The sequence below is a fragment of the Balaenoptera acutorostrata genome, chromosome 2 (genome assembly GCF_949987535.1).
Source record: "Balaenoptera acutorostrata chromosome 2, mBalAcu1.1, whole genome shotgun sequence".
In the NCBI taxonomy this organism is placed as follows: Eukaryota; Metazoa; Chordata; class Mammalia; order Artiodactyla; family Balaenopteridae; genus Balaenoptera; species Balaenoptera acutorostrata.
In genome coordinates, this window is record NC_080065.1 from 181,238,305 (window position 1) to 181,360,200 (window position 121,896).

Here is a 121,896-nt window from a genome sequence, read left to right on the forward strand (position 1 = left end):
AAATTGCTCTTAATTCAAGTGTAATGGAAACATAAATAAATAAATAAATTATTAATTTAAAAAAGAGGGAAGGAAGGAAGGAAAGAAAGAAGGAAAAGAGATTAAAGCAGAGAAGTATGTAAATAAAGAACAAAGAGTTTGCTTGCCACCCATTTCTACAAGGGTGAAGTCGTAACCTACCGCAGTTGCTGAGCAAGTGTACACCCTGAGAGGAACGCAGGATGGAGAACTGTGTGAGGCACTCCATGCTTTGGACAAGCAGGCCTTAGATATTTAGATATATATCTCAGGAAGAAGTTAAATGATTCCAGATTCTTGCATCTTCCCATACACAGAAAAGCACTAAATGCATTCACTTGAGATATTTGTTCTTTGTGACTAGCAGTAATCTTTTACCAAGATGTATGCTTGACCGAATGTATTCCCTAGCCAAAAATCACGTATAAACTGGCATTCCCCCCTGCCTCCTCAGAGCATTTTCCTCAGAGCTAACTGAGTAGCTGTCTCCTGGGCTATAGTCCTCAGTAAGACCCCGAAGAAAACTTTAACTCACAACTCTTATGTGGTGTGTCTTCCTTTAAGTCGAAAAAGCCCATGCAAGAGAAATAGAGCACTAAGAAGCAATGGAAAGGGGCTTCCCTGGTGGCACAGTGGTTGAGAATCTGCCTGCCAGTGCAGGGCACACGGGTTCGAGCCCTGGTCTGGGAAGATCCCACATGCCGCGGAGCAACTGGGCCCGTGAGCCACAACTACTGAGCCTGCGCCTCTGGAGCCTGTGCTCCGCAACAAGAGAGGCCGCGACAGTGAGAGACCCGCGCACCGCGATGAAGAGTGGCCCCCGCTTGCCACAACTAGAGAAAGCCCTCGCACAGAAACGAAGACCCAACACAGCCAAAAATAAATAAATAAATAGCGTTCCCTTTAAAAAAAAAAAAAAGCAATGGAAGGATGTGGGTGAGGCTTCGCCGGCCTCACTATGTCTGCCATCTTCAATTTTCAGAGTCTGTTGACTGTAATCTTGCTGCTTATATGTACCTGTGCTTATATCCGATCCTTGGTACCCAGTCTCCTGGACAGAAATAAAGCTGGGTTGTTGGGTGTATTTTGGAAGTGTGCCAGAATTGGGGAACGGAAGAAGCCTTATGTTGCAGCATGCTGTATCGTGATGGCCTTCAGTATCCTCTTCGTACAGGAGCTTGGAAGAATGTCAGAATTCTGTTGCCATCAGATTTAAATAAGAAAAAAAAGAGGAGTTATCTGCAGAAAATAATGGAAAGAACGGTTAACCCTTTTATCTCTGAACATTGAATGAGATAAAGTTGTAGCTGCTGTTCTCTGTTTTTGTTATTGGACCAATGTTCTATGTAAATAATTAGGGGGACTTCCCTGGAGGTCCAGCGGTTAAGACTCCATGCTCCCACCGCAGGGGGGCACGGGTTCTATCCCTGGTCAGGGAACTAAGATTCCGCATGCCAAGCGGCGCGGCCAGGAAAAAAAAACCAAAAAACAAAAAACCAACAACAACCATATAAATAATTAGGATGTAACCATTTAATAATCAGAGTGGAAATACGTCTGTAACAATCAACCTCAGTCCTGTCACTACAATATTACATTCTGCATATGTCATTCTGTTGTATCAGGTACCAGTTTTTAGTGAGGTATCTTTGAGACACATGGTAGAAAACACAATTGGTAAATTACTCAAGTTCCTTTCACTGTGATTTGGAAACAAGAAATCTTTATAGAATGAGACTTTTTTGGACTAGCTTTTTTATTTTTTTTATTTTTTAGGAACTCCTTTATTTATTTATTTATTTATTTATTTATGGCTGTGTTGGGTCTTCGTTTCTGTGCGAGGGCTTTCTGTAGTTGCGGCAAGCGGGGGCCACTCTTCATCGCGGTGCGCGGGCCTCTCACTATCACGGCCTCTCTTGTTGCGGAGCACAGGCTCCAGATGCGCAGGCTTAGTAGTTGTGGCGCACGGGCCCAGTTGCTCCGCGGCATGTGGGATCTTCCCAGACCAGGGCTCGAACCCGTGTGCCCTGCATTGGCAGGCAGATTCTCAACCACTGCGCCACCAGGGAAGCCCCTAGCTTTTTTATTGAAAAAAGAAAGGTTCAATTTGTGTTGGTAAGGCTTGCATTCATATTTAATAATGCTGGCTTTTCCTCTGGCCACAACATTTTGAGCATTAACCAGAGTACCTCTACTTTTAGCCGACTGTCGTTTATTACAGGTGTTTAAACTATTTAAAATAAGCCTATGCATTTCTTAAGAAGGAAGATAAATGAGATGTGACTTTAAGGGTACTATTGAGAAGATGTTCGTATTTAACATGAAAGAATTCGGAATAGCTGACTGGTGTTATCGTCTCTGAAACCTCTGGTTAGGTACGGATAAAAATGCCTTAAGTGGGCTTCCCTGGTGGCGCAGTGGTTGAGAATCTGCCTGCTAATGCAGGGGACACGGGTTCGAGCCCTGGTCTGGGAAGATCCCACATGCCACGGAGCAGCTGGGCCCGTGAGCCACAATTGCTGAGCCTGCGCGTCTGGAGCCTGTGCCCCGCGACGGGAGGGGCCGCGATAGAGAGAGGCCCGCGCACCGCGATGAAGAGCGGTCCCCGCACCGCGATGAAGAGTGGCCCCCGCTTGCCGCAACTGGAGAAAGCCCTCGCACGAACCGAAGACCCAACACAGCCAAAAATAAATAAATAAATAAATAAATAAATAAATAAATAAATAAATAAATAAATAAATAAGAAAATCCTTAAAAAAAAAAAAAAAAAAAAAATGCCTTAAGCATAAATTTGAGCAGCTGTCATTCTCTGAATAAGGCTACATGCTTAGGTCTCTACATGTTAATTACCCCAACATGCAAAGGGTGTTTTTGTTTTTTAATACAGCACTTTAAATCTAGTTTATGTTTTGTCTATCAACTTGAACTGGAATACTGTGTCTTAGTAAGTGACGATAAACAGTTTTCAGATGTACTTACCATATGCCATGGCATACATCTCTTTGAGCTTTGATGATAAAGGAAGACCTTCAGTAATTTTCATCGAGGCAAGAGGAACGTGGGAAATGTGACATAAATTTTGTAGCAGAACAGTTATTACACATGTATGGTTAAGGTTTCTTAAGGTTCAACCAAAATCCAGTTAAAATTACAAAGCTAAGGAGAACTTCTTAACTAAAATGTGCCCTTGATAGGGACTTCCTTGCTGGTCCAGTGGCTAAGACTCTGCACTCCTACTGCAGGAGGCCCAGGTTCAATCCCTGGTCAGGGAACTAGAGCCCACATGCTGCAACTAAAGATCCCACACAGGGTAACGAAGATCCTGCATACCACAACTAAGACCTGGTGCAGCCAATTAAATAAATATATTTTAAAAATTAACCATTAGAGATAGTACTGATTAGATGTTGTTGTCAGCTATTAATTCCCCATAAAGATAAAAAGAATAAACCTTCTTTTTTTTTAAGAAAAAAAAAAGAAGCAATGGGCTGAATAGCTCTCTTCAGAGAGATTTAGAACTTAGGACCTTGAGGGAAATGGTCCCCAGCCTGAAATTCTCATGAAACTCCATAACTTCTGAAAGTTGTCCTGTGAATGACTCCTCTGGCCCACTTCCTCCTGAATTGATGTCATTACCCTCCTGTCCCAGTTCCCTTTTCTCTCTCAGCCCTTGCCCTTTCAGCCCACACCTTAGCCTGGCTCAAACATTTACTGAAGTACCACTGTGGAAAAATGTTACATGCCTTATGATAATAACAGCAAAACTTATACAGCATTATGCTAGTGTTTAACATTTTACATACATTACCGTCTTTAACACTTACAACAATCCAGTGATGTATGTACTTGTATTGGCACTGCCATTTTGCAGATAACAAACTGTGGCACAGAGAAGTTAAGTAACTTGCCAGAAATCACACAGCTAGGAAGAGGCAGAGCTGGGATTCAAACTCAGGCAGTCTGGCTCCATGGCGCATACCCCACTGCTTACAACAACTTAGTTATTCTGATGCCTTTATTTTCCCATCTTACAGACAAGGAAACAGGTTCAGAGAGGTTTAAAGACTTGTCCACAGTCACCAGCTAGTAACTGACAGTGTCAGGATTTGAACCCAAATTATCTGACTCTGTGTTTCATGATTTTAACATTCTCTGCATGTTCTTTTGATGATGACAAAAGCCTGAAAGTTTGTTAAGCTGAGGAAGAAAACATATATGTCTTTAAAATTCACCACATACATGACTCAAAGACCATGCTGGCATAGGTATATAAACTGCATTTCCTGTAAACCTCTCCAGCCCTAGCAACCAAATGAAATCATTTGAAGAAAAATAGCTCAAATTTCCCCAGTTGGGGTAACCACATCCCTCAGTATGATGCAAGACCCCAGACAGTCTCCACGCTCTGCACCTCTGTGAACTTGTATGGGATGCACCTATGAACAGGGTCACTTTCTTGGTGAACCCATAAATGTCCAGAGGCACAGCCCTGGAGGAGTTAAAATCTGTGAGACTTAAAACTACTGGAAGTTGGGATTTCCCACAACATGGCATTCTAAGAGAGGTTAGCAGGGTTGTTCGGTCTTCGAAAAACTGATCTATGAATTCTTCCTCATATTCCGTCCGTTCCCATGGGGGTCACACAAGACCCAGAGAAAGCAAAAATCCATGCTGGCATATCTGGGGCAGACTTTCCTCTTCTCTCTCCTTATCACAGGATGATATTACAGTCGCATCGCTCTTTCCTCCCTTACAATGAACTCTGTATTGTAAGGACTGTTCATTGTCGTTATGCAAATAGACCCAGAGAGGTTGGGCCCCCGAAAGTAGGCAAGTTCAGACATGCCCGTGCTTTCTTTAGATTGAAATGCCATGTGGACTGTCAGGCTCAAATACATGCTGAAAACAGACAGAAAACTTGCACATTCTCTCCTCATGTGCAAACAGACTTTTAGAAGGCTCTAGGAGATTCCCAGCACTATCGTATTGGATGTTTGCCTAATATATATATATATATACATATATATATATATATATATGTATATATATATATATATATTACTAAATTTGTCAGCAAGAAAAATAGAATGATGGCTAACTTTGTCTAATGTTTTATGAAATTTTCCTGAGTAATGTAAACATAGCTGTTAAGAATGAGCAAACTGAATAAATGTGACATGAAATTTATAGATAAATTTTTCAACAAAAATGATGTTTTATAAAATAGGTCTAATTTAAAATAGTTTCCAAAATCTTTTTGGTAACTTTAAAGTTCTACTAAGTTAAGTTAAATGATGGTTATTCATTGAATATCCAGATCATTTCCAAATGAGATAATGTGGGAATTCCCTGGCGATCCAGTGGTTAGGACTCCTCACTTCCACTGCCAAGGGCCTGGGTTCAATCCCTGGTTGGGGAACTAAGATCCCACAAGCCATGTGGTGCAGCCAAAAACTAAAATTAAATTAAATAAAGATAAATAAAAGTTTTAAAAAACAAATATGGTAATGTACTAAAAATTAATTGCTAAATTTAAGTTTACCTGCTTTGGGTTTCCCATTGGAACTAAAGATTTTGGAGGTCTTTTAGGAAACACGTCTTGTGCCACATTGAAAAACTGTACTCTGAGGAAGCATATGCTTCTAGAAATATGAAATAGTATATTCATAAATTTGTTAATCTACAGAATGGTTGGTATATAACAGACAGTTCATAATTGCTTTCTTCCTAGTTTTCACTAGAAATTAAGGTTTCTAAGAGTTAAGATTTTTAATTAATATATGTAATTAAAACTGCTAGAAATAATACCCCAAAGAAGGTAGAGAATTTTTCCTCCCCTACACCATATATGTCTGGCTAAGCACACAGACCATTACTCTGTCAAATAAAAAACAAATCCAGACTTAGTAAGGAGAGACGTTATTCAGAAGGATTCTTCAAGGGAAAAGGGGAAGATATTGAAATAGGGCAGGGGGACCTACTGCAGTGAAGAACACCCTGACCATAAAGTCTTCAAGCATCTCAAGAGTTTTTCCAAAAGATTTTCTTTTATAGGAATACTAGAAGGAACTGAGCTTTCTAGAATTAGGGAAAAGGGATGAAAAGATGGTGTAATAAGATGGCCGATCAGAGGTCTTCCTGTTCTCAGGAGATGCTGTCTGCTGGCTCAGGTGAGATTGTGGCCAAAGTTCAGGGACCTGCAGGAAGGAAAGGAGCTTAACCAAAATTTGGTTTAAGAGCAGCTTTTTCCAATTGATCAGTGGGGACATGCAGTTCAGCTAATCACTTATGAGGCAAAGAATGGGAACTTGAAGGGTCCGCGTCTGGCCTTGTTACAGATAAACAAAGGGGACATCTGTGGGTCTTATCTAAGTCATGTGAGAAAGGGTGGTCCTTGCAGTTAGTAGTTTTCCATAACACAAAGGGTAAGAGGATTTTCTAACCTTCAGATAAAATTCAATACTGCCAACTCATAGCAGTGAATAGTTAAGGAGCCTTCAAGAACCTTCAAGTTGTGTGTTTTATTGTGCCCTTTGATTTATTCATTCTACGAATATTTAATGAAAACCTGCTATGCACTACTATGTATCTTCTGAGGATACAGTGTGAACCATATCCCATAATGTTCCCTGCAGTATCAGCATCAGTCAGATCAGCCAGAAAACAAATATCACATTCATGGTGTTCAGAAAAGAGACCGTGTTCAACAGTGTGGACAGTTTTAAGGGAACCCACCAGGAATGGTATGAGTCCATAGGGCTAGGGGAAGACGAAATTACTAGAACCCAGTTTTGCTCTAGCTGTAGCAAAGGGCTACAGGAGATGACGTGTGGCCTTCAGTGGAGAGTTCAAGTATGATTTTCAAAAAGTGAAAACCAGGATGGTCATACTAACATAAAATAAACACATATTGAAGATTTTGTTCCATTCATTCATTCATGAAGGAACAGGTGAAATGGCAAGGCAGGTTCACATTCAAGGACATACTTTATACAGTCAGTCAAAGAAATCCTAAAATGAATTCTCTAATAGGTACAAAAGTGATGAATGCTTATACATGAATATCTGTAGCAGTATTATTCATAAGAGCCAAAAAGTGGAAATAACCCAAATGTCCATTAATTGATGAAAGGAGAAATGGTATGTGCTACATCCATACAAGGGGATATTATTCAGGCATAAAAAGGAGTGAAGTACTGACACACGCTACAGCGTGGATGAACCTTGAAAACATGATGCTCAGTGAGAGAAGCCAGACACAAAAGACCACATATTGTATGAGTCCATTTATATGAAATGTCCAGCATAGGCAAATCTATATGGACAAAAAGTAGATTTGTGGTTACCAGTAGGTGGGAGGAGAGAGAATGGGGAGGTGACAGCTAAAGGTCACAGGGTTTTCTACAGAGAGGTGATGGATAAGTTGAAAATTTGATTGTGGTGTTGGTTGCACGACTCTGTAGATATAATGAAAGACGCTGAGTTGTACACTTGTAGTGGATGAGCACAGGAACTATGTCTTAATCAAACTGTAACTCTCCCCCCCCCCTGCAAAAAAACAAAAGAAACAAAAAAAACAGTTAATAATGTCCTAGAAGGTCAAAAGAAGGCCACCCTGTAACCTTTGTCTTTTTTCCTAGAAAGAATCTATAAGTTCACATGGAATTTTACAATGTCTGGATTCTAATAAAGTAGAAAGTAGGTAATTCAAACACAGGTGCTTTTACTATTGATATGACATTATGAAAAAGACAAAGCTAAAGGGACAGAAATCAGATTAGTGGCTGACAGTAGCTGGGGCAAGGGCAGGGGGGTGGGGCCTTAAGACAGATACATGAAAGAATTTTGTGGGGTAGTGGAAATATCCCAGGTCTTGATATTACCTAACTCAGGTTCAGCTTCCCACCACTCAAAAGCCAATACTTGAGAGACAGGTGTTGGTGGGAAAGGAAACGTTGCTTTATTCAGGAGACTGGCAACCTAGGGAAAAGGTGGACTCGTGTCCAAGAGCAACTCCGAAGATTCTGCTGAACCGTGAGGGATAAAGGGGAAGTGAATCGCAGTTAATCATTCGGGGAGGAGGGTCAGAGTCTTCTATATCTTCCACCACATGCAGACTTTCTTCTGATTGGTTGGAGGTGAGGTAACAGGGCGGTGCTCCAGGAATCTTGCCCTCAGCCTGATGTTACCATCCTCCAACTGGGTGGGAACCTTAGTTCCTGCAGAAGAACTCAAAGGTACTGTTATGTGTATCCCTTCAGGAAGAACCAGGACCCTGCACTATTGTTTCTTGACTGCTTCTCCTCTGTTTCTATATCCCTTCCCTTCCCTTAATCTAAGAAAAGAACCAACATGTTGAGCAAAGCAGAACAAAAGGCCTTGAAAAATATGCAGAAGCCGAAGGGTCCAGGAATTTAGCTAGTAAAGACTAGAATTTAAGGTATAACTAGGCTCTAGGACCAAGGGTCTGCCTACATTGATCATGGTAGTAGTTACACAACTGTGTATTTTCATATTACAAATACCGCCGGAGAGGAAAGAATGCATAGGCAAAGCACAGAGGATTTGTAGGGAAATGAAACTATTCTGCATGATACTGTAATGGTGTGTATGTGTTATTATATACCATTTGTACAACACTGGAGTCCAGCTGTGGGGAATGTCATTAGTGGCAGTGGCTGTGCATGTGTGAGGGCCAGGAGTATATGGAAACTCTCTGCTTTCTGCTCAGTTTTGCTGTGAACCTAAAATTGCTCCAAAAAAATAAAGTCTATTTTTTTAGATGGGAATATAAATTGGTACAGCCACTATGGAGAATGGTATGGAGGTTCCTTAAAAAACTAAAACTAGGGCTTCTCTGGTGGCGCAGTGGTTGAGAATCTGCCTGCCAATGCAGGGGACACGGGTTCGAGCCCTGGTCTGGGAAGATCCCACATGCCGCGGAGCAACTAAGCCCGTGCGCCACAGCTACTGAGCCTGCGCGTCTGGAGCCTGTGCTCTGCAAAAGAGAGGCCGCGATAATGAGAGGCCCGCGCACTGCGATGAAGAGTGGCCCCCGCTTGCCACAACTAGAGAAAGCCCTCGCACAGAAACGAAGACCCAACACAGCCATAAAAATAAAGGAATTCCTTTAAAAAAAAAAGAAAAAGAAAAGAAAAACGTTTAAAAAAAATAAATAAAACTAGAGCTACCATATGATCCAGCAATCCCACTCCTAGGCGTATATCTGGAGAAAACCATAATTCAAAAAGACACATGCACCCCAATGTTCATTGCAGCACTATTTACAATAGCCAGGACATGGAAACAACTTAAATATCCATCAACAGATGAATGGATAAAGAAGATGTGATATATATAGATAGATAGATAGATATAGATATAGATATATAGATATATAGATATAATATTACTCAGCCATGAAAAGGAATAAACTAATGCCATTTGCAGCAACATGGATGGACCCAGACATTGTCAGACTGAGTGAAGTAAGACAGAGAAAGACAAATATCATATGATATCGCTTATATGTGGAATCTAAAAAAAATGGTACAAATGAACCTATTTACAAAACAGAAGTAGAGTCACAGATGTAGAAAACAAACTTATGGTTACCACGGGGGATGGGGGGAGGGATAAATTGGGAGATCCGGATTGACATATACACACTACTATATATAATAAAATAGATAACTAATAAGAACTTACTGTATAGCACAGGGAAGTCTATTCTGTACTCTGTAATGACCTAGATGGGAGAAGAATCTAAAAAAGAGTGGATGTATGTATATGTATATATACATATGTATATGTATAACTGACTTCCCTTGCTGTACAGCAGAAACTAACACCACATAATAAATCAACTATACTCCAATAAAAATTAATTTTAAAAAATATTTAGTCAAAAAAGTCTATTTAAGAAAAAAAAGTACACCTAAAAAGCATGAATTTTACTCTATGTAAATTAAAGCTCCATCCATGATTTTAAAGATGCATTTTTCTAGATGATTACATAGATTTTGAATAAGCCTGTCGAGATATACCTCTGAGATCTCTCTAAAGAATCTGCCATTCAGCTGCAAGAAATGCAGTTCCCCAAGAGCTTCCAGCTGTCAACACCTTCAGGATCTGCCCCAGATGTCATTCTTCCTCAGCAGCCCAGCCATGATGATACAGCAAGGGCACTAGGTCTTCTGACCAATGTGGGACTCCTTAGTAAGCATCTTCACTTCCAAGTTCTACATTGGCTTGGCTGGAACTTGGTCAGTTCCGGATTGCAGTCTGAGGTTCTTTCTGCCCAATCCTGCTTCCTTCTCATGTACATTTGTGAGTCATTCTCTCTCAATAATGATCCTGACTCAGTCTCAACCGCCACTTCCTAGGGAACCCCACTGACACACACGTGAAGCAATGATACTGAGAGGACATTACAGCCATGTACCTGCTTTTTTCCCAAGTTTTAGATAAAATTTTCTTAACATAAGGTGACCTGGCAGAAAGGGAGCTAAGGGGAATCAATGCCCAACCCACAGTAGCCTCATGGTTGGCCAGGTGTCACTCTCAGCTTGAAGATGTTCTCAGGTTTTTTTCCACATGACCCCCTTCATCTTCAAAGCCAACCAGGACAGGTTGAATCCTTCTCAAGTGCTGAATCTCTCTGGCTTCCAACTTTCTCCATCTCTGACTTCTAGATCTAGATTTAAAGTCCCTAGATGCCTAGGGACTTCCCTGGTGGTCCAGTGGTTAAGAATCCACCTTGCAGTGCAGGGGACACGGGTTCAATCCCTGGTCAGGGAACTAAGATCCCACATGCCACGGGGCAACTAAGCCTGCACGCCACAACCACAGAAACCCGCAGACCACAACTGGGACCCAATGCAGCCAAATAAGTAAATAAATAAATAAATTTTAAAAATAAAGATGCATCTAGAAGGTGGTTCCTAGAGAAGGAGATACATGATGATTTAGCACATGCTTAACATCTATATAATAAAGTAGTGTCCAGGTGCCAAAATGAACGGGTCACCTCAAGCTGTTTGCCTAGAACCTCACAATTAAACGACATTTCTAAAATGGAGTCCTTGACACAGATTTCATTAAACCAAAGAAAAACACGTTGGGACACCATGGAACGGTATCTTATGGAGAGAGTGAGGAATCTCTGCCAGAGACTCGCCATCCAGGCTTGGAACAGATGTCAAAGGGCTCATCTCTTAGCTACATAGGAGGCTGGTCACCTTTAGATAGTCAAAGAGCAAGATACCTATTTTGCAATCAGTGACACTGATTTTCAGATTATTTATTTTAAATTCCTCTAAAGATCGACATTTTGTATGAAAAATGTGTGTATAAAAATTATATGTTCTCCTGAGACTTCCCTGGTAGTGCAATGGTTAAGAATCCGCCTGCCAATGCAGGGGACACGGGTTCAAGCCCTGGTCCAGGAAGATCCCACATGCTGTGGAGCAACAAAGCCCGTGCGTCACGACTACTGAGCCCGCATGCCACAACTACTGAAGCCCGCGTGCCTAGAGCCCGTGCTCCGCAACAAGAGAAGCCCCTGCTCTCCGCAACTGGAGAAAGCCTGCATGCAGCAACGAAGACCCAATGCAGCCAAAAATAAATAAATAAAATAAATTTTTAAAAAATTATGTGTTCTCCTTAATTCTGGTGATTTGGGGCTTGTAAATGGCTTCTTGTACTTTTCACAATAAAAAAATTTTTGAAGCTTTAAAAGGAAGGAAGGGAGGAAGGAAGGAAGGAAGGAAGGGAGAACTTGTGTGATTAGTTCAGGCCCCCTTGGACAATCTCTCTTTTGATTCACTCAAAGTCAACTGAGCAAAATCTGCAAAACCCCTTTTACCACATAATATAATCATGGGAGAGTGATATCTCAACATATTCACAGGAGAGGGAATTATACAAAGTCCAAGGTCATCAGGGGTGGTCTTAAAATTCTGCCTACCACATTCATCAAATTCTCAAAATACATATTCCTGAGTCTCACACCCAGAAATTCCAAATCAATAGGTCAGGTCTCAGGTGACCCCCAAGTCTCTGTGTCATTTAAAGCTCTCCAGATTATTCTTGTAGTTAACCAGGCATAGAAACTCCCTCATGGTTGTGTCTCTTAAGCCTGGAATAGTTATAACATGTGTTCAATTTTTAGCAGAAGATCTGAATCAGGGGATGAGGCAGGAGGTAATAAGAGAAAAAGAAACAAATGGACAGAATATATTATGAGAAAGAGAGTTGTGGGGAACCACTCAAAAGGAAAAAAGAGAGTTGCAGGAAAATACTGAAAAAGGAAAACTGTCGTTGCAAAGAATTTTTAGATTTTCACGGTTTCTAAGTCACCCCCAGAAAGTTCAAGCTACCCAGGGAAAGAGAAAATGTGAATGCAAAACAGGAAGGATAGGAGATGAAAAGAGTTCTGGAGATGGGTGATGGTAATGGTTGTACAACAAGATGAATGAACTTAACACCACTGAACTGTACACTTTAAAATGGTTAAGATAATAAATATTATGCGTATTTTACCAGAATAAAACTTTTTTTATTAAATGAGAAGGGATGTCACAAATCATCACGTGGTTGCATAAAAATAGTAACATATGTGTGCCAACATTTGTTTTTTTTTAATAAATTTATTTATTTATTTATTTGTGGCTGTGTTGGGTCTTCGTTTCTGTGCGAGGGTTTTCTCCAGTTGCGGCGAGCGGGGGCCACTCTTCATCGCGGTGCGCGGGCTTCTCACTGTCGCGGCCTCTCTTGTTGCGGAGCACAGGCTCCAGACGCGCAGGCTCAGTAGTTGTGGCTCACGGGCCCAGTTGCTCCACGGCATGTGGGATCTTCCCAGACCAGGGCTCGAACCCGTGTCCCCTGCATTGGCAGGCAGATTCTTAACCACTGCGCCACCAGGGAAGCCCAACATTTTTTTAACTGATGTGCAAATGTATGTATGCGTTTTCAAGTTTTTGTTTCTATTTTTGCCTCATAAAATTAATTTGCCTTAACCCTATAACCGATAATTCCACTTCTAGGTATTTCCCTGAAAGAAATGAACATGTGTTCGCAGACACTTGCTCAACAATTTTTGTAGCAGCTTTACTTATAATACGCAAAAATGCGAAACAACGCAAATGTCCATCAACTGGGGAGTGCATAAACAGACTGTGCTCCATTCATATAATGAAATGTTATTTGACAATTAAAAAAAGAAGAATGAACTACAGCTACGCAGAACTTGGATGAACCTCAGAAACATTATTTTCAGTGACAGATGCCAGACCAAAAAAACAAAGAATACACACTATATACCTCCACATTATCAGAAGTTCAAGAATAGACAATGTCTGGACTTCCCTGGCCATCCAGTGGTTAGGACTCCACGCTTCCACTGCAGTGGGCCCGGGTTCAATCCCTGGTTGGGGAACTAAGATCCCATAAAAAAAAAAAAAATAGACAATGTTTATGGATTGTAATAGATATCAGAATATTGATTACAACTGGAGATAGTCACTTGGGAGGGGCACATAAGGGAATTTCTGGACTGATGGAAATGATCTAAATGGGGAAAGTGTTACCGAGGCTGTTGTCCCAGAATTACACCCCTGCCCCTTCCTCCAACAGAAACCAATTGCTCTTGTCTAAGTTTCAAGAGGCAGCTGCAAATAGAGAAACAAGCACTGGTTAGAACCAGCTAGGCCCAAGATGTCAGAAGATTTGACTTCTAGTAGACCTTGAGCCTCATATACGCTCATTGTGATACATTACATGCAAATGACACACCCACCAGCACCATGACAGTTGACAATTGCCATGACAACTGGAAAAGCCCATACAAGGACCGAAAAAGAGTTTAGGCTAGGACCTGGCACTGGTCTGGGTGACCAATTCGATAACAAAAAGAATGTGGGTTACACAGGTAAAGGCATTTGTCAATGCTCTTTGAGCTTTACTTGTAATTATGTAAATTATATCTCAATTTTTAAGACCCTGTGATTTGCGTTTTGTAATTAAGAGAATTTATCTCACGTGCACTAGCCAATTCTCTCGAGTAGCAGTTAAAACATTTTTCTGCTAACAAATTGGAAGTCAAGTGGCCCCCAAAGCTATGTTCAGGCATGAGAAACAGAATGGGGAATTCACAGAGTGAGAAATAATAAATAAATGCCAGAAATCATAGGCAGCTGGGCTTGTAGAACACTAGAACTGCCTGTTAAAAGAGCCAAAAGGAAAAGAAGAACCAACAGGAAAAAAAGAACCAACAGGTAAAAAAGAAAAAACCCTTGTTATGAACTGAATGTGTGTCCTCCCTCCCCACGCCCCATTCATATATTGAAGGCTTAACCCCCATCATGATGGCATTGGAGTTGGGGCTAAATGGGAAGTGTGATATTGTGATAGTGTTAGGGAAAACACTAACCAAAACCACCCACCCTGGCCAGCCAAGATAGTAGCCACTTGCTTGAGTTATCTTACAGCAGGAGGTCCTGGTAAGGAACATGGAACTAACAAGCTACCACCAACTGGAAGAATTCAAGAAAGGTCAAAAGGAGAGAGGATACAGACGCCAGTCCATATGTCCCACAAAACTCCCAGAATCCTCGCTGGGATCCATCTTGGCTGAGCAATGCACGCACCACCAGGAAAGACCCTGAGTCAGAGTGATTGGCCAGAGACAACCTGGAAACTAACCCCATCACCATAAAGCCCGAGACTGCAAGCCATGTGGCAGAGCAGTTCTCCTGGGTTCCCTTACCCTGCTGCTCTCGCCCCCCGGGGTGCGCCTATCCCAATAAAGTCTCTGGCTTTGTTAGCACGTGTGTGTCCTTGGACAATTCATTTCCGAGTGTTAGACAAGAGCCCACTCTCGGGCCCTGGAAGGTGTCCCCTTCCTGCAACAAATGGCGACTCTGGTGGGGCCCCTTCTTCACTACGACTAACATCCTGACCACTCAGAGTACTTGGGGACCAGCTCGCCCGCCAACGGACCAGACCCAGTGGCCCCAACCGGGACCCTTTGTCCCCCTGGTCTCCTCCTGATGTGGACGACTGGCCAGAGTGCCCCAACCAAGTAAGGAACAAGAGACTTTATTGACTCTCTTTCCCTTTCCCTCTCCCTTTTTTCTTTTCAACCCCTCCTATCCTACCCTTTGTTTCTTCTGTCCTGGTCCTGGATGCTAGAGTCTGGTTGGAGGGCCTCAGCCTGATCTGAGAGTCAGAGTCTGGTCACCTCGTGGGCAGAGAACTCAAATTCTGGTCTGGTATCTGGTACTGTATCTAGTATCTAGTTTCTAGTTTCTGGTTTCTGGTTTCTGGTAGGGCTGAGTTCCTATCCTCCTTTCCTAGAAGCCCAGGGAAAAGTCCCGTAACACCTGGGCATCTGCTGGTGGCAGGAGACATTCGTAAGGCCACCCCTTACATCCCCCATCCTTCCCCTCCTCTTTCAACTTGGCATCCTTTCCTCCCTTAGAAATCTTTGAAGACCCAAGATAGCTCCATTTACTCTGTTTGTTAGTACTTGGTTGTATCTCTGTAGGAGGTTTTTTTGAGAGATTGCAATCTTGTATTTAAGCCAGTGTCTGATTAGGACGGCCATGCCTGTGTGTTTTATTCTTTGTGTTCTGTGTTGTGATTTGTGATGGCCATTCTGCCTTGTGAAATGAAAAACTCTGGTTCTGTTCTCTGGTTCTGTGGAGCCCTCTTGAGCAAATTCTGTCTGACTGGAAAGATTCTAACTATGAGCCCATAACTAAGAAAGAGATAATATTTTATTATAACATTGTATAGCCACCATATCCTTTAGACTCCAGTGAAAATTGTTTTAGGAAAAACTCTTGAAAATTCCAAAACTGGTTCTTTTTTTTCATATACAGTTAGAAAAGGCAAGCTTGATAAAATGTCTTTTCAGAATTCTGACCCTGAGGGAACAAGTCCTTCTAGGAGAACTTGCTTTTCTCTCCCTGTGCCTTGAGACCAGGGCTCTCAGGAACACTTATCTTATCTAGACCATCTCTAATTCCTGAAACTGAGGGAAAAAACGGGAAGAAGCCTTTTAAATTCTTACTTACTCCAACTGTTATTTCTAAATTAGTGAGTTTTATATTGTGATATCTGATTCATGACTAAGTTTAGAAAATGAAGCTAGATCTCTCGTTGTGTCTGTCTGGATATATGTATGTCTCAGTATGTGTCTTTGTCTTTGGAGAATATTGCTGAGGTTAATCTGTAAATGAGCTCTATTTAATTGGCTTAAAGAAAAGTAAGCACTTACAAATCTAACAATTCTAAATACAAGAGAAATTAAGCTAAATGAATTTCAAGTTCACGTGAACTGGAAAATATTCAGTATTAAATTAAGACCTGGTATTAATGCTTGTTTGTTGATCTAATTAATACAGACATGTCTTTAGAGTCATCAACATTAAGTATAATACTTTCATTGTGCCTCAGTTTAACATAAGCTAAATAAAATCTTGTTACATCTGTTACAAATTTGTCAGCAAGGAAAGTAACTTGATGTGAAGAAACTTTTAAGGAAAGAAAATGCAATTGAGATAAGAGCTTTGGGTGAACTTTTTAGGTATATTTACATTTTAGGAATGTCTACTTAAGAATAATCTCTCCAGATATTTGACAACTTGAAATTAGAGTTGTGCTAAAATAAGTGATGAAAGGTTTGTGGAAAGTGGACCCCGAGAAAAGAGTTTTGTGCATGGTTAGGATTGACTAAGTTTAGAATAAATTTAATCGAGTAAATGAATTTTAAAAGCAAGCTGGTGCAAAACTTGAATTTGGCTTTAATCTTTGTTAAGAAGACAAGTTTTCAGGCTTCCCTGGTGGCGCAGTGGTTGAGAATCTGCCTGCCAATGCAGGGGACACGGGTTCGAGCCCTGGTCTGGGAAGATCCCACATGCTGCGGAGCAACTAGGCCCGTGAACCACAACTACTGAGCCTGCGCGTCTGGAGCCTGTGCTCCGCAACAAGAGAGGCCGCGATAGTGAGAGGCCCGCGCACCGCAATGAAGAGTGGCCCCCGCTTGCCACAACTAGAGAAAGTCCTCGCACAGAAACGAAGACCCAACACAGCCATAAATAAATAAATAAATAAAAATTAAAAAAAAAAAAAAAAAGAAGACAAGTTTTCTTAAAATGTTGAGCTGCCTCTGATAACAGATTTTAAGTTTCTTTACCTTTTAAGTGATCTGTTCTATATTTGCCTTTGAAATCTTTTACTGTCACTTTGGCTAAGTGAATAACTATTGTTTCACAGTGACCTATGATCCTATCTGACTGTTTTAAACCCTTTTGTTATTTTTTTGACAAAACTTCCCATATCAAATTGTAATGAAGTTTCTTTGACCTCTACCTAACTTTGGGATGCTTCAAAGGGCCCCTGAAACATCCCAAACGGAAATAATTAAACTAATTAGGTTCAACTGGTATGTTAAATTAAATGGCAAGTATTGTCAAATGAGTAATAAATCTTCTTAGGTTATATTGTATGGTAAATGTTAACTAATAGAGATATTCTAGAAATTATATGGAATTCCTAAAAATCTGACATGTTCTGGTAAAATGTTATTAGTCATAATTCTAGTTATTATCTGAAAGTGTTGTATGTCACAGCAGTAACGAAGTTTCTTTGTCAATTGCATTGCTGTCAGATTTTAAACATGCCTTCTTAAGTCTCTTGTCATTATAGACAGTTATGGTTTTATTCTGCTGCCTTTGCAAAAATGCTTCCTCTTCAAGATTTATAGAAAGGACTTTTGGATAAATACAACTTTCTGACTTTCAGACCATAATGCTGAATTGGGTAAGAAATTAAAGAATCTTAAAGAGAAACCTGATGGCTTCATGAAAAGTTATCAAAAAGGATTAATTACATGGGACTGAGTGAACTGATGAATATGGTTATAATTTTTATGGTTTCTATCTGAAATTTTACTGGTTTAAATCCATGTTTTCCAGGTGTAAGGAAAACATTCCCCTCTAACTAATTATGACTTACAGTAATTTGGTTAATTATATCTTTGTAAGCAGAATTGAAACATTTATCTTTTCTCTCTATCTGCTCCCTCCAGAGACTGGAAGCTCTTAAGTTCCCAGCAACTTTATCAGATAAATTAGGAAGGCTATCTCACTAACAGATACAGAAATCTCAAGGTATTTTGGGGACCTTGAAAAGGGAGGAATTCACCTAAATCTGTTAGGCAAAATCTGTGATAAGCCCTTCAGGTGACTTTCCTAGCCCTGAGAGGTCTTTTGAAAGTTCAATCTGAGACGCCTTATAAAAATTTCAGCAAACAAAAAAGTCTGTATGAGCAATTACAGTTATATAAATCATCAGGCCAAGCTTATTGAGACCAGACTTATTTTGCAAACAGACTAGTCTTGATCTGGTTATATTTGGTAAAAATCAGGGTAATTTTAGAGAGAAAAAGATTCTGTTTCAGTGAACATTAAATTCCAGTTTTGTTAATGGAAGTCTGTATTTACTAAGACTCACCTCCCAAATAGTTCCTTGCTGACACGTTATATTAATGTAAAGTTTAGTTGAATTGTTAAAAGGACACTCTAAGTTTGTTTCTGAAGCTTATCTCAGTAATCTGTCTTTGGATGAAGATCAGATGCCTCACGACATGCAAACAGGGATTATGTATACTGGAAAAGACATAATTTAAAAGACTATCTCCAACCTGGACGGAGGGACCCTTATCAGGTACTCTTAACTAGGTTATGCACAGTGAAACAGAAGGGAATTGACTCTTGGATTAATTTCCACTCACAAAGGGCCTCTGCACTGGCCTGGCCTATAGAGAGGATGGCTGACCTCAAAATAACCTTAAAACAATGCTCAAACAGAGGAGAAACTACACTCACACCAAGACGAGAAGAAGACAACATCAGAAGTAGACAGTTTACCTAAGATGCTGGACCTGACTCATATGATCATTGATAATGTTTTCTTGACTTCTTGGACCTTTCAATATGAATCAAATGTTTTTCTATCATGGGCTCAATCCTATGCTAATTTTAAAAATCAATCCACTAGATAGCCTCATCCACCAGAGGGCAGACAGCAGAAGCAAGAAGAACTACAATCCTGCAGCCTGTGGAACAAAAACCACATTCACAGAAAGACAGACAAGATGAAAAGGCAGAGGGCTATGTACCAAATGAAGGAACAAGATAAAACCCCAGAAAAACAACTAAATGAAGTGGAGATAGGCAACCTTCCAGAAAAAGAATTCAGAATAATGATAGTGAAGATGATCCAGGACCTCGGAAAAAGAATGGAGGCAAAGATCGAGAAGATGCAAGAAATGTTTAACAAAGACCTAGAAGAATTAAAGAACAAACAAACAGAGATGAACAATACAATAACTGAAATGAAAACTACACTAGAAGGAATCAATAGCAGAATAACTGAGGCAGAAGAACGGATAAGTGACCTGGAAGACAGAATGGTAGAATTCACTGCTGTGGAACAGAATAAAGAAAAAAGAATGAAAAGAAATGAAGACAGCATAAGAGACCTCTGGGAAAACATTAAACACAACAACATTCGCATTATAGGGGTCCCAGAAGGAGAAGAGAGAGAGAAAGGACCCGAGAAAATATTTGAAGAGATTATAGTTGAAAACTTCCCTAACATGGGAAAGGAAATAGCCACCCAAGTCCAGGAAGCGCAGCGAGTCCCATACAGGATAACCCCAAGGAGAAACACACCAAGTCACATAGTAATCAAATTGGCAAAAATTAAGACAAAGAAAAATTATTGAAAGCAGCAAGGGGAAAAATGCCAAATAACATACAAGTGAACTCCCGTAAGGTTAACAGCTGATTTCTCAGCAGAAACTCTACAAGCCAGAAGGGAGTGGCATGATATACTTAAAGTGATGAAAGGGAAGAACCTACAACCAAGATTACTCTACCCAGCAAGGATCTCATTCAGATTCGATGGAGAAATCAAAAGCTTTACAGACAAGCAAAAGCTAAGAGAATTCAGCACCACCAAACCAGCTCTACAACAAATGCTAAAGGAACTTCTCTAAGTGGGAAACACAAGAGAAGAAAAGGACCTACAAAAACAAACCCAAAACAATTAAGAAAATGGTCATAGGGACATACATATCGATAATTACCTTAAACGTGAATGGATTGAATGCTCCAAATGAAAGACACAGGCTTGCTGAATGGATACAAAAGCAAGACCCATATATATGCTGTCTGCAGACCTAGGGACACATACAGACTGAAAGTGAGGGGATGGAAAAAGATATTCCACGCAAATGGAAATCAAAAGAAAGCTGGAGTAGCAATACTCATATCAGATAAAATAGCCTTTAAAATAAAGAATGTTACAAGAGACAAGGGAGGACACTACATAATGATCAAGGGATCAATCCAAGAAGAAGATATAACAATTATAAATATATATGCACCCAACATAGGAGCACCTCAAAACATAAAGCAACTACTAACAGCTATAAAAGAGGAAATCGACAGTAACACAATAACAGTGGGGGACTTTAACACCTCACTTACACCAATGGACAGATCATCCAAAATGAAAATAAATAAGGAAACAGAAGCTTTAAATGACACAATAGACCAGATAGATTTAATTGATAGTTATAGGACATTCCATCCAAAATCAGCAGAGTTACACTTTCTTCTCAAGTGCTCATGGAACATTCTCCAGGATAGATCACATCTTGGGTCACAAATCAAGCCTCAGTAAATTTAAGAAAAGTGAAATCATATCAAGCATCTTTTCTGACCACAACGTTATGAGATTAGAAATGAATTACAGGGAAAAAAACGTAAAAAATACAAACACATGGAGGCTAAACAATACGTTACTAAATAACCAAGAGATCTCTGAAGAAATCAAAGAGGAAATCAAAAAATACCTAGAGACAAATGACAATGAAAACACGATGATCCAAAACCTATGGGATGCAGCATAAGCAGTTCTAAGAGGGAAGTTTATAGCTATACAAGCCTACCTCAAAAAACAAGAAAAATCTCAAATAAACAATCTAGCCTTACACCTAAAGGAACTAGAGAAAGAAGAACAAACAAAACCCAAAGTTAGCAGAAGGAAAGAAATCATAAAGATCAGAGCAGAAATAAATGAAATAGAAACAAAGAAAACAATAGCAAAGATCAATAAAACTAAAAGCTGGTTCTTTGAGAAGATAAACAAAATTGATAAACCATTAGCCAGACTCATCAAGAAAAAGAGGGAGAGGACTCAAATCAATAAAATTAGAAATGAAAAAGAAGTTACAACAGACACCGCAGAAATACAAAGCATCCTAAGAGACTACTACAAGAAACTCTGTGCCAATAAAATGGACAACCTGGAAGAAATGGACAAATTCTTAGAAAGGTATAACCTTCCAAGACTGAACCAGGAAGAAATAGAAAATATGAACAGACCAATCACAAGGAATGAAATTGAAACTGTGATTAAAAATCTTTCAACAAACAAAAGTCCAGGACCAGATGGCTTCACAGGTGAATTCTATCAAACATTTAGAGAAGAGCTAACACCCATCCTTCTGAAACTCTTCCAAAAACTTGCAGAGGAAGGAACACTCCCAAACTCATTCTATGAGGTCACCATCACCCTGATACCAAAACCAGACAAAGATACTACAAAAAAAGAAAATTACAGACCAATATCACTGATGAATATAGATGCAAAAATCCTCAACAAAATACTAGCTAACAGAATCCAAGAACACATTTAAAGGATCATACACCATGGTCAAGTAGGATTTATCCCAGGGATGCAAGGATTCTTCAATATATGCAAATCAATCAATGTGATACACCATATTATCAAATTGAAGAATAAAAACCATATGATCATCTCAATAGATGCAGAAAAAGCTTTTGACAAAATTCAACACCGATTTATGATAAAAACTCTCCAGAAAGTGGACATAGAGGGAACCTACCTCAACATAATAAAGGCCATATATGAAAAACCCACAGCAAAAAAGAAAAGAAAAATCAATCCAATTGTTGGGTCTGTGGCCAATTACCTGTGTCTAGTACTTCTGGTTTACCTGAGTGGATTTCTCCACTCCAAGGTTCTCATTGGTTGGCCCTTAGGAAATTTATTTTAAAAGAAAAATTATAATCATGTTCAGGCCACTATTGATATTAGTTGGGATCCCCTCACCTGGCCAATTACTAATGCCTGCTCTGACCCTGGCCATAAATATGAATTTTCCTCTATTACTCAAGTTCAATCAGAGCAACAAGCACAATTTCAGCCAAGGAATAAAACCTCCCACAATTATGGGATGGATTTATGTAGTTAACACCAGGCTATGGTAATTTAAGTTTAAAGGCTCCTCTATGTTGGGAACAATTAAATCATACTAAGGATAATCAGTCTAGCTCCTCTATGTTAGGAACAATTTAATCATAGTAAGGATAATCAGTCTAGTAACACTAGGAAACTGGGCTGTGTGCCTTATGTACAGTGCCAATGTATAATTTCCCTGAAAGATCAGGAGTGGTACAGAACAGATGAAGTCAGATGACCTGGGATATACTGGGCTGCACCTGATGGAAGTTCTTGACTTAAATTCTTACTTAAGACTTTACTAATACTGCTAGTTGTATTATTTTTTATATTGTCTGTTTTACAAAATTGTTGTTTCTTGCATTACCAAATGTGTAACTGATTCTCTGATAAAGTGATGATATATAGTTCCATATAAGATCAATGATGGTAATAGTGTAACTCTAGATATGGGAAGAAGCAAGAGGGAATATTTTCCTGGACCATAAGAGAATAGTAAGACACGTGGTCCAGAGACTTTTACTACTCGTAATGCCTAGTCCTGTAATAGCACACTGAGTGGCCGATCAGCGAAATCTTCACCAGACCTGAAAATGAGAATTCTTAGCACCGTGGGATGAAATGGTCATGAAATAACCCCAAATCATGGTCGACTTTATGACCCTGAAGGGCCCCTGCCAAGGCACTTGCCATCTGCCTCTGCAAGGATTAGGTCAGCGGCCACTGACCTTCAACATCCCCTGAAAGGAGTTCTGGATGGAGATCAGGAATGAGGCACTCTGTGCTCTGGGGAAAATACTGGCAGAACAGGCCTTCGGATAGTTAGATACTTTCAGGAGAAGATTTTATGAGCCCAAATTCTTACATCTTCTCATATCTAGAGAAGCACTGAAGTCATTAGCAGTGACATCTGCTTTGGCCATTAAGGAGAGAAATGTAACTGAAAGACAAATGGAGTAGCTGTGGTTCAGACCTCCAAGGTTAATACTAGGTGGCATTATGGACGTGATTTCCAACAAGTCTTGTATTGCTAAGAACTTGAGTTTTCTGAGCTGTGTCAGACTTGAGATGCCACCAGCCATTCTCAAAACAATGTCTGCTGGCAGCTGGTGGCTGCAACTTTATGGTTTCAGGGTATCCTCTTGTAACTATTAAATTTTTAGAAAATGAAATTGCTTTAGATCAGATATCAACAGAAGGAGGAGACATATAGTGGTCAGTAGCTCCTGTTACGTATATGTTAATACCACACTGGAAGTTAAAATCTACTTAAAGTAAACAACTGGCTACCTGGGTACAAGTCTCCCCAAGGTGCAAGGTCCAGACTGGGTTTCAGGCTTATTCTTACACCAAAATGGCAGACCAAGGGATTGAGATTTTAATCATACTAAACTCAGATCTAGGCAGAAATATGTCCAATTCAGGGTCTATTCTCCAAATTGAGGCAGGACTATGCCCCATTTTAGCAGGAAGTTGCCAGAGCCATCGTCACCCAGTTTCCTGAATTAAAACTGAGCAGGACTCTGTGAGGCTCCAGGATATAAAGCCTTTCTTTGTCCCCTGTTTCTTGTTTGTAGGATACAGTCTTCATTCAGCCTCCTTGCCCTTCCCTGAGTTCCAAAGGGCAGATTCAAACAGTTGCTAATCAGAGAAGGCAAGGGATGCAAAAACAGGGGAGGAACAGTCAAATGGTAGCGCAGCCTTGGGGCAAGAGTATGCATAACAGTACCTTTGAGTTCTTCTGCAGAACTGGGACCCCCGCCCAGGTGGAGGATGGTAACTTCAGGCTGAGTGAAAGATTCCTGGAGCACCGCCCTGTTACCTCACCTCCAACCAATCAGAAGAAAGTCAGACATCCTGCAGCTCTCACCACAAATTTTGCCTTCCTTTTCTGGGCCCGGTGATGACCATCCTCTTAGGCCCCCTGTTTGTCCCCTGTCTGTTTCATCTCCGACAGGGTCCAACAGTTTCAGGCCAAATTGTTGTTACTATGAGGGTGAATGCCGGTTTCAGGCACAGAATACCTCGATTTAGATCAGGTGGAGAGAGACTTCTACTCTACTAGGCAGGACTACACCCACACTCAGCAGGAAGTAGTTACAGAAGAAAGACTTCCGTCCCAATTCCCAAGACGTATCTTCAGTATAAAGTCTCTCAGGGGGGAGTTGTTAGGGGAAACACTGACTGAAACTGCCTGCCCTGGTGAGGCAAGATAGTAGCCATTTGCATGAGTTATTTTACAACAGGAGGTCCTGGCAAGGACGTGGAACTAACAAGCTACCACCAACCGGAAGAATTCAAGAAAGGTCAAAAGGAGAGAGGAGACGCTAGTCCATATGCCCTACCAACCTCCCAGAATCCTCGCTGGAATCCATCTTGGCTGAGCGTCACCAGGAAGGACCCTGGGTCAGAATGATTGGCCAGAGACAACCTGGAAACTAACCCAATTACTATAAAACCAGAGACTGCGAGCCATGGGGCAGAGCAGTTCTCCCGGGTTCTCTTACCCTGCTGCTCTCCACCCGGCTGCCCTTTCCCAATCAAGTCTCTTGCTTTGTCAGCACGTGTATCTCCTCAGACAATTCATTTCTGAGTGTTAGACAAGAGCCAATCTCAGGCCCTGGAAGTGGTGCCCCTTCCTGCAACAATATAAAGAAATATATATTTGGTCTTGGTCCCCAGTCCCTGGCACAGAGCTCCTAATATCCTTATGATTTCCTGTGTGATTGGGTTGAGAGAAGCATCTTTTGTTATTCAGAATAAGTCCCTTTTTAAACTCAACCACACCTGAATTTATAGTAATGAGGTGACTTTTGGAAAGCCCCTAAGGATGGGGTACTGGTTGCCAGGGGACCCAACCACCTGATTAGAGGCTTGGACATTTCAGCCTCACCCCTCTTCCAACCTCTGGGGAGGGGAGAGGAGCTGGAGATTGAGTTAATCACTATTGGCCAATGACTTAATCAATCATGCCTATATAATGAAGCCTCCATTTAAAAAACTCTGATGGGGGCTTCCCTGGTGGCGCAGTGGTTAAGAATCCGCCTGCCAATGCAGGGGACATGGGTTCGAGCCCTGGTCCAGGAAGATCCCACATGCCGCGGAGCAACTAAGCCCGTGCACCACAACTACTGAGCCTGCGCTCTAGAGCCTGTGAGCCACAACTACTGAGCCCACATGCCACAACTACTGAAGTCCATGTGCCGAGAGCCCGTGCTCCACAACAACAGAAGCCACCACAATGAGAAGTCTTTGATTTTTGAGAGTTTGATTATAATATGTCTCATGAAAACCTCTTTGGGTCAAATCTGTTTGAGAATCCTTGAGCTTCATGTACCTGGATGTCTATATCCATCTCCAGATTTGGGTCGTTTTCAGCCATTATTTCTTTAAATAATCTTTCTGCACTATTTTTCCTCTCTCCTCCTTCAGGGACTGCCAGAATGCATAAACTGTTTTGCTTGATGGTATCCTGTACTTCAGGTAGGGTTTCTTCACTCTTTTTTATTATTTTTTTCTTTTTTCTCCTCTGACTGGATAACTTCAAATGGCCTGTCTTCTAGTTCACAGAATCTTTCTTCTGCTTGATCAAGTCTGATGTTGATGGTCTCTACTGCATTTTTTAAAATTTCATTCATTGTACTCTGCAACCCCAGAATTTCTGTTTCTTTTTTTTTTTTTTTTATGATTTCTACCTCTGTTGAACTTCTCCTTTTGTTCACATATTGTTTTTCTGATTTCATTGAGTTGTCTATCTGTGTGCTCTTGACCCTCACTGAGCTTCCTAAAAACATTTCTTTAAATTATTTGTTAGGCAATTTGTAGATCTCCTTTGGGTCAGTTACTGAAAAATTATTGTATCCCTTTTGTGATATCTAGTTGCCTTGAATTTTCATGTTCCTTGAAGTCTTGCATTGCTGTCTTCACATTTGAGGAAGTAGTCACTTCCTCCAGTCTTTACTGACTGGCTTTGGGAGAGAAATACCTTCACCAGTCAGTCCAGTTGGGGATTCTGGGGCTATCTCAGACCTTTTCCGTAGATGAACCCACTCCACACTTCTTGCTCCCTCTTATGTGGAATTTTTAAGATTGTATACCTTCTCTCAATCCTGCAAATCTAGCCTGGGTGCTGAAAGTCTCTAATTTGCTTTCCCTAGGGTGGTTCCCTGAAATGCCCAAGTCTGTGTGCTTTCTCCTTACTCACCCATATTTACTGAGCACCTACATGCATCAGGCACTGTTCTTGATACCTGGGATTTATCAATGAACTTCAATGAACAGAAACCCTTGCCTTCATGGAGCTTAGAATCTAGCAAGTCAAAAGTGGGTCTTTCTGGTCTGAACCTCATCCTGCATATTGGAACCTCATACTACATACTCTTTCCTGGAACAAGAAGTCTTCTCTAAGTACTTAAGAGGCACCATATCATTAAATCTTCCTAACAAGCCTTCAAGGTAGCATGGCAGATGGTATGTTCCAAAGATTACTGCCATAACATCTCCCATACCAATGGGCCTTTCTGCAAGTGGAACTTGCCCCTCCAAAGTCAATTTCTCTACCTCTTTAGATCTGGGTGGGCCCTCAGAAATGTTAGCCCAATGGCAGGTGACAAAGTGACTCTTGGATATAGTGTTGAACCGTCCTGGAAGCCTCTACTTCCTGCCTCTTGGAATCCAGCTGCCATGTGAACCTGCCATGCAGTGAGAAGCCCAAGCAACATAGAGAAGACAAGGGTAGGTACATCATTTGATAGTCCCAGCCTAGCTGAGCTTTCATGCCATCCATCTCAGGTGAAACACCTGTGAGTGAGCAAGCTTCCAGATGATTCCAGCTCCCAGTTATTGAAGTCACCTCCACCTCCAACTACTTGAATCTTCCCAGCTGGACCCTAGGCATTGTGGAGAAGAAAATAAATCATTCCCACTGTACCCTGCCCTGATCCCTGATCCACTGAATTCATGACCATAAGAAAATCGTTGCTGTTTTGTGCCACTAAGTTTGGGGGGATTTGTTATGCATCATTGGATAACTGGTACACACTACAAAGAAAATAAAAGAGGGTCAATTGGGTCTTCCCTGGTGGTCCACTGGTTAAGAATCCTCCTTCCAATGCAGGGTACATGGGTTTGATCCCTGGTGGGGGAACTAAGGTCCCACATGGCACAGGGAAACTAAGCCCACACACTCTAGAGCCTGCACCCCACAACTAGAGAGATGCCCACACGCTGCAATAAAGGCCCAGTGCAGCCAAATAAATAAATAAATAGATAGATAAATATTTTTTTTAAAAAAAGAGGGTCAGTAATAAACAGTGAATTGATGGAGGGAGCTTTTTTAAATGGGGTATCAGGTAAGGAGATGGCTTTGGAGCTGAGCACTGAATGATGCAAAGGAACCTACATGGAGAGATCTGGGAGAGGAGATTTCCAGGCAGAAGGAACAGCCAGAGCAAAGGCCCTGAGACAGGACTGTATCTGGCATATATAGGAACAGCTAGGAAGCCAGCTAGCTGTTCCTGAAACAGAGTGAGGGGGTAAGTGGGAGAAGATGAGGTCACGGAGGTGATGGGGGAAATTGTGCAGGATCTTATGGACTGCAGTGAGGAGCTGGTGTTTCTCTCTTGGGGTACAGGAAAGCTGCTTAAGGTCATTGAACATGCACCAAATCTCAGTTAGTAAAGCCACATTTCCCTACTTCTATCTAGTTCCACAACCACCACCCAAGCAAACAAGATCTTTCGCCTAGGGTCCTCCACCAACCTCTCAATCATGTTCCTGTTTCCAATTTTCCCACCATGATCCTAGCTTAAAACCCTCCACTGTCTTTATACTGAAGGTAGAAAAATGTCCAAACCCTTAAATCTACACATGATGCCCTCATAATATCGCCAATATCATTCCCTGCCGCTGTCCACCACACTGCTCTTTCTGGACCTCAAATTCATCTGGCTTGTTCCTACCTCAGGACATTTGCACTTACTGTCCCCTCTACCTGGAATGTTTTTCCCCCAGATATTCCCATAGCTGGATATTTGTCATCTCTTGAATCCCAGCTTATCTGTTGCCTTCTAAAAGTAAATAGCCCAGGCTTCCCTGCTGGCGCAGTGGTTAAGAATCCACCTGCCAATACAGATGACACGGGTTCGAGCCCTGGTCTGAGAGGATCCCACATGCCGCGGAGCAACTAAGCCCATGCACTACAACTACTGAGCCTGCACTCTACAGCCCATGAGCCACAACTACTGAGCCCACGAGCCTAGAGCCTGTGCTCCACAACAAAAGAAGCCACCACAATGAGAAGCCCGTACACTGCAACAAAGAGTAGCCCCCGCTCGCTGCAACTAGAGAAAGCCCGCGCACAGCAACGAAGACCCAGTGCAGCCAAAAATAAAAATAAACAAAATAAATAAATTTATGATAGTAAATAGCCCTGGCTAGGACTTCCCTGGTGGTCCAGTGGCTAAGACGCTGCGCTCCCAATGCAGGGGGCCCAAGTTCGATCCCTGGTCAGGGAACTAGATCCCACATGCTGCAACTAAGAGTTCACATGCTGCAACTAAAGATCCTGCATGCCACAACTAAAGATTCCACATGCAGCAACTAAAGAACCTGCATGCCACAGTGAAGATCAAAGATCCTGTGTGCCTCAACTAAGACCCGGCACAGCCAAATAAATAAATAAATATTATAAAATAAATAAAGATAAAAAAATAGCCCTGACCATCATTTGAAAGTAGACCTCCTATATTCTCTATGACATCCCCCTGTATATTTCTTTCATAACATTTGTGATGGCTAATTTTGTGTCAACTTTCCTAGGTCACAGTACTCAGATATTTGGCCAAACATCAATCTAAATGTTGCTGCAAAGGTGTTTTTTTATATGCAATTAATATTTAAATCATTAGACTTTGAATAAAGCAAATTGCCCTCCATAATGTGGGTGAGCCTTGTTCAATCAGTGGAGGCCTTAAGAGAAAAAGACTGAGGTCCCCCAGAGGAAGAAGTAATTCTGCCTCCAGACTGCCTTTGGATTTGAGACTACATCAATTCTTCCCTGGGTCTCCAGCCTGCTGGCTTGCCCTGTAGATTTCAGACTTGCAAGATCCCACAATAGTGTGAACCAGTTCCTTAAAATAAATCTCTCTGTACATATATACATATCCTATTGGTTCTGTTTCTCTGGAGAACTCTGATTAATACAGTATTCATACAATATAAAATTATTGTATTGGGGGTTATCTAGAGCAGAAATCAGCAACATTTTCTGTAAAGGTCCAGCTACTAAATATTTTAGTCTTCACAGGTCATACAGTCTCTGTCACAGCTACTCAGCTCTGCCTTTGAAGCATGAAAACAATTACAAACAATACATAAAAAATGATCATGGCCATGCTCCAATAAAACTTCGCTTACAAAAACAGTTAATGGTTTTTGCTGACTCCTGACCTAGAATATAAGCTGCCTGAGAGCAGAACCCAAGTCTCTCTTCTTTCCCCTCTGTCCCCAACACCTAGAAAAATCGCTGGTACATTAAAAACCTTCAGTAAATATTTGTTGAACAAATAAATGAGTGAATGAAAAGGTATTCTCTAATCTCACAATGGTAAGTCAATTCCTTTGCACTTTAATATCTTTGAACTTTAATAAGCAATGGTATTTAATCTTTAAACTGTCATATCTCTCTGGAATTGACTCAAATTTGAAGGAGTATCCTTACAGATTTTATTATTGGAGTATTTAAATATCATTTAATCTGAAATAAAATAAAGCCTTTCTAGGGAAATAATTTAAACTTGTTCTGGAGTCTTTTGATTGTTCTATTAGCTCTTTTTTTTTCAGGTGTTGATTTTTTTCTGCTTTTGCGGAGTTTGAAATGTCTCTTTCATGGTGTTGATTTTGGTCACATGCCTGGTGATTCTTAATAGTTGTCCGCTCACCTTTTGTTTGAAAATTCCAGTTCCCTGCCTGTTCTATTTGCTATAACTTGACTCAGAAAAGTAGTGCTGGTAACTTGGACATATTTTATCCACTGATTTAGCCAAAGGGCAAACTATATCATTGGATCTGCTTAGTACTCGAGCCAGAAGAACAGGTAAAGCTAATGCAGCTAGCTCCCATGTTTCCTTCTATGTAATCACCTTGATAAATGCCCCAAAACTTCCTGCCATTTCTTGAATCCACGCACACTACCTTTGGGAATTTCCTAGAACTGCCCTAAACTCTGGGGATGCGGTTTCCTCTGGTTCTGTTCCTTAATAATCCTGATCTCATCTGACTCACCTTAAAAGAATACTTCCAACTTATATTCACAACACAGCAGGGGGAAGAGAGGAGAGAGAGCAAATGATAAATCAAATGGGGCAAAATTAGTGAATTTTGTTAGTGAATCTGGGTAAAGGATATACACGGATTCTTTGTGCTTTTGTAATTTGTGTAACTTTTCTTTAAACTTGAAATTATTTCCAAATACTTTTCTTTAAATTTGAAATTATTTCCAAATACTCTTTTCAAGAAAATATCTATAGAGGCAGTCTCAAATTCTTCACTTTTATTAATTTCTCAAGCCACTCTGATGCAACTTGATCCATCCACACCCCTGAATACAGCCACCCGTGATTCTGATGATTAAAAATCCGGTAGATATTTTCAATTCTCTTCTCATCTGATGCTCTCAGCAGTATCGAACACCATGGACCACTACTTCCTTCTAGAAACAGATTCCTTGGAATCTTGATTTTCCTCTTTGCTCTCTGGCTGCTCCTTTTCAGGCTTCTGTGCAACCTGGCTTCCCACTGAAACACTATCTACTGGGATTCCTCAGCCCTTGATCTTAGAACTTCTTTTCTGCTACTTCTGTTTTTCTAAGAGATCTCATCCTTGCCTCAAACGCCCAGTATGTAAATACACCAACTTTTGCATTTCCATCTCAGCCAAAGAGCTAGCATAGCCACAGGATTGACTCGGTACCCCCACTTAGTCACTTCAAAGGCACACGGAAATTCCACATCTTCAAGTGACCTATGATCACCCAGCGTCCCCAGATCCATAAATGCCTCCACCATCTATCCAGTTTTGAGCCAAAAGTCTTGGTTGCTCCATCTCCTCCATCTCACTCATGTTCAAAGTCTCGCCAACTCCTATTCCTCTTATCATCTGAGAGGTGCATTCGTTGCCTCTCCATCTTCAAAGCCAGCACTTTATGCCAAGCCTCCCATGACCTCTCATTTGGGTGATTGAATGAGCCTCCCTCTCTCCCCTCTTTACCCCCCATTCCAAACTCTGCATCCCTGCCAGATGGATTAATGCCAAATGCAAGCCTCTGCACCCTGACACCAAATTCAATCTCGGAGACAGAGTTTTGGGTGAAGCAGAAAAGAATCGCTTTATTGCTTTGCCAGGCAAAGGGGCCACAGTAAGCTAATGCCCTCAAAACTGTGTGTCCCGACCTGGAGGGGAGAGTGAGGAGTTGTACAGTAATGGTTCAATGAGGGCGTGATCAGCTCGTGGACATTCTTCTGAGTGGTTGGTGGTGACGGTAAGTGGGAATCAGCATCATCAACCTTCTGGTTCCAATTTCTGGGGTCTGCGTGCTTGTGGGCAGCATGCAGTTAGCTTCTTTCACCTGGTGGAGGTTTCAGTATCTGCAAAACAGCTCAAAGAGACTGTTATGTATATCCTTTGAGGGGGAACCAGGACCCTGTCCCAAGGCTGCAGTATTCTTTCTTGACTGTTCCTCCCTTGTCTCTGCATCCCCTCCCTTCCCTAATTAGCAACTGTTTGAACCTGCCCGTTGGAACCCAGGGAACGTCACAGAGGCTAAATGAAGCCTATTTCCTGTAATCAAGAAATGGGGGACAGGGACTTCCCTGGTGGTCCAGTGGCTAAGACTCCACACTCCCAATGCAGGGGGCCCGGGTTCGCTCCCTGGTTAGGGAACTAGACCCCACATGCTGCAACTAAGAGTTCGCACGCCACAACTAAAGATCCCGCATGCTGCAACTAAAGATCCCGCATGCTGCAACTAAAGATCCCGCATGCCGTAACTAAAAGATCCTGCATGCCGCAACTAAGACCCGGTGCAGCCAAATAAATAAATATTTTTTTAAAAAAGAAATGGGGGACACAGAAAGGCTTTTGTGCCCAGGAGCCCCACATGGTCCTGCTCAGTTCCAGGATCTAATGAGCTAATCTGACCTCTGTCTTCATAATTCTCCCTTGCCCTCAGGATAAAGCTTTGGGCTGTCATCCACAAGCTTGCATGGTCCGACCCCCTCAACCCCGTCTCACACTACTATATCCACTCTCCTACTTCTGGCCCTTTATACATGCTGCTCTCCCTACCTGGAACTCACTTCACCTGATGCACTTGGAACCTTAGATGCCATCTCTCCATGACCCAACTGTTGTAATAATAAAAACAGCTTCTACATATTGAGTCAAATGCCAGGCACTGTGCTATTAAACCCATGAGCTGACTTAATACTCCTAGGAGCCCATGAGATACAAAACTTTTTCCAGTTTTACAACTGAAGACACTGAGCCCAGAGAGGTGATGACACTTGCCCAAGGATGCACAGCTTAGCTAGCATTGCCTGAATCAGGGCTTGAACTCGGCTCTGTGTGACACTAAAATGGATGTTCAGTATGATCCAGCAATCCCACTTCTGGGTACCTATCCAAAAGAATTGAAATCAGGGGACTTCCCTGGTGATCCAGTAGGTAAGACTCCACGCTTCCAATGTAGGGGGTCCAGGTTCGATCCCTGGTTGGGGAACTAGATCCCTCATGCATGTCGCAACTAAGAGTCTGCATGCTGCAACTAAGAGATCCCACGTGCCACAACTAAACATGCCACAACGAAGATCCCATGTGCCACCACTAAGACCCAGCACAGCCAAAATAAAGATAAATAAGTAAAATAAATTGATATTCTTAAAAAATAATAATTGAAATCAGAATCCCAAAGAAATAATTTGTACTCTCATGTTCACTGTAGCATTATTGACAATAGTCAAGATATTGAAACAACCTAAATGTCCATGGACAGATGGATAAAGAAGATGTGGTCCATCCATACAATGGAATATGACTCAGCCTTAAAAAAGAAGGAAACTCTGCCTTATGCAACAGCATGGATGAACATGAAGTACGTTATGTTCAGTGAAATAATCCAGACCCAGAGGGACACGTGCTGAGTGATTCCACTTCTATGAGGTATCTAAAAAAAGTCAATTCATAGAAACAGAAAGTGGAATGATGGTTGCCAGAGGCTAGCAAGAGGGGGAAATAGGGTGTTGTTGTTCAATCGGTATAAAGTTTCAGTTACACAAGATGAATATGTCTTGGAGATTTGCTGTATAATATTGTGCCTATATGTTACTGTATTGTGCACCTAAAATCTTGTTAAGAGGGTAGATCGCATGTTGTGTCCTTAACACGTTTTTTTTTTCTTAAAGAAAGCATGCTCTGCAGACCCATCCCCGCTCCTGCCTCACCATACTGCTCCCAACATGCATCCACTCACATGCGAAGCTCGTGCAAGTCTTTGGGCTTCTCCACTTTGCCTCCATTTCTGCGGATGCATCCTGCTGGGCTGCTGTGGTGGGAGGGGCTAAGGGTTTCTGTTTAGGGGTCTCAGACCCATCCCCAACTTAACACAGGAAGTATGACAGTCTCTGGGATCCCAAAGCCACTAGGAAAGACAGTGACAGCCTTGAGGGACCGCATCCTTGGGGACCAGGATGTCTCACAGTTCATTTGGAACAGGGACCCTTTCCAGGGCCCGAGAGTGGGCTCTCGCCTAACGCTCAGAAATGAATTGTCCGGGGAGACACACGTGTTGACAGAGCAAGAGACTTTATTGGGAAGGGGCGCCCGGGTGGAGAGCAGCAGGGTAAGGGAACCCGGGAGAACTGCTCTGCCACGTGGCTCGCAGTCTCGGGTTTTACGGTAATGGGATTAGTTTCCAGGTTGTCTCTGGCCAATCTTTCTCACTCAGGGTCCTCCTTAGAGGCGCACATATCACTCAGCCAAGATGGATTCCAGCGAGAAGGATTCTGGGAGGTTGGTAGGACATCTGGACTGGCGTCTCCTCTCTCCTTTTGACCTTTCTTGAATTCTGGTTGGTGGTAGCTTGTTAGTTCCACATTCCTTACCAGGACCTCCTGTTGTAAGATAACTCATGCAAGTGGTGACTAGGGTTCCTGGCTAGGGTAGGCGGTTTCAGTCAGTGGTTCCCCTAATAGCAGCACAGAACAGAACCCACCGCAGAAGGAAATTCCTGGGAGGACACTCAAGTTTCTCATGCCCCCACAAGGGTAGATGCCAGAAGTACTGGGTTAAATAGTGTCTCCCACAAAATTCATGTCCTTCCTGGGAGTAGCCCAGCTGTAAGGCAAGGAACCCCAAGGATGGCTGGCAACCCCCAGAAGCTGGAAGAGGCGAGGAAGGATTCTTCCCTAGGGCATTTGGAGGGAGCATGGCCCTACTGAGACCTTGATTTTGGACTTCCGGCCTCCAGAACTGGGAGGCAATAAAAGTGTGTTGTTTTAAGTCCTACAGTTTGTGACACTTTGTGAAGGCAGCGCTAGGAAACTAATGCATAGGGTATCCCATGTAACAGGAAGAGGCAAATGGGAAGTCCAGGTGGTTCCTCCGTCTCTCTAGGGCTCTGTGGTCTCATCCATGTATCCCCACCCATCTTCCTCCTCCCATCTCCCTCTGCCCATGGGCCCTTCCATGCTTCTCCCTCCCATACACCTTCCAATTCCTGACTAATAAGTTCAGGAATGCCAGGCCCGCCCACATTCCTACCGAGGAGATCTGATTGGCCCAGCTTGAGTCATGTATCCACCATGACCCAATCAGCTGTGCCAGAGAAGTGGCACCACTTGGTGCCAGGGATGATCATCAAAATTGGAAACAACCAGTGTAGCCAGACGTTGACCAGTCAGATTTGAAGCTGGCCCCTGGACCACACCCTTCCCCCACCAACCCCAGGGGTGCACCCAGAGTTAACACTTTGGATGCTAGATCACCAGGGCCATCCTAGGGGTCCAGAGGAAGCATGCAGCAAAAGGGGCGGGGAGTAACAGCCATTTGCCAATTAGCATAGAGGCTAGTTGAATAATTTAGTGACCAGTATGGCCACATTCATGGATGTCAGCTCAATGTCAGTTCTGCTCTCTCAGAAGGGATGTGGGGAATGGAACTCTTTGAGAAGAGGTAGAGATGGGTTGGGCAAATGACATTCACCTCCACATCCCCATCTTCATTGCCCATCTCACACCCTGTCTGGCCAGCACAGGCAAAGCTCTCCCACTTCTGCCTCACCCCCATCCCTCCTAAGTCCCTATCAAGGTCACCTGCTTTGTGGAGACCTCCCTGTCCACACCAGCCCCAGAAGCCAAGGTCCAGCTGGTTTATATGGGCCAGTGGGCAGAAGATCTGCATGGTGGGGAAATTAGGGGATTTGGGAGAACTGGCCAGGACCATGGTATGCTGGTAAATGTTTAACAACCAGCTCTCAAGGAGTGAAATGAATATCTGTGTTTATTATCAATTTTACTGGCACAAATGTGTAGCACACAACCTCCAACAATAAAATATAAGAGACTCTGCACTGCAAATTCCATACAGCCAAAACTGATTCTCACAGAATGCCTTCCTTGATTTTTTCCACTCTTGTACCCAGAGCCAATCTATGCTTGCAAGTGAGAAACAAGTGAATGGAGGATGATATTTTCCTTTAGAGACTGAGATGGAACAAAACAATAAAGATGCGTGTTCACCCTTCACTTGCTTTATGATGATGTGAGCAACTTCTTTGCTAAATCAGATAGCGGTTTGAAAACACTAGAGAAAGACTTCCTGGATTTTTTCGGGTGCTATTCACAATGTAACAGTTACAGATAAGAACCACTTAAGTGTAGGGACTTCCCTGGTGGCGCAGTGGTTAAGAATCCGCCTGCCATTGCAGGGGACACAGGTTCGAGCCCTGGTCCAGGAAGATCCCACATGTCGCCCAACAACTAAGCCCATGCGCCACAACTACTGAGCCTGCGCTCTAGAGCCCCTGAGCCAGTGTGCCACAACTACTGAAGCCTGTGTGCCTAGAGCCCGCGCTCCACAACAAGAGAAGCCACCGCAATGAGAAGGCCGCCCAGTGTAATGAAGAGCAACCCCCGCTCACCGCAACTAGAGAAAGCCCACGCGCAGCAACAAAGACCCAACGCAGCCAAAGATAAATTTAAAAACAAATAAATAAATAAAATAAAATAATTTAAAAAAAGAAAAGAACCACTTAAGTGTAATCTACATGTTGAACATCCTTTTCACCAGCACTTTAAGTATAGACAATCAACAAACAATAAATCAAGCCCTGACTTGTAACATTTATCACTTCCTGTAGTGTAAATGCTCTCACCATGGCCGATTTTAACACATTATTGACCGGGGATGTATTAATGCCACAGGTGTTAATTTCTGCAAAAATCCCCCGGTCAATAATGTGTTAAGTTACTAGTGTGGTGACACAGAACACAGAGTTAGCAAGCAATGTCCTGCAAAATGGCATTATCCAGTATTTCCACCACCAGATACAGTATAGGTAAAATATCTCAAGAGCACAGATAATAGTGACATGGGAATAATAAAATCCCTAAGGCACAGGGGAGTTATGTAAATCTCAAGATAACTCACATTGTCTGGCATATAGTAAATGCTCAATATATAGAAGTCATAACATATATAAATATTTTATTATCTAACAACATGTACCACCTCACACCTTCCCATATGCCCCAGTTACACGGGGTCACACACAGTCACAGTGTCAAGCCAGCGTATTAGACCGTCAGCTTGGCAAAAGCTGGGGGTTTTGTCTTGTCCTGTTCATGGCTGTGTCCCCAACACCTAAAACAGTGCCTGATAAAATTTGCATGAATGAGTAAAGCTCACACAGCATTGTTACTTGGACTACCACAGCTAGCCCCATGAGTACCATGGGGGGGGGGAGGGTACTGGGAATGAGTCTCTATTTCTCACATATTAACATAAATAAGGATGGGGGGGTGTCTTTTTTATTTGTTGATGTTTCTCTAGCCCTGCACAGTGCCTGGCACGGAGCAGAAGCTCAATAAATATAAGTTGAACAGATTAATATAATGTACACTGTCTGAGCTCGGGCTCAGAATAAATACCAAGTGACAGAGGGACCCGGAGAGTCCTGGAAGAGGGGGTCAGCAGCAAGGACCCCGGCCCAGACCAGTGAGGTAGAGTAGCTAGACCCCATCACCAGGGGCCCCAAGAAAGGAAGGCAAGATTCAGTCTTGGTCCAGAGGGTGGCACCTAGGCCTGGGGGTCACGTCAGCTGTATCAAGGGGAGTCCGGGGGGCCTTGGGTGGCCACGTGGAAGAGGCCCCAGACCGTGGCGTCTGCCGAGAGCTGCCAGGCGCGAGGCTCCCGGACCGTGGGGCGCAGGTCGACGCTCAGGCGCTGTCCGGCATCCAGGTGCAGCAGGCCACTCCGGAAACCAGCCGTTGAGTTCCCCGAGGATGGGGGTGGCAGGTCCAAGGTCAGGGCCAGGGCAGCGGCCCCAGCTTGGAGAGGCCGCAGGCGCAGGGCCACGGAGACGGAGCCGGAGCTGTTGCCATTGCTGGCCATCGCACGCTTCAGCGCCAAGTGCAAGAAAACATAGTAGACTCCGGCCTGGGCCACCACCACCTCGTGTGTGTGCTTGTCGTAGCTCACACCGGGCGCCAGGGTCACACCTGTCATTCCCCGCTCGCTGCACCAGTGCAGGGGCCCTTCGGTCAGCTGTACTGTGGGAGGAAGAGGCAGGGTACCCTTAGCATGGGAGCATCGCTGAGGGTTGAGGTCACAGCCCTGGGGAGGGGAGGAGGGGCGCTGAGGGAGAGAAGACAAGAGGGAAAAGTGGGGAGGGGGGTATGAGAAAGATAAGGGGACTCGGAGAGGGAAGAGGGTCTCAGAGGGAGGGGGGGCTGGGGGAGGGGAAGGGGGGCTAGAAGGAAGGAAAGGATTCCAAGGGAGGGGGAAGACTCTCTGGAAGAGGGAGATTGAGGAAGTGGAGGAGACTCACAGGAGGTGGCGGTGGAAGGGGACAGACTTCCAGGAACCAGGAGGAGGAGGAAATGTAATGCCAAAAAGGATGATGGAGGGGAAAAGGGGATGGGGGGATGGAGTTTGGAGAGGGAGGAGAGGGGGATGAGGGGCAGAGTTAGGATAGAATGAAGGGACTCAGAGTGGGGGGGGGGGAAGAGGAGGGGGGATGGAGAAGGGGAAGAGCGGGGGGGGGGGGGAAGGGAGGGGGAGGTTGTGGGGGAAGGAGGAAAAGTCCTAGAGGAAAGATAAAGGGAGGGAGGAGGGGGTGGAGGGTGAAGGAGGAGGGGACTCCAAGGAGAGGACAGGATGGGGAGAAGGTCTCCTTAAGAGAGAAGGTAAGGAGATGGCAGGAGAGTCCGGAAGGGGGAGGGCAAGGGGGTGGGAAGAAGAGTCCCCAGAAAGGGGAGGGGAGCGAGGGAGGGTCTCCGGAGGGAGGACGAGGAGGGGAGTCTGGAAGGGGGAGGGGCAGAGGAAGGAGGTAGAGAGGAGAGTCTCCAGAAGAGGAGGGAGGAGGGTCTCGGGAAGAGGGAGCGGAAGTGAACGGGAAAGAGGGTTTCCAAAAGGGAGGAAGGGAGACAGGGCTGGGGAGGAGGGGTCCGTCTCTCCCAGAGCCCAGTGGGACAGACTCTACCAGTCTGAGATTTGCGGCATCCAGCCCCAGCTCTGAGAGGGCGGGGTCTGAGGTGGGCACAGATGGGGGTCAGAGGAGGAGGAGACCCCGAGAGGGGCTGACGAGGTCCTAAGAAGGGAGGGGACACTTTTCAAAGAAGGGAGGGGAAGAGGGTAGATTGGGTCACAAAGGAAGCCTCCCTCTCCTGGGGCTCTCCGGCTTAGTGCACCCTCCCCCCTGTCTGGGGGAATCACTCACCACCGTCGGCCACCACCAGCTGTGCAAACACGCCCTGCCGAGAGAGGACAAGCGGAAAGTGGGTGGAGGTCCCCCCTCCCGCGCCCGCAGCCCTCTGGAAAGTGGGGTCCCCGGGATCTGCGCAAGTCTTGAGCCTACGCTCCCTTCCCTTCCCGCTGCAAACGAGCGCGCGCGCTGCCCCAGGCCTGCTGTGTGCAAGGACAGAACCCCGAGGACTCAGGAGGGAAAAGAGGAGAGAGTCCCTCCGGGGGGCTTGGCACTGGGGAGTCTTGAGAGAGAAAGGGGAGTACCCCAAGGGTCCGGGAGAAAACCAAGGTTCTCCGCGAGTTACGAAAGAAAGGGGGACCCCCCTCAGTGGTTCGAGATAAAGTGTCCCTCGGGGTCCGCGATGGAGAAAGTGCTCCCCTCTGGGGTCCCGGGATGAGGTGGGGTCTCACGGGGGTGCAGGATGAGAAGGGTGCCCCCCGAAGTCCTGCATAAAGAAGGGGTGCCTTCGGAGGTCCAAGAGGGACGATGGGGGTCCCTCCACCCTCGGCCTGGGATGCATTAAGGACCTCGTGGTGAGGCGGGGGGGAGAGCGGATGGAGAAGGGGTCCCGGAACTGGGTAGGGGTCTCTCCCGGGGTCCAGATCGGGCCGCATCTCACCTGCGGAGAGTCGGGGAGGCGGGTGCGGCCGTCGGGCGTCAACCCCAGGCCCTCCGGGAGTCTCAGGCTGGGCGCGGAGCCGGGGACCGGCGATGCAGGGGCCCCGGGCGCGGCCCAGGCGCGCACCAGGCAGGCGGCGCAGGCGGCGGCGAGCAGCAGCAGCGCGGCGCTCAGGGCCCAGGGCAGCGGGTGGCAGGAGCGGCCCGAGGGCGCGAGCGGCCGCTGAGCCTCGGGGTCCGGGGCGGCGTGGGTGCTGGGGTGCATGGCCGGCTGCGGGCGGCTGCGGTCCGAGGCCGCTGCACCGCACTTTATACCCAATCCGGAAGCCCCGCTTTCCGGGGAGTGGCCCGTGGGGATCCCAGAGATCCGCCCGGTAGGTTGGTTCCCGCCCGCCCCGCCCCGCCCCGCCTCCTCCACCTTCTGTCCGAACTTTCCCTAACTTTCTCTTCCCCGGATCTCTCCCTCTATCCATCTCCTTTTCTCTCTCTCTCTCTCTCGCTCTCGCTCTCGCTCTCGCTCTCTCTCTCTCTCGCTCGCTCTCGCTCGCTCTCTCTCTCTCTCTCTCTCTCTCTCTCTCTCTCTCTGTCACTCTCTCTCTCTGTCACTCTCTCTCTCTCTCCCTCCAAGCTCTGCCCCACCGATCCTCTTGTGTCTCCCTGGTTATCTACCTCTGCGCCTCTCTGCTTCTCTGCCTCTTTCCCCAATTTCTTATCACTCCCTAGTCCCCCAGTACTGGGGCCCCCCCAGGGCTCTCCTAAACCCGGCACTTCTTCAGAGGGGTCGGAAGAGAGCCAGGCCTCAGCCTCTTCTCCTGTGGAGCATAAGTCCTCCCAGTAGAACCCTAAGTGCCCTGCTCAGCCCTCCCCCTCCCCTCCCTCTCTTTCCCCAGGACCCCTGGACCTTCCCTGGCCTGCCCCCGCCCACCCACCTAGACGCTTCCCGTCAGGGGCCCCCTGGACCCCACAAGCAGAAGGCTGGAGAGTCCAGGTGGAGAAATTCCCCTTGTAGGAAAGGGACAGCCTTGAGTGAGGCGGAGGAAACTCAAATTTCCCGTTCGCTCTCCGGTGGTGGTGTCGGCGGGGGCGGGAGGAGGAGAAGAGAAGCGGTCAAAACTCGGCCCCAAAAGAGGAAGCAACCCTGGATTGAGAGATGGCCAGCCCTAGAAAAGCCCTGGGCTCCCACAGAAGCCCTGCTGTGCCCAGACCAGCCAGCCAACTCCCGAACCCTCTCCAGGATTCACTTTCCCTATAGAAAATGGAAGGGTGGACCGGGCAATTGATCTCAGCCATCCATCAGCCGTCCAGGAAATGGGGGGAGGGGAGTTGGTTCAACTGAACAAGGATCGGATGCCGGCCCTGTATTCAATCTTGTATTAGGCCTCTCTGGGGAATTAAGAGGAGCCCACTGTGATAATAACTGGCTCGTGTTGACTCACAGGTCCTGAACGCTTCCGTTTTACCAGCGGTTTATAAAGCACAATGCCCAGACCAGCATCACCTGGGAACTTGCTAGCTCTGCAAATTCTAGCACCTCACCCGAGACCTATAGACATTCTGGGAGTGGAAGCCCTGCAATCAGTGTCTGAAGGAGCCTTCCAGAAGATTCTGACACTTGCCCAAGTTGGAGAATCCACTGCATGGTACCAAGGTTGTTCCTTCGCACCTGGTGTCCCCCTGCCTGGAATGTTCTTTCCCCAGATCTGCGGCCAGCTGTCCTTCTGAGTAAAGAGGATGAATTCAGCTCCAGCCCCTACTTTCACTCTCTCCCAAAACCCCACTGCAGTGATAGTATAAGTGATTGTTTTAAAAGCTACACCAAAAATTGTAAGCCATGTGGGTGGAATGCCAAATATAATTTCTTAGCCAAATTCCACAATCACCACCGTGTCTCAAGCCTCAGTTATTGGTGACCGCCCCCCAACTCCGAAAGAGAGTGTGATGGGTGGCAGCTAAAATAGAAGCGTTGGTCTAAAGTTAATTCCCAAAAGAGATATCAGCTCTGCTCCCCATCAGGGTGGAAACGCAGCCGTTTTGGGTTTTTTGGGTTTTTTTTTTTTCCTCCAGACAGCGGAAATGGCAGCGTTTCTGGTGGGAGGAACGCAGCTGATGGTAGAAGAATCACGCCAAAAGCATGTGTTAAACAAATGTGTGAACTTGAATGCAGGATTTGAAACTTTCCCACCTTGACCCTCGCCCCCCACTCAGCAGCCAGGATCTGAAAGATGGGGATGGTGGGATCCTTTCTCTGAGGAATCTGACCAACCAGGAAGATAGATATAAAGATACTGAGGCCAAAAAGCCCTCCCCAGATACCATTGCTCTGTCAAGAAGCTCACAGGCCACAGGCCAATCTGCTTATTATTAAGCCCTACCCCACAGCAATGTCACAGACAAGGGTTGTCTGAGCTGACAAAAAGAGGAATTCAGAGGACTCCCAGTCAACATCTCAGACAACCCAAATGAAAAGTGTCTCTCTCTCGGGCCCTGGTTACATCACCCCATGACATTACCTTACTAGCAGTTTCCACCACGTGAGATATTCTTGTTCATTTGTTTTCTCACTCATGGCTGTTTCCCCCATGAAACTGTTATCTCCCAAAGAGGAGCATCTTTACCTGCCTTGTTTCCAACCTAGAAAATTGCAGGCCTCGATCGTACTGACTGATTGATTTAATGAATAAATGAATGCAGTATAGCATAACAGTTACCAGCATGCACTCCAGAGGTGAACAAACTGCAGTCTGACATCAAATGTTTTGTTTGATTATTTTCATTTTGAATCAGCTGGGAAAAGTCAAAAGAAGACTCTTTCCTGACGTGCAAATCATGTGAAATTCAAATTTCAGTGTCCACAAATAAAATTGTATTGACACACAGCCACCCTCATTTGTTTCCATATTGTCTGTGGCGATTTGTGCAATATTATGGCAGAGTGGAGTAGTTACAACAGAGATTGTCTGGCCCACAAAGCCCCAAATATTTACTCTCTCTGGTCCCTTTCAGAGGAAAATTTGCTGCCCCTGTCTAGAGTCTTGAATTTTAGCCCTCAAATTTCTTGCTGTGTGATTTTGGGCAAGCTGCTTCACCTCTCTGAGCCTCACTTTTCACATCTGCTAAATGGGAATAAGAGTAGGTCTCAAAGCATAGCTGAGAGCTTGCTGTGAGCAGTGCCAGGTACATGGCAAATGCTCATTCCAGGTGAGCTGGGTCACTGACTCTTTTCTACAATTCCAATATGTGGATGTAAAAAAACTAAGACTCCAAAAGTTGAAGTCATCGAGCCAAGGACTGACAGTGACTGTTCTGAACTCTCTCGATGCTGAGGGGCTTAGCAGAGTTCTGTACACCCCCTCCAGAGCGGTGAAACAATGTCTGGCAGGGGAAGGCTCAGGCCACAGCCTGGGGAAGGCTCAGGCCGCAGCCAGGGAGCGCCATGACGTATTGTTGTGGTCGGTACATCTGAGATAGGCAGCCCCGCCCACTATGGAGCTCTCAGCATCAGCTGCCTAGCACCCCACGGTTTAGTACAGTTGCACCTCTGTGCTCAGCTGTCTCCCTGAGGTGAGCGTGGGCCCTGGTTTTCCTCACCTCTAGGGGAAAGGCCTGAATTCTCACTGTCGCCATCATAGGGCTCAAGGGAGGGACTGGGCAGGAAGCAGTTGGAGGGGGGAGCACCCTTCTCCCCCTTGGAGGCCCAGCGAACAGGCACCTCCTCCAGGAAGTATGCCTTGATTTTTCCTAGCAAACTCACCTCCTTCTCTCTGGGCCCCCGACTGCCCCCCATCCCGTATGTGGCCTCCCCCAGGGTCAACTTTCCACTGGTGTGGATCTTCCACGTCCCCCAGGGGAAAGGCAAAGCCTGAAAGAGACCCTTAGTGATTGCTGGGTAAGTGCACAGTGAGAGGGTACAGGACCCCATGGGGGGCTGTGAACCAAGAAGAGAAGAAAAAAGAGAAGGGAAGGGTTGAGTGAGGTTGGTCTCGAGCCGAGGGGGTATCCACATGTGTTGAAGGAGGAAATTGATGCAGAGAGGGGAACTGTGTTCTCCAAGTTAGTCAGGTCTCTGGAAAAGCTGGGTCCAAGTCTCCTCAGCCCTGGATAGGCCAGGGAAACACAGACCTGGCACAGGAGTGCACCTGTGATATTGTGTAAACACGACAAGGCATGATGGCATAATTAGGCTTTGTGGAGTTGGGGTGCCTATCCAGCTACTCTGGAATTGTGTGTTTCCAGTGTGATGTGTGTTCAGGGATCAGGAAAGGGGATTGGGTGGGGGGGGGGGGTCCCATGCGTGCACCAGTGTGCTTCTGGTTGAGGAACAACAATAGCACAAGATCCAAACCACTTAACTTCAAATCCCAGCTCTACCTCTTGCTAGTTGTATGATCTTGAGCAAATGCCTTCACCTCTCTGCCTTGAGGTTTCCATCTGACAAGTATAGCTAACACAGGGACCACCTCCTAGGATTACTGTCCAGAATCGGGAGCCAGAACAGCACCTGGCATACAGTAGGTGCTCTCCAGGACTAGTCATCATTGCTGCCAGTGGGGCTGACCGTCTGGTGCCTCTGTGCGACTGTAGGCAGGGGTTTGATCTTGTGGATGAAGCACCAGGGTCCAGAAACAAGTGCGGACATCTGAGCCAAAAACAGGCAGGAAATATTCTGAACGGAAATAGCTGCAAGAGTCATTGAAAGAGAAATGGTCAGATTATCACTCATAGAATCAGTTCAGTAATCAAGCTGTGGAGGAGGTTGAGTCATCTCTTTGGGGCTCATTAGAGATCTCTAAGGGCTAAGAAAACAAAGAATGGGGATTTGGTTTCAGAGCAAAGATACATTTGCATAGCACATATCTGGAAGGTATATTAAAAAGCTAGGGGGACTTAGGAGAATGATCTGAAAAAGAGATCATGGACCTTTCACTGTATAAGCTTCCGCCCACTTGCATTTTCCATGTTTGCTTTCTTTTGGTTTTTGTGTGTGTGTTACATACAGAATGGTGGTCAGGTGTGAGCACACAAAGAAAAAAACCAGTGGCCACATACACAAAAATTTTTTAAAGCGAAAAAAATAAGCAGAGAAAGAAAGAAACCGGTGGCCTTAGCTGTTTGGAGGAAGGGAAAATTTAACATCAGTGACATCAAAGGCAGGAAATGGTGTTTCCCTGCTAATGGCAGTGGAAGGACACAGGGATGGGGAAGACCCAGGCAAACCAGGGCAGGCCCTGGGTACCCCTCAGAGGGGCCCCGTCTGTGAAAAACCAGCTCATTCTGCTGGGAAAGTAGCCAGCCTGCCCCAGGAAGGAAGCCCCAGCAGGGCTACCACCTGGAAGGGACTCTCCAACTGGCCCAGAGGGGCAGACACCAGACAGACACCGGCGTACAAAAGACACCCCCATTCAGGCGGTACACAATCACACAAACCGCGACAGACACACAAATACACCACACAGACATACACACACTCACACACACCCACACACTGAGACACATAATCATAGATACGCAAGAGTAGCCACCAAAGCTGGCCACAGACACACACAGAGACACAACAGATACATATTCAGAGCATATACACCAAGAATAGAAGGACACACAATCGCAGACCTACAATCACACACATACCAAAACAGTGGTGGAGATACACCACACAGGCACATGCTAAGACATGCCCAGAGGTGCAATCATAGATACACAAGATCAGCTGCCCAAGCTAGCCACAAGCACACAAAAGGACACATCCGTGCCCACGATCACACATACCCACTAACACATAGCCTGAAAGAGTCTCAAAGGCTCTGGGGTATGCATTCAGAGACAGACAATATCAGATGCCCAGAGACCACCAAAGGCACTCAAGTCACACACTGACACAGGCTGACCTGGAGAGACTGGCAGAGACACAAAGTACAAGAAACCCAGGCCCCGCCCCCAGTGAAGATCCAGGTCCCACTCTTCGAGCCACCCAAGATCCACCCCCCACAGAGGGGACCCAGGCCCTCCTTCTGGGGGTCTATCCCTCCCTCCCTTAAGGAACCTCTGGGTCCCTTTCCTTGGAGGCGACACCCAGTGTAGGCCGCGGGCGACCCCTGGTGGACCGGGCGCCTCAGTCCAGGGCTGCACTGAATGGGTCGGTGGGAGGGGGGCGTCTAGGCCCACAAAGGAAGGAAAGGTGCTTCGGCATCGACTGCAAAGCCCGGAGTAAGGTGCGTGGCAACGGGGGAGCGGGGACACGGGCGGCCGGAGCGGGATCAGACGGCCTTGGACACGGGAACAGAGCGTGGGAAGCAGGAGTGGGATGGAGGACCCTCACCCGTCCCCACTCGGTGCGATCCCGGGTCCCCGCGGGGAGGGTGCTGCTCCGGGGACTGTGGAAGACGCGATAAGCCCGGCGGCGAATTCCCATTGGTCCGCGCCCGACCAATGAGGAACGGCGAGGACTCCCGGCGGGGCGGGGCAAGACAGGGCAACCGTTGATAGAGATGGAAGGGACCCGCTTACCCAGCCTGGCTCTCAGCCCGAAAATGACCACCAGGGAATCGCCCAAGGTCTGCAATGCCCAGCACGGAGACCGCTGGCCCAGGAGGACTCTCGTCAACTCCGATATGACTTTGACCCGCGGAACCCTGAAAAAGGTGGGCTTGCCCCTCCCAGAGTTGATCCCAATCTCCCAAGCCTTGCCCTCTCATCAGCCCCTCCCACTTCCATGTCATTCTCCCAGGCCCCGCCCACTTCTTAGCCATCATTATCTCAAGCCTTGCCCACCCCCAGTCTCGCCCACTTTCCCATCATTCTCCCTAGGCTCCGCCCACTTCTTAGACAGCAACGTTCCAGGCCTTGCCCACTTTCCTACCCCACCCACTTTTCTACTTTTCTTCGTCCTGCACCATCCTCTCCCCCGGCTCTGCCCTTCTATTGTCTCCTATCTGAAATCCTCGGCCCTGCCCTGGGTTACACTTTTCCAGAACTCCCTGCCCCCTTCCCAGTCCAGACCTTCGAACCATCCCCATCCCTAGTCTGAACTTCCCTGGGGACACCACAGCCTGCGGGTCTCTGAGCATTTTGTCTGAGCATTTAGGCCCCGCCCATTTTGTTCCTCTCTCTACCTTCTTCCAGACCTCACCCACGCTTTCAAGACCTTACCCCACTTCAGACTATATTACAAAGCTACAGTAATCAAGACAGTTTGGTACTGGCACAAAAACAGAAACATAGATCAATGGAACAGGATAGAAAGCCCAGAGATAAACCCACGCACATATGGTCACCTTATCTTTGATAAAGGAGGCAAGCATATACAGTGGAGAAAAGACAGCCTCTTCAATAAGTGGTGCTGGGAAAACTGGACAGCTACATGTAAAAGTATGAAATTAGAACACTCCCTAACACCATACACAAAAATAAACTCAAAATGGATTAAAGACCTAAATGTAAGGCCAGACACTATCAAACTCTTAGAGGAAAACATAGGCAGAACACTCTATGACATACATCACAGCAAGATCCTTTTTGACCCAACTCCTAGAGAAATGGAAATAAAAACACAAATAAACAAATGGGACCTAATGAAACTTAAAAGCTTTTGCACAGCAAAGGAAACCATAAACAAGACCAAAAGACAACCCTCAGAATGGGAGAAAATATTTGCAAATGAAGCAACTGACAAAGGATTAATCTCCAAGATTTACAAGCAGCTCATGCAGCTCAATAACAAAAAAACAAACAGCCCAATCCAAAAATGGGCAGAAGACCTAAATAGACATTTCTCCAAAGAAGATATACAGATTGCCAACAGACACATGAAAGAATGCTCAACATCATTAATCATTAGAGAAATGCAAATCAAAACTACAATGAGATATCATCTCACACCGGTCAGAATGGCCATCATCAAAAAATCTACAAACAATAAATGCTGGAGAGGGTGTGGAGAAAAGGGAACACTCTTGCACTGTTGGTGGGAATGTAAATTGATACAGCCACTATGGAGAACAGTATGGCGGTTCCTTAAAAAGCTAAAAATAGAACTACCATACGACCCAGGAATCCCACTACTGGGCATATACCCTGAGAAAACCATAATTCAAAAAGAGTCATGTACCAAAATGTTCATTGCAGCTCTATTTACAATAGCCAGGACATGGAAGCAACCTAAGTGTCCATCATCGGATGAATGGATAAAGAAGATGTGGCACATATATACAATGGAATATTACTCAGCCATAAAAAGGAACAAAATGGAGGTATTTGTAGTGAGGTGGATGGACCTAGAGTCTGTCATACAGAGTGAAGTAAGTCAGAAAGAGAAAAACAAATACAGTATGCTAACACGTATATATGGAATCTAAGAGAAAAAAAAAAGGTCATGAAGAACCTAGTGGCAGGACGGGAATAAAGACACAGACCTACTAGAGAATGGACTTGGGGATATGGGGAGGGGGAAGGGTAAGATGTGACAGGGTGAGAGAGTGGCATGGACATAGATACACTACTAAATGTAAAATAAATAGCTAGTGGGAAGCAGTCGCATAGCACAGGGAGATCAGCTCGGTGCTTTGTGACCACCTAGAGGGGTGGGATAGGGAGGGTGGGAGGGAGGGAGACGCAAGAGGAAAGAGATATGGGAACATATGTATATGTATAACTGATTCACTTTGTTATACAGCAGAAACTAACACACCATTGTAAAGCAATTATACTCCAATAAAGATGTTAAAAAAAAAAGAGGGTACACAAACACCCCCTTCTCAGGTAGAACCATAAGAAATGTACTAGTTCTTAGCGTTAAGCAAGGGACATGTTCTATTGACCAGAGGACAGAATGCCAAAAAATCAAATTAATTGGAGAGCTGGGTCTTATCCTCCTCAAGTTACTCCCCCTGCAGTTTTCATTCTGCATGTTTATCTGCAAGAAAAACTATTTGTTTTATATTTACTTTGTTCTTTAATAAACACCCTGTAGATTTTCTTAGGATTTAATTAAGGTAGTCAAGTCACTCACAAATTAAGACACAACAAATTTCATATAAAAAAGAAACAATATTTTGTGAAGCAGTCTGATTTTAATTCAGCAATACAAAAAGCATTTATTTCTTTTGCCAAGCCATCATCAAAGTAAAAATCAAATGTTTTGGATGAAATGTCACACCTTGGTTTAAGAAGTTCTTATTACAATATCTGTAGGCTCATTCTGTTTCCTTGACTTTGAGAAATATTTAATGATGACTTTTATTGCTAAGGCAACTCTAATGAAAAGGGTATTGACTTTAATTTGAACCAATATTAATATTGCCCCAAATCTATACTGCTGACAGAAAATGCTTTCCTTTACTAATATCACCCCTCGAAAGTTGCAATAAAAGCCTTGATGTTAAAAAAAAAAAAAAAAATCTTACCCCAAATCAGTCAAGTCCCTGTATGGGATGGGGGCTCCCAGCTAACGGAGTCAGAAAGGCATCAGTTTCCCCGGCCCCGGGGCCGTCCTCGGGAAGGCCACGCCCCCTTGGCCATCTAATTACTGCCCTACAATGGGACCCCGCCCCTGCCCACCTTGGTCTTCACCATTCAGGCCAGCCTCTCCCTGCTGTGTCCGGCCCGACTCTCGAGCTCTAATCCCAGTCTGGGTGGGCGTGCCCACCCCTTCGCCCCCCACAGTCGATAAGCTTACCACATACTGTCTTGGCCTTGCCCGAGCTGGTGGTCCGGTACCAGTGCCTGTGGCCGGGGGACCCGCGGAGAACACCCCCATCCCATCTGCTGCCACACTGCTGGACCGCCAAGCTGTTGGTGGCTTTGGACTTGTTTTGTCTGCTGCTAGGTGAGCCCCCTCCCCAGCGTCCTTGAGCGCCCCGCACCACCACCATGCGGACACCCAAGGGGCCGTGGAGGGGTCTGTCTTCCTGTCTTTATCTGAGGGTCGCTAGATTGGGGGCTGGCTGCCTGCCCTGGTGTGTGTACTTGGGCTGTGTGTCTTCACATCGGTGTGTTCATCAATATATTTCTGGGATGTCTGGGTCAATGTGTGTCCGTGTGAATGGGGAAGATAGGGACTCTCCGCAAGTGTGACTTTGTGTGTTTACGTGTCTTCCTGGGTCTGGGTGTCTGGGTGCTGGGTGAGCATCTGACTGTGCATCTTTTTTTTTTTTTTCAATCTTTCATATGATTTTATTTGCTGCATGTCTCTTTGAGTTGTGGATCTGAGTCTATGTGTCTGTAGTGGGGGAGGTATGTTTGTATTGTGTATCTCTGTGTATGTTTGACTGTGTGTATGTTGTGTGCAAGCCCCTGGGTCTATCCGTATGTCTGGGGCTGGTCTGTGTTGAACTTATATCCATGTGAGTGAGTATGATTCTGTGTGTGTATGCTCATGCACACGTGTGTGTGCGTGTGTATGTGTGTGTCCCTTCGGGTCTCTGGGTTGCATGTTGTGTTGCTGTGTTGTGTGTTGTATTGGTTTTCGGGGGTGTGTGTTCATTGTGGGTGACTCCTATGCAGGCACTTGATCTATAGGAGCCCGTGACTATGCATCTGGGCTGGGGGCGGATCCAATGGTATTTGTGTAGCCAGGTGTGTGTGGGGGTCTATATGGGCCTATGTGTATTGTGGGTATATTGCTGCATTATATGTCTGTGTGTGTACATCTGAATCTGGGTGTCTGGGTCAGACTGTGTGGTTGTATTGTATAATTGTGCATGTCAGACCCTGCGTGTTTGGGAATCTGCGTGGCCTGAGCTTGCTTGGGGTCTCGATGTGTGGCTGGCATATACCAGGGCCCCTCCCCCATTCCCCGGTGGGCAGAGCTAGTGACCAAAACCTCCTCACTGGGGAGGGGAGGCCAGGCTGGGATACTAGCTTTGCCCTCCCTGCCCAGTAAGGGAGCTGGGGACTGTGGGAGGCTGGGTTCCAGCTGCCTGGCTCCACTAAACTTCAGTGGGTGACAGAATGACAGGGTCAAGACAGGGGAGGGAGGCCTGGGTGTAGGCTTTGAGGATGAGTGGGCCAGACACAGAGCCTGGCACCTGCTGGAGACAGGCCCCTTGGTCTGTCTGACTTCAGGATGGCGGTGTCAGGTGAGAGGCCCTGGACACTGCTCACACACAACTTTGCCACCAGTATCTCCCCTCCCAGCTCAATCAGCCACAGAGCCATGGATATAGATGTGAACACATACACAGATTCCAGACACAAGCACACACACACACCAACACAACCCACACATCCATGGACACAATGCATAATCGCTCTCTCTCGCTCTCTCTCTCTCTCACACACACACACACATCGCAGAGAGGAGCACACACACTCAGATATGTACCCATGTATACCACAAACACCTATTCACACCACATACGCATGTCATAGACATAGATACCCATCAGCACACACACACACATTCACACACAAAGACATGCAGAGCCATAATCATACACACATACATCAGGACACACACACATACAGAAAGAGCGAGCCCTTCCACGCTTATCCCCTCCTTATCCTAACCCCTCACCCACCTCATTCACAGGACCCCACCTGTGAATGGGTCCCTGGGGCTCTGGCCTCCTCTGGCCTCCTGGCCATACTGTCCTCTCTGCCCATGTCCCCATGTCCAGGCTGTGGAGATGCCAGGAGGACAGACTGGCTGGAAGGCCTAAGGAGGGTAAACCTCAGTTGACCCATCCATGAGTGGGGTCGTCTCCACCCCCTGCAGTCAGTCTCCCCATCGTGCTGAGTGAGACCGGTTTGCTGGTACCCCACATCCAGGGCTTCTTTTGCAATGACACCACCATCCAATACCCCCGAGTGGCCCATTACATCATCGAAGACTCGGCACTCATAAAGATGGGCTTCTTCATCTCCATCTTCACGGTAAGAGGGTGGCCACTTTCACCTCAGGCTGTGGTGACACACCATGGGCAAGTTCACCTGTTTTTCTGGCAAAGTGGAAACCCCCACCCATTATAGATCTAAGGCAGGAGGAAGTACCACCTCTTTTCCTACTGAAATGCAAAATCTCACTGCTCAATGGCATAAAACTCCTTTCCTTGAGCAAAAGGTTAGCCCCCCACTTTTGACATAATATAGAGGAAACACCCACCTCTCTGCCTTAGGTATGGAACAAGAAGCTCAGCCCCTGCCCCCCAGTGGACAGGGAAGCCCCATCCCTTATATGCAGAAGGCAGGAAGCAGTCCTGCCCCTTTTCTGGGGATCTGGGAAATCTCCCCCTTTCAAACATAGAACATCCTGCCTCTTTCTCCCAGTGACAAGGGAAGTTCCATCATTTTCAGGCATTTGGGAGGAAGTCTATCCTTTTTTCCTGGTATAACAGGAAGCCCCACCCCTTTCATATATGAGACAGGAAATCCTGCCTATGTCTGACAGAAACTAGGGAGATGACCCACCTCTTTTGCTGGTATAACAGGAAGTCCTGCCCCTTTCAGATATGAGACAGGAAATCCTACCTATGTCTGACATAAACTAGGGAGATGCCCCGCCTCTTTTCCTGGTATAACAGGAAGTCCCACCCATTTCAGTTGTGGGATTCCCCCCCCCCCCTTTTCTTGATGATATGGGAAGCCTTATCCCTTGGCTTAGGAAGTCCTGCCCATTTCAGGCACAAGGGTGGGAGAAGTCACCCATTTGTGTGTGTGTGGGATGGAATGAGAAGCCCCACCCTTTTGCCTGGTTTACTGGGAAAGAACAGCCTCCCTTCCATATGAACCTGTCTGAGACAAAGGGTTGGGGATTTTCCACTCTTGTTGCGCCCTCTGCCCTCAGCAGTGACCCCTCACCCCTCTGACACGGCCCCACAGATCAGCCTGGGAGAGTTGATTCATGTCAAGCGCCTGCAGCTGAGCTCGCCAGCCTTCATGAGCGGCACTTACACGGCCATGATCTACAAGCAGCTGGGCACCTTCATTTTTGGCGGCCTGGCCAGCTGCTCCCCGACCAGCATTGCCAAGATGACCACAGGTCACCTGCGGCCCCACTTCCTGGCCGCGTGCCTGCCTGACCCAGCCTCCTTCGACTGCGAGAGCGGCTACGTCACCAACTACACCTGCACAGGGCACCCCGAGGACGTCCTTGATGCCAGACGAGTGGGCGGTCAGGGAGGGGAACCCAGGAAGCATCCCCACCCCACCCCAGCCCCAGCTGATGTCCACCCTGCCCCTGCCCGTCCCCCAGGAAATCCTTCTATTCTGTGGACGCCTCCATCGGGACGTACTCCATGGTGTACTTGGTGGTGAGTGTTGGCCGGAGGTGGGCTGCACACCCGGCAAGGCCAGAAAATACTCCATTGTCCCCCCGCCCGCCCCCACCCCATGCTTGGTGCCAGCAGTGCCAGGCACAGCTTCCATAGAGCTTGTGTGTTCCCCCAGAGTCAGGAGGGCAAGAACGGGGAGGGCCCATTTTCTCTTAAGACTCATTCAGCATCCCTGTCCCAGAACAGCAACTTCCAGAACCCTCTGTCTCCCCCTCCCTGCAGCTGGAGAGGGCCCGTGCCAGGCTGGGTCCATGCCCAGGGCTGGGCTCCGCCAAGGGCAGGGGGAAGGGAAATCAGACCCAACTGAGGTGTAGCTCTAAGGTTTGGGTAATAAAGTGGCAGGAGGAGCAGGGCGGGGGGTGGGGGAACCCCTGGGAAGGAGCCGATGACCCACGGGCATAGACTCGGCTGGCAGAAGTGGATCGCACACATCGGAGCCAGCCCAGAGCACGCGGGCACCGTGGTGGGCAGACACAACGACACAGAAGCCCTGGCTACAGTGCACGTGGTGCTACATGGCTGCCTTCACACCAGCAACGTTTTCTTCCTGAAAGGCAGCCCATCTGACTGCCGGCCGGCCCCCCTTTTTTTTAAAGACAAAGTAACAAAGTAACTACAGCTTCCTGTAGTGATAGCAGGGCTTTGGAGCTGGAATGTACATGCTCTATTCCCAGCCTCAACTGTGTGTGACATTGGGTGAGACACTCAGTGTCCTTGGGCCTCCATTTCCTCATCTGTAAAATGAGTGTGGAAATAGCACTTGCCTCCTAGGGTTGTGGTTTCATGAGTTAACACATAAATGAGCTGATATGCTCAAAGTATTTAGAACAGGATCTGCCCTAAAGGTCACTATTATCATTAATAACGGGCAAAACAGACTCCCTCCGTCCCGGGGGAGTGGGGGTGGTTTGGGGGCTGGGTGCATGCCAACAATGCCAGGAGGTGCACAGACCAATCACACACAGCTAGGAGCCAGGCCTTCCCCTGATTTTATGGACCGAATAGTCAATTTTGTGAACAGAATGTTCTGGGTCTCGGGGAATTCCCCCTCCTCACATGCCCATGTCTGATTTCACCCTAAAGCACACAAAAGCCACTGTCCCGTTCTTCCTGCTCATCAATTTCACCTGATGTTTAAAGAGGGGATTTTTTTTTTCTGTTTTCCATTTCAAAATCAAGAGCCCAAACTCTGATTTTTGAGGGCCCCCTGATGAGGCCAATCTGCTTCGATTAGAGATCTGACACTGGCAGAAAGTGGCAGTGCCGGGTCACAGTATGAGCCTATCTGGAGGGTCTCACCTGAGTCTTGGGAAATCATTCACCATCTAACAATTCTCCCAATATTAATAGCATGAAGTTCTCTTACAATGATGGTTTCGGGGGCCACAGCCCCTACCCTCTTTAGAGGCTGAAATCCACTTCCATATAAAACTGGCAGGCTCGGACAGGCCGGTGGGCACAAAAACGCAGCCGCGGGGTGGATTCCCTCCGGATACCTGCTCCCAGGGTTTCAAGGCGCTGCCCATCCGCCTTCCAGCTCTATGTACAGGCCAGGTCCTGGGGACAGAAAATCTGGCTCTTACGGCCCACCATCCAGCTCCTTTTGTTGTCCCTGGCTCTGTTCACTGGCTACATCCGGGTCTTGGACCATTGGCACCACCCCTATGATGCCATCTTCGGATTCTTGCAGGGAGCTTTGATGGCTTTCTGGGTGGTAAGTGATGCCATGGGACACCTGGGTACCAGGGAGGCTCTGCTTGCCTGAGAGCCATTGGGTACACCTGGCACTCCTCATCTTCCAGGAAGGGAGCCCAGGAGAGGCCAGACTGAAGAGGGAGCGGCCTTGGGGTGTAGATGACGTCAGCCCACCCCAACCCCTCCCCCACTTCATCCCTGCAGGCTTTCTACATCTTGGGCAATGCCAGGTCCCAGAAGCTCCAGGTGCTAGAAGACCACCCATCCCCTGCTCGCCACTTTCCTCCTCATTTCCCCTCTGTATTCCTCCCCTGAGGGCCCTCAGGGAACCCAAGGGATGCCCCGATGCAGAGGAAGATAGAGGGCACCCATTGCTCACCAGAGCCTGTGCTCTCCAGGGGGCTATCCCTTCCAAGGTGGGCTAATCCAGGAAGCCCCACCTCCCTGGAGCTCAGCCCTGACCCCAAATCAGCCCTGCCCTGGTGGGGTGACACAAGAAGCCCCATTTTTCTGGGGGCTGAACCCCAAATCAGCCCCTCCCAGCAGGGCCACTTCCACTTTTATGTTTTGATGATTCTTGATATATTAAATAATAAAATGTCAACACAGGGTTTATGAATTTTTGACAGATATTAACATGGGTTGATGGACTTCCTATTTCAATCCGGGAACCGGGTCTCGGGGATCAACTGTAACAACATTTGATAACCTCAGAAGTTTCAATCGGGTTTCTCGACCTTGGCTATTGCCATTGGCATTTGGGGCCAGATTATCCTTTGCTGCCGAGGCCGTCCGTGTGCAGTGTAGGACACTGAGCAGCCTCTCTAGGCTCCACCCACTGGATGCCAATAACAGCCCCAAGTTGTAAAGATTAAAAATGACTCCAGACATTGTCAAGTTTCCCCTGTGTCTTGGGTGGGGGGCGGGGGGAAGAATCACCCCCAGCTGAGAATTTCTGGCTTAGGGGATTCTGCTGACCCCCCAGGAGACTGTGCTCCATAATCATCTGACCTACTGAAGTCCCAGGATGCTGTACACGTTTAAATCACAGAGAGAGGAAGTAATTCACAGATGCTGGGGGGAGGGGGAGGGGGGTCACCCCCGTTTGTACTGTCTGATCCAGCAGGAGTTTATTCTGGTGTCTAGTGTGAGCCTAAAGATCTAACTCAGTTGTTTTTTGTTTGTTTGTTTGTTTTTCTCAAATAATTAACAGGGTTTCTCAACCTTGAGCACTATTGACATTTGGACCAGATCATTCTTTGGGGGGAGGGGGAGACTGTCCTGTGCATCCTAGAATGTTTAGCAACATCCACTCACTAGATGCCAGTAACACACACACACACACCCCCATCCAGGCATAACAACCAAAAACATCTCCAGACATTGCCAAGTGTCCCTGCGGGGCAGAATCGCTCCCTGTTGAGAACCACAAAATTGGAAGCCACGGGTGAGAGCGTGAGGTCCCAGCCCTTAAGCCGACCTGGCTAATCCCACCCCCACCCCGCAGTAGCCAGAAGCCATGGAGGAGGAGGGAGAGGCTTCCAGGGATGGCAGAGCTGGAGGCTGCCAGCAGAAAGTGGCCCCAAGAAGTCTGGCCTTCGCTTGTGGGGCAGCACAGGAAGTCTTGCCCAGTATTACAATAATAATTGTAATACTAATAGCTACAATTTATCGTTCACTCTGCGAGGGGAAACCGGGGCCATCTTGTTAACTGGGCCATCTTTGGACCCTCGCAACCGCCTAGAGGGCAGGCATTCCTGCCAGCCCCATCTTGCAGGAAATTCAGCCAGAGGGAAGCCAAGTGGCCTGTGCAAGGTCATATACTAATAAATGCAAAGGCAGGGCGATGGATTGGAATAAATTATAACAATGGAGCAGAGAGGTGCCGATCTGGGGGGAGCAAGGCAGCCCGCCGGCCGGGAGCCCTCTATCCCCGCAGTATGTAATCCAGCTATAAGTCTTAATCTTTGATGTTCGACCCCAGGCAAGGCTGAGGGTGACCCCACCTGCGACAGACCCAAAGCCCAACCGAGGTGTCCAGGGGGAGCGCACAGTCCCCCCCCCCCAAACCTCCATCAGCTTCCAAAAGCATCCGCAGTCAAACATGGAAGGGAAATCGTGGTTCTACTTACTACGCAGCTTCAAGACAAGTCCTGCAGAAACCGACCGCCCCCTCCTCCCAAAACTGTCGGCTACTCCGGAGCGGCCAGCTCGGCCCCACTAGGAGCCCTCCCGGTTAATGCGAGGGTTCTGACGAACGAGAACTAAACGGAATGGGGAGGGAGGCTTGGGACGGAGAAACTGAGGCAGGGTCGTTCGGGGCGAGAGCGGGGAGAGGCAGAATCTCCCGGCTGCTTGTTTACCGGGCGCTCTCCCTCCGCCCGCCCAATCCCTGCAAAACCCGGGTCGCCAGGCCTGGCTGGGGGCGGGAGGAGTGGGATGGAGGAAGGTGGTACTGTTGGTGCCTGAGAGGCCTCACCCTCCACGGCCCGGGATGGGGGGCGCACGGAGTCCCGGCTCGCCCCAGCCCCTGCCCCCAGAGGTCTCCAGGCGGCAGGGGAGGGGTATCCGTCCATCCCAGCACCCTCCGTCCCGGGGCGGGACCGGGGGGCGGAGCGGGCCGGTGACCTGCAGTGACGCGAGCCCCGCCCGCTCATATAGAGGCGCTCCAGGATCGCAGAGACCGTGCTTCGCCGCCGCCGCAGTTCCCAGCAACAGCACCAGCGCCGCCGCGTCCACCATCAGCGCCGCCGCCATGCGGGAGATCGTGCACCTGCAGGCCGGCCAGTGCGGCAACCAGATCGGAGCCAAGGTACGCGAGGGACCGGGCCCGGAGAGGCGGTCGAGAGATGCGGATCGCGGTCCACCGAGCTCCGCAGAGCTCCTCCACCATGGGTCTTTTGGGGGACGGGGCCCCCCAGGAGGCCAGCACCCCAGGGACGGAGGGGGAGGGCGCGGGGGGCAGGGCCAAGCTGGGAACAAAGAGGCCCATGGGGGTGGGGCCCAGGCTTCTGTCCGCTTGCCACAGCTGGCCTCACAGCTGGCCCACTGTCCCCTCCACACGCACAAAGAGACCCCGCCCCTCCCCACGGCAGCAGCCAGGGAGCGCTGACCCCGGCCCGCTGGGCTGCGGTGGTGCGTCTGCTCCACCCCGCCCCCACCGCTCCCTTCTTGCTGCCTCATCCTCGCCCGCCCACTCTGCCTCTAGGTTCCACACTCACCTTGCCTGGGGGACAGGTGGCAGCTAGGGAGGTGAGTGGGGGTCCTGAGCCCAGAAGATGGAGGTGGGGCAGACCTGGCCACCGGCTCCACCTTCTTGGTCCTTACCACCGCCCTCCCCCCCCAGTTTTGGGAGGTGATCAGTGATGAGCACGGCATCGATCCCACTGGCACATACCATGGGGATAGTGACCTGCAGCTGGAGAGAATCAACGTGTACTACAATGAGGCCACAGGTAAGGGGCAGGGGACACCTGCCAGAGTGGGGGTGGGGAGGGCCTGGGAGGGGACAGGATGCTGGCTCCTGGCGCTGACCAAGCTGCTCTCCATCTGCTTCTCTGCAGGAGGAAATTACGTCCCCAGAGCTGTGCTGGTGGACCTCGAGCCGGGCACCATGGACTCTGTCCGCTCAGGCCCCTTCGGCCAGATATTTCGTCCTGACAACTTTGTGTTTGGTGAGTCACCGTCATGAGACACAGGCAGGGAGGCCCCCCCCTCCCCAGATTCTTTCATTTCCACATGCTTGGTGAAAATTCTTTTTAAAATTCTTCACCTAGTGTCTAAACTCAGGAACCCAGAGCCCAGCGGGGAAAGCAGATACACAGGCCACTGTGGGAATCCAGGGGAGGCATCTGATACAACCAGGGGAGGTGCAGGGTAGGGAAGGCTTCCCGGAGGAGGTGGCATTTTAATTTAACAGTATGGACCTGAGCCAGACTGCGGTGTTCAAATCCCAGTTCTGCTACTTCATGCAGTCGACAAATACTTATTAGCACCTACTGCATACCAGGCCCTACTGTACCCCCTGGGAATATAGCCAAGAATAAAACAAATAAAGCTCTCTGCCCCCACCCCCGAGCTGACATCCTGGTGGAGGGAGCTGGGAAGATAAATAAATGGGAAGAGAAGAGAAATAAGTCAAACTCAGGCACTGATTGAGTCATCTTGGTGATTTGGGACAGGCCCTTCAATCTCTCTGTGCCCATCTCCTCATCTTTAAAACAGGGATTATACAAAAACTTACTTTTCAGGATCGTGAGACTTAAAGCCACTAGAACTTAGAACAATGCCTAGCACAGAGAAAAAGATAACTAAGCATTTGATGTTTTGTTGTCATTTTTATTATCATTATCACTATTAATGTCTGCAGCCTAAAAGGTGAATAGGACTAGGGTTGACCAAAGGGCAATGAAGGGAGGAAAGGTGTGTAAGACAGAGGGAACAGCATGTGTGAAGACAGTGGGCACATTTGCAGCACTCAGATTGAAGGGGCCTGCACACTCTGAACAACCGTGTAGGAAACATTTCCTGGTACCTCTAGCTCAAGCTAAATGCACATCCCCACCTGACCTCAGGCCCCAGGCTCCCCCTCCCCCAGCGCCTCTCCTCCTAGTACACAGTAGTTTAGTCTGGAGTCTAGGGATTGATGGGACAAGCTATGTGACCTTGGACGAGTGACTTCCCCTCTCTGGTCTGTGCAAAGATTCAGGAAGGTAATGATGATCATGTGTGGTTATGGCACACAATAGGTCCTCAGGAAGTGGCTGTGGAAAGACTAAATGAGGTTGACCAAAAGATGTGAGGGATTCTAGGATGATTATGGGCGGCTCCAGTCGGGCCAAAAGATTCTGTGGCCTCTAGTAGGTGAGGCAGGGGAGGTGGTAGAAAAGTGTGGACTCAGGAGCCAGACCACCTAGTTCAAATCCTATTCTCTCAGAGGAGGTGACATTGACCAGAGACCTGAAGAGTCAGTCAGGGGAGTACCTGGGGGTAGAGCATTCCAGGCAGAGGGCACAGCACGTGCAAAGGCCCTGGGGCAGGACCAGGCCTGGTGTGTTGGAGGAACAGTGAGGATGCCCATGTGGCTGGAGCAGAGTGAGGGAAGGGGAGAGAGGGAGGATTGGAGGGCAGGGAGGGGATGGGGGCAGGTTGTGCAAGGCCTTGTAGGCTGTAGGGAAGATTTGGGCTTTTATCCCGGGGAGGTGGGAGTCCTGGAGGGCTGTGGACAGAGAAGGGACTGGACCTGACTCAGGTGCTCACCGGCGCCCTCTGGCTGCTGCAAGGAGAACAGACTGGGGGGAGGCTGTGGGAGGACCAAGGCAGAAGCGACTGTACTGATCCAGATGGGCAGTGAGGGGGCCAGACCAGGATGGAAGCAGAGGAGGGGGCAAGAAGAAATGTTACCTGTTCACAAAAATACCAGTCAATATTCTAATCCTAATCCTTGTCCTCTGGAGCTTGCATTCCCCTGTGAAATTACAGACAATAAACATGATTAATTTTAAAAAACAGGTTTATCACTTCTGCGGAGGGTAACAAAGTCCTAAAGAAGGGGAAAGAGGGAACCATGTAGGTATCTGAGGGAACAGCATTCCAGGCAGAGGGACCAGCATATGCAAAGGCCCTGAGGCAGGACTGTGCCAGGTGTGTGGCAGGGACAGCAAGGAGGCCTGTGTGCTTGGGGCAGAGTGAGCGAGGGGGAGAGAGGGAGGAGGGGAGGGCAGGGAGGGGATGGGGCAGGTTGTTCAGGGCCTTGTGGGCCGAAGGGAGGACTTAGGCTTTTACTGAAAGATGGAAGAACTGGGGTGATTTTGAGCTAAGGCAGAACATGATTTAGGTTTTATCAGAATCCTTCTGGCTGCTGGGTGAAGGGAAGCAAGGATGCAACCCGAGAGAACAATTCATCATAATAGTAATAACAATAATAATAATATAATGATTTTGTTATTATTATTATTCAACTACTAGGATGGCTGGGAGTGCGGTGGAGGGTGGGCTTTCCCCATATCAGCCTGGGTGTCCCCTCCCCTTCCCTCTTCAGGCCAGTCTGGAGCCGGCAACAACTGGGCCAAGGGCCACTACACAGAGGGTGCCGAGCTGGTGGACGCGGTCCTGGACGTGGTCCGGAAGGAGGCGGAGAGCTGTGACTGCCTGCAAGGCTTCCAGCTGACCCACTCGCTGGGCGGGGGCACGGGGTCCGGGATGGGGACCCTCCTCATCAGCAAGATCCGCGAGGAGTTCCCGGACCGCATCATGAACACCTTCAGCGTGGTGCCCTCGCCCAAGGTGTCGGACACGGTGGTGGAGCCCTACAACGCCACGCTGTCCGTGCACCAGCTGGTGGAGAACACAGATGAGACCTACTGCATCGACAACGAGGCGCTGTACGACATCTGCTTCCGCACCCTGAAACTGACCACGCCCACCTACGGGGACCTCAACCACCTGGTGTCGGCCACCATGAGCGGGGTCACCACGTGCCTGCGCTTCCCGGGCCAGCTCAACGCCGACCTGCGCAAGCTGGCCGTGAACATGGTGCCCTTCCCGCGCCTGCACTTCTTCATGCCCGGCTTCGCGCCGCTGACCAGCCGGGGCAGCCAGCAGTACCGGGCGCTGACGGTGCCCGAGCTCACCCAGCAGATGTTCGACGCCAAGAACATGATGGCGGCCTGTGACCCCCGCCACGGCCGCTACCTGACCGTGGCCGCCGTGTTCCGGGGCCGCATGTCTATGAAGGAGGTGGACGAGCAGATGCTGAGCGTTCAGAGCAAAAACAGCAGCTACTTCGTGGAGTGGATCCCCAACAACGTGAAGACGGCCGTGTGCGACATCCCGCCCCGCGGCCTGAAGATGGCCGCCACCTTCATCGGCAACAGCACGGCCATCCAGGAGCTGTTCAAGCGCATCTCGGAGCAGTTCACGGCCATGTTCCGGCGCAAGGCCTTCCTGCACTGGTACACGGGCGAGGGCATGGATGAGATGGAGTTCACCGAGGCCGAGAGCAACATGAACGACCTGGTGTCCGAGTACCAGCAGTACCAGGACGCCACGGCCGAGGAGGGGGAGTTTGAGGAGGAGGCCGAGGAGGAGGTGGCCTAGGGCCGCCTCCATCCCTTCACATCAGCGCCCTGCTAGGATGCTGACCTTTGACCCCCCAAGAACCCCCTGCTTCACCTCCCAGCCTGACTCCCCTCTGACCCTACAACCTTGCACCTCTTCCCCCACCAACCTTTGACCCTTGAGCCCCACTTTATCTCTGACCCCCCTTGAACTCTCCCACCTTGGACACCCCTATGAGCCCTGCTTCACTTCTGACCCTACAAGCCCCACCTTTAACTCCATGATCCCTCCTTCACCCCTGACCTCTCCACCCTTGACCCCCCCACGAGCCCCATTGCACCCCCCAGACCTATAAGCCCTGGTTTACTTCAACCCCTCCCTCTGAGTCTCTCCCTTCATCTCTGAACTTGCCTCACCTTTGACCCCACAAGTCCCACCCACCCTCCGAACTGACCACCTTTCTGGCTTCCGTGACCCCCCATTTCCTTCCTGAATTCACTCCTGTCAGCTCCCGCCGACCTTGGTTTTCCAGGGGTGCTGCTGGGGGAGAAAGAAGCCCTGGAGCATGTGGGCAAGAGAGGCTGCTCCCCGACCCTCCCCGCTGCCTCACCCTCAATAAATTAATTGTTGTCCTGCCGTGTTTCTGCCGAGTGTGCTTTTCATCGTCCTGTGGGAAGGTCACGTGAGGGCTCCTCCCTATGGGATGGAGGTGGGTGCTGAAGGAACTTCTAATCGGGGGGGGGGGGGGGGGTGGGGAGAGGGCAGGGATTTCAGAGTCAGACAGACCAGGCTACGCCACTAACTCACCCTCTGGTGTTGAGCAAGATGCTGGCCCACTCTGAGCCTCGATTGGCTCACCTGTAAAATGGGCTCATATGTTTTCCCCCCATGCCCCACCCCAAGGATGTTTGTAAGGACTCAAGGGCACAGTACCTGGCACTGGGTGGGTTCTTAGTGATGGAGATGCTGCCACTCTCTGTGGGGCATCTTGCGAGAATGGAAAGCTGGAGGGGGGAGTCTCTAGGGAAGGAAGCTGGGGAGATGGCAACCGGGGGTAGTGCCCAAGGGGCAGTCCTGCCAGAGTCGCTGACATGTGTGAAGCACTTTGATGGCCTGGCACATGCCTTATCTCATAACCCTCACACCAACCCTGTAAGAGCTGAACTTTTAGGGAATTCCCTGGCAGTCCAGTGGTTAGGACTCCTCGCTTTCACTGTAGAGGGCACAGGTTCGATTCCCGGTCGGGGAACTAAGATCCCACAATCTGCACGGCACGGCCAAAAAAAAAAAGATCTGAGCTTTTAGAGAGACAAAGTATATAAGTTAGCTCTTGCTGAGTAACAAACTACCCACCCCCCAAAAAATGTAGGGGCTTAAAGCAACAGCAGTTATTTAGTTTGCTCCCAACTCTGCAATTTGGGCAGGGCTTGGCAAGGCAGCTCATCGGTGCTCCCTGTGGCATCAGCTAGAGAATCCTGCTGGAGGCTGAGGGATCTCCTTTCAAGGTGGCTCACTCAACATGACTGCCAAGTTGATGCCTCGGGGCTCAGCAGGGGCAGGTAGAAGGGGGTGTCAGTACCTCTCCATAGTCTGCTTGGGCTTCCTCACAGCATGGTGGCTGGGTTCTCCAAGAGCAAACATCCTAAGAGAGCAAGGCAGAATTCATTGCATTTTTCTGACTTAACTTTAGAGGTTGCTTGGTGTCCTGAGGACTCCTAATTGAGGTTTTCACAAAGGCCTGTTTAGGTTCAAGGGGATGGACTACAAACCGCACCTCTTGAGGGTAGAGTGGCAAGATTCTAGAAGAGCATGTGGAATGGAAGATACAGCTATGGCCAGCTTTGGAAATTACAATTTGCCACACAAAGCATCTTGTCCATGGTCCCATGGCTATGAAGCAGTGACACGGTATTCAAACGCTGACAGTTTAAGTCTAGAACTCTGATTGCATTTTATCAGCCAGGGTTCAGTGCAGGGACCATTCTAGGCATATCAAGCAGAAAGGGATTGGATACAAGGATTTAGGAGCTTACAACATCGTTGGAGGGGCTGAGAGAGGGGGCTATATATAGGCCAGTGCTTAAACTTTAATGTGCAAAAGAGTCACCAGGACAGCTTTGCAAGAACACAGCTTCCTGAGTTCCACCGTATAGTTTCTGATTCAATTTTGGGGTTGGGGGGGGGAGACTTTGCATTTTTAGCAAGCTCCCAGGTGATGCTGATAATGCTGCCTATGAGACCACCTTTTGAGTAGCCCTGGAATAAACTGGAACACCACCCTGGGAGCTGCTTCTCTGCACAGTGGAGAATCAGGAGGCTGCCACCGGAACTGTTGAGTTCAGAAACACTGCCCAACACCCACAAAGCCACAGAGATAGGTCCCCTAGAGTGCTGAACAAAAATTAATTAAAATGAATTTTAAATAATTTTAAATAATTAAACACACACACAGAGTTCTGCCTCACTTCTACCTTCCAAATCTCTCATGAGCGTTTCTCATTGGTCGAACCTAATCTGCATCCAGAACCAGAGCTGCAAAGAAGTCTGGGAAATGTAGTTCCCCCCTCCCGCAGCTTCTGGTACAGAGGCCAACAAGGAGCGAGAGAGGGAGAGAGAGAGAGAGAGAGAGAGGGAAGGAGGGATGCTGAGAGCCAATTAACTTTTTCCACCAGGCTCTTCGATGGACCACCAGCCCCGGATGGGGCCCCGGCCCCCTCCCTGGGTCCCACTGCAACCAGGAGGAAGGAGAAGCATGGGAAAGGCAACCTGTGAAATCCAGCCTGCCGCCACCGTCATCTCAGCAGGCCCAGCCCAGCACCGGGCGGTGGAGCAGAAAGACGACAAACTAGGCAGTGAGCTTGGCTGTCTTTATTATCCCAAACCTAATGTGGCCCCAGAAGAAGTCCCTATTCTGCCCAGCTAAATCCCCTTCGCCAAGAAATGACACCACCTGTGTGCTCAAATCCTGCGTCTGGAAGTCAGCCTTGACTCATTGTTTTGTAGACCCAACCATTCTTCTTATCTTTTGCTGAATCTGATACCCACCAGGGTTCTTGGCCTTCCCCAATCAATAGAAATTGACTAGAGCCCAGACGAGAAATTCAGGCTAGGCTTTATTGGGGCCCCTGCTGCAGCAGGAGGGAGCGAGAACAAACATCAGTTTCCTTTGCTTGCTCACTTGCTAAGCAGGGGTGCGGGGGAGGCGAGCTGGTTCTTTATATGGGGTGAGGGTAGCGGGGTGTGTCCAGGGGGTTGGGACGGAAGGATGGCTTAAGTGGCTTGCCCACCCCTCTGGTGGTGTTGAGTGCAGGGGGCATGCCCAGTACCCTGCTTTTGCTCCCAATACCCTGTTTTTGCTACAGGCTTTTCAAAAGTGGCAGTTGGGTTTTCTTGGTCTCTTTGTATCTTTTGGGTCCAGAATTTGCCCCAACTGCACATGCACTCAGTTATTTTTTGTCCCATATAGTTTCCTTGTATTTTGTTGCTCAAGGAGAGGTGTATCCAGGGGCAAGCACTGCAGCAAAGGGTCCCAGGTCCCAGCCTGTCTCAAGTCGAGTTGTCTCTGTCTCCAAAATGTATCCTGGGGACTTCCCTGGTGGTCCAGTGGTAAAGAATCCGCCTTCCAATGCAGGGGACGCGGGTTCAATCCCTCGTTAGGGAACTAAGATCCCACATACCACAGGGCAACTAAGCCCGCACGCCACAACAATTGAGCTCGCGCGCCTCAACTAGAGACCCTGCATGCCGCAAACTGCAGAGCCCACGTGCCCTGGAGCCTGCGTGCCACAACTAGAGAGAAGCCCATGTGCCACAAGGAAGAGCCTGCGCACCACAATGGAAGATCCCGCGTGCCCGCAACTAAGACCCTATGCAGCCAAAAATAAATAAATAAATAAATAAATAATAAAATAAATCTTAAAAAAAAATCTATCCTGAATTTGACCCCCTCCTCTCCAGCAGTCTATACTCTGGTCTATGCCACCGTTGTTGCTCACCCAGGCAATTCCCCCTCATCACTTCCCTGGGCTCCCTGCTGCCACCCCTGCCCTCTGCAGTGTGCAGCGTCCTCCTTCTACAGCAGCCAGAGAGGAACCTTTGTATGCAAATAACAACCCTCCCTCCCGCAGCTCCCATGCTACTCAGACTGAAACCCAAACTTCTCACCTTGGTCTCCACTCGCTGATGACTGATGATGGCAACCTCATCCCCCTGCCCCTCCCTCCCTAAGCTGAAACTACAGTGGCCTTTATGCGCTTGATCATATCAAGTTCAATCCAACCTCAGGGCCTTTGCACATGCCGTTCCTGCTCCTTCTTTCCCCCGAGGTGCACATGACCGGCCCCTTCTCGTCCACAGGTTTCAGTTCAAAGGACACCGCCTCAGAGCAGCCTTCCCTGGCAACTCTAAATTGTACCCAGTCACTCTGCCTCTTTTATCTTGTTCCGTTTCCCTGAGAGCACCTACCAGTAACTCAAATTATCTTGTCCATTTGTAGACTTGTTTCTTTTATCTGTCCCCTGCCCTACCCACCGGAATGTAAGCTTCAAGGAAACTTATCTACCTTGCTCACCACGTGCGTAGAACAGTTTACACCACACAGATACTCAGTAATTCTTTGCTGAATGAACGAGCAAGTGAATCCACGCGTTGTGAGGTGTATTGTTTTCCTCCTTTTTTTTTCTGATAAAGATGTATGAAGTTTGTTTATTTATTTATTTATTTATTTATTTATTTATTTATTTATCGTCTGTGTGGCGAGGCTTGCGGGATCTTAGCTCCCTGACCAGGGATCGAACCCAGGCCCTTGGCAGTGAAAGCCACTGGACCGCAAGGGAAGTTCGTGTTTTCCTCCTCTTAAAGTGAGAAAACATGGGAATTCCCTGGCGGTCCAGGGATTAGGACTCCTAGTTTTCACTGCTGAGGGCCCGGGTTCTATCCTTGGTTGGGGAACTAAGATCCCACAAGCCATGCGGTGTGGCCAAAAAATTTTAAAAATAAAAAAATTTTTTTTAACTAAAGCAAGAAAACAAAGACACAGGGAGGTGGAAGGTGGTTTCTAAGACGGCCCTCAATGATGCCCGTCTTCCCCATTCATGTGCTTGTGTGATTCCCTCCCCTTGAGCGTGGGCTGGACCTGAAGATTGCTTCTGACCAACAGATGTAATCTGGCACCAATATGGCAAAGGCGATGGGATGCTACTTCCAAGCCTGGGTTACAAAAACCTGTGACTTCTGTCTTGGTGAACTCTCTACTGGCTTCTCAGCTTGCTTGCTAGAAGCAAGCAGCAGGTTGGTAAGGTCCACATGGCAAAAAACTGAGGGTAGCCTCTGACCAACAGCCAGCAAGGAGCTGAGGTCCTCTGTCCACAATAAAATGAATCCTGCCAACGGCCACATCGTGAGCTTGGAAGTAGATCCTTTTTCAGTTGAGCCATCAGATGAGACCACAGCCCAATGGACACCTTATTACAGCTGAGAGACCCTGCAGCACAGGACCCGACTAAGCTGTGTCCAGAATCCCAGCCCCCAGGGAAACTGTCAGATAACAAATGTGTGTCCTTTTAAGCCACTAACTTTAGGGTGATAGGTCACACAACAATAGATAACTAATACAGAGAGGTCAAATGACTTGCCTAAGGTCACACAGACGTTAAAGAACTAAGTGAGGTCTTGAACCCAAGTCTCTCTGACTCCAAAATCATTCTCTAACCACTTCACTGACCCATCTCCCATAATCATAGAGAGAACATATCAAAAGCTCGGTTCAGGCTTGACCACATACTAAATATTTCATGTGAATTCCCTCATTGAACCTTCACAGGATCTCTGAGGCAGGCACCATACTTACTTGTTACAGATGCAGAAACAGGGGGACTTCCCTGGTGGTCCAGTGGTTAAGACTCCACACTTCCACTGCAGGGGGCTCAGGTTCAATCCCTGGTTGGGGAACTAAGATCCCGCATGCTGCACAGCACAGCCAAAAAGAAAAAAAAAAGATGCAGAGGGGGTCCCACTTTCACTCAGGGATGTGAACTCTTCCTTTATCCTCATCCCATGGGTTTGCCGTTGGATTGAATTGGAGTAAATTTCAGAAATGAAGACGGATTGGGGATATCTCTGCAAATGCTATGCCTGTCTTAGTCCGTTCAGGCTGCTAACAGAATACCATAGACTGAGTGGCTTATAAACAACAGACATTTATTTCTCACAGTTCTGGAAGCTGGAATTTCAAGATCAAGGCACCGGAAGATTTGGTACCTGGTGAGAGCCTGCTTCCTGGTTCATAGATGGCTGTCTTCTTGCTGTGTCCTCACATGGTGGAAAGATGAGGGAATCTCTCTGACGTCTCCTTTATGAGGACACTAATCCCATTCACGGCCTTCACCCTCATGATGTAATGATGTTCCAAAGACCCCCACCTCCTAATACCATGACCCTGGGGGTTAAGATTTAGCACCAGGAGTTCCCTGGTGGTCCGGTGGTTAGGACTCTGCACTTTGACTGCCGTAGTCCCGGGTTCAATCACTGGTTGGGGAGCTAAGATCCTGCAAGCTCCGCAGTGCAGCCAAAAAAATTTTTTAAATTTAAAAAAGACTTAGCATGTAAATTCGGGGGTGGGGGAGGAACACAAACATTCATTCTATGGCAAGGCCTGAGAGTGTGAGAAGGGGAGAAGGATGCCCTGGATACTCTGCACCCCTGATCCCCAGCCCTGGCTGAGACCCAGCTCCCCTTGGAGAGAAAGGTGGCACTGAGCTGTGTTCAGCCTCATCCACCTATGTCTTGGCTGGAGGGTTTGGAGGTGTGTGTGTGTGTGTGTGTGTGTGTGTGTTCACATGCTGGTGCATCTGCTCACCTCCTCCTCCTCAGCATGAAAATACCCTTGCACCCACAGTCATGTGGACATGCACAGAATGAGAATCCCCAGTCATCCACATCCTCACTCAGCCTGATGGACTAGACACAAATTCCTAGGCACACAGACACCGCATTCACCCCCAGATAGACCAGGACATGGCAGGCCACATGTGGACTCATGCAGATGCACACCTATATCCACACAGATATTCTCAGTATCTTGCAGGAGACCGAGGAGTCTTGCAGACTCCTCTGCATTTTGACTCTCTGAGTCTGTCTGTGGGATTTTCCACGTATGTACATGACCATGAGTACCTGTGCTGTGTCCTGCCTTTGTGCCTGTGAGTGTGTCTACGTATCTTTGTTTTTCAACATGACATCTGTCTGCCTGGGTGTCTGTCTGTTTCTGAGTCTGCAGCATTGCTTGGGTTTGTCCGGCTGTGTATCTCTCTCTGTGTTGTGACTATGTCTGGCTATGAATCTGACTTGTGGCTGGGCCCTGACTGCGTCTGTCCCTTTGTTACTGCTCTACGTCTGTGCTCTATGCGTTTCTGTCTGTTGTCTGGGTCTGCTTCTCTGTTATTCCGTTTGCATTGACAGCCGTGGTCCCTGCAAGTGTATCTGCTGTCTCTGTCTGGAACTGTTTGCTGGCTGTGCCTGTGTGTTACCTCCCTGCACCTATCATCTGGATGGACAAGGACTTATTTATGTGTGTGCTGTCCCGCTGTACCTGTTGGTTTGTGTCTGTGACTTTGTGCTGCCTGTATAACTTGGTATCTCTCTGTGTCTGTCTGCTGTCTGTGACTGTTCTGGCCTGTTTGTGTTGGTCACTCCCTGGCCATGTGTGTGCTGTCTGTGCCTGTGTTCTGTCTGCTGTCTGTCTACCTTCCTCGTGCCTCCGTGTCCACTCTCCAACCTGGCTCCCTCTGGTGGTCCTGCGGGGAATGGCCAGCGCAGAGAGATCAAAGGAAAAAGAGTTGAGGGAAGAGGAAGCATTTTAGGCAAACTGTGAGTCCTTGGTTGCCACGGAGAAGGGAAGGCTTGGGTGTGATGGCAGAAACCAGATGCAACCCTCCTGGCAGGATGGGGCTGGGGGTCTGGCCTCTGAGCTTGCATACCTCTTGCCCACCCATCCTGTAGAAGTCTAGAAGGCAGGACGCCTGGGTCTCTCACAGTGGGTGGGGGCAGGGGCCTTCCTCTGGGGACGTCACCCGTTAAACTTCCTCTCTCAGCCACACAGGAAGCTGAGCCGGCTCAGGGCCCAGCCCTGAGAAAGCACAGGCCCCCCCAGCACCCCTGAGGAAAGGGCCCCGCCGGGCCAGCCCTGCAGGGACCATGGGATCCACAGCTGAGTAAGAGCTGCCCCCTCTCCCATCTTCTGGACCAAGATTCCCAGACCGGGCCTGGGGTGGGGCCAAGGAGAACGAGGCTGGGGCAGGCCCGGGAGGGACCGTGAGCCACAGGGGCAGGTGGCTGGAATTAGGGCAGGACACTCAGCTGGCCTACAGTATGGACTCCGCTCTCAGGCACACTCGGCCACTCTGGGACCTTCCAATCTCTCTCTCTCTCTCTCCTTCTCTCTCTCTGTCTCCCCTGCTCTGCGCCGGCTCTGTATGACTAAGTTTGTAACTCTGAGCCTGTGCCTTTTGATGTATCTCAGTGATGGGGAGCCTGGCTTCCGGGGTCAGCGGGGGGGGAGGGGCGGGCTCTGTGTGTCCATGTGCAGGACTGATTGATTGTGTGGGACTTGTGTCAGCGTGAGGTTGAAGTTCAGTGTGAGGGGGGTCCCAACCTCAGGGACAATGTGTCTGCACTTACTCCCCGTTCTCTTCCTCTGTGTCTCTCCCTGAGCCCAAGTCCCGACATCCTCTGCAAGGTGGATAGAGGGTTGGGGGCCAGAGGAGGTAGGCAGAGATTGCAGGGCTCCCAGAAGGACCAGGGCACGCTGCCCTCTTTCCTCTGATAAAAAATCTGAGGGCCCCATGAAGTCACGTACACAGAGACACTTGGGCAGGGCCTCACACATATATCCAGGGACCCTCAGGGCCACCCAAGAAAACGGGGACGTTATTCACCCTCACACTGGCTCAACCATACATACGCACAGTCCTACCTGACACATGCCCTGGGCGGTCTCATCCATTCAGGCAGACGCAGAATAGAATTGCAGACACACACACACACACGCACAATGACACACAGGTGCAGACACACACACAGAAGCAAAGCCCTGGACACACTGAACCCTTTCCTGCCCTGCAGAAGGGGTCTCCCTGCCCTGTTTGATTGGTTCTTCGAAGCGGCCTACCCTCCCTCCCTGCAAGAGGGTGAGTCAAGGGCATCATTGGGGATGAGGGTTTGAGATGGAGGGTGGGCCCGGGACCCTGAACTTAGGAGCCTGCTCTCTGTGCAGATCCCCCCATCCTGCGGCAGTTCCCCCCAGACTTCAGGGACCAGGTATGCAGGCTGGCTCCTTGCTCCCCAGGGGCCAGGGCCTGTCCCCCTGGGGGAGGGGACCCTATGTCTCAGACCACTGGGAGCTTAGGGGTGGGGCCCAACCTGAGTGGCCAAGCAGTGTGTGCTTCTCTCCACCCCCAGGAGGCTATGCAGATCGTGCCTAAATTCTGCTTCCCTTTTGATGTGGAAAGGTATGGAAGGAAGCAGACACCCGAGGACCCAGGGACCCAGACCTCTCATGGACCCCCAGGATTCAAACACCCAGAGACTCAGACAACAGAGACCATATACCCAGGGCCCCTGAGATTCAGAGACCCAGGGACTCAGAAACCCAGGGACCCTGACGAATAGTGACCTATACACAAAGGGACTCACTTACCCAGGGTCTCAGGGACCCAGGGCCTCAGAGAACCAGAGACGCTGACAGCTAGGGACCTATACACCCAGGGCCCCAGACTGGTGGACGCAGTACTAGCAGCGTTGTCAGGGGCATGAAGGGGAGGGGGGTTCACGGGGGTGGGATGCCCAGGTCTCTCTAAGAGCTTTTCCTGCCCCCAGGGAGCCCCCTAGCACCGCCGTACAGCATTTCACCTTTGCCCTCACGGACCTGACCGGCACCCGCAGATTTGGTTTCTGCCGCCTCCGGGCTGGTGCCCACAGCTGTCTCTGCATCCTCAGGTGTGGGATATGGGGGTCTGGGCGGGGGGAACGGCCTCTGCCTACAGGCACTGCATGAAAACTGTGTCCGCTGTCCGCAGCCACCTGCCTTGGTTTGAAGTGTTCTACAAACTGCTGAACACAGTGGGGGACCTCCTGGCACAGGATCAAGTGAGACCAGCTCTCCCTGTCATTCCTGCAGGAGTCCTAGTCCCACCCCCACCAAGGCCCCAGCCTGGCTCTGAATTCCCAGGCCTGACCGGGCCCCTTTGGCTCCTCCCAGACCACCCAGCCTGAGTCAAGACCCTCAAGAGTCCCCAACCCGCATTCTGGCTCAGGCATCCCACCCCTACCCAGGTCTCAGAGGTCGACGAACTTCTTCTACATCTGCTGCAGCAGCCCGTTCCCGGGACCCAGGACTCAGTGGGGCTGGAGCTGGTGAGTACCCCCTCCCCCCTGGGCGTCGGACCTCAGGTGACTGGAGAGGCTGCACCCCGGCCCTGAGGACCACGCACCACATCTCCCCCAGGGCAGCGGAGTGATGATCTCCAGTGCGCAAGGCATCCCGCCGCCTGGCCCCGGGAAGAGCATGCCGGTGAGCAGAGCTGCAGACCCTGGAAGGTTGGGCACCCACGTGAGGCTAACCCCTTGACTGATCAGTCCCCCTATTAATCCCCCGCCAGCTTTCCTGCTTCGTGGCCCCCGACTCCGGCCGCCTGCCATCCATTCCTGAGAACGTGAGTGGAGACCTGAGAGGGGACTCTGGGAGGGAGGAAGAGGTCCGGAAACCCGGAGAGGGCTCTGAGATCCTGTGGTCCCTAGCGTCCAGCGTTCCTCTCTGTTCTTCAGAGGAACCTAACGGAGCTGGTGGTGGCGGTGACCGACGACAACATCGTGGCGCTATTCGCTGCGCTCCTGGCAGAGCGAAGGGTCCTGCTCACCTCCAGAAAGCTGAGCACCGTGAGGCGGGACCGCCGGGCCGGGGAGGGGCCGAGGCCTGGCTTGGTCCCTGGGGGCGGGACAATCGGGGCGGATTCCTAGCTCTAACCCCACTGGGCGGGACCCGAGGGCAAAGTCCTGGCTCAGCCCCTTTGAAGGTCAGGGTTGAGTTGAATCCTGGCTCCACCTTTATGGGGGAAATCAGAGGGGGCTGCGCTGTACCCCCTCCCCCCGCTTCAGGAGCGCTGAGTCCAGGCTCCACCCACTATGGGCCAGAACAAGACTGGCTCCGCCCCTCTGGAGGGTGAGATCAGAGAGGGCTAAATTCTAGCCCCGCCCCTAGGGGGGAAGGACGGGGTAGGGGTGGAGCTAGCATTCAGCCTCTACCCCTAGGGGCGGGTCTGGGGGGGGGGAACTGAATTCTAGCTCCGCCTCTCTAGGGGTGGGGTCAGTGGGCTGAGTCGCTGTCCTACCCCTAAGGAGAGAGATTCCGGAGGGTTGAATATTAGCTTCAACCCCTAGAGCGAGGGACTAGCACGTGCTGAGTCCTGGCACCACCAGTTCCAAGCGCTGTAATTTGCGGAATTCTTGGCCTTCACAAGAAAGGGGTTTGAGTTTTCACCTCTTAGCCAGTAGCGGGTGGGGAAGGGAGGTGGAGGGAGACAGGAGACTGGGGACACGGGATATGCAGCCGGGAGAGCCGCCGTCCAGAGAGGGTCCTTGAAACTGGGGGTCCAGGCCCTGACTCCACGGTCCCCCCACCCGTCCCCAGCTGACGTCGTGCGTCCACGCGTCCTGCGCTCTCCTGTACCCCATGCGCTGGGAGCACGTGCTGATTCCCACGCTGCCGCCGCATCTGCTGGACTACTGCTGGTGAGGGGCAGGGGCTGGAGAGGGGCAGGGCTTGGGGAAGAGGCCTAGGGTCCTGGGGACCCGGGGGGCGGCGCCTGTATGACCGGCCCCCTCGGCCTTCCGCAGCGCGCCCATGCCCTACCTCATCGGAGTGCACGCCAGTCTCGCCGAGGTAAGTGGGAAAGGACCTGGATGGCAGGGGTGGGTGGAGTGCCCCCCTGCATCCCCAGGTATCCTCCCCTGTCGGGGATCCTCGGGCTCTGAGCGGCCATCGCCCCTCCGACTCCCTAACGCAGAGAGTGCGGGAGAAAGCCCTGGAGGACGTCGTGATGATGAACGTAGACTCTAATACCTTGGAGACGCCCTTCGACGACGTGCAGGCACTGCCCCCAGATGTGGTCAGTGACACCCCCTTCCACCCTCCTGCCGCATCCGGGAGACGAGGCTCCACACCCGCCTGCTCAGCGCTGCCCCCTTGTCCTCCAGGTGTCTCTGCTGAGGCTACGGCTAAGGAAGGTCGCGCTGGCCCCCGGGGAAGGGGTGTCCCGTCTCTTCCTCAAAGCCCAGGCCCTGCTCTTCGGGGGGTACCGCGATGCGCTAGTCTGCGGCCCGGTGAGCTTCGGGGACGCAGAGGGAGAGACCCCGTGGGTCCCTGAAGGATTCAGAATAATAATACCTAGCGTTTATGGACTGCTTACTCTGTGCCTCCGTTTGCTCATCTGTAAAATGGGATCCCAACAGTACCCACCCAAAAGGGTCGCGTGAGTCTGTGAATGGACGTAAGCAAAATGCTCGGTCAGTGCCTGGTACATCGCAATGGATACATGATAGGTTTTACCGCTGCGATTATTATTTCACTTAATGCTCACAACAGTACTATGAGATGGATACTCTTATGGTCCCATTCTACATATGACGAAACCAAGGCTTGGAGAAGCCCCACAGCGGGTGAGTGTTGAAGCCAGGACTCTGCTCTGCTGACTTTCAACCCTGACATGCCCTCCTCCCCAGTTTTTCACAACTATTCTATAAAAACGTGGTCGGGGAGTTCTATTATTTGAGAATCTGACGTTGCTTTCGACTCTGCCCTGAACACAGCCAGAAGCTGTCCATTTCTCCCCCTCCTCTGTCTCCACCCCGGCCTGGTCCCCATCGTTGTTTGCCCGAATCAGCGCGCTCACCCGTCACCATGAGTCCCCTCTCGCGGGCTCCCACCCTCCGCGCTCCGTAGTCTGACCTCCCTGCAGCTGCCAGAGGTCACCTGGGAGCATCTGAGTGAGGTCCCGTCTGCCTCTGCCCACCGCCTTCCCAGGGCTCCCACCTCCCTCGGGGTAAAAGCCCAAGTCCTCCCTGCAGCCCACGAGGCCCTGCACGACATCAGGCACACAGAGGCGCTCCTTCAATGTTTGCTACACAGATGTAAGGTAGAATATGGGAAGCAGAATAAGGGATCCTGGAGAGCCGCGGGGAGCTTAGAATCCGAGTCCTTCTTCCAGGGCCAGCCTGTAACCTTCAGTGAAGAAGCCTTCCTGGCCCAGAAACCCGGGGCGCCGCTGCAGGCCTTCCACCGGCGGGCTGTGCACCTGCAGCTGTTCAAACAGGTGCGCCAGAGTCCGGAGGGCGGGGCTGGGGCCGGAGGGGCGAGGCTAGGGGCGCAGACACCTGGATCCCGGAGGCCGAAGCCGGGGCTGGAGGGGCGGACGCCTGGGCCCAATGGGCGGGGCGAGAGTTGGCCCGGCCGGATCCCCCACTCCAGGGTCTCCGGGGTGGGAGAGACAGGACTGAACTCTTGGGTCCCTAAAAATGGGAGCCCCTGACCTGAGTTCCCAGGGATAAGATCTACCTCTAGGTCCCTGAGGAGGTTGGGATGGAACGAAATTATTGAGTCCCTAAGGCAGGAACCTCCTGGGTCGAGGGTGGAGGGAGAGGAGGCTGGACTCTTGGATTCTAGGGACGTAGGGGGGGAGGTGGAACCGGACTCCTGGGTTCTTGGAAGAAAGTGGGATGAACTTCCGGGTCCTTCAGTACAGGCTGGCTTCCAGGGTCACTGGAGGTGGGGTCGACCTCTTCCAAGGTCACTGAGAGGAGGGGGGCCTGTCTGGAGTGGCAGAGTCCTACTTCTCCGACCCTGTGAGGAGCGGGGTCTGGTCCCTGAAGACAGATTCTGACTTGGGGTGGGCACGGGCGGGGAGAGGGTGGACCTCTGGCTTCCTGAGGTGGGTTCCAGACTCCTGGGACCTAAGGTTGGGTTTCTGGAGGGGCCAGGGATAGCTTCTGCATCTTGAGGGCGAGTGGATCCCCAGTCCTCGCATTCAGATGTTTGGGGCAGCCTGATTCTCTGACCCTTTGCCCCACCTCCAGTTCATCGAAGGCCGACTGGAGAAGCTAAACACGGGAGAAGGCTTCTCAGACCTCTTTGAGCAGGAGATCACCTGTAGCGGGGCCTCCTCAGGTGAGCTCTGCACCTGGCCCCGGAGCCCCCCACCACCGCCCCGGACCTGTGGCCCAGTCTGAGCCTACCCACCTTGGCAATGCTCTCTCCTCTCTCCAGGGACCCTTCGCTCCTACCAGCTCTGGGCAGACAACCTAAAGGTAGTAACACCGAACACTTTAGTATTTATTGTGGTATTAAATCAAACCTACAACCGTCCCCACTATGCTCATTTATAGATAGAGGTGAAGAAATCAAGACTCAGAGAGGGAGAGGGGATTCTCCAGTAACACACAGCCTGGGTGGGCAGGTGGGGTCTGGGATAATCCCACGTGCCCAAGCCTCTCTTCCTTGGCTTTCTCTCCCCAGAAAGGTGGTGGTGCCCTCCTGCATTCCGTCAAGGCCAAGACCCAACCAGCCGTCAGAAACATGTACCGCTCGGTGAGGCTGGGCTGGACAGGCCACTTACCAGGGTGACAAAGGCAGAGGATGGTTTAACCCCACGTTTAGAACGCAAACAATTTATCAGAACTAAACCAGCAGTTAAACCATTTACAATGTTTCCTAGTTTTATTTTCCATTGACTGTGTTCATTCATTTTTGTCGCATCAGGTCTTTCCTATTTAAAAATGACAACCAAGGCTCTTTGGCAAACACCTTTTGTCCTTCTGAGACACCACAATCCCAGCTTCTGCCCTTGTGGTTTGTTTTTCTCCCAAGCCCAAAATTTTCCTGGGACCAACTTCCACAGCTCGCAATTGTCTGCTGGATTTTATTCTTTGCTCGGCTTTTGAACACTGACTCATTTTTACGATGTTCTAGTGTTGCCATTTCCTGTTTCATTTGGGGGTTATCTCCTCCAGTAATATTCCTTCTGTGTTAGTCAAAGGGGCAAGTTTGTATTGACTTCTTAGGTGGTACCGGGGGAACTTGAATATATTTTGAGACATACATGAGCAGATGGGAAGACAAAACTGTCCTCGGGGATGGAGGGCCGAGTTCTCAAATGTCCAGGGTCAAATCGCTCTGGATTCAGTCTCTTTTGGCTCCTCCGTAGGCGAAGAGTGGCTTGAAGGGTGTGCAGAGCCTTCTGATGTACAAGGTAAAGCCAGTAGCCAACGCCATGGGGCAGCGGGGGGGAGGGGCTCCTGGCTCACCCACCCTCTTCCTAGGATGGGGACTCTGGCCTGCAGAGGGGGGGCTCCCTGAGGGCCCCTTCCCTCACCAGCCGCTCAGATTGCCTGCAGCAGCGCTTGCCTATCACCCAACACTTCGGACAGGTAAGAGCCCCGCCCCCACACATACCTGGAATTATCACCAAGTCCTTCTCCCATCCTGTCTCCAGCCAGACATCTCGACTACCTCAAAAATGGGGTACCCACTCCCCCCTTCACAGAACTCCCTGATTCTGTAGCTCCTGAGGCCTCAGCCTCCAAATCTGTCCTTTGCAGAACCGGCCCCTTCGCCCCAGCAGGAGACTCTGGCGGGAAGAGAGACCTTCTGAGTCCCTGGGGGAGGGGTAAGACTCCAAGGCAGAGGGAGGGAGCAATGTTGGAAGTGGGGGGCAGGGACTCATGGGGAAGTGGGCCCCAAAACTCCAGACCCTTCAGAGCAGCCGGTCTGGGGCAGATATCTGAGGCTGCCCATCCTCACCCAGGACACCCTCTCTGAGCCCTGAGGATGCCCAGGAACCGTTGGCAGAGGAAGCTCTGGATGGCAGCTTCCTTGGGTCCGGAGAAGAACTGGATTTGCTGAGCGAGATTCTGGATAGTCTGAGCATGAGAGACACCCGGAACAGCAGCCTGCGGCCAAGCCAGAGTTTGGACTGCTGCCACAGAGGGGACCTGGACAGCTGCCTCAGCCTGGTGAGAGCCCCCCCAGCCCTGCCCCATTTGCTCATCCAACCTGCCAGCCCCTCCTTCATTTAAAGGCCAGCAACGTGCCCATCTCCCCATCCCCACCCAGCCCGACATACCAGGAAGATCAAGATGGCAAGCAGATGACGAGAAACCACCAGGGCCCCAGCCCCTGTCCCTTTCTGTCGGCCTGCCGCCTCTGCACACCCCACAGCCTTCAGATGCCACGAGCTCCTCGAAGCACCCCACTTCCCAGCTGCCCTCAGAGGCCAGCCCAGAAATCATTTCCCCATCCCAGTCTTCGACAGCTTCTGCAGACCCAAGCAGCAAAGGGGACCCCAGCTCCTCTCTCACAGAGCCCCAGCCTCTACGCCTCTCCTCTCCCCACGAGGCAACCGAGGATCCCACAGCCCAGGAGAGCCCCTGCACCCAGCTCTCCACAGCACCCAGCCCTCGAGAAAGCCCCCAACTTCTGACTCCCACAAAGCCCAACTCGGATATTACCTGGGCATCCCAAGTCCTTGATTCTTTCTCAGATCCCGGTTCCCCAGAGAGCCCCAGAGCCCAGCCTTCGGAGGTCCTGCTCCCAGAGCACACGCACCTCCAGCCCCACGAGGAGCCGGGAGCCCCCAGGCCCCCTGAGCCTCCTGCTAGTAACTGCGAGGAGCTCCAGGCCAGGAGCCGGCCCAGGGTTGCTGAGCTTAAAAAGTGTTTTGAAGGTTAAGAATCAGGGGTCTGGAGGAGACTCTGGCCCCTCAATAAAGCTGCAAGAGCCCAAAGCTTGTTTTTCCTGGTGGGTTTACCTGGGAGCCCTGTTTCTGCTCAGAAACCCACCCCACTCCCTACCTTCCCTCCCAAGGCAGCCTCTTGCTGGCTCTTAGGTGCAGCTAAAAGCCTTTCCCTTCCAGGAAGCCCTCCCAGCCCCTAGGACCCTCGAGACCTTACAATTCATCTCTCAACAGCCTGTGTGTCTCCTCCATCTAGGCTAACTCCTGCCCCCACCAGCTCACAGAAAGGTTTTATTACATCACACTACCCATTGTATAGATATATATAAAGTAAGCAGCCTGTCTCCCTTGCCCTCAAGGGCAGAGTCTTCGAAGCACCTTCTTCCCCTCTATTCTTAAGCGCTGGGTGTGTTTGATTGCCCAGAGAGGGCTCTGCCTTCCCCCAAGGTCACACAGCCAGGAAGGGTGATGGGTAGAGGAAGGGGACCTAGATGGGCAGGCAGCCCCGCACCGTCTCCTTGGAGTCCTGGGGAGCCTGGGCCTCGGCTGCATGGGAGAACTGAAAGGAAAGGAGAGGGGGGGGTGTCGGGCCTGTGTGGCAGGCAGACAGATGGCTGATGGTGCAGCAAGCGGGGAGGCAGGTCCCCAGCCCCGGCACCCCAACTGCAGGCAGAGTCAAGCAGAGGCAGCATGCTTCGCAGAGCCCGCCCGGCAGGTGCCCCGTGGCCCCCCCAAGTTCTCCAGGGCCATCAGAGGCTGGTGTCTCGGTGGCAGCTGCTGTGTGCAACTGAGCGCCGGGCAGTCCTGGGCAGTGGAGGCAGCTGTGGCCAGCCCCAGCATTCAGATGAGCCGCTCCTCAGGCGGCAGCTTGAGGTTGGGAGGCGGTGGAGCTCGGGCACCCACCTGCTCCTCACTGCTGGGCCGGTAGGTGCCCTCCGTCTGCCGCTTCTCCCGAAGCTTCTGCACCAGAAGTACCAGGCCCACAGCCAGGAGCAGGGCGGCCAGGAGGGAGAAGACCACGATGATGGCAATGGTGGCCTCCTGCGACTGTTGGTGGGGGGGACAGGTGTGACCCACCTGAACTTGGGCATCCCGTCCACCCCCGCCTGAGAATTATCTGGGGATGCTAATCCCCTCCCCCCGCACCCGCCACTTTTGGTGACTGGCTTCCTCCACTCAGGGTTCCTGATCCCCATCATATCACATCTGGGGTTCCCAGGCTCCCCCACCTGCCATGTCTGGGGTCCTTCTCCCAAGCGCCTGCCACATCTAGGCTCCTAGATACCTCCTCCCCCTGCCTGAGAGGTATAGGGGGCTCCTGGACCCCCTACACTTGCCAAGCATGGTATTCTTTTTTTTGGGGGGGGGGAGTCTTAGTTCCCCAACCAGGGATCCAACCTGTGCCCCCTACATTGGAGGCGAGGAGTCTTAACCACTGGACCGCCAGGGAAGTCCCGCCAGGCATGGTATTCTTGCCCATCCCCTTCCTGGGGTTCTCAGTGTCCCCATTTGCCAGGGTGATATTCTGGTCTCTCCCACTTAGGGTTCTCCAATGCCTTCCCCACTGTCCAGCCTGCTGCCTCTGGGAATCTAGGTCCTCCCACCTGCTACACGGGGGACTCCCGAATAAAATCCCTGCCGCTCTTCTCCCACATATACCCCAACTCACCAGGGCCCCATTGGAGCCAGGGCTGGGGCCAGAGGGTGTAATGGTGCTGTTCCCACTTACAGTGGGGTCCGGTGCTGCAGGGCAGTGGTAGAGAAGATAAATAAATCCCCATCTATTCCTTCCCATCTGGAAGCATCTGCATCTTTCTTGGTCATTTCCCCTCGTTAGAACTCTGCCCTTTTGAGTCTTTCATTCTGTGAGTGGCCTCCACACAGGGGCTGGCCCCGCTGATTTTGCTCCACAGGGCACCCCTTACCCAGGGGAGCCCAGCGCTTAGTAATCAGCCAACAGTGGTCTGCAGTTGGCGCAGAGTTGGGGGCTATTATAATGCATGGTGTGGGGAAGCTCAACCCTCCCCCCCAACCCCAGCCTCACCTCTCCGGCCCTCCCTCTGCCCTTAAGGATCTGGGCGGATCCTGCATTTCCCTGGAGTGTCTGACTCACATCTCCCCCCAGGCTCCCGAAACTGGAATAGAGGGGCTGAAAGGCTACGTCCCCACCTTTGGTCAGCCGGCTCCACCTGGGCTTGGAGCCCCAGGCAGGCCTCCTCCTGGCTTCCATTTCCCCCAAACTGCTCAACCTTACTGAGACTCCGGCCCGCAGGCCTCTTCTCCCAGCAGCTCACAATTCCGCCCAACTCAGGAATTCTCCCAGACCAACTCCAACCGTCCAAGGAAGGACACAGGAATTCTACGCCCCCAGCCCTACCCCAGACTCTGTAGACTCCTGCTCCCAAGGCATCGCATGCCCGCTCCTGGGTTCTTGCCCTCTCAGCGTCCCAGGCACCCAGCGCTTCTAAGCCCGGACCCCCAGTGCCCCCGACCGGTACCTACTTTGCCCCCAGACCCGGCCCCAGCGGGTCAGCAGCAGCGGCAGGCCGAGCGCCAAGAGCAGCCCCAGCCCGGGGCTCGCCATGGGCCGGGTGACAGGCTGGTGGCACCGGGGACGGGGCTTGTCGCGCGCGCCGCTCCTACCGCATCTCGGGCTGGGGGGGTACCTTCGACCCCACACCTGGGGGCTGGAAAGGAGAAAGGCCGGAGCGTGGGGGAGGGGGCCGGACCCGAGCGCAGGCCCCTGGGAGGGGCGACCCGCGCCGGCCACCCAGGAGTCGCGCCCCGCCCCCCGCCGCCAGAGGTCAGAGATTAAAGATTAACTCGGGGCGGCGCGTTCCTGGGCTGGGGAAAGGGGAAGGGAAGGGGGGAGGGGTGGCAGGCCCAGCCGCGCGACCTGCCTCCCTACCTGGCCCGGGCGTCTTCGACCCCCGCTCAGGGTCCCGATCCCGGTTCCTCGCTCGAACCCTCGATCCGTCGGTCAGTGGCTCGGTCGGACTCTTCCAGCTCCGCCGGCTCACGTGACCCGGAAAGTTTAGTCACTCACCTTGGAGGTGAGCGCACTTCCGGCTTGTGCACCTGAGCCTAGGTGAAAGGGCGGGGCCAAGCGGGGGCGGGTCCGCGCCGCGGACGCACCTGTAACGGGAACCCAATCCCATAATCGGGAGGAGTGAAAAGGCGCGGAAGCGCGCAGGTGTAAAAGGGGCCTCTCACCTGCACTGCAGGTACATCTGTAGAATCGTCCAGGTGTGGAGACACACGCGGCAGGGAGTCACCGATGTGTGAGGCACTCCTGTCTGGGGCAGACCGGGATGGGGAGCCTCTAATGAAAAAACACTGGTGTGGGACACACCTGCATGGGAACAAACGTGTAAAGAAATCTGCACGGATGTGTAAGAACACCCATGGGAGACATCTGCTTTGAATCACATCTCTTTGGAGTATAGCTGAATGGAAGCCTACCTGTGTGGAAAACAGCTGTATAGAACACACCTGCATGGTTACAAACACCTGGCTGAGGCACTCTGGCGCGGGGTACATCTGTTTGGGGAATGCATCTGCATGGCCCACCTATGAAATGAACAAGACTTGCAGAAGGAATTCCTGTGTGTAAAGGTATTGGAAACACCTGTACGAGACATACCTGCATTTAAGTACACCTGTAGGGGACCCAGTTATATGGAAAGAGCCCCGTATGGGTGAATGATTAAATGGAACACACGTATGGCGGGGGAGGCTCTATAACGCATTCCTGGGTGGAGGAACACCTGTTGAGAAACATACCTGTGAGGTGAAGGAAACAGCTGCATAGAATTGAGCTCACACGAGAGGAAGACCTGAGCACGCCTGCATGGGGGCACACTCACACTGAAGCACATCGGGGGGAGGGGCTCATGTGTATTGAGGTCCACCTGTCAAGGATGCATCTGTGAGAAAACATTTGTTTGGGGCATCTCCGTGGGAAAATATCTGTACGGCACGTGCAAGGGCGACCTGTGAATGAAAACGTCTGTGAGGGGACCCTCTACAAGAGGCTCGTTTGAGCACACCTGTCTGGGCAGAAGCTGAGTGGGAATCGTGTGTGCCCTCACGATCGTCCTTTGGATAAAGGACGATGATAATAAGACGAGCCCCTCCTGGGGACCCTAGAGAGAAGAGTAATGGTTAAGTGAAAATTAATCCCTTCTAGGGCATAGAGCGATGTTGGGTAAGAATCCCAGGTCTAGTTAAATCTCTGCTTTGCCCCTTCCTGGGCATGTGCACTGGGGTGAGCGGCTTAACCTCCTGTTTCGTCATCTGTGAAGTGGGAAAGCCAGTCCCACTTACCTTATAGGGTTTTAGCGAGGACGACGCGAGGGGTGAGTAAAAGGCCAAGGCTTGTGCAAAGCAATGAATCAACGTTAGCTGTTATGATTATTCGCTGTCAAAAGATCTGGGCGCCCCTCCCCCTAATGGCGAATCGAGAAACTGCGCCCGAAACTAGTGGGAGGGGCATTCGGCAGGTGCCGCGAGCGCAACAGGCTGGGGCCCCGCCTCCAGCTACGCGGTCCTTATCCCCAGCCGCGCCTGGGACTCTGAGATCCCCCCGCTAGGCCGGTCCGGAGAAAGCAGTCTGCTCGGCGTCTGGATCCGGCAGAGGTCCCTTTAAGACTGCGAGGCGAGCCGGCGCCCGCGGGGCCCAAGGCAGCGTGGGGTCAGTGGGGAGGCCCCGCCTAGGTGGTGAGCAAGGCGGGACCGCAGGGCACAGCTCCTGCGGCTCTGACCAATAGGAAACCGACTTTGCAGCCGCGCCGCGCGTTGATCTTCTGTTTCCCAGTCTGAGTGGGACCGAGAAAGGAGGCGCGCGGGCGGGAAGAAAACACGGAGGGAGAGCAAGGCGACTTGATTTTCTGCTTCTGTGGCCGCTTAGACAATGTGAAATGAGCGGGCGGGCTGTTGCAGGGCTAGATGGCACAGAGTTGGTTCTGAGTACGTCTAGGGAAACCGAGAACTTTAGTTCCTGAGGAGGATTAGTAGAGGAGGGAGGTCAAGTGGAAAGGGATTACGTAACCCAATCCCTGACTTCTCCCTACCTCGTCCCCTTGGGCAGAGGGTAAACTGAGGCACGCAGAAACGGAACTCGGAAACCAGACCTGAGATCATTGATCTCTCGAACCCCCCTTCCCAGAATGAACGTGATGATCCCCAGATTGTGCTAATACCAGAGCATCCCTGACACGCCCCCCCCAGCTCCGCCCCGTCCCCCTCCCCCCCAATGCGGAGGAGACGCAAGTTCTGGCGCGGGCGGCGACGGCTAGCAGTCACCGCCTCCTACAAGTGCCAGAGCCGGGCAGGCAGCGCGGAGGCTGCGGTGGCAGTGGCCGCGGAGCTGGCCCTGCGGGGCCCCTGGGGGGAGGGGGAGCCGTCAAGCCCCCGCTGAGGCCGCCGCTGCCGGGCCTCCCCTCCCCCCGGGGCGGGCGCCATGCGGGGGGGCCCGGGCGATGCGGAGCGGCGTCAGCGCTGGGGTCGCCTCTTCGAGGAGCTGGACAGTAACAAGGATGGTCGCGTGGACGTCCACGAGTTGCGCCAGGGACTGGCCCGGCTGGGCGGGGGCAACCCGGACGGCGGAGCCCAACAGGTACCCTCGCAGGGACCCCCTCCTGGCTCGTGGCGCTGGAGCCCCGCCCGCGCAGGGTAACCCGAGCCGCTGAATGGAGTGCCGGGAGCAGCCCGGGAGTGCCTGTGGCTGGACTCCTGGACCTGTTCCTAGCTTGGGCGTCCTTGTCCCCTTCCCCCTGCCCGCCCGTGTCCGGGCCTAACGGGCTCGCTCAAGACAGGACCACCGAGGCCCCAGGCCTGCAGTTTCGGCTGCCAAACCCGTCCCCCTCCTCCCTCGGGGTGAGGGATGTCTGCCTGGGAATGGGGCCGCGTGCGCTTTCCTGCCCACTGCCCAGGACACACCCTCCTCTGAACTCTTTGCACAACCCAAGACACAAGGCCTGCACCCACCTCCAGGAGACACACCCTCCCCAGCCTCTGTGTTTACATTCCCTTCCCTGTCCTTTCCTGGGCTTGGCTCTATGCCCCAGGCTGTCCCAGCCAAGGACCCAATCCTATCCGAGGCCACCCTCAGCTGGGGATGCACCTATCAAAGCAGGAACTTGACCCCAAGCCCGTGCATGTGTCCCCCCACACCTGGAGGCCCAGATGCCACTGGACTGTCTCCATAGCACCCTGAGACCTCCAGTCAACCTCCCACTTTACAGATGGGAAAACAGAGGCCCTGCAGATGTTCAGTGTGGATGTGTCATTGCCCCACATTGCCCAGTGCTGTCTCCAAGGAGAGCTCTTGAAACTGCCACGTGGACAAGTTCATATAAGAGATAGCTGGAAGAACAGGCTTTCAGAGACAAGAACCCAAGTCCACCTACTCACTTCCCAGCTCTGTAACCTTGAACAAGTGACTTGACCTTGGAGAGCCTCGTTTTGCTCACCAGGAAAACTGGACAACCGCTGTCCACCTCACAGACCTACCTTGGCCTTGGGTATCTTGTTGAGGAAAGAGATGATCAAGGGAGGGGGTGACTTCCCCGCCCTGGTCCTCTAGGTGCAGGGCTGGGGGAAGGGGGGACCTGGGTTCCTGGGGCATAAGCTTGTCTTGCCTCCTCCAGATTGGGGGAGCAGCTTCCCAGAACTCCTTCTGGCCCTTCCCCCCTGCCAGGGCATCTCCCCTGAGGGTGACGCTGACTCAGATGGCGGCCTTGACCTGGAGGAGTTTATCCTCTATCTGCAGGAGCGGGAACAGCGCCTGCTACTTCTGTTCCACAGTCTGGACCGGAATCAGGATGGTGAGGCCAAGGGATGGGGCTGCGGGGGCCCTGGAGATGCCAACAGGGTTAGAGCTGGCAGCGCTAGGAGGAGGGAGGGCCGCTTCTCCCTGATGACTCACACGCTATTTTGGGAGCTCTCCTCAACCCCAGCTAGGTGGTTCGGGGCCCAGCCGGCCTATCCCACCTCCTTTTCCTTCTGGGGTGGGATGCTATTATTTATTAGTCTTATTTCCTGTGGGACAAAGATCCCCCCATATGGCTCCTGGATTCCCTATGAGACAGAGACACCCCCATCGCTTTTTCTGGGTGTCCAATATTGCCTCTCAACCCCCTGTGGCATAAGGACCCCCATAATTATCCCTGGATTCAATCCTTCATTCATTCATCAAACAGAAGACCCCCCCCAATATGGCCCAGTCCTACCCCTCTGATCCCAGTGGGTCAAGGACCCCCCCAACACTGCCACAAACCTCACGTTGGGTTCCTGGATCCGCTGGTCTTCTTCAATATCCCCATTCCAAGCTGTCCTGGTCCTCCATCTCAGGATCCCTACACACACACTTCCCCACCTCGGGCCCCCTCCCCAGGTCATATCGACGTCTCTGAGATCCAGCAGAGTTTCCGAGCTCTGGGCATTTCCATCTCGCTGGAGCAGGCAGAGAAAATCCTGCACAGGTGAGTAGCGGGGTGTCCAGAATCCCAGGTAACTCAGGTCCCCAAGATCCCTCAGCCACCTTGAGCCTCTGAGCCTCAGACCCAATCCCAAGGCAGTGGAGCTGAGATCTTGGCCCAGTTGCTTCCCCTGTCTGAACCTCAGTTTCCCCCTCTGTAAAATGGGGAGCTCCCAGTGCCAAGGAGCTCAGTCTACCCCCCAAATCCACGAGAACCTCACTCAACTCACCCCTGGACCCAGGCACTGGTTCTGTCCCACCTGTACCCCTCCCCCTGCAGCATGGACCGTGATGGCACCATGACCATTGACTGGCAGGAATGGCGTGACCACTTCCTGTTGCATTCGCTGGAGAATGTGGAAGACGTGCTGTATTTCTGGAAGCATTCCACGGTGAGGTGGGGAGCGGCTGTCCCAGCCTGGTGGTCGGGCCCTCTTCCCCAGGGCATGGGGGGAGGGGCTGGCTCAGGACTCTAGAAGGAGGAGCCACTGGGAGCAGCCGAGGACTGAGGCTCTGCTCTCCTCTTCCTCCATCTGGGGCTCCCGGGACCCATCTGGGGAGGTCTCTGCCAGCTGATGGGGACCCTTCAGACTTACTGTGGGGCCTCTGGGGGTTCAGGGAAGAAAGGGCTCACCAGATGGGGCATCTGGTCTCCCACCCTCAACCACATGGCTCTCTTTCTGCTGGTTTCTATTCCCCTCAATAAAGGATTCTGCTGCTGAAAAGACAAGTTAGGAAGCCACTGTCTTCAGAGGGTCTCACGGGATCTACCGGAAGTTGGGAGGGAGGAAGTGCTCTGGATTGCCACTTCCAGGGTGGGAATCCCTGAGTGATGCATCTGGTAGGATCTGATGGCATCTGGAGGGGTCCATCCATGGGATCTGCTGAGATCCTCTTGGGAGATCCAGAGATTCCCACCCTGGGGGACCCATGAGGGGCTTGGTTAAGAAGTCTGCAGGGGAAGGATGCTAGAGGGGGGATGATCTCTGCGGGGGAGACCCCTGGGGATCTGGTGAGACCCCCCAGGAGGGATCTGCTGGGCTCCATATTATAGGAAGTCCCTGGTAGGATCTTGTGTGGCCCTGGAGGTATCTTCTGGAATTCTTACGTGGGAGACCCTTGGGTGGGATCCTTCGGAGGGATCTGATTGGCTCTGGAGGGATCTTTATGGGGCAGGGGCTTGTTTGTTTTGTTGTGGTTGTTTGGGTTTTTTTGTTGTTTTGTTCTGTTTTTTTGGCTGTGCTGCACGGCTTGTAGGATCTTAGTTCCCTGATCAGGGATCGAACCTTTGCCCCCTGCAGTGGAAGCGCAGAGCCCTCACCACTGGACCACCAGGGAATTCCCATAATATATATATTCTTTTATATCCTCTTTTATTTATTTACTTTTGGCCACACCACGCGGCATGTGGGACCTTAGTTCCCCAACCAGGGATCGAACCCATGCCCCCTGCAGTGGAAGCGTGGAGTCTTAACCACTGGACCACCAGGGAAGTCCCCTGTAGGGTAGAGACTTGAATAGGATGCTTTGATGGGATTTGGTGGAGATCCCCAGGAAGGATGTTGTTATCTTCTGTGGAGACCGCGGGGCTGGATCTGGTAGGGATCCAAGAGGGATCTCTTGGGCTCTCCAAGTGAGATTCACTGGTGGAGTGGGATTCATTGGTGGGCACCCTGGGAGTCATGGGCGAGACGCCCCAGTTTAGGGCAGAGTTGCATCCCCCCAGCCCCACTGGGGCATGACACCCCCAGCCTCTGCATCCCCAGGTCCTGGACATTGGCGAGTGCCTGACTGTCCCGGATGAGTTCTCGGAGCAGGAGAAGCTGACTGGCATGTGGTGGAAGCAGCTGGTGGCGGGTGCGATGGCGGGTGCCGTGTCCCGGACGGGCACAGCCCCCCTGGACCGCCTCAAGGTCTTCATGCAGGTAAGGGGCCCTGGAGAGACCCACCCCCTTCCCTAGGCCTGGACCCCTGGAGGGGTCCCCAAAGCCACCCGGTCTTCCCACCCAGGTCCACGCCTCCAAGACCAACCGGCTGAACATCCTGGGAGGCCTACGGAGCATGATCCAAGAGGGGGGCGTGCGCTCCCTGTGGCGTGGCAACGGGATTAACGTGCTCAAGATTGCACCTGAGTCGGCAATCAAGTTCATGGCCTATGAGCAGGTGGGGGCAGGCATGGGGAGGCGTGGGCTACAGACATGAGGATTTGCAGGATTGGCCTGGGGGCGGGGGATGTCTGCAGGTCCCCAGGAGTGGGCATCTGCTCCCCTTCGGGATGCACCCAGGAGGAGGACAGCAGAGGGAAGGTCCAGGTGCACTGAAGGCCCGACCCCTGAGGTCCCGCCACCTCTGTGTCTCCCTCTCAGATCAAGCGGGCCATCTGGGGGCAGCAGGAGACACTGCATGTGCAGGAGCGCTTTGTGGCTGGCTCCCTGGCCGGTGTCACCGCCCAAACCATCATTTACCCCATGGAGGTGAGAAAGAGGGGCCCTAGCAGAGGCTCCGTTGCAGGGCTGGGGGCGGGCCTGCAATAACCATTTCACTCCAAGGTGGGATAAGCATTGGGATTATAATGCTTTGCTTCTTCTTGATTCAGACTGTAGCTCATTAGAGCAATGCTCCTTCATGTGTAGCTGGTCTGGGTATCACGGTTTGAGATGTGACTTCTGGGGACAGTAGTGTTGGTTTAGCTGTTTAGATAACAGTTGTGGGGTCCAGGCATTTATGGATATGACTCGTCTAAGGATACTGGTTTCCAGGATGCTTGTCCCCGGGGGAATCATTTCTAGGTGAAACCATTTTTGGAGAAATCATTTCAAGTTTCAGATTGTGCCAGGCATCACTGAGGATTCTGAGTGACGGAAAACTCAAATCACATAAATGAAGTCCGGAGGTGAGCAGTTCAGGGATGGTCTGGTGGCTTCAGAGTGTTAGAGACCCAGGTTCCTTCCCTCTCTCTTGTTCTACCACCTCAGCATGTGACACCCACCTCATGGCCTAAAATGACTGCTTGTGCTCCAGTCACAGCATCCACGCTCCAGCCAAGAAGGAGGAACAGAGGAAGGAACACCTCCCTGCCTTTAAGGATGCTTTCTGACAGCCTTGCATACCTCTTCACCTTCTGTTTCATCAGCTAGGACTCAGTCACATGGCCACACGCCTAGGGAAGCTGAGAAATGTAGTCTTTATTTCCAGAGGCTGTGTTCTTGCTGAAAATAGCAGTTTCTATTGATAAGGGAGAAGGGAACAAGATATTGGGAGATGGCAGTGGGTGCCACGTGCAACTCTGATAGGCGTAACCAGTTTGTAGGTATAGAGTTTGGGGGTAGAAGAAGATTCAAGGACAAGTGGTTCTTTTATTTATTTATATATATATATATATATATATATATATATATATATTTATTTATTTATTTGGCCACATCAAGCAGCATGCAGGATCTTAATTCCCCGACCGGTGATCAAACCCGTGCCCCCTGCAAGGGAAGTGCAGGGTCCTAACTATTGGACCACCAGGGAAGTCCCACAAGTGGTTCTTTTAATTCAGTTATTCTCAGGGTATCTCCATCTAGGAGGTACAATTTCTAAGCGTCTTCATTCCTGGATGTAGTGATTCCGAAGGCAGCTTTTCCAGGGATAACCGGCTTCTCCCCAGGTACTGAAGACACGGCTGACCCTTCGCCGGACGGGCCAGTATAAGGGGCTGCTTGACTGTGCGTGGCGGATCCTGGAGCGAGAAGGGCCCCAAGCCTTCTACCGCGGCTACCTGCCCAACGTGCTGGGTATCGTCCCCTACGCGGGCATCGACCTGGCCGTCTACGAGGTCTGTGGTCCTCCCTTCTCTGGGATCTGCCCTTCCTGTGGGGCTGGATCAGTCGACCTCCCTAGCTAGGGGTGGAGAAGCAAAGCACCATGGGCCTTGGGATCCCGGGGAACTCCTTCAGGCATTGGACCTCCCCCCACTGCCCCGCCACTCTTCCACTTCCCACCGCAAGAACCTTCCATCTGTACTTTGGCCTTCCCGGGTCTCAGGACATGTGAAAGTCAGGGACCACTCTAGCTCACAGAATCGTGGGAGCAGGCGAAGATGAGCTTCAAAGATGCCCATCCCCCCAAAAACGTGGGTCAGACGCACCTCCACCTCCAGGCCAATATCTTCTTCAAGGCCATTTCAGTCATTGCCGCCGCCATAAAATCCATACCCCATGACCAGCATCTCGGGGCCTTTATCAGGAGAAGCAGGAACTGGGAGTTTTTGCTGTTTCTCTTCCAGGGACCTCATCCATTGCTTTTCCCTTCTCCTGGTGGGATCACCAGGTTCTCCCAATTAGCACAGCCTCAGAAGTTCCCAGGCATCCCCCCAATCTTTGTATCCAGCCCAGCTTCATGGGCAGGCAACCTGTAGAGTCACCAACTCAGAAGGGCTCCACACTTAGTTGAATGCTTTGCTGTCAGCCTCTTGAAATTCTTAATAATCTTTGAACAAGGAACCTCCCATATTTTTATTTCGCACTGGGCCCCGCAAATGACGTAGCTGGTCCTGATCTAAGATCCCCGGTACCTGCCATCCATACCTGCCCTACCAGCACCCAGCGTCTACGAAGCCAAGTGAGACAAGGCTTCATTCATTCGTTCATTTATTCATTCATTCACTCATTCACCCGTTCACTTAGCAACTATGTCCTAAGCATCCGTGTGTTCTGGGTACTGTGCTGGCTGCTGCATTCAGGGAGTACAACATAATTCTTGTCCTCCCGGGACACCCCTCCAATGAACAGAGAAGTCAGTCAACCAGCAAATAAGTAATTTCAGGTCCTGAAATGTTCTCAGAAGATAATAAACAGGACGTGCAATCGAAAGTAGCCATGGGCAGGAGGGGGGCGTGTCTAGGAATGTCTCTGAGAGGTGGTGTTGGAGTGATGAGTTGAATATATATCAGGAGGGTGTGTGAACAAGGGCACAGCCAATGCCAAGGTCCAGAAGCAGGAATGAATATGGCCTATTGGAGGAGTGGAAGTCTTTTTTTTTTTTTTTCATTATGGTTAATAACAAGACATTGAGTATAGTTCCTGTGCTATACAGTAGGACCTTGTTGTTTATCTATTTTATATATAGTGGTATATATCAGCTGATCCCGAACTCCCAATTTATCCCTCCCCACCTCGACCTTTCCCCTTTGGTAACCATAAGTCTGTTCTCTATGTCTGTGAGTCTGTTTCTGTTTTGTAGATAAGTTCATTTGTACCATCTTTTAGATTCCACATATAAGTGCTATCTTACGGTATTTGTCTTTCTCTGACTTACTTCACTTAGTATGATAATTCTAGTTGCATCCATGTTGCTGCAAGTGGCAATGTTTCGTGCTTTTTTATGGCTGAGTAATATTCCACTGTATATATGTACCACATCTTTATCCATTCATCTGGCAATGGACATTTAGGTTGTTGCCATGTCTTGGCTATTGTAAATAGTGCTGCTATGAACATAAGGGTGCATGTATCTTCGAATTATAGTTTCATCCAGATATATGCCCAGGAATGGGATTGCTGGATCATATGACAACTCTATTTTTAGTTTTTTAAGGAAGCTCCATACTGTTTTCCATAGTGGCTGCACCAATTTACATTCCCTTCAACAGTGTAGGGGGGTTCCCTTTTCTCCACACCCTCTCCAGCATTTATTATTTGTAGACTTTTTAATGATGGCCATTCTGACCAGTGTGAGGTGATACCTCACTGAAGTTTTGATTTACATTTCTCTAATAATTAGCGACACTGAGCATCTTTTTACATGCCTGTGGACCATCTTAAATGTCTTCTTTGGAGAAATGTCTATTTAGGTCTTCTGCCCATTTTTTGATGAGATTGTTTTGTTGTTGAGGAGTGGAAGTCTTGAGTGGCTGGAGGGAGCTGAAGAGTCAGCAAGGACTCAATTGATCATGAGTTTGGGTTTCTCCTAAATGTGATAGGAAGTCATCAGAGTCATGAGCAGAAATAAGACCTTATTCTGCAACCTTATTTCATTCATTCTTCACCCCAAAAGGGAGTTCGGAGGTCTAAGAAGTTTGAAAAGCCCTGTGCCCTCTTGGCATTTCAAGATCTAAATTAGTCCCTTAAAGGCTCTGAAAAGTCCTGCAGAAAAGTGATTTACCTTTTTTTTTTTTTAAGCCCAGTGTTAGCCATACTTTTCCAGTCATCAGAACCTCTTTTTAACAGAACTGCTCTTAAAAACACCTATTTGGCAAATGCAGCTCCAGCCCCAAAAGGCGGCTATTAAAATTGCAAAGGCAGTAATGGTAAACGATTCTCATTTGCCCCTTCCATGCCCAGGCCAGACATCACCAATCCATCACAGCACTGAGTCCCTCTCAACACAGTTCCAGGCAGCCATTACCAATGCACTGGAATTGACTTAGGAAATGAAACCTATGAGCAATTCCAGTCCCAAGGCCAAAAAGAAGATCCTGGATTTACAGAGGCCTCACAGAAGGCTTCAGAAGGGATTAGCCAAGGGCACAGCTCTGGACTTGGGGGTCACTCTGAATGTTGATTGTCACCTTTATCTTGTGGCTTTGGGCAAGTAACTTCTGTTGAGCCTCAGTTTCTCATCAATAAAATGGGGATCGTAATGGTACTTGTCTTAGTTGGAGGTCTTCCAGAAGCAGGGATGGGGGGCAAGTGGTTTTGGGGGGAAGTAGTAAGACAGGGAAGGGAAGGCAACCGAAAAGTATCATGCTTTAGTATTAGTTTCCTAGGGCTGCCCTCACAAAGTGCCATAAGCTGGGTGACTTAAAACAGCAGAAATTTATTGTCACAGTTCTGGAGGCTAGAAGTCCAAAATCAAGGTGTCAACAGGGCCATGCTTCCTCTGAAATCTGTAGGGGGTATCCTTCCTTGCCTCTTCCCAGCTTCTGGCCTTTGCCAGCAGTCCTTGGCGTTCCTTGGCTTGTGGACGCATCACTCCAGTCTCTGCCTCTGTTGCCATGACTGTCTTCTCCCCTATGGGTCCTTTTTCTTCTTCTCCTCTTCTTCTACGGACACCAATCATATTGGGTTAAGGGCCCACCCTACTCCAGTATGACCTCATCTTAATTCATTATGTATGCAAAGACCCTATTTCCAAATAAGGTCATATTCTAAGGTTAAGACCCCAACACATCTTTTTTTTTTTTTTTTTTTTGGTGGGGGATGCATTGAAACCCATAACGGTGCATTATCAAGCAAGATACCACAGCAGACAGGTGGAGCTCAATCCTGGTGGACACCTCCGGGAGAAAGTGTAGAACATGCCCCCATCAGAGAGGCAAGGGAGCTGGGGTATTGATACACCAAGTCAGTCATCATTTGAAGGTTGTTTCTGGGGGTGCTGATTTCCTAGCACTGCCCACCTGTTCCTGTGTACTCAGAGCAGCCTTGCCTGGGACCAGATAAAATCCTCAGGCTGAGCCATGGATGCTTGGCCATTGGAGTCGGCAGGTTTGAGCTGAAGTGGTGAGGGATAAGGGCGGGGTGGCCACCTTGGAGATTGTATGAGATTCCAATGGCTGCTGTAACAAATGACCACAAACTGTGGTTTAAAACATCACAAACTTATTATCTCACAGTTATGAAGGTCAGAAGTCCAAAATGCGTCTTACTGGGCTAAAATCAAGGTGTCAGCAGGCTGCTTTCCTTTTGGAGGCTCTATGGGAGAATCTGTTTCCTTACATTTTCCAGTTTCTAGTGGTGCCCACGTTCCTTGGCTAGTGGCCCCTTCTCCATCTTCAAGGCCAACAGCATAGCATCTCCCCCACCCCGAGATCTCTCTCTCTGTCTCTCTCTGATCTCTGTTTCTGTCATCACATCTCCTTCTCTGACTCTTACAAGGAGACTTGTGATGACATTGGACCCCCCTGGATATCCTGGGATAATCTCGCATCTCCAGATCCTTAACTTAATCCCATCTGCAAAGTCCCTTTTGCCACGGAAGGTACCATAGTCACAGATTCCAGGGATTAAGGCAGGAACAGTAGGGGGGCTGTTATTCCACATACCAGAGAGGGTCTAGGTGAGGTTTGAGTGAGAGCATGCAGGTAAAATGCTTGGCTAACACCAGCCATCACGGGATACAGAAGCCAGCCAGCAGGACCTCTGAAGCCAGGGTCCTGGTGTCACCCACCTCCAACCCACCCTCCTCCCTTTTCCACCCCTGCCAGACCCTGAAGAACCGGTGGCTCCAGCAGTATAGCCACGACTCGGCCGACCCGGGCATCCTCGTGCTCCTGGCCTGCGGCACCATTTCCAGCACGTGCGGCCAGATAGCCAGTTACCCCCTGGCCCTGGTCCGGACCCGCATGCAGGCCCAAGGTGAGGCCTGGGTGGGAGGAGGAGGTAGGGAAGGTCTCACGACTTGGGTCCACCTTCCCATCCCCAGCTCCTCCCCGTGAGAAGGCAGAGTCCTGGGCTGGGATCCTCCTGGATTTTGATGGCCTTGGCTAAAGTCCCTACTTTTCTCTGGGCCTCAGTTTACCCTTTTGTGACATTGGGATGGGAGCCCTTTACCCTAAGTAGGAGAACAGATACAGCCAGTGCCGGAAGATCATCCTAGCCATCTCAGCCGGGAGGCAGCTTTCCGGGCTGGTAACTTGAGTTCTAATTTGCAAGGCTGGGATATAGTGAGGTCAAGGAGGAGCAGGGCCAGGCTACAATTGTTTTACTGTATTTCTCTGTATTGCTCTTTTGAGGTTCTTTTTTCTTTTCTTTTCCCGCTACTATCCCTGAATCTTTTTTGAGAATCTCCTCGGGGATTTTAGCATTTGTGTTTTGTGATTTTTGCCGGGGGTCATCCGTGCATAAGACAGATGTGGTCCTCCACCCTCAAAGACCTCCCAAGTTGGAGAGGAAGGAAGATGGTGAATAAATCATTCCACAATGAAGTGTGGATTTAGGGTTGAATAAAGGGGAGAAGGAAAAGCTGGACTTAGACAGGGGTGCCAAGGAGGGCTCCCCTGAAGAGCTGGTTTGGAATGGAGGTTGGAAGGTTGAGTAAGAGTTAGCTGGGAAAAGGGAGAAGGAATTGAGTTCCAGGAAGAGGAAATTTCTGTGCCCTCTCCCACCTCCCCCTCCGCACATAGCTGCTCTGTTTCTAGTCATCCCCAAACTTGGGGCCTCCAGATTGGGGTGAAGAGATGAGCAGCCAATTCCAAGGCCAGTAGAAGTCCCAACTCTGAGTGGTAGGTCCCACTGTTAGTCTAACCCTCCTCCCTCCTGCTGCAGTGGCCACCTGGCTCAGCCCTGGGGGGGAGTGGGGGGGAGGGGGAAGTGAGAGGGGGACCTTTGGCCTTACCTGGCCTCCCCACCCCCTACCAGCCTCCATCGAGGGAGCCCCCCAGCTGTCTATGCTGGGTCTGCTCCGTCACATCCTGTCCCAGGAGGGCGTGCGGGGCCTCTACCGGGGCATTGCCCCCAACTTCATGAAGGTTATCCCAGCCGTGAGCATCTCCTACGTGGTCTACGAGAACATGAAGCAGGCCCTGGGGGTCACGTCCAGGTGAGGGACCCAGTGCCCACCCCTCCCCCAGATCCCTCACCTCCATCATGACATCCCCCACACCTCGGCCACTGGAGACTGAGGGCCCAGCCAGTGGATCCCAGGTCCCCCCCCCCCCAACGCATTCAAACCACAGGATCCCCACACTTCATCCACTGGGTCCTGCATCCCCACACCCCAGCCACTGGTTCCCACGTTTCCCTCTCCCCCAACACGTACTGAGTCCTGGACCTCCATGTCGTAACCACTGGATCCCCCGCAACCCAGCTAATGGATCCTGATACCCCGCAGCACATACCCTGTATCTAAACCCCCAGACCCCAGCTGCCTCAGGCACCAGATCCAGTGTCCTCAGGCAGTACTGGATCCTAGATCCACTGGCAGATCCTAGATCCCCATGCTTCAAGTCCTGGATCTCCAAGCTCGGCCACTGGATTCTGGATATCAAGAAACCTCAGCGCACCGGACCCTGACAGTGCAATGCCTAGGTCCCGGGGCCCCGACCCCCTCCCTCCAGCCACTGGATTCCTGAATCCCTTTACCTCGACACTGGGTCCTGGATCCCTCTGCTTCGACTCCCGGATCCCCACATTTCAACCATTATACCCTCAGCCACCGGATCCCAGATTTCCAAGCCCCGACCCACCAGATCCTCACTCCTCAAACCACAGTCACGAGAGCCCAGTGGCAGAGGAGCGGGTGCTGGCGACTGCAGCTGTTGGACCCCAGATCCCTTCACCGCAGGCACTGGGTACTAAAACTTCATCCATAAGAGGCAGACCCTACCACCTCCAGGCACTGGATGCCAACCCCTTAACCCCTGGTTTCTGACCCGAGTCCTCCCAAGCACTGGATCTTGAACGCTCAGACCCCCCAGTCTAGCTCCCAAAGGGCCAATCGGTATCCTGGATCCACGCGCCCCCGTCCCAGACACACACCAGAGCCCGGAGACCTCCCCCCATGGCACAAACCCCATAGTCTACGGAGCCTCCAGGAAACCCAGGTCTTGGCCTCCCAGCTTGAAAACCTACGGGACTTGTCCACTGTCCTGACACGTCTCATGCCGGCCGCAAGGGGAGGAGTTGCCTCTCCCAGGCCCTGCACAGACACTGGACCCCCTACCTCCCCAGCAAAGCCTGGACTGCAGGGAAACTTCTCTCTCAAATACTCCCCCAGCAGGACCATGTCTCACACCCCCTTCCCACTGTCTAGGCTGATAACAACCCCCAGAGCCTGGGTCCCTCTGGAGGATCCAGTCGCTCTTTCTTAGGGGCTGGCAAGGAGGCAATACAAGGCTGGGGACACATTAAGGGGACCGCACACATCCCCCAGCACTGCCAGCCCCTCCCCAGACTTCAGAGTTGGAAGCCAGGAGCAGCTTCCCTAAACCCAAGCAACCAAGGATGCAAAACAAACCCCAAACTCCCCAGTCCCCCAAATTCATTCCAGGTCTATTTTTCTACCGGAGAGGAGCAGACATCCCATCCGCCCTAATTCCCAGTACCCCCACCCTGTATATTCCGCACTTTATATTTGGATTCTGAGCTTAGGCTTATTGGGGGACCCCTCCATTCCTTCCAAGTCCTTGGGGAACCCCATTAAAGGACTGTAAAAGAAGAACTTGGGTTGGGGGGGGTACGGGACGACCCCCCCAATGCTTCCACCTCCCCCACCTACACCACTCCCCACCTCCCTGCCTGTGTGTGTTATTTCAAAGGAAAAGAACAAAGGAATACATTTTCTAAGCTCTTTCATTGTGGTTTTTCCTAAAAGGGGGTGGGTGGATGTGGGACCACCTCATACCATCCACAGGGAAAGGACATGGGCCGACTTCCATTCTACATTGTTGCGGGAGACCAGGAAATGACTCCGTGAGCCTCAGTTTCCACATCTGTAAAGTGGGTGTGGGGGAAGGTCCACATTCAGGAGCACTCCTAATTTTTCCTGTATTTTTTGTAATTACACAAGTGTGTCCTTTTCCTTGGGCTGCTTAAAAAGTTACCACAAACAAGGGGCTTAAAACAAAATTTTTAAAAATATTTTCCTATTGTGGTAAAATACACGTTACATAAGATTTACCATTTTAACCAATTTTAAGTGTACAGTTTTGTGGCATTAAGTCCATTCACATTGTCGTGCAACCATCCCCACCATCCACCTCCAGGACTTCCTCATCTCCCCAAACTGAAACTCTGCCCCATTAAACACTGACTACCCATCCCCTCTCCCAGCCCCCGGCCCCCACCATCTACCTGCTGTCGCTATGGATGTGACTCCTCAAGGGACCTCTTAGAACTGGAATCATGTAGTATTTGTTTGCCCTTTTGTGTCTGGCTTATTTCACTGAGCATCGTGTCCCCAAGTTTCCTCCATGTCGTAGCAGGTGTCAGAATCGCCTTCATTTTTAAGGCTGAATAATATTCTATTTTATGTAGGGACCGTCTTTTGTTTATCCATTCATCCGTTGATGGACACTGGGGTTGTTTCCACCTTTTGGCTATCATAAATAAAAGACAACAGAAATTTATTCTCTAACAGTTATGGGGGGTTGAAGTCAAAAACCAAGGTGTTGGCAGGGCCATCTGAAGACTCCAGGAAAGGATCTGTCCGTGCCTGTTCCTAGCTTCTGGTGGCTGCCCACACCCCTTGGTGTTCTTGGATGTTAGACCCATCACTCCAATTTCTGCCTGTCTTCACGTGATCAAACTTTTTCCTATGTGGACCGTGAGAGTCATTCTCTAAGATGTCCCCCTCTGATCTTTGACTCTTGGTGTTCACATTCTTGTGTAATCTCCTCTGTCATTGTACCAAGGCAGGTCTGTATGACCAAGGGAATACAGCAGAAGTGATGGTATATTACCTCCAAAATTAGGTTATAAAAAACATTGAAGCTACCATCTTGTTCATGTTTTAAGCTGCTATGTTTGGGGAGGGGAGGTGATTTGTAGCAGCAGTAGCTAACTGATACATATACACATATATAGATATGATTTTTCACACACCCAGATAAGGGATCAAGCCTTGCTAACTATTTTGTATTTTTATTTCCTTTGAATTCATGATCAATGCCCAGAAGTGGGATGTCTGGGTCAAAGGATATGACTATCTCAGGGTCATGTCACTGGAAAAATTGTATGCAATATACACAGCTACCAGCAAGGAATTAGCATTACCAGTTTTAATGCAGCCATGTCAGCATTGAGTATTACCACTTCATTTTATTTAATTGTGCCTGTTAACATTCATTTTCTTGTCCACATTCTTTTTTTTTTCTTCCAGTTTTGTTGAGATATAATTGACATACAGCACTGTAAAAGTCTAAGGTGTACAACATAATGATTTGATTTACATGCATAATGAAGTGATTATCACAATAAGTTTAGTGAATATCCATTATCTCATATTAAAAATTATCTCATTAAAAATTAAAGAAATAGAAAAAAATTTTTCTTGAGAACTCAGGATTTACTCTCTTTCATATATAGCATACAGCTGTGTTAACTATATTTATCATGTGTACATTACATCCTTCATACTTATTTATCTTATAACTGGAAGTTTGTACCTTTTGACCACGTTCATCCAATTCCCACTCTTCCCACTCCCTGCCTCTGGTAACCAGGAATTTGATCTCTTTTTCTATGCATTTGTTTGTTTTTGCAGTGTAATTGACCTAAACATTATGTTAGTTGCTGTTATACATTGTCCACATTCTTTTAAACCGTTACACTGTGTTTGGGATTTAGGAGGCTCTGCTGACATGCAGTGTGACATCAGACAGGCTGCTTTCCCCTTTCTAAGCCTCAGTTTCCCCACCCACACTTTAAAGATGTCCACTGACATCTTTAAAGGGAAAAGAACTTACATTTATTAAGCAAGTACTATGTACCCTCACTCTGTGCTAAGCCCCCCTTAATGTATATATGTGTTGAACACTTACTTTATGCCAGACCCAGTTCTGGACATAGGATACAGAAGTGAATGAAACAGACAAAGATCTCTGCTCTCATAGACCCTATATTCCAGTGGGGAGAGAGGAACAAGAAGTAACACAAGTGAGTGAATATGTAGCAGTGTAGATAGTAAAAGTGTTATGGAGAAAAACAAAGGAGGGAAGGGGAATGAGAAATACTGCAGGGCTGAGTTTAAATTTTAAGTAGGGTGGTCAGAGAAGGCATCAGGGAGAAGGTGATGCTTGAATAAAGAAGTAAAGATGGTTTTAAAAAAAAAAGATTTGGGAATTCCCTGGTGGTCCAGTGGTTAGGACTCGGTGCTTTCACTGCTGTGGCCTGGGTTCCATCCCTTGTTGAGGAACTAAGATCCCGCAATCCACGCAGCATGGCCAAAAAAAAAAAAAAAAAAGAAGGAGCCATGGGGATGTCTAGGGAAACAGCATGCAAGACAGAGTAAACAGCCAGTGTAAAGGTCCTGGGGTAGTACCATGCCTGGGTGTGTTGGAGGAACAAGGAGGCCCATGAGGCCAGTGTGAGTGATGGGGAGAGAGGGAGGAGGTGAGGGCAGAGAGAGAACAGGGCAGGTTCTGCAGGGCCTTGTGGACCAAGGGGAGAACTGGGGCTTTTACCCAGGGGAGGTGGAGCCTACAGGGCTGTGGGCAGAGGAGGGCGGGACCTGACTCAGGTGCTCACAGGCACCCTCTGATGGCTGCTGAGGGGAGGACAGACTGTGAAGGGCGAGGGCAGGAGCTGGGGGAACTGGGGTGATGGCCACTGCACTGGTCCATGTGAGCGACGATGGGGCTGGACCAAGGTGGTGGCCACGTACATGGTAAGAAGCAGCCAAATTCTGGATATACTTTGAAGGTTAAGCCCACAGGATTTAGTGACAGACTGTGTGTAAGAGAGAAAGGGAGGAATCAAGGATGACATCGAGGGTTTTGATCAAACAACTTTGAGGATGGAGATGCTCCCAACAAAGACTCTCATTGGATCCTATGACAACGCTATTTGGTAGAGTTACTCATTACTTCCAATTTCCAGCTGGGGAAACTGAAGCTCAGAGAAGTAAAGCAGGTACCCCAAGGTCACACAGCAAGAAGTGTCTGAGATGGGATTCAAACTCAGGTCCATCTGACTCCAAACCTATGCCTGTCTTACTTCGGGGACTAACTGTGTCTCTCTCCCCCAGAGCTCCAGAGCCTTCCCATTCTCCCCCACTTCCATCTCCTCTTGCCATGACAACGAAACATAGTGTGTTAGTTTCCTATGGCTGCTGTAACAAAGGACCACAAACTTGGTGGCTTAAAATATTATCGTGGAGGTCAGAAGCCTGACACAGATCTCACTGGGCTAAAATCTAGCTGTCAGCAGGGCTGGCTCCTTCTGGAAGCTCCAGGGGAGAATCTGATAACTGGCCTTTTCCAGCTTCTAAAGGCCACCTGCATTCCATGGCTCGTGGCCCCCTCCTCCATCCTCAAAGCCAGCAGTGGCCAGTAGAATCTTTTTCACAACCAGTCCCTCTAACACGGATGGTTCTGCCTCCCTCTTCCCCGTTGAAGGACTCATGAGATTACATTGAGACCCTGTGGTTAATCCAGAACAATGTTTCCATCTCCCCATCAGCTGGTTAGGAACCTGAATTCTATCTGCAAATTTAATCCACCCCCTACCCCTTGCCGTGTAACGTAACACGTTCACATGTTTAGAGGGATTGGGATGTGGACCTTTGGTGGGCGGGGAGACACTCACTCTGTCTCATATGCAGTGAGCTCACAAGGGCCTCTGTGACCTCACCATCCCCTGGGACCCAAATTTACAAGATGCCCCTCCCACATGGTTGCTGGATGGGCAAACTACTCACCAAGGATTTGAGCCTAAGTGTCCTGACCCTCCAGCTGCCATGGGAGCCCAACCTGAGGAAGGTCAGAAGCCTTGCTCGAGGGTCCAGACCCTGTTTAAGAGGGTCAAGTCCTTACTCACCAAAACCCACCCCCCTCCTTGAACCTGGGCTGTACCCATGTATATGGGTACATGTTTGGGCATGTGCCTGAAAGCAAACTGGAGCATCTCCCAACACAGCAGCTGAGTTCGGGCACCATGGGCCTCCCAGCACCTCCAGCCAGGACTGCAGGGGGAGAAGGCCACGCCGCCCACCCCCCCTGCACGGCCCGCTCCTCTCCCAGCAGACCTGGATGGAATGCCACCTTGAAGCAGTGGGGACCGGGTAGGCCTTGGACTGGGAGGGGGTCCTGGAGATGTGTCTGGGGATGGAGCTCCAGCCTGGCTGAGTGAGGGCGGGAGCCGGGTCTGTCCTGCAGGTGCTGCACACTGGAGAGCAGCTGATGGTCCCCATGGCTGTCCTGGAGGTAGATAATGAGGGAGCCTTGTGGAAGTTTCTCCTCTCGGGAGCCATGGCTGGGGCGCTGTCTCACACAGGCACGGCCCCTCTGGACTGTGCCAAGGTATACATGCGGGTGCATGAGGAACATGGCGTTGGAGCTGTTGGGATGGGGATGGGCGGAAGTGGAGCTGATGGAGTTCAGGATGAGGGTGAGGGTGTAACCGGAAACAGGTACGAGGGTGGGGTGGGGACAGGGGCTGGAGTTGAGAAGATGGTACCAGGGACAAGGATGGGGTGGGGATCAGAGAACCGGGTACGGGGTCTTTGAAGACAAAATAGGACTGGAGAGGAGGAGAAGATGAGGGTTGAGATGGGAATGTGAGTAGGTGTTGGGTTTGGGTCTGGGTCGTTTTAGAGAATTCTATGACTAGTGAAGGAAGGCATTGAAGAAGGAATGGGGATGGGAGGGGGTAGGTTTGGAGTTGGGCAGCTGGAGACAGGAGAGGTTGAGCTCCAGGCTGGGATGGGGATGGAGATGGGGTGGAGGGCTCCTCAGAGGGCCAGGGGCCTCCGTATCCCCAGGTCTACTCCTCCAAGACAAATTTCATGAATCTGCTGGGAGGTATACGGAGCATGGTCCAGGAGTGGGATGTCTGCTTGCTATGGAGGGGCAATGGTATCAACGTACTCAAGATCGCCCCGGAGTACGCCATCAAGTTCTCTGTCTTTGAACAGGTGGGGGAATGGTCTGCTTTTCCCAGCCCCACCCTCAAGCCCTCACCTCTCCTGTACCCACAACCCCCAAAGCCCAGGTCCTTATCCAAGACATACGTTCATCCTCCAGGTCCCAGACCTCTTCCCCTGGATGAGTTTCAGGAAGGAAGGAAGGTTAGTTATTCTCTCACTTTCCTCTCTCCTGTCCCAGTGTAAGAATTACTTCTGCGGAGTGCATGAGTCCCCACCCTTTCAGGAACGACTCCTTGCCAGCTCCCTGGCTGTGGCCACTTCCCAGACGCTCATCAACCCCATGGAGGTAAGAGAATATCTGCCCCATAGAAGATGAAACATGATTAGGTGGCAGCTGCTACTGCTTCCTCCTTCCCCTCCCCCTCCTCCTCCACCTCTTCCTCCTCTCCCTCTTCATGTAAGATATGTATCAAAGTTGTAATCCGGATGGTTACCTGGTGACCTCAACACTATTTACTGAATGGGTCCTCTCCTTTCCCCCAGCAATGCCCCAAGACGCCACCATTGTAATTTACTAAATTGGGTAAATTACCTATATTTGTATATATTTGGGTTTATTTCTGACCTTTCTCTTCTTGTCGCTCTGGGGTCTCTTCATGCACTACTATCTTTTAATTTTTTTTTAATGAATAGACTTTATTTTGTAGCACAGTTTTAGGTTTACAGAAAAACTGAGCAGAAAGTACAGAGTGTTTCCATATACCTCTGGCACATATACAAAGTTTCCGCTATCATTAACATCTTGCATTTCGGTGGTACTTTGGTTACAATTGATGAGCCAATATTGATACATTATTATTAACCAAAGCCCAGAGTTGACATCAGGGTTCGCCCTTTGTGTTGTACTTGCTATGGGTTTTGACGACAAGTAGCCACTATAATAGCATCATACAAAATAAATTCACTGCCGTAAAAAGTCTCTGTACTACACCTATTAACCCCTCCCTCTTTCCCCCAATCCTTGCGGACCACTGATCATGTTACTATGTAGTTTTGCCCCACCATTTTTTCTTTTTTTGGCCGCACCACGTGGCATGTGGGATCTTAGTTCCCCGACCAGGGATTGAACCCGCAACCACTGCACTGGAAGCGTGGAGTCTTAACCACTGGACCACCAGGGAAGTCCCAGCCCCATATTTAATTTTTGAGGCTTGATATTATGTCTTATTATTTTCCATCCCTTCTCTTCTTTATCAGTTTTCCAAGCTATTCTCTGTTGAGCTTCTCCATTCAAACTTCAGAAGCAATGCACCTCGTTCAGAACACAAAATCACCTACTGGTATTTGTTTTTTACTGGGATGATGTTCAATTCATAGTTGAGTTTAGAGATTATTGCCATCCATATGATATCGGTTCTGCATATCCGAGAACATTTCCATTTGTTCGAGTCTCCTTTTTTGCCCTTTAATGGTCTTTTAAAGTTTTCTCCACATAATTCTTGCCCTTGTCTGGTTGTTTCTTTTTTTTTTTTTTTTTTGGCTGCTTTGGGTCTTCATTGCTGAGCATGGGCTTTCTCTAGTTGTGGCGAGAGGCGAGAGGGGGCTACTCTTCGTTGCGGTACATGGGCTTCTCATTGCGGTGGCTTCTCTTGTTACGGAGCATGGGCTCTAGGCATGTGGGCTTCAGTAGTTGTGGTTTGCGGGCTCAGTAGTTGTGGTGCACGGGCTTAGTTGCTCCACAGCATGTGGGATCTTCCTGGACCAGGGATCGAACCCGTGTCCCCTGCATTGGCAGGCGGATTCTTAACCACTGCGCCACCAGGGAAGTCCCCATTCTTTTTTATATATATATTCTTTTCCATTATGGCTTATCACAGGACATTGAACATAGTTCCCAGTGCTATATACAGCAGGACCTTACTGTTTAGCCATTCTGTATACAATAGTTTGCATCAGTGAAGTGTTTTTGTTTTTGATTGTTGCATAACAAATTACTGCACTCAGTAGCTTAAAATGATACAGATTTATTATCTCATTGTTTCTGTGGGTCACGTCTGGGCACTGGCTAGTCGGGTCCTCTGCTCAGGGTTTGATCAGATGGAAATCAAGGTGTCAGTTGGGCTACCAATGAACCCATCTGAGGCTTGCGGTCCTCTGCGAAACTCCCTGGTTGGTGGCAGGATTCATTTTCTTATGATTGTAGGACCGAGGTCCTCAGCTCCTGGAGGCCACCCACTGTTTCCTGCCGTGTGATCCTCTCCATAACAGTTTGCTTGTTTGAGACCAACCCGAGGGAATTCCCTGATGGTCCAGTGGTTAGAACTCTGCACTTTCACTGCCAAGGGCCAGGTTCGATCCCTGGAACTAAGATCCTGCAAGCCGAGGCACGGCATAAAAAAAAACAAAAGAAAAGAAACAACCCGAGAGTGTTTCTGATGCTTCCAATCTCTCTGACGCCTTCTGTCTCTGGCAATAGACTCTCTTTTAAAGGGCTCTCCTGATTGGGTCAGGCCCACCCAGGACGATTTCTCTTGATTAACTTAACTGGTTAGGGGCTTTATTACATCTGCAAAATCCCTTCACCTTTGTCATATCGTGCAACATGACCGAGGGGAGTGACAGCCCATCACATTCACAGGTCTCTAGGCATGCCGGCTTCAGTAGCTCAAGGGCAGGAGGAAGGCCATTAAATAGATCATGCTATCAGGGGGATGGAAATCTTGGGGACCACCTTAGAATTTTGCCTACCACACTCGGTGTGCTGTCTTTTGCACAATTGTAGAGCTGCCAATATTTTGATATTGGGGCATTTCATAAAAATTCCAGTAACTGGCTTCTTTCAGAAAATTGGCAGATCTGGCTACCTGGGGTCCACACTTGCACGGCACTACATTTGGCTGGCGTTAGGACAGAGCTGCGGCAGACCCCACCCGGCTCACATCTCTTCCCTCACCCTTTTTTTTTTTTTTTTTTTTAATTTTTTGGCCACGCCACGCGGCCTGCAGGATCTTAGTTCCCCGACCAGGGATCGAACCCGCATCCCCTGCAGTGGAAGTGCGGAAGCTTAACCACTGGACCGCCAGGGAAGTCCCTCCCTCACCCTCTTGGGCTGAGAGCACATACAGGCCGAGGCATCTGAGTTTGAAACTCAGCTGTGTGCGTTCCCGAGCAGTTTCCTCCTGTGTAGATGGGGACAGTGGCCATGGTTGGGGGTCACTGAGAGGATTAGATCAAACAAGCCACCTCACTCCTCATCCTCCCCAGGTGCTGAAGACACGGCTGACTCTGTGCCGGACTGGCCAGTACAAGGGGCTGCTGGACTGCGCCAGGCATGTCGTGGAGGAGGGCACCCGCGTCCTTTACCGCGGCTACCTGCCCAACATGCTTGGCGTCATTCCCTACGCCTGCACCGACCTGGCTGTCTACGAGGTGTGGGTCCCACAGAGGGGGGTGTCAGGGGCGGTGTGAACCCAGGCCTGTAGAGAGCTTCCTCCTGGCCTTTCTCTTTTTTTTGGCCACGTGGCATGTGGGACCTTAGTTCCCCGACCAGAGATCGAACCCGTGCCCCCTGCAGTGGAAGTATGGGGTCCTAACCACTGGCCCACCAGGGAAGTCCCTCTCCTGTCCTTTTTCTCTTGTAGATGCTCAGGTGTCTCTGGCTGAAGTCAGGCAGGGACATGGAGGACCCCAGTGGCCTGGTCAGTCTGTCGTCCGTGACAGTGTCCACAACCTGTGGCCAGAGGGCCAGTTACCCACTGACTTCGGTGCGCACCAGGATGCAAGCCCAAGGTCAGCCTGGCCCTAGAGGCGACCTCGCATGCCCCTCCCCACCTTGCCTCTGCTCTCTGAACTTTCTCATCCCCCCCAAACTGACTCCTAAACGCTCCATATCTGATCCTGGCCACCTCTGCTGACCCCTGAACCCACCAAAACTTACACTCACCCCCAAATCTGATCCCAGCCCTGCACATCACTAAAACGAACATCCAGCTCCCAAATGACTCCCACAAACCTCCTTGAATGTGACTCAGGCCCCCATACTGACCTCAAGACATATAGTCCCCAAATGACCTCCCAACTTCTCCACATCGGACCCAGCCCTCAATTGACTCCAGAAGTCAAACCGTTTCTAAATTTGCCAAATCTGACTCTGAGACATCCCCAAACTCAAAACCACCTGCTGCACTATCCTGGGAACTCCCCAAATGTGACCATCCCCCAAAGGGGCTCTCAAACCCCTAAACAAATCCTCAAACATCCAAACAGGTCCTTAGCCCACCACCCTGATCTTGAAAATGTCCCCAAACTACCCCTTAGCACAATCCCCAAATCTCTAGCAGATCTTAGAAGTTGGAATGTTTTCTAAGATGTTCCCTACAACAAATCCTGAAAATTCCTGCCCCTCACTCTCCCCAAACTGACCAATTTCCTCTAAAAGTCTTCCAAACTTCTTTCCAAATGACACCCAGACCCCTTGCTCCTGGCTTCACTGCCCCCCACAACTTTCCAGCCCACGCCCCCCTCCAGGATGCCCAGTCATCTCTGGCCCAGGCTCTGAGCTTGCCTCTGTCCCCGCAGACACCGTGGAGGGTTCAAACCTCACCATGCGTGGAGTCTTCCGGCAGATCCTGGCCCAGCAGCACTGCCCGGGGCTGTACCGAGGCATGACCTCCACGTTACTGAAGGTGTTGCCAGCAGGTGGCATCAGCTACATGGTGTACGAAGCCATGAAGAAGACCCTGGGCGTATAAGCGGTGAACTAGGCATACCCTGGGCAGAAATGGACAGGAGGATCCAGTGTCCCCTGGCCCCAAAGAACCCTCCAGGCTTGGGACCCAGGGTGGTTTTTGTCAGAAGCAGGCTGGGGGCCTGGGTCAGAAGATTCCTGGAGTGACTTCCCTGGTGGCTCAGAGTTTAAGAATCCACCTGCCAGTGCAGGGGACATGGGTTCAATCCCTGGTCCAGGAAGATCCCACATGCCACGGAGCAACTAAGCCCATGTGCCACAACTACTGAGCCTGTGCTCTAGAACCCGCGAGCCACAACTACTGAGCCCGTGTGCCACAACTACTGAAGCCCACGTGCCTAGAGCCCATGCTCTGCAACAAGAGAACCCACCGCAATGAGAAGCCCGTGCACCGCAACGAAGAGCAGGCCCCGCTCGCCGCAACTAGAGAAAGCCTTTGTGCAGCAACGAAGACCCAACGCAGCCAATAAATTAAATAAGTAACTTTAAAAAAAAAAAAAAGAAGAAGATTCCTGGAGCCTCCTCCCCAGGGTGCAGCCTGGGACTACTTTGGACTCCAGTCTGACTCGCTGTGACTTGTCCTTGTTCCAGGGCAAAAGGGTGAATGTGGAGACAACCAGGAATAAAGCGATGGTTTCTGCTGGACGTGTCTGGGATACCTGGGTCCAGGAGGGCAACTGGGGATCTGTTATACCTGGGTCCAAGAGAGGAGCTGGTTATCTGGAATCTCTGGGTCTAGGACAGAATTAGGACTCCCTGGGTCCAGCAAGAAAGCTAGGGACCTGGAATCCTTGGTTCCAGGAAGTGAGCTAGGGACCTGGAATCCTGGGCCTAGGATGAGAGCTGGGGACCCGGTATACCTGGGTCCAGTGGGTAAGCTGGGAACCTGGAATACCCTGAGTCTAAGAAGGAGCTGGGTATCTGGATCCCTGGGTCCTGGAGCGGGGATGGGTACCTTGGGCCCCTCAGTCCTAAATGGGAATTGGAAGCCTGGAAGATGCCTAGGTCTAGGAGAGAAATTGAGGGTCTAGGATCAGAGCTTGGAGCTGGAATCCAAAGACCTTATGTGAAGCGGGTGTGGGGTGTGGAATTAAGAGTTTAGGATCCCTCGGTCCTGGGAAGAAACCAAAGGCCCTAGACCCTTGAGTTCGGGAAGAGAGCTGGTTCCGTGAGTGCTGGAAGAGAAGTGGGGGCTCTAGATCCCTGGGTGGATGGAGAGAGGAGAGGGGGTACAGAGGATCCCTCGGTTTCCTCTTGCTTTGGGGCCACCCCACCCCCGGAAGCACCCGTCTCCAAGGCCTCAAGCAGGCCACGTGCATGGCCTACCCAGCCAGGTTCCTGGGGCGCTAACCCAGACGTCAGGCCTGAATTCCGGCAGCCGGTCGCCAATGCCCACGTCGGCTGCCATTCACTCCGGCTACGGCTAATCCCCTCCCGCCGTCTGGGGCCGGCTCCGCCCCAATGCAGCTGCGCTTCCACTGGCTCCCACCAAAACGAAGCACCTTTATTTCCTTCATTGCCATTTGTCCGGAGAGGTGTCAGTCACCTTACACCCGCCCCCGCCACTCAACCATTGGCTTAGAAGACAGGACTAGAAAAGGATTCTGGTTAAGACCGAAAGTAATTCAGTCCAAACGCAAGCGCATCACACAGATCTCGTCAGAGACTGGATACGTTGATTGCCAATCTCTATAAAAATCTCCTTCCATGTGTACTCATTGGCTTGCGTAGACGACTATCTCGCCGGACGCCCGCCCAGCCGTTCAAAGAAGCCTTTCGCCAGATCCCTCCTTCCTGTCCACTTGACTCTTCGGAGCCATCAATCCGGTTCTGAAGCCGCCCACCGATTCTGGAACTCCCGCTTCATTGGGCCTCGGGTCTTCTCGGATCTCCTCGATTTGCCCTCCCAGCGCCGGCAGCCCGCAGCCCACTGCCTCCGAAAGCTGTCGATCTCCCGGCGCCTCCCGCCCACTGCCCCTCCCGGCACTCCGATTGGCCGCTCGCCTCCAGAGCCCGTGATTGGTGTCCCGGGAGCAGCAGCCGCCTTCCATTGGCCCGGAGGCGCCGTCCGTCAAGCCGGCGTCGGGAGGGGGCGTCCCTCTCCCCCCTCGTCGTCTTTCCAGCCGCTGGGTTCCCAGAGTGCTCCGCGGCCGTGTGGAGCGAGGCCTTGTTCCCGCGTTGAGCCGCTGCTGCCGCCGCCGCCTCCTCAGCTTCAGCCTCCGCGCCAGGCCCGGCCCCGCCGCGCCATGTCGGACTACAGCACGGGAGGACCCCCGCCCGGGCCGCCGCCACCCGCCGGCGGGGGCGGGGGAGCCGGAGGAGCCGGGGGTGCCGGGGGAGGCCCGCCGCCGGGCCCGCCGGGCGCCGGGGACCGGGGCGGCGGCGGTCCAGGCGGCGGCGGCCCGGGCGGAGGGTCAGCCGGGGGCCCCTCGCAGCCGCCCGGCGGGGGTGGTCCGGGAATCCGCAAGGACGCCTTTGCAGACGCAGTGCAGCGGGCCCGCCAGGTGAGGAGGCCGCGGGCCTGAGGGGCGCGCGCGGGCGGGGGAGGGGGCGGGGTCACGTGCGCGCGCGGGGTCGCGGGGGGGGCGGGGCCGCCGCGGTGTCACGTGGGGCGGTGGGCGGGGGCCTGGGCCTCCCCAGACACCTGGAGTGGGGGGGCCCCCCTGGGGGTGACCCCCTGCAGGGGGAAGGGTCGTCCGGGGTTCACCCAAGAGCGGCCGCTGCGTGTGCAGGGTACCGGGAGCTCGGGGACTCACTTTGGGGACTTCCCTCCCCCGTTAGGACATTCTCCACTCCTGGAAGCAGGGGGTCCGCTTTCCCAGGGAAGTCTTGCTGTGCCCTCACCTCCCCATCAGGGCAAAGAGCAGTTTGCCCCCAACCCGGTCCCATTTCTGCCTGCTCCCCAGGAAGGAGGGACTTCGGGGGGGGGGAAGAAAAGTCCTCTTGAGCTTGTAAAGTGGAAAGGGGACCCTTTGGCTGCCAGGCAGTGGCCAAGCACTTAGTTGAAATGGGGAGGGTGGGCCTAGGGACTGGCTCTTTTTGATGCTTCTGGTGACTTGAAAGCGTGGTCTGTCTCTTTTGGGGAGAGAAGGGAAGGGTCCCACCACTGTGTTTTGGGGCATGATGACTACGTGGAGGTGTCACATGCTGGTGTGTGACATCCCTGGCTCCATTCTCGGCCTCCCCACGGCCTGAGGGGAGGAGGCCCATAGAAAGCGAGAACTTTGTTGCCCTTTCAAAAGGAAGCTGACCCGGCTCAGGCCATTGAGTGCTTTCTCACTCAGGATTGTCCCAAAACCTCCAGGACACAGTGGGAGGTCCCGTTAGGGGAATGCCCTCTTCCCCTCCCAGCGTGGTCTGTGGCTTTCACCCCTGGGGTGGGACAGGGTTCTAAGCTGCACTTGATCTGGTTGCCCCCAAACTGTCTTGAGTGAGAAGCAACTCTAACAAGGGGAGTTGGTGCTGTCAGTTGGGGTGGGATAAGGCCCCATCTAGGCATCCCAAGAGTTTTGGCTCAAAGTGTTTTTAAAAAGAAAAAAGAAAAAGTTTTACAGGTGAAAAGATAGATCCTCAGCTCATGGTTTGTGTTTCTTTGGAAAACTTGTAATGATTCCACCAGCAGAGTCTGGTCTCAAATTTGTTGGGTTGGAGTTTATTTGACGTTGCTGTTCGTGTGTCTAAAATGTAACATGTGTTCCGAGAAAGGTCTTCTGTTTTGGTTAAAATGAGGGTTTCAGATGCCTTGAAGCAAAAACTTTTCTAAGATTTGTTGAACAAATGCAAAGATTTTGAGAGTGAGGGAGATAAAGGAAAGTTGTGCTCTTCAGCATCCCAGAGGACCAGGAGCTTGGGCAAGGGAGTGTCTGAAAGTTCTCCCTGGAGGAGGGGCCCTGAGGACCTTCCCTGGCACCTGAACTTCTGTTCCTTTCGCCCCTAGAACAAGTCAGTGTGGATTACACTCTGGCCACAAACAAATTAGGCACAAATCTCATAGAGAAAAGGGAGTTTTGAAATTCCTGAATAACTCTTGAACTCTGAGGCCTTGGGTAAAAACTTTTTCTAGAAGGTCTTAACCCCCAGGCTCTTCCCCAAATCTGGGGGAAGCCACTCCCAAGCCAGACAGCAAGACCTGTTGGGTTTAATGAACCAGAGAAGTCGATCTGAGCACCATGGAGGGAGATTTTGGGTGGTAATTTTTCTCTGCTTACAACTTTATTTCTAGATCGCAGCCAAAATTGGAGGTGATGCCGCTACAACAGTGAATAACAGCACTCCTGATTTTGGTTTTGGAGGCCAAAAGAGGCAGTTAGAAGATGGAGGTAACTACCTGCTGGAGGGGCAGGGGGGAGAGAGTGAGGTGCCTTTGTTTGAATGTGGTTCAAAGTGGGGGGAGCCCGCTGCCATTTTGGTCTTTTAAAACCTCAGCGATCCCAGCTTTGTTGTCTCTTTTTGTTCGGGCTGCCGTCCTGAGGTATCAGGTGGCTGAGTGGAGGGCAGATTGATTGTGACCAGGTCCAAGTTGTAAGTTCTCAAGACTGTTCCTCCCCTCCTGCCAAGCTAGGGAAGTGTTGGCAGTTCTCTCGAGGCCCCACATCAGTGCAGTGTGGCTGGCCCGGGGGCATGCAGTGTGATCCAGAGCAGCCCAGAGTATCAACTCAGTGATCAGCCTGACTTCCCCAAGGCAGGTTTGGTCCTAAGCCGGAAGGACTCGGGTGCCACCGTAATTTTCCCCCTGTTACAAAGGGCTTCTTATACCTGAGTGCCAGTGGGGGGATTGATGAAGTCTGGCCCCCCTCAGGGGTTGATCTCTGCTACTCCCCTGCCCTGGCTCTGACGTGGGGGCTGGGGGACAGGACGATTGTCTGCCAGGACATGTGGCACCAGCATCAGATTTGAGGCAGCTGTGGGTGGGTGGGTGGGTGCTGCATCTGACATCCTCTTCTTTTCACAGACCAACCGGAGAGCAAGAAACTGGCTTCCCAGGGAGACTGTAAGTCCACTGGGTGACACAGGCAGAGGGCAGCTTCAGGATCTTAGGAGGTTTCTAGCAGTGGGGAGCTGGAAGTACTGAGCAGACAGCACCTCCTGCATGGAGGCTCTTGGTGTTCCTCTGGGGTCCATGAGCTTTAGAGAACCCAGAGCCTGGGAATTGAGGCAGAAACCTCAGAGTGTGTGTGGTTGTGAGGCGGGCTCCATTGCGTTCACTCGGGAAGGCTCGGAAGCACTGTGATAAGTGCTAGTTGCCCCTCGTGCAGGCAGGAATGCCTGGGGCCGGCAGTGTTTGGGGTCCCAAAGAGGAACCAGGCCAATCTTTCCTTTGGATTTTCTCTCTGCAGCCATCAGTTCTCAGCTCGGACCCATCCATCCTCCCCCCAGGTAGGTTGTGATTTGGAGAACATGTCATTTCTTTTCTCGCTATCTCTGGCCTTTTGTACTGACTTGAGGGAGAGCTCTGTCTGAGGCCACATCGTTTAGGGCTTTGTCTCCCTTGCTGCTTGACCAGGGAAAGGAATGAAAAGCAGAAGGAGCTTCATTTGTCCCTTGTACTTACTGTCTGTGGGGCTGTAGAGAGCACAGGGCTGTGGCTGTTAGCTGTAATGAGGAAGGGGGAGCTCTGCACCCTCTTGCTTCCTTTGTTTGGAGTGGGGACAGTCAGAAGCACAGCTATCCCTCCTTCTAGGAAAAGCTGGGGACTGACCTTAGCCTTCTCATCTGTCTTCTGTAGATTCTTGTTCCCTGAGAGCTGGAGGAGCCAGGGGGTCGGGGTGGGGGGAGGGTCTTTCTTACCTTTTTGCCCCAGAATGACCTCAGTGAATCTGACGTAGAATCCTTTGTGAAGGACCCTGTTCTTTCTTTTTTTCTTTCTCAGTTGGCTAAAGTTTTGTGAAATGCAGTAAAAACAACTTATTAGGAAAATGAAATGAAAAAGATACAAAGCCAGTTTTTTTTTTTTTTTTAATTAAGATCTGTAGACATCAGATGACACCATCAGATTTCTGTGAAAGTGTCCCAAGTTCTCTCAGCACTGGTCCAGGGGTTCACGCCACCCCAGACCAAGCCTCTCGTGGCCCAGAAAGGGAAACTGAGGCCCCGAGAGGTTGGGTGATCTGCTGTGGGCCGAGGGAGCCCCCGACCTGTTGTCAGACTCTGCTTGGGCCTGTGGGGGCTTGGTCCCTATGTCATAGAAGGCGGGGGCTTGGTCCCTATGTCATAGAAGGCAGGGCCTGTGGCTTTGGGGGGTCTTTCTCCAGGAGGCCCTCTGGCTCTTCCATCCCCCCTACTTCGCTCCTACTTGAGGCTGACTCTCGTCGTCTCTCTTTGCAGGACTTCAATGACAGAAGAGTACAGAGTCCCAGACGGCATGGTGGGACTAAGTGAGTGTGGGTCAGCCGTGATCAGGGATGCCCGTTATCCCCCCCCCGTCTCTGGGACAGTCTCCCAGGAGCCCCCGGCAGCCCAGGAACCTCTGGTTTGAAAGAGCCCATTTCATGCTCTCTCTGTTCCCATCCTCTCTGGCCGGGGGAACGGCGGAGCTCTCAACTTGGCTGCTCCGCCCCCCTACCCCCACCCCCCGAACATCAGCGGGGCCGGGACCCCCTCCACACAGTCTTCTCAGCGCCCGGCTCCCCGCCTCAATCTCTGCTTTTGTTCTTTTTTTCCACCTAGTCATTGGCAGAGGAGGCGAACAGATTAACAAAATCCAGCAGGATTCGGGCTGCAAAGTGCAGATCTCTCCAGGTATGGGAAGCCAGATCTGGGCCAGGACAGGCGCTGGGCTGGGCTGAGCTGAGCGGGGCTGGGCGGGGTGTGTGTGGGGGTGCTCTTGGGCTTTCTATCATAATCCTCTGACTGCCGTGATTGGATAGAGGTGAAACGGACTGGTGTTCATTGAGCACGTTTTATGTGCTAGGCTCTAGCACGGCGCCTCGAGGTGTAGCTACAACTCTTTATTTTCTTCAGTTTTCTGGTGAGCGGGGAGGGTTGGAATCCAATACAGGGAGCTGCACCCCAGACCCTGCTCTGACCATGTTGCCACCTGAGGTAAACACCTGGTGGAAAACAGGAGGGAATGTGTGAGGCAGGGGAGCTCATTAGGAAGAAGAGCTGAGGTCAGGCCTGGGTTCAAGTCCAGTTCTGCCTGCTCCTCGGCAAGTGCCTGCTTTGCAGGGCTTTCTGAGGGCTCGTCCTGCCTAACCCGTGCCCTTCATTGACTGGAAGCTGCTCGTCATCAGTGGTGATGGACAGGGCCCAGGTTTGGGACTTTCTGGAATCTGCCTTGCTTTCCATCTCATCTTTTTTCCTAAAAGTTTTGCCTCCCTTACTGGATTGTAAGCTTCCTGACCTTGGCCTTGTGTAGAGCAGCCTCCCAAGTGTTGGGGAGGTAAATTGATCTGTCAGGCCGCCACACGGTGGCAGAAGTAGCCACTGATTGTTCTGGAGGTCTCCTCATCTACATGGAAAGTCCTCCTGGTGGCTGCAGACCCAAGAAGGCGTTGACCCTATCTTCTCTTCTCTCCAGACAGCGGTGGCCTACCTGAGCGCAGCGTGTCCTTGACAGGAGCCCCGGAGTCTGTGCAGTAAGTCCCTGGTTGGGCCTGTCACTGTGACGAAGAGAGTGGGCAGAAGCCCTCTGGATCCTTTTGAAGTTGAGGGTGACTCCCACACCATGTCTCTCAAGCCTTGCCCTCTCCAGGGGGGCTGTCCTGACTCTGTGATTCCCCTGAATCCTGAGATCTGGGGAACCTGGATAGCCCCAGCCCCAAGGACAGGACCATTTGTCATCTGTCAGGCCATGTGGGTTGGAATCGCCTTCCCTGGGACCTGGGTGGAGCTGCCAGGCCAGTCCTCTCTCAGGTGATGACACCCATTCTTCCCCTTCCCAGGAAAGCAAAGATGATGCTGGATGATATCGTCTCTCGGGGTCGTGGGGGCCCCCCTGGACAGTTCCACGACAACGCCAACGGGGGCCAGAACGGCACAGTGCAGGAGATCATGATCCCCGCAGGGAAGGCCGGCCTGGTCATCGGCAAAGGTGGAGAGACGATTAAGCAGCTGCAGGTAAGGGAGTGGACCCCTCCCCTCCCAAGAAAGTTTCCTCCCTGGGGCTGTGCGTCTGCACACCGCTGCCCCCAGCCGCTTTGCCAGGGTCCTTCATCCTTTTTGATCACACCCGGCCCCCCACATGCCCCAGAAAGTCCTTTGAGAGCTCAGCACTGACTCTCAACCTTGGCTGTAAAGGAACGGGCTGGAGTGAAGATGATTTTAATCCAAGATGGATCCCAGAACACGAACGTGGACAAACCACTCCGGATCATCGGAGACCCTTACAAAGTACAGGTGACCACACCCCGGGGGCTAGCGAGGGGTTCTGGGGCAGAGAGAGGGCAGGCAGATGAGCTGGAGATTCATATGCAAGTGGAGAGGTTTTCAAGAGCACTGGCTTTGAAGTCAGCCCAGGACTTGTTCTCTGCTGAACTCTGCCTCCCGGCCGTTTGTACGTGAGCAGGTGGCCTAAACTCCAGAAAATGGGGGTGCTCACCACGTCTGCCTCTTAGGGCGGCGGATAAAGAGCTCGGCACACGTGCGTTGGTCCTTAGCTTAGGCCCGTGACCCCTGGGCACGCGGTGGGGCGGCGGTGCTTATATGAGCACTGTGCTTCGTGTGTTTGTAGCAAGCCTGCGAGATGGTGATGGACATCCTTCGGGAGCGTGACCAGGGTGGCTTTGGGGACCGGAATGAGTATGGATCCCGGATCGGCGGGGGCATTGATGTGAGTGCAGGCTTCCCCAGGTGGATGGAGTGCCAGGCTAGGCTGGGGGGGCGGGGCGGTTGGCCAGCGGGCAGCAGAGGGCCGCAGGCTGGGGACAGAGCCCAGCTGACTCTCCTGCGTCCCGCCCGCCCTCAGGTGCCAGTGCCTAGGCATTCTGTGGGGGTGGTCATCGGCCGGAGCGGAGAGATGATTAAGAAGATCCAGAATGACGCGGGTGTTCGGATACAGTTTAAACAAGGTCAGGGGCCAGCCGGGGGTCCGCTGGGCACGTAGACATGTTGACCAGGTCTGTCCTCTGAGGAGCACTCTTGGGGTCCCCTGCGGGCAGCTTGGCACCAGGATTAGCCTGTTGAGCCTCTGCGGTGCCTCATTACTCCTAGACCAGCAGGACATACCTCATCACCTCCCCCCCCGGTGGGACAGCCACGTGAGAAAGTGGGTGACAGGCGGCTTTCCAAGTCCAAGGGGGGAGTGTGTTCTTCTCTCCTGTCAGATCCTCTTTTTTCCTCTCCCCGCCCAAGGGCTCTCCTGACCACACCGCCAGGGCCCCTGGGCTGCATTAGCTTACACGGCCCCAGCTCTGGGCTCCTGCCAACCACAGTGAGAGGGTCTGTGGGGAGGAGGGACTCCTCTGTGCTTTTGAGAGTTTTGTTATCAGTTCTTAGTTCTGTCAAGTGCATCCGTTAGTTCTGGGGGATACCTGATTCAGAAAGAAGCCTCATCCGCCACCCTGCCTTAGCTGGTTGGTTTCCTTCTCTGGCACCGTGGGCCCGCCGGCCTTTCTCGGCCCCTGAATACGTGGAGGGCGGCGAGCAGCACTTTGAGGCTGAGATGTTTCAGACACCTAGCCTGGTCCAGCTTCTACCCTGAAGAGGCGGTGTTAACGGGGGTTTGGAGTTGTGCTTCTCTTGTAATTGCGTTTTTGTTCTCTGGGTGCTGCCTCAGATGATGGGACGGGTCCCGAGAAGATAGCTCACATAATGGGGCCCCCAGACCGGTGTGAGCACGCCGCAAGGATCATCAATGATCTCCTCCAGAGCCTCAGGGTGGGTGGCGTCGGCTGTGCTGAGAAGGGCTGGTGGGGACAGAGGGGCCAGGCTGGGTTCCTGTGTTAACCCTCTGTCTCCTCCCTGCCCTGCAGAGTGGTCCCCCGGGCCCTCCAGGGGGTCCTGGCATGCCCCCAGGGGGCCGAGGTCGAGGAAGAGGCCAAGGCAACTGGGGCCCTCCCGGTGGGGAGATGACCTTCTCCATTCCCACTCACAAGTGCGGGCTGGTCATCGGCCGAGGTGAGTAGCCCTTCCACGGGCCCCATCCCTTCCCCACTCTCCTCCCACCCTCCCTTCACAGCCTGTGGCTTCCGCAGGTGGCGAGAACGTGAAAGCCATAAACCAGCAGACGGGCGCCTTTGTAGAGATCTCCCGGCAGCTGCCACCCAACGGGGACCCCAACTTCAAATTGTTCATCATCCGGGGCTCGCCCCAGCAGATCGACCACGCCAAGCAGCTCATCGAGGAGAAGATCGAGGTGGGCTGGGGAGGGGCTCTGGGAGCCTGGGCCCGGCTCCTTCTCCCACTCCACTGACTTGTCCGATTCTCTTTCCTCCAGGGTCCCCTCTGCCCAGTGGGACCAGGCCCTGGGGGCCCAGGCCCTGCCGGCCCCATGGGACCCTTCAACCCCGGGCCCTTCAATCAGGGGCCACCCGGGGCTCCCCCTCAGTGAGTATCCCTGCCGGCTCCTTGGGGTTTGGGGTGGGGTGGGGCTGTGCTGGCAGGGAGACTGGCGGACCCTGTGTCCGTCCCCTCCACTGAGATGGCCAGCCCCGCCTCGTGGAAGTGCTGAGCGTTTGGCCCCAGACGTGATCCCGGCCAGCCCCCTGTTTTACAGACACATTCTTAAAAGATGCCACAGGTGTTGCCTTTGGTCTCCACCCACGCGTAGATCCGTGCATGGTGCGCTCGGGGACTTGCACTTCCTTGAGTCAACACAGCCTTTGGCGTTTGCATCGGTCATCTCATGCCCTTCCCTGGGCCAGGAACCCGCAGCGCCACTCAAGGGGTGCTCTGGGTCCCCGTCCGAGCTGCGGCCATCCTCTGTGGGGACCCAGGAGCAGCCTGGCTCACGTGTTCCCCGTTCTCGTCCTGCAGTGCTGGAGGCCCCCCTCCTCACCAGTACCCACCCCAGGGCTGGGGCAATACCTACCCTCAGTGGCAGCCGCCTGCTCCTCACGACCCGAGTAAGTGTAAGGACCTGATCAGGGCAGGCGGAGAGGGGGCCAGCTTTCCGGGCCACCGCTCAGCCCACACGTCCTCCTCCCGCAGATAAAGCCGCGGCTGCCGCCGCAGACCCCAACGCTGCCTGGGCCGCCTACTACTCACACTACTACCAGCAGCCCCCAGGCCCCGTGCCAGGCCCAGCGCCGGCCCCCGCGGCCCCGCCCACCCAGGGCGAGCCCCCTCAGCCTCCACCTGCCGGCCAGTCGGACTACACTAAGGCCTGGGAGGAGTATTACAAGAAGATCGGTGAGTGCCTGGCCCACGGCGGGGGCTCGGGTCCGCCAGCGAGCAGTGGGCGGGTGGGTGGCCGTGTCCCCCGCCTGGGCTCTGACCTCGCAGCGTGTGTCCACAGGCCAGCAGCCCCAGCAGCCCGGCGCGCCCCCGCAGCAGGACTACACGAAGGCCTGGGAGGAGTACTACAAGAAGCAGGGTGAGCCGGCGGGGCCGCGGGGGGCAGGACCGGGCTCGCCCTCGTGCCGGCCACACTCACCCGCCCTCTGCTCCCCCACAGCTCAAGTGGCCACGGGAGGGGGTCCGGGAGCGCCCCCAGGCTCCCAGCCGGACTACAGTGCCGCCTGGGCCGAATATTACAGACAGCAAGCCGCTTACTACGGACAGACTCCAGGTCCTGGCGGCCCCCAGCCTCCACCCACACAGCAGGGACAGCAGCAGGCAAGTGGGAATTGCCACCCTCCTCCTCCTCCTTTCTCCTTCCAACCCCCGGCTACCGTCCATCCTGCCTTAGTGGGTAGCGCCGGAAATCCCTTCCCCTGCGGGGTGTGTCCTTGATGCCTGCAGCGGGGGCCACGTGGCCAGAGGTCTCCGGGAGTCCCCACGCGCCGGGGGAAGTGTGTGCTGGGTCCAGAGGTTAAACGAAGAGGCCTCCCTCCGCCGGCCCGCTTGTTCCTGTGTAACGCTGTCATGATGCTGGGGGAGAGCGCGCGAAACAAATAAAAGGAGGAACTGTTGAACTGGTGGGTAGTCCTGGGGGTGGGGGGCAGGCCGTCCGCTCAGATGCTGGTCGCCATCCTGGCTGCTAACTCACTCAAAATCTGGCCACTTGGGAAGAAAACGGATATTTTTTCCCCTCTCTGCATTACTTTCATGGTTTTTGTTCTTTTGATTCTTTATTTTTGAAACCACGATCTCTCCCCGCGTGTCCAAGTGACTGTGTGTGCTGCAAGCGGCCCCGCGCGGCTCGGCCGTGGCCCGGCCGTGGCTCCTCCCGTGGCTCCTCCCGTGGGCTGTGGGGAGGTGCCGAAGGGCCCAGGCTCGGCCTCTCTGCTCCCGCGCCCGCCTTGTGTCCTGGTCTTGTCTGTGAAGTGGGCATGACGATCGCTGCCACCTTCCAACCTACCTCACAGGGGTGTTGTGGGGACACCGTGATCTCTGACTGTCATGTTGTGATGCGCCGGGGCCGCCCGCCCTCCTTCCTAAAGACAGGGCCCCCTCCTCCCTCCCCTCCCCTCCCCTGCTCCCAGCCCTGAGCGCTTCTCGCCCGCCCGCCCTCCCTCTCTCTCTCTCCCTCTCTCTCTCTCCCTCCCTCCCTCCCTCCCTCCCTCCCTGCTTCTTCTCCTTCCTTTGTGTCACTCTCTCCTCCATCAGGGAGCCAGTCTGACTTCAGCCGAGCCCCGGAGCACTGACTAGACAGCTACAGACACATCCTTCGGCCTGCGCTCGCCACAGGCTCGGGAGAGGGGCTTCCTGGCCCCCTCCTCGCCCCAGTCCCCCAGTCTCCCGCCTCCCCTCCCGTAGTGACCAATTCCTATCTCTTCCCTCTCCGCAGGCTCAATGAATCGAATGAATGTGAACTTCTTCATCTGTGAAAATCTTTTATTATTTTTTTTCCATTTTCTGTTTGGGGGCTTTTTGTTTGTTTTTCTTCCGTTTGTTTGTCGAGAGAGCGATGGCTGCCAAGTGGGGGGTGCCTGGGGAGCCCTCGCTGTGAGTGGCTTGGAGGTCGCAGCACAGGCGGTGCCGGGCTCTCGCTCTCTCGCTCTCTTGCTCATTCTGTGTGTCTCACATGCTTTTTTTCTTTCAAAATTGGGATCTTTCATGTTGAGCCAGCCATAGAAGATAGCGAGAACTAAATCTCTGCAAAAAAAAAAAAAAAAAAGATTAAAAATTAAAAAGCAAAACAAAACCTATGAAATTATATATATATATATTAAAAAATCTCTATCATCCCCCCCCCCCCCCGCCCCACCCCAGCGTTCCTGACACTGCCTCTTTCAGGAGAAAGCAATTCATTGACTCCTTACTACCACCCTTGGCCCTCTTCATGTTTTTAAAATAAACTTTTAAAAAGGAAAAAAAGTCACTCTTGCTATTTGTTTTTTTTAGTTAGAGTTGGAACATTCCTTGGACCAGGTATTGGTATTGCAGGAAAGCCCGCCACCCCCCCCCCCCCCCCGCCCCACGTCAGGCAGCCCCTCGCTCAGCCTCTCTGCTCCTCCTCTCGCTCCTCCCCCCGCCCCAGCTCAGCTCCCCTGCCGCCCACCCCTCCTGCCCCCCCGCCCCCCGCCCCCAGGACTGCTCTGTCGTGTTTCATCAGTTCAAGAGGACATTGAAACGGAAAACAGTTGAGAACAAAACAAAAAAAAAATTGTATGGCAGTTTTTACTTTTTATCGCTCGTTTTTAACTTCACAAATAAATGATAACAAAACCTCCCCGTGTCTGCCGGGTGCCGTCTCTCTCTCTCTCCCCCCGTAGAGTTTTGAAGCAGATGTTTGTTCTTTATAGATGTTGTAAAAGCCTGATAACGGTGATTGGAAATTACAAGCTTTGTGTTGTGTTGGGTTTTTTTTTTTTTTAAACCGGAATTATAAGAAAAGATAGTTTTCTGCAGGCGCATTGTGCTTTCCTAACTCTGCCCCCCACCCCTTTTTTGGTTAAATAAAGTGCTTTTTGTCTAAAACGGCGTGCTGGCCGCAGTTGTGTTTGCAGAGGAAACAAGCTGAAGAGGAGCTTGGCCCATGAGAGTGGGGTGTGGGCCCCCCAAAGACTGGCCGCCTGGTCTTGTAGGAAGGGAGAAGCAGGCAGAGCCCCAGCAGTGCAGTCCTCCCCCAGCGTTCCTGCCTCTGGGAACGTGGGGAGCAAGGCCCCCAGGAGGGTCCCCAGGGACAGGTGTTCCCATGGATACAGCCTGCCACCACAGCAAACCCATGGCCGGCCGTGCCTTGCGGGACCCGGCATGGCCCTGATGGCATGCCTAGCTGTGGCCTGTTTTGCTAGCGAGCCCTGAGTTGGAAACCTGGCCTGTTGAAAGGAAGGGTGTCCATTCCAGTGGTTTGTGGCAGTCTAAGGACGAGGGCAGGAGGT

The 121,896-nt window shown here is 50.8% G+C and overlaps 9 protein-coding genes and 1 non-coding gene across 14 annotated transcripts; 8 read left to right on the plus strand and 2 right to left on the minus strand.

Moving 5' to 3' along the window:
- The first annotated feature begins 976 nt into the window (after positions 1-976).
- Positions 977-3,712, plus strand: LOC103012641 (protein kish-A-like). The gene is made up of 2 exons (XM_057540467.1): positions 977-1,186; positions 3,701-3,712. The coding sequence occupies exons 1-2, from the start codon at positions 977-979 to the stop codon at positions 3,710-3,712; spliced, it is 222 nt and encodes a 73-aa protein (XP_057396450.1).
- Positions 3,218-3,290, plus strand: TRNAR-CCU (transfer RNA arginine (anticodon CCU)). Its single transcript has one exon. It is a non-coding gene; the product is annotated as a tRNA-Arg (tRNA).
- Positions 3,713-37,102: 33,390 nt separating the features above from the next.
- TNFSF9 (TNF superfamily member 9) lies at positions 37,103-40,343 on the minus strand. Its single transcript, XM_028163233.2, has 3 exons — positions 39,999-40,343; positions 39,353-39,386; positions 37,103-38,183 (listed from the first exon to the last, which is right to left on the minus strand). The coding sequence occupies exons 1-3, from the start codon at positions 40,260-40,262 to the stop codon at positions 37,738-37,740; spliced, it is 744 nt and encodes a 247-aa protein (XP_028019034.2). The 5' UTR covers positions 40,263-40,343; the 3' UTR covers positions 37,103-37,737.
- A 6,136-nt stretch (positions 40,344-46,479) lies between these two features.
- LOC130707229 (phospholipid phosphatase 3-like) lies at positions 46,480-55,292 on the plus strand. The gene is made up of 5 exons (XM_057540468.1): positions 46,480-46,632; positions 49,652-49,814; positions 51,705-51,862; positions 52,808-53,238; positions 55,159-55,292. Exons 1-5 carry the CDS (start codon positions 46,480-46,482, stop codon positions 55,205-55,207), a joined length of 954 nt encoding a protein of 317 aa, XP_057396451.1. The 3' UTR covers positions 55,208-55,292.
- A 2,317-nt stretch (positions 55,293-57,609) lies between these two features.
- Positions 57,610-62,653, plus strand: TUBB4A (tubulin beta 4A class IVa). Of its 2 annotated transcripts, XM_057541193.1 has the most exons (5): positions 57,621-57,766; positions 58,163-58,206; positions 58,301-58,409; positions 58,518-58,628; positions 60,995-62,653. In XM_057541193.1, exons 4-5 carry the CDS (start codon positions 58,568-58,570, stop codon positions 62,050-62,052), a joined length of 1,119 nt encoding a protein of 372 aa, XP_057397176.1. In that variant the 5' UTR covers positions 57,621-57,766; positions 58,163-58,206; positions 58,301-58,409; positions 58,518-58,567; the 3' UTR covers positions 62,053-62,653. The 2 variants fall into 2 exon arrangements, with proteins under 2 accessions (XP_028019068.2, XP_057397176.1); XM_028163267.2 differs by lacking the exon at positions 58,163-58,206 and having other exon boundaries at positions 57,610-57,766.
- Positions 62,654-70,177: 7,524 nt separating this feature from the next.
- DENND1C (DENN domain containing 1C) lies at positions 70,178-78,787 on the plus strand. Its single transcript, XM_007169095.3, has 23 exons — positions 70,178-70,223; positions 71,134-71,198; positions 71,285-71,328; positions 71,470-71,519; positions 71,887-72,006; positions 72,087-72,156; positions 72,343-72,423; positions 72,515-72,580; positions 72,669-72,722; positions 72,835-72,945; positions 73,697-73,797; positions 73,903-73,948; positions 74,073-74,174; positions 74,263-74,388; positions 75,273-75,377; positions 76,138-76,228; positions 76,328-76,368; positions 76,577-76,648; positions 77,265-77,309; positions 77,380-77,487; positions 77,659-77,726; positions 77,865-78,072; positions 78,173-78,787. Exons 1-23 carry the CDS (start codon positions 70,207-70,209, stop codon positions 78,785-78,787), a joined length of 2,406 nt encoding a protein of 801 aa, XP_007169157.2. The 5' UTR covers positions 70,178-70,206.
- Positions 76,759-83,034, minus strand: CRB3 (crumbs cell polarity complex component 3). The gene is made up of 6 exons (XM_028163250.2): positions 82,254-83,034; positions 81,700-82,143; positions 81,294-81,478; positions 80,461-80,534; positions 79,695-79,838; positions 76,759-79,350 (listed from the first exon to the last, which is right to left on the minus strand). The coding sequence occupies exons 3-6, from the start codon at positions 81,373-81,375 to the stop codon at positions 79,279-79,281; spliced, it is 372 nt and encodes a 123-aa protein (XP_028019051.1). The 5' UTR covers positions 81,376-81,478; positions 81,700-82,143; positions 82,254-83,034; the 3' UTR covers positions 76,759-79,278.
- A 1,049-nt stretch (positions 83,035-84,083) lies between these two features.
- On the plus strand, positions 84,084-97,544 carry SLC25A23 (solute carrier family 25 member 23). Of its 3 annotated transcripts, none has more exons than XM_007169096.3 (11): positions 84,084-84,408; positions 85,492-85,618; positions 86,188-86,275; positions 86,552-86,663; positions 88,038-88,196; positions 88,282-88,434; positions 88,638-88,745; positions 89,927-90,094; positions 94,466-94,616; positions 95,619-95,799; positions 96,412-97,544. In XM_007169096.3, exons 1-11 carry the CDS (start codon positions 84,253-84,255, stop codon positions 96,569-96,571), a joined length of 1,563 nt encoding a protein of 520 aa, XP_007169158.1. In that variant the 5' UTR covers positions 84,084-84,252; the 3' UTR covers positions 96,572-97,544. The 3 variants fall into 3 exon arrangements, with proteins under 3 accessions (XP_007169158.1, XP_007169159.1, XP_007169160.1); XM_007169097.3 differs by having other exon boundaries at positions 96,117-96,552; XM_007169098.3 differs by having other exon boundaries at positions 96,172-96,552.
- A 2,967-nt stretch (positions 97,545-100,511) lies between these two features.
- On the plus strand, positions 100,512-108,298 carry SLC25A41 (solute carrier family 25 member 41). The gene is given in 8 exon segments (XM_057539863.1): positions 100,512-101,737; positions 101,740-101,979; positions 102,126-102,217; positions 102,679-102,831; positions 103,022-103,129; positions 106,048-106,212; positions 106,425-106,572; positions 107,362-108,298. Coding segments are annotated over 8 exon segments (1,161 nt in total). The 5' UTR covers positions 100,512-101,655; the 3' UTR covers positions 107,535-108,298.
- A 995-nt stretch (positions 108,299-109,293) lies between these two features.
- KHSRP (KH-type splicing regulatory protein) lies at positions 109,294-121,492 on the plus strand. Of its 2 annotated transcripts, XM_057539861.1 has the most exons (20): positions 109,294-110,034; positions 111,753-111,849; positions 112,482-112,520; positions 112,867-112,906; positions 113,855-113,904; positions 114,197-114,268; positions 115,050-115,107; positions 115,414-115,588; positions 115,769-115,867; positions 116,202-116,300; positions 116,436-116,538; positions 117,246-117,346; positions 117,442-117,586; positions 117,664-117,824; positions 117,906-118,015; positions 118,445-118,533; positions 118,619-118,819; positions 118,926-119,003; positions 119,085-119,245; positions 120,360-121,492. In XM_057539861.1, exons 1-20 carry the CDS (start codon positions 109,777-109,779, stop codon positions 120,366-120,368), a joined length of 2,145 nt encoding a protein of 714 aa, XP_057395844.1. In that variant the 5' UTR covers positions 109,294-109,776; the 3' UTR covers positions 120,369-121,492. The 2 variants fall into 2 exon arrangements, with proteins under 2 accessions (XP_057395844.1, XP_057395843.1); XM_057539860.1 differs by having other exon boundaries at positions 109,299-110,034; positions 119,085-121,492.
- Positions 121,493-121,896: the final 404 nt, after the last annotated feature.

Coding starts and splice junctions, on each gene's coding strand:
- LOC103012641 (XM_057540467.1), top strand. CDS start 977: ATGTCTGCCATCTTCAATTTTCAGAGTCTGTTGACTGTAATCTTGCTG.
- TNFSF9 (XM_028163233.2), bottom strand. CDS start 40,262: ATGCACCCCAGCACCCACGCCGCCCCGGACCCCGAGGCTCAGCGGCCG. Junction 39,387..39,998: donor GCCTCCCCGACTCTCCGCAG/GTGAGATGCGGC, acceptor CTCTCTCGGCAG/GGCGTGTTTGCACAGCTGGT. Junction 38,184..39,352: donor GCTGGTGGTGGCCGACGGTG/GTGAGTGATTCC, acceptor TTCCTCCCACAG/TACAGCTGACCGAAGGGCCC.
- LOC130707229 (XM_057540468.1), top strand. CDS start 46,480: ATGGAAGGGACCCGCTTACCCAGCCTGGCTCTCAGCCCGAAAATGACC. Junction 49,815..51,704: donor CTTGTTTTGTCTGCTGCTAG/GTGAGCCCCCTC, acceptor CACCCCCTGCAG/TCAGTCTCCCCATCGTGCTG. Junction 51,863..52,807: donor TCTTCATCTCCATCTTCACG/GTAAGAGGGTGG, acceptor ACGGCCCCACAG/ATCAGCCTGGGAGAGTTGAT.
- TUBB4A (XM_028163267.2), top strand. CDS start 57,710: ATGCGGGAGATCGTGCACCTGCAGGCCGGCCAGTGCGGCAACCAGATC. Junction 57,767..58,300: donor GCAACCAGATCGGAGCCAAG/GTACGCGAGGGA, acceptor CTCCCCCCCCAG/TTTTGGGAGGTGATCAGTGA. Junction 58,629..60,994: donor TCCTGACAACTTTGTGTTTG/GTGAGTCACCGT, acceptor TTCCCTCTTCAG/GCCAGTCTGGAGCCGGCAAC.
- DENND1C (XM_007169095.3), top strand. Junction 76,229..76,327: donor CTGTAGCGGGGCCTCCTCAG/GTGAGCTCTGCA, acceptor TCCTCTCTCCAG/GGACCCTTCGCTCCTACCAG. Junction 76,649..77,264: donor TCAGAAACATGTACCGCTCG/GTGAGGCTGGGC, acceptor GCTCCTCCGTAG/GCGAAGAGTGGCTTGAAGGG.
- CRB3 (XM_028163250.2), bottom strand. CDS start 81,375: ATGGCGAGCCCCGGGCTGGGGCTGCTCTTGGCGCTCGGCCTGCCGCTG. Junction 80,535..81,293: donor GGGCCGGGTCTGGGGGCAAA/GTAGGTACCGGT, acceptor ACTGCCCTGCAG/CACCGGACCCCACTGTAAGT. Junction 79,839..80,460: donor CTGGCTCCAATGGGGCCCTG/GTGAGTTGGGGT, acceptor CCCCACCAACAG/TCGCAGGAGGCCACCATTGC.
- SLC25A23 (XM_007169096.3), top strand. CDS start 84,253: ATGCGGGGGGGCCCGGGCGATGCGGAGCGGCGTCAGCGCTGGGGTCGC. Junction 86,664..88,037: donor ATTTCTGGAAGCATTCCACG/GTGAGGTGGGGA, acceptor CTGCATCCCCAG/GTCCTGGACATTGGCGAGTG. Junction 88,435..88,637: donor AGTTCATGGCCTATGAGCAG/GTGGGGGCAGGC, acceptor TCTCCCTCTCAG/ATCAAGCGGGCCATCTGGGG.
- KHSRP (XM_057539860.1), top strand. CDS start 109,777: ATGTCGGACTACAGCACGGGAGGACCCCCGCCCGGGCCGCCGCCACCC. Junction 110,035..111,752: donor CAGTGCAGCGGGCCCGCCAG/GTGAGGAGGCCG, acceptor CTTTATTTCTAG/ATCGCAGCCAAAATTGGAGG. Junction 117,825..117,905: donor TCATCGAGGAGAAGATCGAG/GTGGGCTGGGGA, acceptor TCTTTCCTCCAG/GGTCCCCTCTGCCCAGTGGG.